The following is a 103,062-nucleotide window of genomic DNA, read 5'->3' on the forward strand; positions in this document are numbered from 1 at the left end:
AAACCATTGTAATTTATTGTAATTTTAATTATTGTATTTTTTATTGTATTTTATTATCATCGTTTGTTTGTCTGCCTCCACATGTAATTAACCTTAAATCTATACTTTGACCTAATGAGTGCTAAATTACATGTTCATCAACGTAGTTAACTCTCACATGCTAGGATTAATTTATTGGATGTTGCATTGCATGCATATAATTGACAACATATCAAGTATAGATAATTTCCCTAATCATTAGTAGAGGCCGCTATCGAGGCGGGCAAGATTAGGTGTTCGATCAAAAGAGCTTCCTAATACGTACCCTCACCCCTTACTCCAGATCTCTGTGAACATCCTTATTCATTGGCATCCATGAGAGTCATTCTAGACATATAATGCTAAGGGTAACGAGTTCTTGGTGTCTATGTCACTACTTTGTGTCTTGACATGACGCGAAGTATTCGAACGGTTTTCAATTTTCCACAATAAATTGGTGGCGACTCCACAAATGCAAATGCTTGTTTTCCCAAGTGACCCTGTGGGCCCCCCCGTGTCCAAAGTTTGGCGACTCCGCTGGGGAGTAATACACTTACGTGTTGCCAAGGGTGAAACTTGAACAAGGTTAGGGAATAGTTTATATGAGACAGTTATCGGTTATTCATTACTCGATCTTCTTAGATTGTTTTATTCGGCCTTCCTAGGCCCAACCCAACCTATTCAACCAATCGTCCCGTCTCGATGGTCCAAATTTTTATCTGGGCAAAAGGATGGATATCGATTGACGTCAACCATACCGTGATGCTTACTCCTGTTTATATCAAGGGCTTTCCCTACTCGAGGAAATTGACTAGGAACCGACCTTACTCTTGTTTGGCACGGGCCTCTCCACAGACCAGGGTTTAATTGCTTGGTATGGCAACCCACCTTTTAAATCAAAACCCTTATAAATGCACTCAGCATACCGTTATAATGCCTATATGAATGCTTGTATCATATATGTAATCATCATTTTATAAACAAAACCATGACAAAATTTTGTAAAATAAAATCCTTTTCAAAATGTAAACATTTTCAAAATAGCGCAAAACAAAGCCGAAACTCTGTCCAAATATCGAGTCAAACTTCGGGCCTAATACCCATTTCAAAACCTGTAAAAAAACGTAAAAAAAAAGTCCAAAATAAAAAACGAAAAAAAAGAGTCCAAAAAAAAAAGTCTAGAAAAAACGGAAAAAAAACAAAAACGTTTTAATCAAAATATTTTCAAACCATGTAAATGTAAATATGTAAATTCAATTGGGCTAAGTTAGAGTAAAAATTCAAACCGACTATATCCTAGTCAGAACTCTGTCGAGTCATAACCCCGTCTTCCTATACATTTTGGGTCTTTTCAAAATTCAAGTCAAGTCCTAAGGCGTCACGCCGTCATTTTGGACCCCCTACCCCAATTCAAATAGGATCTAATCATTTCCACACCTTGACTCACACACTCGAGGCTAACACGTCGAGTCATTCCAAAATCCGTCTCTCGAATTCTCCTAATGACACGTTCGGGACACACATACCCGAACCTCGAGTCAAGTCTATCTTAAAACACACGTCTTAGAATCAACATGTGTCATCAATCCCGTCAATCAAGTCAACCACATAAATGTCACTCCGTCAAACTCAATACTCGATTCTAAAGTCAAAGTCAAACACCGTGACTTCAAACACGAGAAGTCACTCACGATATTTCATGGATTCGCGAGTCAAGAGTCTAGTTATCCCGTCTTGTCCTCATATATTTTTCTTTGTATATCCTTTGTTTGTCGCCTTAGTATGCGTGATCCCATGTCAAATCAAGTTGTAACGTGCGTCATTTTCTTCACAGTAGGAATTCTGCAATTTCCAATGAAAATGTTCAAGAACGTTTATCTGTTGATACGTGTCGTTAAACGTATACAAATTAATAATTTATAATCCTATCTTAACCTCAAAAATAACAAACGTAGTAAAGGATAAGTAAGGTCGATCCCACAGAGAGATTGGAAAATTAATTAACTATTAAGTACTTTTATTCACTAACTTACATATATACCATTTATTTACATATTTACGGCTATTAACATTATGTATGATTAAAGGGGGTTTCATTTGCGATTTTAAAAAAAACTCACCGAACTAAATACTAAAATGAAATCAGACATTTAGAACCGAAATCAATTACCCCATTAAGCACATATTCTACTCGTAATTCTAGTTTGTCAACCGATTATTGTTTACGTCAAATCTCAAGTATATTTATAGATTAACTGTGGAATTAAAGATAACAATAACTCCCTATACTCTCTTAGATTACAACCGACCTGAACTAAGCCTAAATCGATTCTTAACTAACCGACCGATGTAAGTTTGTCGCACCCTACTAAAGACCGGGTTAGAAGCATTATCGAACCAAGAAGACATCATTAACCCAATTAACCCTTTAGTGTCGTCACTACCTACAAATTAGTTGACCAAATTTTACTCCTAACTTAAACTAACCCCAATTGCAGAGATTAATCTAAACTAGCTGCTACTAGGATTATGCGACTGGAACTAAGCCATAATCATACAATTAGCATAGTTAACAATCTCAGGCCAAAATAAGATAACAAATTATAAACTGAAATTGTAACCTTCAATTAAGAACGAGTAAAATTTCGGATACAAATAATTGAAAGATTAACAATAAACAACCAACGGTTTCTAATACTAAAATTAATCAACGAGTATAAACCATAAATTGAATACAAGAGAGGTAGAGAGAACTTAATTTCTGCCCGGAACATGTAGTCGGATCATCGGATGTCGCACCTCAGAAACCGCCCTAAATTCTCCCTTACTCGACCGTGTGCTAAGACTCCGCCCGAGTATGGTCTCCTACTGCTCTCACGACCAAATCAGGTCTCAAATCGTCACTCTATATTGCTCAATATCTATGAAATATGTGGGTATTCGGCTCTTCCCCCCTCACCTGATTGAGAACATGGGTTTTATAGCTTTAGTTGGGATTAACTTTGGGAAAGATTTAGGAAAGATTTTCTGGGTAGGATACGGAAATGATAAAATTTGGAGATCCTTAGTAGAATTGTAGTTCCATTGTTTGTGCTTGTTTTGGCTTCTCGTAGCTTCTGCTCTTCTCTAATCTTCAGATGCTAAATTTCCCAATACTTGTGGCCTTATTGGTTACGTGCACAAGTTTTGGACTCAAATGTATTCATGATTCTTTTATTTTATATTTCACCGGTCCATATGCTTGTGATCTGTCCGTCTTCATTTGATGGGCCGTTAATCTTGCGTTATTAGTTAAAGATTACGTACGTGCCTGCCCTATTTTTCGCTTCTTATTTTGTTCTTTAGTCCGTTTTACACATACTCGCGTCATATTTTTTATCCATTAAGCGCGTCATTCGGCCCATTCTCGTCCGTCTTGTAATCTGCTATACCAAAACACACTAAATAAGCCTATTTGCAATTAAAATAATAATAACAGTAATTAAATCTCGAAATTAACGAATATATAATAATTTAACTCAAATAATGCGAAAGACGACACTAACAATATACGAATATGGGATAAAAACATATATAATTATGGGCTCATCAAATTCCCCCACACTTAGCTTATTGTCGCCCTCGACAATGACAACACATGAGCTAAAAACAAGTATTAACCTCAAAGATCCAAAAGATAGAGTAGGGATAAGTGGAATGGTATACAACTCATAGCTATCCATACTAATGACTCACTTAAATAGCATTTATACAACAAATCAACACCAATGCTAAGGAACAAATTCCAGAGCGGGAAAAACACGAACTCAGATGTAAACGAATAGGACAATAACACTACTACTGAACCGTCGACTTTGCCAGACTTTTACATGTTGGACTCTCGCGGTTAGCTCATCACTCGTTATAAGAATTGGTAAGTATAATGTGAAAGAGAAAGAATATAAGTCACTCACCTAACTCAACTTATAAAAACATGCATGCAATCTAACATGAAATCGATCTCTACAACCATACATACGCATTCCAACCAAACGAGGACCAAGAGACATGCCGAGGGCTTACAAGAGGTGCGAGATAAGGTAATTGGGTGAAAAGGGGCAAATATTTTTGGATATGTGGAGGTAAAAGTCAAGCTAGTACCGACCGTAACCAATATTACATGTATTGCGCTTAGAAACCCAACGTAAGTTATCAACGATGCCATACAAGACATAAACTCGCGCACAACAAAGATAACTCCTCATATGTAGAATATACAGTCAAGAATAGGAGTTTAATTATAAGGGATTTTTTTTTCTTCTGTCAACAATTCTCATTTTCTTCCCTTTTTTTTCACATTGATTTTTCTTCTTTCACTCTTCTTTTTTTTCCATTCATTCTTTTCATTCTCTTCATTTTTCTTCTTCTTTTTCCTTCCATTTTTTTTGTCCAACTCCCTTTTCAAGATAATAGCACGATACCAAAAATGACCACAAAGAGAATGCCAAACACATCAACTAGACTAGCTTGAGTAGGGTAGGCTATTTAGGAATATAGTTGGTCAAATGGGTCAAAACAAGTCAATTTGGCTAAGTGAAGTTCAATGGTAAAACAAAAAGGAAAGGTTGCCTCTCCACACGTGTCACCGCCACAAACCCGAATGCATACAGGTTAAGAGACAAATTTCGTGCTTATGCAATTTGATGTTACATGCCTCATAAGGAGTACTATTGTCATCCTATAAATGGAAACCGATCATAGATGTCATTGGTTTTGAAGGCTCTAAATCTCAGAAATTTTTGTAGTTTGCCAACATTTTAGTCAAGTCTATTCGTTCAGTAGTATCGGTCACACACTTGTAGATATGCAAATGAGTATACAAAAGATAAGTGTTGAAAACGCAAAGCTAAAATGAGAATACAAAAGCATAAAAGCAATTTAATCGTCGTTGCACAACCATTCCCACTCCCTTATCTTAGTTAGGCTAATAAAAGAAGAGGTTATTTTTTATTTCTGACCAAATTTTGACAGCACCTCCCCTAAAAATCGTCATATCCAAAAAAATTTAAAACCTATAAAACACATTAAAGACCAATGGTCACCCGCCAACTCAAATTTCAGCATCAAAAACCACAAGTTTCTGAACAATTTACCGCTCCACCACACTTACACTCGACATCGTCCTCAATGTTCAGCATATATAAATTCCGCATATAATAAAAATACGAGGGAAGAAGGAACATAGAGGATTCATAGGAAGTATTCATAGCAGCAAGGTGCTTCAGTGTTTGGTAACGTTCTATCCTGGTCAGCCAAGTCAGCTCTCAATAGCAGCATATTTATAAGGAAGGTGCCCATCAGTGAGTATTTCAGCCTCCAAGTAGGACTGATCAACTTCTATCCATGGCGTTTAGCAAGGCAGCAGTGCCGGCTTTATCACATCAGCAACTCGCAGCGTCCCAACAGTAATATATGTATCCCGATCGCTGCAAAATAAAACACTCGACCAAGATCCGTGAAATATGGAGGAAGCGAAATAACCAAAATACTAGCAGCTGTCTTTATTCTTAACCTAAGCTAATTTTTTTGTGTAACCGACACTATTAACATCCCCCTACAAAGGTTGCGAAACTCAGAGAGGCACTTAAGCCGACTCGACTAAATAACTAAGAAAGCATATATAAAAATTAAATACACCTGAAAGTAATTACAAATATAAGCTTGGGTTGCTTCCTAAGAAGCACCTTGGTTAATGTCGTGGCTCAACATAGTTTTAATATCCTCAAAAACCAGTCAGCTCCTTTCAATAATAACTGAGATCTTTAACAATTTCTAGCTAGCCTCCAAATTTTTAGCTAAATAAGTCTATTTCCTTAAACATTCATCTTTATTAGCTAGCCAAGCAACACATGACAGCATCATGTCCCGAGCATCTGTCTTTCATTCAGGCTGGAGGGAGATTCTCGTGCAAGTGTAACAGACAACAAGTAGCAGCATCCATTCAAATTTATCAAACAAGTACCTTACTAGGGTTCAACAAAGAAATATTAGTAACATAAGAATAAGCACCCAATTAATCTAATTTTGGAATACAATCTCTCCCCCAGACTTAGACTCAACTTAATTCACATTATTTTTTTAATCAGGGGATATTAATGGAAGAGGAAAGGGACAGACGATTAGCTATGGTGAGTTAAGTGTCAAGAAAACGTAAACGAGACTACAAGTGGTTGGCCAAACTACGAGTTCTATTAAAAAAAACGTTCCTCGTCCCATCATTCATCCACCTACGCACTATCCTAAATTATCAAATTATACATATGTGAGACTGCTCTGCGGCTCTGCCCTTAATGTTTAATTTCCAACTGTAATTGTGTCATCCCACAAGAATCATTGGTAAGGTATAGAATCAAGTTAAACGTAAACAGGGAGGAAGGTAGCTAACTAGACTACAAGTTCCCTAAAAAAACGTCCGTCGAACCACTCTGTTTCCTTGTACTCACTGCCAAATTCTTCACACTGTCAATCAGACAACCTACTGTCAAACTCTGAAAATTTTCCTGCAAGTATATCCAATTTCTTCCAAATCTGCAACACACAAATAAAATTTCTCACTCACAACCATATTAGTCCAACCATTTGTATCATCTTACTCTAGAAACTCATTAAGCTCTATGCCTTTTTGTCTTCAATTAAAGTAATATTAGGAGTCCTTACTCCTCAGTACAATCCAACTTTTTCCACAAATTGCTGCCAACACTTTAAAAGAACTTTAATCGATCAAAAATTATCTCGTATCTTTTCCACTAAGCAATACTCACAAGCACTAAACACAACAGCTCTTCGACAGCAAATACTCACAAGCATTACTTTGTAAAATTATGCTTCTAGCAAAGAACGATTTTCTAAGTGGGAAATTAGGGAGATAATGTACTATTACACTGAGGATACACTTAAACATGTGCCATTATTCATGAAAGACATTAACTTGTGCCATCAAATTAAAGAACTTAAGGCATTCAATTTTATTACATTACACCGGAACAAATGATTTGCTCTAAAACGTTATACTACAAAATATCAGTTTAGCAAGACTACCAGTTTAGCAAGACTCAAAAACAGGAAGAAAATATACCGCAAACAACACGCAAAAATTGTCAGGAAACATGTTGTTAACTCATAATTTCTACCTAAATAAAGTCCAAATCATAACTGACTTACGTTAGTATCGAAAAATACAAAATACATACATAGAAAATTACTTCTATCATCAATTTCTCCGGCAACGGCGCCAAAATTTGATACGTGTCGTTAACAAATTAATAATTTATAATCCTATCTTAACCTCAAAAATAACAAACGTAGTAAAGGATAAGTAGGGTCGATCCCACAGAGAGATTGGAAAATTAATTAACTATTAAGTACTTTTATTCACTAACTTACATATATACCATTTATTTACATATTTACGGCTATTAAAATTATGTACGATTAAAGGGGGTTTCATTTGTGATTTAAAAAAAAAACTCACCGAACAAAATACTAAAACGAAATCAGACATTTAGAACCGAAATCAATTACCCCATTAAGCACATATTCTACTCGTAATTCTAGTTTGTCAACCGGTTATTGTTTACGTCAAATCTCAAGTATATTTATAGATTAACTGTGGAATTAAAGATAACAATAACTCCCTATCCTCTCTTAGATTACAATCGACTTAAACAAAGCCTAGACCGATTCTTAACTTACCAACCGATGTAAGTTTGTCGCACCCTACTAAAGACCGGATTAGAAGCATTATCGAACCAAGAAGACATCATTAACCCAATTAACCCTTTAGTGTCGTCACTACCTAAAAATTAGTTGACCAAATTTTACTCCTAACTTAAACTAAACCCAATTGCAGAGATTAATCTAAACTAGCTGCTACTCGGATTATGCGACTGGAACTCTGCCATAATCACACAATTAGCATAGTTAACAATCTCAGGCCATATTAAGATAACAAATTATAAACTGAAATTGTAACCTTCAATTAAGAACGAGTAAAATTTCGGATACAAATAAATGAATGATTAATAATAAACAACCAACGGTTTCCAATACTAAAATATATCAACGATAATAAACCATAAATTGAATACAAGAGAGGTAGAGAGAACTTAATTTCTGCCCAAAACTTGTAGTCGTATCATCGGATGTCGAACCTCAAAACCGCCCCAAATTCGCCCTTACTCGACCGTGTGCTAAGACTCAGCCCGAGTACGGTCTCCTACTGCTCTCACGACCCAATCAGGTCTCAAATCGTCACTCTATATTGCTCAATATCTATGAAATATGTGGGTATTCGGCTCTTCCCCCTCACCTGATTGAGAACATGGGTTTTATAGCTTCAGTTAGGATTAAATTTGGGAAAGATTTAGGATAGAGTTTTTGGGTAGGATACGGAAAAGATAGAATTTGGAGATCCTTATAGAATTGTAGTTCCATTGTTTGTGCTTGTTTTGGCTTCTCGTAGCTTCTGGTCTTCTCTAATCTTCAGATGCTAAATTTCCCAATACGTGTGGCCTTATTGGTTACGTGTACAAGTTTTGGACACAAATATATTCATGACTCGTTTATTTTATATTTCACCGGTCCATATGCTTGTGATCTGTCCGTCTTCATTTGATGGGCCGTGAATCTTGCATTATTAGTTAAAGATTACGTACGTGCTTCTTTATTTTCTATGCTTCGCTTCTTATTTTGTTCTTTAGCCCGTTTTACACATACTCGCGTCATATTTTTGATCCATTAAGCGCGTCATTCGGCCCATTCTCATCCGTCTTGTAATCTGCTATACCAAAACACACTAAATAAGCCAATTTGCAATTAAAATAATAATAACAGTAATTAAATCTCGAAATTAACGAACATATTATAATTTAGCTCAAATAATGCGAAAGATGACACTAACAATATACGGATATGGGATAAAAATATATATAATTATGGGCTCATCATCTGTCGTCGTCGAAGAACTAAGTACTACAGTCATTAAGCTTCAGACCACCGTCGAAGACTTAAGCACTCGTATCATCAATATGGAAAACAAGATAGACATGATGAAACCTTTACCATCTTCTCATACCTCAAGGCCGGTTCTGTAATACCCGCCCTTTTAGGAACCCGTTGACCAGCATTGACTGACCTTGGGAGCAGTAATAGTCCTTAGGAATACGTGCCAAAGTTATTTGTGTCTTGAGTTGTGGGTGGTACTCGATAGTGCAGAGGCTACTCGATCGAGTAGCTTGGATACTCGATCGAGTAGGGGCCGCTCGATCGAGTACGTTAGTTACTCGATCGAGTAGCATCTTTTCAGCGAGGGTTTATAATCGTGTTTTCCTAAAATCGCATATCATTTCCGCCTCTTTCTTCTAAACCTAGATGTCGTCCCTCCCTCTTCCCTTCACCAAATACCTTCCATGGGAGCCTTTGAAGGTCCTTGTGCCATAGGAGTGCATAGCTTGAGTCGGGTAGCGGTCATTTGCCAGATTTCCTCATGTAGGTATGTCGTCATCATCATCCGTGTCTTTGTGTTTTCAGTTAGGGTTAGAATGGTAGTGATAGATGATTGTATTGTGTGTATAGGTGTTGCTTGATTGTTGGGTCTTGCGTGTGTGGACATGGAACCGTTGCAGTCGCTTAAAGGTAGGTTCGCCTACTCAGTTTCTGTGGTTGGTCTAGTGGGTCGGTTGTTGTGTCGTGTTTGTGGTGTTATTGTTTTTTTGAGTGTGTGTGGTAGAGTATATGCGATAATGGATTGGTGTATACAGGTTGTAGGTTGTTGTTGTTTTGCAGCTGTCTGTGATTGATTGTCTCTGGTTCTCGAGGTGCGTCCTCGGCTGAGTGGAGTCACTTGCGGGAGTGGCTTCACGCCCTAGTTTCGCCCTCCGTGGAACCCGCCACGGGAGGGGATGTGTACAGTAATGGGACGGGGTTATCGCTCGATATGATGAGCGGGGCTTAGGTGGGAACGACTGCGGTCCCCCACTGGCAGGGTTGGTCGAGTGAACGGTCGGTGATGGAGATTGATTAGAATGGTTGTGACTGTGGCCGTGCTTGGTTGTGGTTGTTATAGTTGGTTATGTTTGCCGTGTCTTTTCTCGGTTAATGATCTTGTGTGGTTTGTCTTGTTTGTTTTGTTGTGTCTGTCGTGATTCCTTATGGTGAGCAGTCAGTCTTAGCAGGTGTTGTCTTGGATGGTTGCTGGAGTCCGGGCTGGGATGAGTCCTCACGAGTTATGACAGGAAGTAGGATATAGTGATGAGTTGTATCTTTCTTTTAACAGTTTGGTTGTAACGCTTGTAAAACAGTTTGACGTTCTTTTATTGACCTTTGATGATTTCTTTACTCGAGCAACCGAGATGGTGATGTCCTTATATGTCAGGGAAGGTCTTAGTAAGGCTCCTTAGTATATGGGGGTGTCACAAAGTGGTATCAGAGCGACGATTTTGGAACCTGTAACAAATGAACCTAATGAACGTAGTGTCTAATAAAATGAACCTGGTGTATGTGTAATGGGAGCCCCAACCGATACTAGATTTTGGGTGAGTAGGCTCCCTCATTTCAAAATCTTGGCCCCATTGAGCTTAAGCCAGTCACTGGGTATGGGAATGTGGAGTCCGCAAATATGTGTTCAATTTGTAGGATAGTTAAACTAGTAGTGCTAATGGTTGAGTTTTGTTGAAGTTAAGGTAGGCATCATAGTTGCGTTAGAATTGTGTGTGGTGAAAACTTGAAAGAGTTGGTGTGTGTATGTGATGATAATAAGGAACGTGGAAGGTTTTATACGATAGAAGTGTGTGCTGTGATATGGAATGTGGTAATGTCTGTGTTTGCTTCGGGCGGTTAGTAATGGTGATTTTATACGGGTTAATACATCTTACAAAAACCATAATAGTGATAGTTAAGGAAATGTCAAATTAGTATGAGAATTGTCGAAATAGTTATGAGTATATGCAATGCTTAATAGTTGAAAGTTTTCGCTTGTATGGTGATTAATTTTTGTAGAATAATTCCTTTATGTTGAAGCATGAATATGTTGCTAATAAACTTGGGCTATACATGGAAATTTATCGTTAATTATGTGTTTCAAGTAGCGTGAGTATAAGTTTGCTAACAATGTAGTAAAACAAGTTAGACATGATATAATGAGATAATTACATATGTGGAGGACTCGGTAGCAGGTAAATCATATTGTGTGATGTTCGTTGTAGCATAATGTGATATGAATCTTATTTGATGAGACCGTACGATATATTTAAGTAGTAATGGCATTATATGAATGAGTACGATAACCAGTGACGACTTCTGAACTTGATTTAGAATCGACACGTGATATTGTTTTGCAGGAATCTTCAGTTAATTTTGTAATTCTAACCATGTACTTAACGTTACTTGACCGAGTGTAAGTGCTTACTAGACCGAGTAGACCTCACTCGATCTAGTTAGGAAGCTATGACGTCGAGACGTATGAATTTCCTACGGTTACTCGATGAAATAGCGCCTACTCGATCGAGTACCCGAGGCATTCGATCGAGTAGGCTACAGTACAGGGACTTCTGCGGGATTCATAAATCCCTTTTCTTCCTCATTCTTCTTATTCCTTCTTCATCTTTCATAACCCTAATCTCCTAAACCTCCCTAAAACTCTTGTATCTTGTGTTTGTGGTGATTAATTTGGATAGTTTTCATTGCTTTTATTCGTTCTTGCACTTCCTAATTGATTAAGGTATGAATTTCTTTCCTATTTTAATGTTTTCATCACTTAGAAATTATTGGAATGGTAGAATAATCTGAAACTTCGATTTATATGGAAGAAAAGTTGCTTGTAATTGTTGTAAGATGATCCACATTCTACCCTTTTATGACTGTTGTTGTTTATTGTGCTAAAAATTAAATAGAAATCAAATTGATTTTTGGGTGTCTTTTACATGATTGAGTGATGAAATTGAGTAGGTATATGTTGCATATATCATATGGGAAGTTGAATTTTGTGATTTTCACCTCGAAATTTGCCTTAAAACTCCGTCTTAAAAGTGCCCCAAATTGAAATTCGTTTTTTATGATTGGAATTTTGTGTTGAATATGACTATGTGTTAAGGGTTAAACCTTTGAAGTAGTAGTAGTGATGTTAATTCATGCTAAGTATGACAAAATTGTTACAGCTGTAGGGACCGTCTTATGACTAGAATTGAGAAGTCTACTTATAGTTTGGATTGTCAGTCATAGTGTGTGCTTGGTTACTCTTTTCTATGAGCATACAAGAATGTTTTACATGCTTTCAAGTATATATGTGGTTGTATTCAAGCCATGTGTTGATAGTTGTAGTAGTTAAGTAATTCATGTTAATTATGCTAAAATTTTCACAGCTGTAGAGACCGACTGAAATGCAATAAACTGAAATTCTATGTATCAATTGGGAAAAATTGTTGGTGATAGTGTGTACATGGATGGTTTATTCAATGCTTAATCTGTGTAAATTACATGCTTTGGTGCCTATGTGAGTGTACTTAAATTATATGCTGAAACAGATGCCGAGACTAAACTTGGGAACCCGACAAAGTAAGAGGGGGAGGGCTTCTCAGCCCGAAGTTGGGGAGGGTAGCGGACTAGTAGTACCGTCGGTACCAGAGTACCCTTCGGTAGTCTTTGTGGACTACAAGCAGAGGGAGAGGTTTGTAGCTTTACAGGCCCGAAAGATGAGACCCACCCGTTGTGTGGACACCACACTTCTAGAGGACCTGGGAATTGAGACGGATGTCCGTCATATTTTTGAGACCTTAGGATTCACTGGGTTGTACCGTTTGCGGAAACATTCCTATGCTTTTCTGACCTTGGAGTTCATGAGCTCTTTTAAATACGAGCCGACTGAGCAGTCTGTCCAGTTCCGTCTTATGAACACGAGTTTTGTTTTAACCATGGACCTCTTTGCTTCTCACCTTGGGTTGGACAAGCCTCCCAAGGGATCTCTCCGTGACATTCCAGCTGAGTGCGGGGTTTGCCGCCTTATGCCTTGCCTTACTGGGAAGTCAGCTCCCACCGCCAGCAACATGTTGATTAATGATGTGCAACATGTTACTTTGAGGATCTTTCTTCATTCCATATCGAATCATCTTTATGAGAGGCCTGATATGAGTAAGTTCAACTCTCACGAGTTATTGCTTTTGATGGCTTATCTTAACCCAGAGCGGACCGAGAAGGTGGTCTTTAATGCTCCCGCCATGGTTTTGCCAGCCTTGCTTTGATGGCTTCTTCTACCACTAGGTTCTTGAGTTGTGACTCTTTTGCCACTCGGTTATCTGAAAAGCTAATCTCCTTTGAGGCTTCCTCTGAGTACGTTCCCTTAGCCACCCTGGTGACTACCATGGACAGAGATTACTACCTCGACCTGAAATGGTTGAGAACCTTGGCGGATGGTAGCCTAGCATGGAGGGTGTTGGGTATGTGCTGGATGAGGATACCGGCTCCTGAGCACCTCCTACAGACTGAGCCTTTGGATGCGGTTGATTCTGATGAGAAGGAGGATGAGGATGCACCGCGGCCGACACTGACATACCTCATTGATGATCCTTCAGGTTATGCCCGAGCCGAAGAAGGGGGAGAATGTGAGAGCGGTGGAGGATAGACCCAGGTTGGGGAGAGGACCACGTCGGGTGAGGGAGAGGACGGCTGAGACCTGACCACAGCCAGGAGCACCACCACAGCACCCATTTCCTTGCTATCCCTACCTTGATACCCCAAAGACACGTTCGAGCTACTTGGCTGAGAGAGTGTCGTCTACCTTGACGCTCCGGAACATGCATGAGATGGCATATACTCAGGGTATTGGGACCGAGGGACCGCATCCAGTATGGTGGAGCAGAGTTGGGGACTACAGCGGGGTTTTCCACTTTTACGGGGTGGACATGTTCACGTAGGGGACACCACAGTCCTTTGCTTTTGGCGGTTTGACCCCATGGTATGAGAGTCCAGAGGCTGGAGCAGGGGTTAACGCGAGTCTTGGGGCATCAGGAGCAGGCACCTCGGAAGGTGATGGAGCTGGGGATTAGATAATGGGGGAGCAGCAGCAGCAGCAGGAGTGATACTCCTTTTCATTCTCTTTGTTTATGGTTTTTGGTTGTGTTGGACGGTAGTCTTTTTCGGTTCGTACTCCTCACATTTGGTTGTATTGATGTCCATAAGACCGTACTTGCTAAGATTAAACTAATTTGCAGGATTTTGGGGTCGGGTGGTCATCCCGACTCGCGCTTATGTGACGTTATATATATATATATATATATATATATATATATATATATATATATATATATATATATATATATATATATATATATATATATATATATATATATATATATATATATATATTGTGTTATGATAGGAGGATTCTGAATATTTTTGACTTGTGGCCACTCGACCGAGTGCCCCTCACTCGATCGAGTAGCTGCTGGTGTGACAGGGAAGGAGTATTCTGATCTGAGGCTACTCGATCGAGTAGCTAAGACACTCGATCGAGTAGGGCCAGCTCGATCGAGTACCATATTTACTCCATCGAGTAGCACTGTTACAGGATTATTTCGTTAATTAAAATTGTTTTAATGGTTATATCATTGCATGTTTTGATGTTTAACATGGTTGTTGACGATTAGTAATATGTTTAGACCGTTAATTTGATATGTTAGAAGTCGTATTTCGATTTTGAATTCGGATTCGTAACGAATAGTGCAAGTAGTAGTTGGTTCTTATTGCATTCATTTTACATCCTCAACGTCTACTAGTTATATTTCACAGGATTCGCGTATTCCCTTATATACAATTGATACGTACATGTATTTGTGTCTGTGGCTAATTATTCGAATGAAGTAGCAAATGATTTTATGAATTAATGTTTGTATGATTAATGAGTAACGTCCATAAGGCATTATATGTATTGGATAAATGACAAGAGGTAAGTTCTTGTAATGTGGGTAATAATTCGGTGGTGAACTTCGGGGACGAAGTTCCTTTTTGAGGAGAAGAGTAATGTCGTAAAATAAAAAGGTCGATATTATAATCATTTTGTTATTGGTTTATAACGTTTTCTAGTATTTCTGTTACATTTCTTGTATGAAACTATAATTGTTTTCATTTGTTTGTTGTGTAATTGGTATGTTGAAGTAAAAGTTGAATAATGTGCTATGAAAAGACGGTCATAGAGAGAGAGTTATGATGTCATGCGTTGGAATAGAACCGTTGGGTAACATAGTTGTGTTATGTGACATGTTTCGTGTTGATAGTTGCGTACTAGTAAAAGTATAGTCTCTTAGTACATGGTTAAGAGTAGGGAACAGCAGTGTTGTCGTTGGTTGTGTTGGTCCGAGTTGTTAGGTTGTTACTTCAAGTGGTAGGTTGTAGAAGTCGATCTATACGGTGTGTTAGACATGGTGTGTTAGACAGTTGATGATGATGACATGAGGGATAGTATTTCTGGGGAGTAGTGACCTATGTCGGAAGAGCGGTGTCGTCAATCTTGTTTCCGTATCTGGTGTATTGAGGAAGGGTGAGTTGAATTTCGGGGACAAAGTTCTTTTTAAGGGGGGAAGAGTGTAATACCCGCCCTTTTAGGAACCCGTTGACCAGCATTGACTGACCTTGGGAGCAGTAGTTGTCCTTAAGAATACGTGCCAAAGTTATCTTGTGTCTTGAGTTGTGGGTGGTACTCCATAGAATAGAGGCTACTCGATCGAGTAGCTTGGATACTCGATCGAGTAGGGGCCACTCGATCGAGTACGTTAGTTACTCGATCGAGTAGCGTCTTTTCAGCAAGGGTTTATAATCGTGTTTTCCTAAAATCGCATATCATTTCCGCCTCTTTCTTCTAAACCTAGATGTCGTTCCTTCCTCTTCCCTTCACCAAATACCTTCCATGGGAGCCTTTGAAGGTCCTTGTGCCATAGGAGTGTATAGCTTGAGTCGGGTAGCGGTCCTTTGCCAGATTTCCTCATGTAGGTATGTCGTCATCATCATCCGTGTCTTTGTGTTTTCAGTTAGGGTTAGAATGGTAGTGATAGATGATTTTATTGTGTGTATAGGTGTTGCTTGATTTTTGGGTCATGCGTGTGTGGACATGAAACCGTTGCAGTCGCTTAAAGGTAGGTTCGCCTACTCAGTTTTTGTGGTTGGTCTAGCGTGTCGGTTGTTGTGTCGTGTTTGAGGTGTTGTTATTGTTGTGAGTGTGTGTGGTAGAGTATGTGCGGTAATCGATTGGTGTATACAGGTTGTAGGTTGTTGTTGTTTTGCAGCTGTCGGTGATTGATTGTCTCTGGTTCTCGAGGTGCGTCCTCGGCTGAGTGGAGTCACTTGCGGGAGTGGCTTCACGCCCTTGTTTCGCCCTTCGTGGAACTCCCACGGGAGGGGATGTGCACATTAATGGGACGGGGTTATCGCTCGATATGATCAGCAGGGCTTACATGGGAATGGCTGCAGTCCCCCACTGGCAGGGCTTGTCCAGTGGACGGGTCGGTGACGGAGATTGATTAGAATGGTTGTGACTGTGGGCGTGCTTGGTTGTGGTTGTTATAGTTGGTTATGTTTGCCGTGTCTTATCTCGGTTAATGATCTTGTGTGGTTTGTTTTGTTGTGTCTACCGTGATCCCTTATGGTGAGCAGTCAGTCTTAGCAGATGTTGTCTTGGATGATTGCTGGAGTCCGGGCTGGGATGAGTCCTCACGAGTTATGACAGGAAGTAGGATATAGTGATGAGTTGTATCTTTCTTTTAACAGTTTGGTTGTAACGCTTGTAAAACAGTTTGACCTTCTTTTGTTGACCTTTGATGATTACTTTCCTCGGGCAACCGAGATGGTGATGTCCTTATATGCTAGGGAGGGTCTTAGTAAGGCTCATTGGTATATGGGGGTGTCACAGGTTCGTAGCTTCAACACAACTCACCCATTTAAGAGGACCAATGAAGACAAGGGAGTCAACCTCTTGGAAACCCCACCCACAAGGCCGGGACGAGCTCCTAGGAAATTCCTTCACCTCGGAACCACATATGACGTAGCTCTACAAAGACTAGTTTCCCAAAAAAAACTTCATCCAATTGGTCCAACCCCAGACCCTGAAAAGATATTCCCTAGGTGGAAGGGCAATTCATATTGTCAGTACCATCGAGGTAGGGGACATGATATGGAGGAATGCTTTTGTCTAAAGCATATTATTCAGTATATGATCGAGGATGGCAAGCTTTCTGTGCCACCTTCCGTCAAGCAATCCAAGAAGACCGACCCTCTTGGGTCTAATATCATTAAACATGACCATGCTTTCCATTGCCCTCAACAATAAATTTTCCAAGATAGTAGGAGCTATTGATAGCCTAAACTCTCGACTTTCCAACATGGAGAACCAGTTTGCTGAAATGGATAAGAAGCTTGAGATGAAAAATGTCCAGACAAACCCTCAACCTGACGGTCCCAAGGAGAAAGCAATAAGTGAACGATCTATTCCTGGTTCTTCTCATCCAAGAATCAGAATCAACAAAGGTACCCTTATGGAGCCTTTATCAAAGAAACCTAACATTTCTCTAAGGTCATTTACAAAGGCTTTCTACAAGAAGGATGCACCCCCTAGGAAATTTACCAACATTGGTATTACATACACCGATGCCCTTCAGAGACTCATAGAACGACGAATGTTGAAGCCTGTCGGTCCTACAGCAGATCCAGAAAAGAGATCTAAATTATGGGATGAGAACGTCTATTGCCAGTATCATAGGGGCAAAGGACATGATACTGAGATGTGCTATAAGCTCAAGCATATGATCCAAGATATGATCGAAAGTGGGAAATTGTCCCTCTCAACCTTTAACTCACATGGCAAGTTAGGCAATCCTCATGGATATGACACTTATCAGGAAACATTTCTTGACTATTATCCCTCCAGTGTTCCCAATGATGACGACGAGGTGCTCAACTGGGTGAATGCTCAAAGCCAGATGCCGAAACCAGTTGCTGGAAGAGTAATTGTCCAAGCGTGGGCCGATGATTACGAGTCTAGATCTAAGATCGAGTCAAAGCCTGGGTCCGAGTCCGAGTCTTAGGCTTTCTTTCCCCAATTGTTCTAGTATGTCTCTTCATGTCCATTTCTATTTCTAGTGACAACCTGGGGGCTGTCCTACGAGTCACATGTCTTCTCGAGTCTATGTTAAATACATTTATTATTCATGTCAATAAAAGTACAATTTTTAATCCACATATTCTATTATCTCTTCCTTTACCTATGTTCCGGTGACAACGAGAATTGATTTGTGACATTTTAAAACAAACAACGCATGGCAAGTCGATGTGAGTGCACTTAGACAATATTCCATTCCAAGTTGTAGAGGACCCAAAACTCCGTGTCCATTTTTCTTACCTATTCCATGTCTGGCAATAGAAACCTCACTATACCCTAGTTTAGGACGAGCCTATCTCAAGAGGTTCTAGGACAAATCTGGACCATCTCTCTTGTTGACGATCCATGACGGAAGGCAAGCCCATTCCCCATAATAGACAACCCCTGTTTACTAAAAACAAACCCGTTTTACACCAAAGGTGCTAGTCTGACCCAAATCCATGGTAGCAAGTAAATTCAAGACGATACGATCCATGATAAAAGACAAAGGCTCAATCAAGATAAATGACCAAGATCAATATCCAATACAAAAGAGTCAAAAGAACAAGGCTCAATCAAGCAAGTCAATGTCAATATCCGAAGTCAAAGTTATCTTCAAAAACCTGAATCAAGAATCTGAATCAAATGCCGATATATGTTCCAGACCAAGAATGTGAGTCTGAATCAAGACATCGATGAAGATGGTCAGCTAACACCCTCACTTAGCCTTTCACACATCATACACCCTAAGTCCTTCTCGAGACCGTTACAGGGAGATAGTTAGGAATTTTAAGAATCCTCTCAAGCTCGTCAAATATACCCATCCTTTAGAGCCAAGACACGGAAACTTGAACCAACGTCATTTTAACCTACCTTTATGTGCTCAGGCTACATCAAGCCAAGAGACTCAATTTCCAAACCATATTACAAGCCATAACCCCATCACGCCTTAACTCCACAAAATCAAAGCTCTAGAGATTTGTTCATCAAAGCCTCTTATTTCCGAGCTCCACATTCCAAATATCCAATCCAGTTTCACCTAGACCCGGACATGGAGTCTTCAAATACTTTGCTACCTAGGACAAGACATACCCATATCATCCTCGGGTTCCACTTCTAAGTGTGCTCACACGACAAGGAAATTTTTACTAACTTAATCAGAGAGAGTAATCTCAAATCAATTGTTCGAGTCACAAAAGGAAAATACTCTCCTGATCCATGCACTTTAAGGCCCTAACATGATAGCTTAGGCACACACCTTAACTACGAGCATGGTTTGATTTCACCTCTTCAGGTTGATACGTAGGCAGTCCTTTCTTACACAAAAAGGATACAACCACAACACCAAAATAAAATTAACCAAGCCTCAGAACTACGATCTGGTTTGATTTTACTTCACGTGAATACGTAGGAAGTCCTCAAGGACACAATCCTCCCCACTTTCAACTTTCAATTATCAACCACCTCAACCATCAAAATTTCAACCTCAAATACCATCCCTCAATTTCAAACTTCCAACCACAATTTCCTTTTTAACCTCTTTACTGGGGGCTCCTTCTTATCGCCCAGTCTATTTTTTACCAAATTCCAGAGTCATCTTCTCATCATGGAGGCTTCTCTTCCGAGATGCCACCCTTCCTTTACTTCTCTCTCATTTGAGTCTAGATAGTACTTCGTCCGGACAATAACAAAGGTCTTAGATCGATTCACCAATTTATCGTGCCTCAAGAGGAGTCTCTTTTAAAGCAAACAGTGTTAAAAGATGTCCAAGTAGACAGTCGATCCATGGCTCATGCCTTGCCTTTATATGCCGTCATCATTCTTGCAATTCTTCCTTTAAAACCGAAACGCGTTGGCGCCCATACTTGGCTAAAGGTTGCGTATACTTAGGCAAAGTCTGTCAAATTCATCCCTGTGTCGCGTCAAAACGCCCATAGTTGGCTAAAGGTTACGCATACTTAGGCAAAGTCTGTCAAATTCATCCGTGTCGCGTCAAAACTAAGTTAGCGTTGCGTCAATATATCGTCTTGCATCCTAGTGAGTCGATGTCATGTCAAGTCCTGTGACTAGAGCCCATTGAATATGCATAACGCATTACAAACGACGAACTTCTTTAAGTAAGTTTTAAATAACTTTTATAAAAGAAACAACTTTTGCAAAACCTGTGTTCTTCCTCATTTGAGGTCCATGTGCTAATCACTTACGTGCGTGTGCGTTTACGTGCTATTTTCCTATTAGACTGCGTTCTTGTGTGGCTACTAACCATGCAGGTAAATATTAGAAGAGTGCTCGCTCCAACTGGGGGCTTCGTTCAATTCTTCATTCTCCCCAACGACGATCAAGATGTCCCTAGTCGTCAATATATAGGTTCCAGCGCAGCAGTATTTTGCAGTATTGCTCACCTAAGATTTCTCTCATGGTGATCAAGATGTTCCTAATCATCAATGTGTCCCCCATGATGCAAAGGACGCATCATTGATTGACTAAACATATGATTCTTCCCCACAGAGTTCGAGAGAAACAATTCCCAAAGATTATGTACTTTCAGATAACCCTTTTCAAGATAAACCTTTCAGATCTTTCAGAAACTTGCCTTAATCTTTCAGACAACCCTTCAGATAACCTTCATATATTCAGATAACCTTTAGATAATCCTTTCAAGATAATCCTTCCTTCAGCCTTCCTCTCTTCCGATACTCCTTTATTTCTTCAGACACTTTCAGATAATCCTTTCAGTAACCTTCAGATAACCCCTTTCAGTTAAGTCCCCTTTCAGTCCTTCCGAGAGTCATAGAGTTATCCTTCAGCCTTCCCTTTAGAGAGAGATAGCCTTCAGAGTTAGCCTTCAAAAGTGTTAAGAAGTTTCTTCAGATTCCCTGTGCCCCCTAATGCCTTCAGACACCAAGTTATCTTCAGACCAAAGAGTTTTGCCGAAGCGCCTTCAGTCTCGTTTCACCCAGGGGTCTCTCAGGTATGGTTTCTTCTTATGGCTGGCGAGCTTCCTTACATAGTCTAATAGACTTTAAACGACCCTCCCCGATAGTCGACAGACTCTAAAATGTTCCCGACGACAGGTCCTTGCCTTAGAGCCCTTGAGCCGCCTCGCGTCGCCATAGTCATCATATTGTAATCTTCGATTGACCTAATGGCTATACTTTGACTTTCGCCTTGTCCAAGCCTCAGTCAAAGTGGGGGCTCTGTAGATACCTCATTTCTGCACCTCCCGCAAGCCACCTAGTGATGATTGGGCCGCATGTTTGGTAAACGAAACGATTTATGACATTTCTTAAGTTTATCGTCAAGTGATAGCTCAAATACTTGTGTCTACCCCTTGGTCGTCATCTACGCACCATTACGGTCGTTTTGACAGTAATCAGAGTTCATTTGGAGTCCGGATCAAAAACGTTCTTCATTTCTTAAAACCGTCAAATCCCGAGTCAAAAGCAATGTGCTTGTCTAACTAAGGTTAGGATGTTATAAAATGTTATGGTTATATCTCATTTTTGAGTCCCATGTCACTTCTTTGGGCTAAGCTTAAAGTTTACATTACAAAATGTGCATTTCATTTAGTTAAAATGATAACCCGGCCTTTAGGCCCGTTTTCTGAGGTGATAGTGACTTTTTTGGGTCAGGCCTATTTCACCGAAAGTTCTAGACCTTTTTTTTAGCATTCTAACACCACCAATATCACCTTATTCGGAGTCTTGTAGAGAAATTTATGCCTAAAAGACGACAGGGTCTCAAACGTGTTTTCTACACGCAGAAGGAACCTACCCAGGGAAGGACGCAATAAGTGTTGCGCCTCTTCCAAGGGACGCAACACCTGTTGCGCCTTTTCTCAGGGCTTTCTGTTTGTCCAAGTTTCCGTGTTTTAACCTAAGTCGGTTATTTCCGGATCTTTCCTTCCATAACCCTAATTCCTCCGTGTGATTAGTATAAATAGGGAGTTTCGTTCCTCATATTTCTCACGCGAGTGTCCACCCTTCTCTTCTCCCTTTGCATTCTAAGACCGTGCTCTTGCTTATTGGCATCTACGTGCTTGAACTTTCGACCACATAAGCTCGGATCCTTCTGAGTACCAGCCTCGTTTTGCATGACCGACCAATTTGACCAGCTCCACTCAATCAACTTAATCAATTTAGTTTAATTCCTCTTAAGAGGGCACTTTCGTCGTACATTCGAGTCGAGCAATCACTAATTGTTAACTTAGTCAATCTCGTTTCGTCAAACATGTAAGTCTGAGAGTGTAATTCCCTACTTTTATTATTGTATTTTCTCTTTGTATTAATCATTGTAAGATTTACGTCGAAAACACGTTTAAAACCGATTTACAAAACCTTTTATCAAACTGTTTTTACGGATTAACGGGAGACAAACGTCGAGAAGAAACGCAGCAACTGCTGCGCCTCTTCGAAGATTTGCAGCACCTGCTGCGCCTCTTCCTGAGATTGCCGCAGTTTCTGCTTTTCTTCTTCATCCTTTGCTCTCTGTTATTTCGTTTTCTTTCTTTCGTCTTTCCGTCTTTTCCTCTTATTTCGTTCGCATAATAATTTTAATACGTAGTTCTTAGATAATTTATCATCCTAATTCGACCTAGATCCCTAATAATCAATATTAGCGGGTTTTCGTTGTTAACATCAAACCCGGATTTTAGAGGCTCGATTCATTCATATCACGTTTCTGAAATTCGACCTTTTGTATATGTTTTCATTACCGTCTATCATGTCTTTTCCATCTTTAATTTAACCTAATTTGTTTTCATTAACTTTAACTCGTTTATAATTCGCCGTAACTCGTTCATAATTCGTTTTAATTAGTTATAATCAGTTTTAATTCATGTTTCATTGCTTTTATGACTAAATTCATTAATATGCTAAATCACTTCTACTTGAGTCAAATATCAATAATCGGTCATTGAGTTACCAATGAATGTTAACGATATGCAGTTCCGGCTTCACAGCCAGAACTCACGTCAGAAACAGACGCAGTGACCACTGCGCCTCTTCCCAGGGACGTAGCTCTGCTGCGCCTGTTCCGGGTTGAGTTCTCTCTCTGAACATCCGGTTCTGCTTTGACCTAGTTCATTAGCTTACGTATTAATCGACTATTACTCGTATTATCATTACTGATCTGTTCGTTTTCTACCCTTAATTTATTTTCTCTTTTCTTTTCTCAAATTATCCGTTTTAAGTGTATTCTCGACGTGAGTCAATCAAACCATTGTAATTTATTGTAATTTTAATTATTATATTTTATTATCATTGTTTGTTTGTTTGCCTCCACATGTAATCAACCTTAAATCTCTACTTTGACCTAATGAGTGCTAAATTAAATGTTCACCGACGTAGTTAACTCTCACGTGCTAGGATTAATTTATTGGATGTTGCATTGCATGCATATAATCGACAACATATCAAATATAGATAATTTACCTAATCATTAGTAGAGGCCGCTATCGAGGTGGGCGGGATTAGGTGTTCGATCAAAAGAGCTTCTTAATACGTACCCTCATCCCTTACTCCAGATCTCTGTGAACATCCATGTTCATTGGCATCCACGAGTGTCATTCTAGACATAGAATGCTAAGGGTAACGAGTTCTTGGTGTCTATGTCACTACTTTGTGTCTTGACATGACGCGAAGTATTCGAACGGTTTCCAATTATCCACAATAAATTGGTGACGACTCCACAAATACAAACGCTTGTTTTCCCAAGCGACCCCGTGGGCCCCCCATGTCCACAGAATTTTAGGGGGCTCAATAATGCGCTCTCCCCTACAATTGCTAAGATTAGAGCGCTTATTAGTTCTAAGCTTTATGATTTTATTTTCCTTGTCGAAACGAAATGTAATGTAAGCACTATAAGTCCTTTATTTAGGTCGTTAGGTTTTGGAGAGGCCACTAGGGTTGATGTGTGTGGGGCAGCCGGTGGTCTATGGGTGGGATGGAAGAAGGAAGCTAGGATGAGCTTCGTAGTTTCGTGTAATCATTTTGTTGTCCTACTAGTTGAAAAATATAATGGGAATTTATAGTACCTTGTCTTGTTCTATGGTGCACCTGGCATTTCTTCGAGAAGGTCGGTCTTACTGGAGTTAGAAGAATGTTTGGGACGGTTGAATCACCTCTACCTTATTGTTGAAGACTTTAATCAAGTTGAATTCTCGTGTGATAAATTTAGCGTGAATAAACATCGGATTCCAGGAGCCTCTGATTTACATAATTGGAAGATGAGGAATGAACTTTTTGACATACCTTTTAAGGGTCCAATATTTACTTGGTGCAACAATAGAATGGGCGAAAAGAGAGTCTATGAGCGTATTGATAAGGCGTTAGGCTCAAAATATTGGTTTTCTGTTTTCCCTAATACGGGTATTAAACACTACCCAATCCAAATTTCTGATCACGCACCAATAGAGGTGGATCTGAACCTTACAAAAAATACGAACAAAAGACCCTACCGGCTTGATGCATGTGCATTAGATTATATGGAGTGTATTCAGGCTATAAGGGAAACATGGTTTATACATGATAGGGGATCTCCTACCTTTTGTCTTGCTCAGAAACTTGCTCGGGTAAGGGGAACGGTAAAAAAATGGCTTCCTTGAAAAGAGGAAAGAAAGGAATTGGAAATGGGAGGAGTTTGACAAGAAACTTGAACATGAAATGGAGGTGGCAATCAATGATGGAAACGACGAGGAGTACTCTCGAACAAATGAAGAAGTTCGTGAATTTGAAACCGCTGTGGCAATCTATTGGAAACAAAGTGCAAAAATTAAATGGATGGTGGACGGGGAAACCTGTACTAAATATTATTTTCAATTGGGTTAAAGGCCGGGCAGGAAGAAATTTCATTTTGGGAGTGAGAAAAGTGGATGGATCATGGTGCTATGATACATGAGAGGTTAGCGATATTTTTCAAGATTATTTCAAACAACTGTATACTCCGGTAAACCACTCCCAGACCCACATATGATATTTATTCAGACATCCTTAATTCCCTTAGACTCTGGGTATCCAGCGATGATTCGGATGCACTGGGAAAACCTTTTATTGCTAAGGAAGTTAGAATGGCGGTTTTTCAGATGGGACCCTTGAAATCTCCTGGCTCGGATGGCATTCCGGCTATCGTCTATCAAAAGTGTTGGCACGCAATTAAAAAAGATTTTATAAAAGCGGTCTTATCTACTCTAAATTCGGGAAAGGTGCTCAGGGAAATTAATCGAACGTTCATCACTTTAATTCTTAAGTGTGAAAACCCTGAGGAGGTAAAAGAATATCGGCCCATTAGTCTATGCAATGTTTTTATGCGGATTGTTACAAAATGTGTAACAAACATGATGCAAAAGGTCATGGGTTACATAGTAGGTGACTATCAGAATGCGTTCATATCAGGTAGAAATATAACGGAAAATATTTTGTTGGCCCATGAAATAGTTCATAAGATCAGTACGCATATAAAAGGAAAAGTGGGAATGATTGCTTTTAAGGCTGACATGAGTAAGACATATAATCGGGTGAAATGGGATTTTCTGCAGGCAGTGCTTGTTAAATTTGGATTTCCATAAAAGTTCATTTCTCTGGTAATGAGTTGTGTTAGAACGGTCTTTTATAAGGTGTTATTTAATGGTTCTCCCCTACAACAATTTAAACCACTATGTGCTTTACGTCAAGGGGACCCTTTGTCGCCGTATCTTTTTATCTTGTGCATGAAAGTCCTGTCTAGAAAAGTGGAGCAAGCGCAAGGGGAAGAGAAGATTCAAGGAATCAAAATCCGTAAAGGGGTAGCTCCTTTAATGCACCTTCTCTTTGCGGATGACTCGGTCTTCTTTATGGAAGATAAGGGACGGTCAGCTTTTCAACTAATGCGCTTACTTAAAAATTACTGCAGAGCATCCGCACAAGTGATTAATGACGATAAGTCAGGTATTATTTTTACTCCGAATATAAAACTGAGAAGAGTTAGGTTATATCTAAAAGCGTTCAGAATAAAGAACAATAAAGGGTTTGGAAAGTACTTAAGTCTGCCTACTGATTTTCAAGCATCAAAAAAGGATATCTTTAAGGGCCTTATGGAAAATGTGCTAAAGCAAATCTCCTCTTAGAATGGCATTTTCCTATCACCGGCCGGGAGATTAACTTTGATCTCATCCGTCTTATCAAATATGTCAAATTTCTTTCTATCGGTATTTAAAATACCGGTAAGTATGACAAAGAAGATTAATTCTCTGTTGTCACATCTTTGGTGGGCGGGATTCAAATCAGGAAAATCTCTTCACTGGTGTAGTAGGATTTTTAGTAGTTTACCAAAAAGGGAGGGCGGTCTAGGTATTAGTAATATTGAGTGTTTAAACCAGGCTTTGCTTGCTAAGCATGCTTGGAGATTGGTCAATAATGACGAAAAATCCTTGTTTTGCCGTATTTTTAGAGAAAAGATCTTTGGCAGGGAAGTTTTTGTAGACGGGTTAAAGGCTAAAATAAAGGGAACTTGTCATGGGGATTACGAAGCATAAATTATAATTAGCTTTTGTTCTGGAGAACATCGCCAGGAAGCCCGATATTGACTCGAATCTTAATGTTTAGAGTACACGGTGGGTCGATGGAGGACTACTGGAGCTTGTTTATAGTTTACTTGATAAGGGATTTAGTTTCATGAAGGATCTACGGGTTAAGGATCTGTGTTATAATGGGGGAGGATGGAATGAAGGGATGGTTCAGTTGATTTTTAAACAGGATAGTGTGGAAAAAAATTTGGCGATCCCGCTCATTTCCTCCACTAACCAAGATGAAGTCTTCTGGCCTTACTCAAATTAAGGGACTTACATTGTAAAAAAGCGGATATGGGGTGATCTTTGGGGAATATTTTGACAAAAAGGGATCCTTAAAGGACAAGGAAAGGATAAATGAAAAGAAGAAGCGACTCTGTAAAACCACCCTGTGGAAGCTTCCAGGACCTCAGTCTTGGAAGATTCTATTATGGAAGATCATCACAGGTTCCCTTCCAATCGAAAGTGATTTTAACAAGAGAAATTTTGGATGGGACCCCTTCTGCACCATGTGCAAAACGGGAAATAGAGATTATGAAACCCTTGAGCACTTATTTAGCGATTGTGAAGTCTCAGTGAGAATTTGGTTTGATTCAGCACTAGGCATCAGGACGAATCAGAATAGCTCCTTGGGAATCGGTGACTGGATTATCAACTGGATAACTTATCTAAAAGATCGCGAGCATAGTATAAACTGCATAACACAGTTCTTAGCTATCTTGAATAGTATATGGACACGGCGTAATAATTCTATATTTAGAGGAGAAGGTTTTATACCAAAGGTGTTCTTTAAGCAGTTAGATAGCTTGGCCTCATTGGCCATGAAGGAGCCTAAGAACAGTGAATGGGTCTTAGCATATTTTCAAAATGGGTCTCAAGGGTCTCAGGAAATTGACAATGAGGTAAAACGTATCAAGGATGGTCACCCTGTTTTCCTTATAGGTTCTTTTGGCTCTTGTTCTAGGATGGGGGTTATGGTGGATGCAAGCTGGAAAGTGTCGGGTTTTGCTGCTTTTGGGTGGGCTGTGTTTAGAGATGTAGGGGGTCCGCTTTTTGAGGGAAAAATGAAGGGACGTGCAGAATCACCGCTTCAAGCAGAGGCTATTGGGGTTCTGAAGGTTCTAGAATGGGCTAAGGATCAGGGTTTTCTACACATGGAAGTTTCATCGGACTGTCTCAGTCTGTTACAGCAATGGGCAAGAAAGGAAAGCAAGCATCATCACACTAAAGGCATCATGGGCGAGATATCATCTATTTCAGCAAGCTTTCACTATTTATGTTTTAGTTTTATTCACAGGAACCTTAACAGAAGAGCTCATACCCTGCAAAAAAGGGCTATGAGGGAGCATTAGGAATCTTTCTTTCCACTTGCCAAAAAAAATAATAATTTCTAATTACCAATATACCCTTCCGCAATATTACTAACACCTAATTTTTAGGGGTAAATGAGTAACTTTGAAGGAAAAAAAGATGACGAGTTTCCAATTACGTGGGGAGGGGTTGGTAATCAAACTCCTACATCAGGTAGGAGTTGAAAATTCCCTTGGAATTGTAAACTACCCCATTTTGCAATATGAGGGATAACCAAACATGTCACCAAAAACTCAATTTATGGGAGTTTAGAATTCCTATGAATTGAGAGGATAACCAAATAAGCACAATTTAGGAGATTGGCCGTTCCAACTTCCAATTCGAGTTCCAAGCGGTCTATTTTAGAACTAAGACCATCCTCAACCATGAGGATAGCCATCATCGAAAAATTAAGGAAGAGGAGTTAAGTAATAAATTAAGGCTTCAATAATGAGTATATATCATCATAGTAGTGAGGATGAAACCATGCAGCGGTAAATCGAGGAAATAAACACTGCTGGTGAACATGTCCTTTCCATGCTTTTTTCAATTTTTTATTCTAAAAAAAAAAGCAGTGCAATTGCATTTCATATACCCACACTTTATACAAATAATTAATTTTACACCTATTTCTTATTTTTGGCAATATTTAATATTTAATTATTTTTTTTGAAAAAAATAATTACACCATAATTCCTATTTTTTTCTCTACAAATAGGTAGTAATATTGACATATATCCACAAACTTTTTCTTCTCTTTCTTCTTTGATTTTCTTTACTCTCTTAAATATAGTTTTTTTATTGGACGTTTAAAAATTCGCAATTTTAATCTCATTCTTATGTTTACTCTCTTTCCTTTATCGTTTTATGCTTTCTTGTATTTAATTTATCTATGTATTTTTTGGTGTGTTTTTTTAAATATTGTATTAATGTAGCCTTGTAAAATAATGTTTTAAATGTTATGTCTTTTATGTTTTAGAAAGTGTCTTGGAATATTTTTTTTTAAAAGAAAAAAAACGTCTTACTTTTTTTATAACAAAACCAAAGTCGATAAATTATCGAGTTAAAAAACCGAACAAATTACGAAAATAGATTTTAAATGTAAAAAAATATGTGGAGTATGTTAAAGTAAGAGAGATAAATGATGAAAGAGAGTGTTGAGGAATAAGTGTAAATTATTGTTGGAGAAGTAAAATTGAAAAGTTGAGAAATAGTAAGGTGGATGAGTAAGATGTAGACCTGTCAAAACTTGACCCGACCCGAAAATCGACCGTAACCCGGCCCGTAAATAACTAGCAAATAACCCGATTTTTTCAACCCGAACCCGAAAAATACCCGAACCCGTTTTTATCCGTAAATAGCGGGTCAAAAATTGATAATGTCAAATAGGTATTGACTTATAAAATTTTATGGAAAGATATGTATATATACGGAATGCCACGTCATCACCTTGAACCATATGCCACGCCATCACATCAAAGTGTGTGCTACGCCGTCACTTTCACCATATTACGTTGATCCGTATTCACCTAGCTTGAAGTGTGTGCCACGCCATTACTTTCACCGTGTTACATCAAACCGCATTCCATGTCCGTACTACCACGTCATCACCTCGATCACATGCCGCGTCATCACTTCGAAGTGCGTGTCACACCGTCACTGTTATCGTATTACGTGGAACCACACTCCATGTCATCAGCACTGACACCTCATCACCTCGGATCACATGCCACATCATCATTGTCATCTTATTTGAGTCTCATTGTCGTTGTGAACCCCCGCAAAATGGCTAAGAAGATACAATAAGAAAATGCGGAATTTTAGGAAATTTTTGAAACTTTTTAAAGTTTAAAGCGCGGGTTCAATAAAACCTACAACATAGATAAAGTATGCGGAAATGAACTTATGTTCATACAAACGTGATAGTCAAAAATGGGGAAACTATATCCCATGAATGACAAGACAAGAATAGGTGAGTTTAGCAAACGATAAATAAAGTCCAACGGTCAAGGTACTCGCTAGTTCACACATGTCTTCACCCTATATAAGCACCAACTAATACCTGTCATTCATGAAACATGAACGCCACAGTTAGTGGGGAGTAACTCAGGGTTCTCCCAGCCACATTATGTCAAAACACGCATAACAAGGAACTCAAATATGTAAATCATATAGGGCAATAAAAATGACATGGATATCAAAAGATTAATAATTAAACATGTTAATTAAATGAGAGGGAAACAAGATAGATCATTATTAGCATATTAAAGACTCAACTATTCATAGGCATAAGTAGATAAGATAAGAAAACAAATAAGAACATACGCATGACCACTTAATCACGAGCTCGAATTCTAATGAAATATGACAAATGCAATTTATCCAAACCATATCATGAAAGACCTTCACTACTCAATCAATATAAGTCCCCTAATAGGACGATAATAATGATCACAATGACTGAGTTCTAGTCTAAATCTGGCCAGACACTCGGGACAGAACAGATCCCGATTCGACATGCGGCAGAACAGTCCGCATCCAAGACTGGAACAACAGAACGGAAGTCGAGTACCCACATTCGGCAGAATGGTCCGAAAGGGGCGGAGGAAAAGAGGTAACCAACTCCCGGCAGAACGGCACGAGAGTGGTGCAACCAATACTTGGCAGAACGGCACAAGTAGGCGTAAAGATACGTCAAGCAATAAGGTATAGCATAAAGGCATTTTCACAGGAATACGACTCAATTTAATTAAACAAGTAGAATAATTCACTCGTATTTTAAATACGATAAATAAATGAGAAAGAGCAAGTAATAACTCGTAAATAAAATATTATACGTCATTTCATACTTTTATAACGAGGCCACCATTTTATTTCATATAACTAAGCCACTTGAACAAAATATAAACAAGTGGGAATGAACAATTGCATTATGTAAAACATGAGATGAAACGTAAATAACCACTTGCGAATCATTCATAAGCATACGCCATAATATAAGAGTGACCCAACAACTACAAGGCATGTGCAAAGCTTAATATAGGACATAAGAAGGCATAGAAAAAAGGAGAAAAGACGGTCGCGGAATGCACAAAAGACGAGCTGGACACGCACGGATTAAGGCTGTACTGCCCAGTCGTGGCCTTCTCACCCCTGCCCACTGTCCAGGCCTGGTGTCACGGTCCGAAACTTTGAGTCGGGGCGTGACGCGCACCCTTGTCTAAACACTCGACAAGAATGCAAGCGAGAGCGTCAAGCACTAGTGTTTATCAAGCACTAGTGCATTCGTAATCGGTCTCGGGTTGTGGGTGTCGGAATCCTAGTCTCGATCGACACACACGGGCTTGTTAGTGAAGTGAAGGCAAGAGTCGTTCACAAAAAAGCAACAACAAGCAATAAGAAGGCAGCATGGTAGGAAGTAGATTTTGATTGATTAGTACTCCCCAAAGAGGGAAATTTGATAGTTACATCCTGGTAGCAGGAAACATTGAAAGTGTAGAATAACGATATACCTATTTATGGAAAGAAAAAGCTATGCAAACTATGCTACACTTGGAAAGTATTTACTAAAAATATACAAGAGGAAATGAAACTACATAGCATAAATAAACCTAAGGGTGACTTTAACACAGTGCTGGTGCCTGCTGAAAGATTGGGGGGCAATAGTTCTGTGGAGGAAATGGAAGACTTTAAGGCCTGTGTTGATGAATGTGAGGTAGCTGATAGCCCTGCTAGTGGGTCTTTCTTTACTTGGTGTAATAAACATGATCCAGCTACTAGGGTTTATAGTAGACTTGATAGAGTTTTGGTCAATCAACAATGGCTTGCTGATCACCCCTCTGTCTATGCTCATTTCTATTGTGAGGGCATCTTTGATCATTCCCCTTGTGTCTTGCAAGCCTTTGATGACAAAGATAAGAAAAGGTGAAGTTTTAAATATTACAATATGTGGAGTCAAGCTGAGAATTTTAAGCTTTGTGTTCAGGCTAATTGGAAAGGTAATTGGTTTGGCACAAAGATGTATATTTTGACTAGACAGCTCAAGAATTTGAAGTGCCATCTTAGGAAGCTGAATAAGGAGAATTTTGCTGATATTGAAAACAATTTCTATAGAGCTCAAATGCATCTGGAGGATATCCAGGATAGGCTAAGGAGAGATCCTCATAACTTTCAGCTTATTGAGATGGAGAGAGATGCATCTAATAGTGTGAGATTTCTGGCTACTGCTAGCCATGATTTTTTAGTGCAGAAATCTAAGGTTACCTGGATGGAGAAAGGAGATAGCAATACCAAGTATTTCCATCAAGTAATCAAGTGTAGGCAGGCCAGGAACAAAGTCTTGAATATCACTAATACTCAGGGGGTTTTGTGTGAGGACACTAGCAGCATTCGGGTGCTTTCTGCGAGTTCTACACTTCCCTTTTGGGTACTTTGTTGAGACTAGGCAAGTGTGTTAGGGTGTGGTGCGAGGGGGCACTTTGCGAGGATCATCATAACATACTTCTTTCCCTGTCATCGATCTTTGAGATCAAAAAGGTTATGTTTTCTATTCCTAGCCATAAGGTCTTGGGCCCGATGGCTATTCTAGTGCCTTTTTAAAGATTCATGGGACATTGTGGGGAGGGATGTTTGTGATGCCATTAAGGATTTCTTTCATGAAGGGAAACTGTTAAAACAAATTAACCATACTTTAGTAACCCTCATCCCCAAATGTGATTTGCCTCATAGTGTTACTCAGTTTAGACCAATTTCATCAGTAATGTGATCTATAAGTGTATTTCTAAGCCGATCCGCAATAGGCTTTCTTTGTACTACCCGACCTTATTAGTGAAAACCAAAGTGGATTTATTCAAGGGAGGAGTATTGTTGAAAACATCTTAATTTGTCAAGATATAGTCAGATGTTATAATAGAAGAGCTGCTTCACCTAGATTTATGCTTAACATGGACTTACAGAAAGCCTATGATTCTGTAAGTTGGGCTTTTCTTGAACAGATGTTACACAGTTTGGAATTCCCTACTCATATGATTCACCTGATTATGGAGTGTGTGTCTACTGCTACTTATTCCTTGGTCTTAAATGGAGATACTTTTGGGCATTTCAAAGGGGGAAAGGGATTGAGGCAAGGAGACCCCCTTTCTCCTTTGTTATTTACTGTGGCCATGGAGTATTTTAGCAGAATTATGGCCTTCACAACTGATACTATGCCTTTCAAATTTCATCCAATGTGTGGGAAACTGAGGTTATCACATCTTATGTTTGCTGACGACCTTCTTCTTTTTAGTAAGGGTGATATTGCCTCTATTATGGTCTTATTGAGATCTTTCAGTACTTTCTCTCAAGCATCAGGGTTGCAGATGAATGCTACTAAAACTAATGCTTATTTCCAAGGGGTCTCTAAAGATATCAAAGCTGATGTGTTGCAAGTCTCTGGATTTATTGAGGGTAAGTTACCTTTCAGATATTTGGGAATACCAATTACCTGTGGGAAATTGTCTAAACAGGACTGTCAAATACTTGTTGAAAAGATTATCACCAAGATTAGAGGATTTGGGACCAAAAAGCTCTCTTATTCTGGAAGATTGGTGTTAGTAAACTCAGTCCTTACTGCTCTATATAATTACTGGATCAATATCTTCCTTATTCCTAAAGGAGTGTTGAACAAGATTAATTCTATTTGTAGACACTATCTTTGGGATGGGAGTGTTGATTATATCAGGGTTCCTCCTGTGGGCTGGGATAAAGTGTGTTCTTCTAAGGAAGAAGGTGGACTAGGCATTAGGGATAGCTTTGTCCGGAATATTGCAAAGCAATAGGGAAACTTGTTTGGTGGATATATACTTGTCCTGATAGATTGTGGGTCAAATAGGTTCACCAAGTGTACTTAAAAGGAGCTGATTAGAATGACTATATCCCCACCTGGAGATGTTAGTGGGGCTGGAAGGTCATTTGCGAACAAAAACTAAACTTGCTCATGGATACACAAACCATCAGTGGACTCTAGATCTTAAAGGATACTCAATCAGTGCTATGAATCGCTAAGAGAAAGATTTCAGACAGTGGTATGGCATAAGGCTCTGTGGAATAGCTGGTGTATTCCCAAACACCAGTTCATTGGCTGGTTGATAGCTCGTGAACGCCTTCAATCAAGGATAAATTGATGTCATTAGGCATTGTGTCCGATGCAAATTATCATTATGTGGGGAAGCAGAGGAGAGTCATCTTCATTTGTTTCTCCAGTGTAGATATAGTCAGAGGATCCTTCTTGAAATGGCTGGAATCGCTATGTTTCGTGGCCTAGTTCCAATCGATCAACTGGATTGGAGTGTGGCGTGGATCCGCTCTTCGGAGGAATGTTATCATGTGTATTGTCTTGGCTGCCTTCTATCATATTTGGATGCAAAGGAACAAAGTGCGGGTTGATGCTTGTTTGTTGAGACCTGAGTATGTTATACAACAGATTAAAAAGGAGGTGAAGATGAAGTTGGCTACTAAATCAATTCAGGGCCTGACTATCAATGATGTATCTTGGTTGAATTTAGTTAGCTTGTCATTGTAAAACCCTTTTATGGGGTTTAGAATTGGTGATGTGGTAAAAACTGGAATAGCTTGTAATAGCTCGTTTGTGCTTAATGAAATTCTTACATTTCATCAAAAAAAAAAAAAAAAAAAAAAAAGGGTTCGAAGTGTGCGTATTGTCACACTCTCCCCCACCTAATCTGTTGCCGTCCTCGGCAACGCTAGAACTCTTCAATTTTTCAAGTCTTCAAGGCTGGGTTAGTCGGCTGATGTTGTTGGAAGTTGATTGGAATGGATGTTGGCACGCTTGCTCTTGTTGCGGGTTGGATCTTCAGGATCTGGATGGTACGGCTTTAAGCAGCTCACATGGAAGACCGGGTGACACTTTATCCAGGCAGAGCGGTCAAGATTGTAAGCAACTTCCCCAATCCGCTTGATCACTTGGATGGGGCTTCATACTTTCGCACCAGCCGCTTGTCTCTTCCTCTAAGAAATCTTATCTGCTCCTTATTCAACTTCACCATGACCATGTCGCCTACCTTGAACTCTCTTGGCCTCTGGTTCTCATCTGCCCACTTCTTTATGCGGCGGGACGCCTTCTCCAAGTAAGTGTGAGCAATCTCAGCATTGACATTCCATTCTTTAGCAAACTTGTGAGCTTTCTTCATCCGGCCACCATAAAAATCTGCAACTGTGGGGGGCAATAACGGTTGTTGACCTGTGACAAGCTCAAACGGGCTCTTGTTAGAAGAGGAGCTCGTTTGAACATTAAAACAGAACTGGGCAACATCTAGGAGGCACACCCACTCCATCTTGGTTGCGCCCACAAAATGTCTCAAGTACTCTTCCAACATGCTATTGAATCTTTCCGTCTGGCCATCTGTTTGAGGATGGTAACTTGAGGACATCCGAAGTTTAGAGCCCAGGAGATGGAGCAACTCTCCCCAAAATAGTCCCGTGAAGCGAGAGTCGCGATCACAAACTATACTTTGAGGTAGTCCCCAATATTTCACAACATTCTTGAAGAACATCGTGGCCGTCTCTTCAACGCTGCACGTCTTCGGAAGGGGAATGAATGTGGCATACATCGAGAAGCAGTCCATAATGACAAGGATCACACTGAGAGCCCCTACCTTCGGTAACCCAGATATGAACTCCATCGAGATACTTTCCCATGGACGAGTTGGTACCGGTAAAGGATTTAGTAGCCCCCACGGCTTCTGTTTCTCTCCCTTGTCTTGCTGGCAGATCAGGCAGGTCTTTGTTTACTCCATCACATCATCCTTCATCTGCGGCCAGTAGTAACTTCTCTTCAGTAGGCATAAGGTTTTCTGCCACCCCGGATGACCTGCTCACAATGTATCGTGGCACTCTTGCAAGAGAATCTTTCGCAGCCCTGCCACTTTTGGAACAAATATCCGATGTCCCTTCGTGAACAAGAGGCCATCCTCCATCCAAAATTTGCGAGTCTTCCCTTCGATGGCTAATTGTTTCAGATTCCTTGCCACCGGGTCCTGGTCGAGGTGCTTATTTCACCTTAGCCTGAATATCGGTAGCCACTGTGGTGGTAGACAAATGAGAAATCGTGTGCAATGTGGCCAAATCACATCTTCGGCTGAGGGCATCAGCGACTCTGTTCACGGCTCCTGGTCTTTAAGCGAATTCCACATCGAACTCTGCCAACAATTCTTACCACCTAGCTTGTCGGCTATTCGGCTTGGGCTGAGTCAAGAAGTGAGATGCTTCGGTATTGTCAGTCTTGACAACGAACTTCGATCCCAAGAGATAGTGCCTCCATCCCCGCAAGCAATGAACAATATATAGGAGTTCCTTCTGTTGTACCACATAACGAGTCTCGGCTCCATTAAACTTTCTGCTCTCGAAAGCCACTGGGTGACCCTCTTGGAGTAGCCCCCCGAGGGCGTATTCAGATGCATCCGTCTCAACTTCAAAAGGCTTTGTGATATCCGGCAACGCCAAGACCGGCACCTGTACCACCGCTTCCTTGAGTTTCTCAAAGGCCCTCTTCTTGTCGATAGACCACTCCCACTTATTATCCTTCTTCAGCAAGTCGGTGAGTGGGGCAGCAATTTTCGAGTACATTCGGATGAATCTTCGATAATAGTTTGCGAGCCCCAAGAAAGAGCGGAGCTCAGACACACTCCTTGTGGTTCCCCAGTCCTTCATAGCAGCAATCTTCTTCGGATCCATCTTCAGTTTGCCTTTGCCCACTATGTGACCAAGGAAATTCACTTCGGGTTGGGGAAATTCACATTTTTCTCTTTTCACGAATAGGTGGTTCTCTCGTAGCTTCACGAACACCAACTCCAAGTGTTTTATGTGTTCAGCCAATGAGCAACTATATACAATGATATCGTCCAGATATACCACCGTGAATTTGTCCAGGTACTCGTGGAAAACATGGTTCATCAACGTACAAAACGTTGCAGGTGCATTCGTCAAGCCAAAGGGCATGACCAACCATTCGAAAGACCCGTACCTCGTCACACAAGCAGTCTTCGGCTCATCTCCTTCGGCAATTCGAACTTGATGATAACTAGATCTCAGGTCGAGCTTGGTGACGTATACAGCGCCTTGTAATTGATCGAACAAATCTGCTACCAATGGGATGGGGTAGCGGTTCCTCACCGTCAGCTTTTTCAAAGCCCGGTAGTCGATACACAATCTCAGACTACCGTCCTGTTTCTTCTGGAAGAGCACAGGGACTCCATAGGGAGCTTTGGAAGGTCGTATCGACCCCGAGCGAATCAGATCGTCTAGCTGTCTTCGTAGTTCCGCTAGTTCGGGAGGCGCCATCCGATTTGGGCCTCGAGCAGGAGGTCTTGTGCCCGGGAGTAATTCAATTTGATGGTATACCGAACGTCGGGTTGGCAGACTCATAGGTAACTGATCAGGCATCATGTCCTTATTGTCTTCTAGCACCTTCTCTACTTGTGGTTCCACGCATTCAGCAAGGGTGTCTTCTTTCATGGACATGGTACACAAGTATGTAGGCTCTCCCTTTTGAAGTCCCCTCTTCAACTGCATTGCCGAGAGGAGTGGCCCCTTTTGCTTTTGGTCAGCTTCAACAGCTTTCACAAGACATGGTTTTGATCCCACCATTATTAAAGACCCATTGTGGAGTGCCAGAAAGGTCGGGGTTCGCTTCTGGAAAATCCATGCCGAGGATGATCTTGAAGTTATCCATCAGGACGCTGGTGAAGTCGAGCTTCCCCGTCTATTCGCCCATCTTGATCACCACTTCTCTAGCCACACCATGAATCGGCAAGGCCTTGGAATTGACAGCTTTCATGCTTCCTCCTCCTCGGTTCAACTTCATTCCGAGTCTCTTCGCTTCGTCGGGCATGACGAAATTATGGGAGGCCCCTGTATCTATCATAGCTCGAGTAGCCTTCCCATTGACGCTTATCTCCACGTACATTAGTTCCGTGGACTTGGTCTCGGAGCGCTCAGCGCCCTTGCCCATTGAGCACATCATGTGGACTGCTCCCATTCGAGCCATTTCTCCTTGCTCACTGGCCTCATCATCATCGCACCCCTCTGCATCCTTGTCTATCCCCTCGGGATTCTATTCTACCGACATCTTGGACAAATTCTTCTTGAGGGCGTTGAACTCCCTCTGGTGAGGGCACTTGGACATTCGGTGCGCTCCTTTACAAAGGAAGCACGTGAAAGGCTTCCCAGCAGTCGACGCTTCAGAATTACTACCCTTAAAAGAGGTTGGAGTAGAATTCGTCGGCCCTCATCTCCTATTATCACCTCCGGGACGGAACCGACTATTACCCGTAGTGGAAGGTCTTGCTTGTGAAGTTGTCCCTCCAAACCTTTGGTTGCTTCCGCCCGTTGCAGCGAATCCCTTATTCTGGGAGGTTTCGCGCTCCGTGTAATAGTCAACTAGCCTTTTATCCGCTGTCATCGCAGCCGAGAGGGACTCTGGTCGCTGTCGCATGATTTCTCGCTCAGCCCACTCCTTCAAGCCATCAATAAACTGAAACACCCGATCCTTCTCGGTCATATCCGCTATCTCCAACATACAAGCCGAATACGCTTTCACATAATCACGAATTGATCCTGTATGTTTCAAGTTCTTTAATCTCCTTCGAGCTAGGAAATCGGTGTTCTCCGGGTAGAATTGCTCCTTGAAGAGTCGCTTGAAATCGTTCCATGACTCTAGCCTAATGGTCCCTGCCCTGATCTCGGCATGTTTTGAGCGCCACCATTGTTTAGCGTCATCCGTTAGGTACATACTCGCGGTGCGGACCTTTAGACCTTCGTCGAGCGCGCTCACTCGGAAGTATTATTCCATGTCGAAGATGAAGTTATCGGCTTCTTTCGAATCTCTCACCCCACTATACTTGAGGGGTTTAGGCGGCTTCACCTTAGGAGTTCCACCAAAACTCCCGTCCGCGGCCATTTTCATCAAGGTATTGCACATGTTCTCGGGTTGCTCGACTTTTTCATAGAGATAACCCATATCCGAGTTATTCTCTTTCGGAATCACCTCTTGGACGACCACAAGGCGGCTCTCGTGCCTCTTTATGGAATCGTCTATGGCCTCGAAGCGGGCATCATGCCCCTTTACCGTCTCATCAACTACTTGGTGAGTACTCTCCAAACTCACAATGAGAGCCTCCAAGGATGGAATTTTCTCGTCCATCAATCTCTCTAAAGCCGCTATCCTGGCCTTAGTCTCACTTTTGTTCCCACTCGGATCTACTGCCTTTAATGCCATCATATACAGAAGCCCGTCAAGAAGACCGAGCTTTGATACCAAATGTCACGGTCCGAAACTTTGAGTCGGGGCGTGACGCGCACCCTTGCCGAAACACTCGACAAGAATGCAAGCGAGAGCGTCAAGCACTAGTGTTTGTCAAGCACTAGTGCATTCGTAATCGGTCTTGGGTTGTGGGTGTCGGAATCCTAGTCTCGATCGACACACACGGGCTTGTTAGTGAAGTGAAGGCAAGAGTCGTTCACAAGAAAGCAACAACAAGCAATAAGAAGGCAACTTGGTGGGAAGTAGATTTTGATTGACTAGTACTCCCCAAAGAGGGAAATTTGATAGTTACATCCTGGTAGCAAAAAACATTGAAAGTGTAGAATAGCTATATACCTATTTATGGAAAGAAAAAGCTATGCTAACTATGCTAAACTAGGAAAGTATTTACTAAAAATATAAAAGAGGAAATGAAACTACATAGCGTAAATAAACCTAAGGGTTCGAAGTGTGTGGATCGTCACACCTGGCCACTACCCGTAATAGAGCTAGAAGATGCTGCACAAAGGACGCAGCCTAGCAGTATGCAGCACGCAGCAGCAAGCAGTACAGCAGTACAGAACACATCCAAAAAAATGCAGCATGCCTCCCTTTGTCTAACCGTCTTAGGACGATTTCCTAGGCCAAACTAAGACGGATTTCAACCGTACAAAAGATCCAATCCAAACATGTACATGTACTTGAGTTAATAGCAAGAAAGTTGGTTCAATTTAGCATAAAGAAACCCGTCAAAACAGCCCGCGAAAACTGCTCAACAAGTCCATTTTCACGGTTTAAGTTCATTTGTGACCGTCTTAAGACGAAATTTTAAGCATGAAAAGGTTGAAACTTCTCACATACAACCAACCCATTACATAATAGGATATACATATGAGACGGAAATCAACTATTTGGTTCAAATCATCCGTGGAATCAACTCAAAAACAGTCCACAAAAGTCATCCATCATCAACTTATATAGACATGGTTTTTCTAGAAATTTATGAGGCCGTCTTAAAACAAGTTTTTAAGCATGTTACAAGGCGGAATTCATCCAAACAAAAGACTATATTTATTCATGTATATGAACACAATACATGAGCAATCAAATTGACTGGAACCAACAACAATTTCAGCCCACAAATAATGTCCAAAAACGCCCAAAACAGTCCCTTGGTTCACGGTTTCATTTTCAGTTTTGCGTCCGTCTTAAGACGAAATTTTAAGCATGAAAATGATAGTATTCATCCAAATAAATTACTCAACATGATTACTCATTTCACCATGAAACCAAAAGTACCAGCTTTTCTCAAAATGGATAAGTAAAACTCGAATAAAACCGTCTCAAAGAACATCACATGAACTCAGTCAAGAAGAAAACTTTATTTTAAACAAAGTAAGAACACGTGTAAATACATATAAATTTCACCATAATGTTGAGTAATCCCATCACCGTTACCTTGAATGCTCTTCAATCATCGAGTGTGTCGTCCACAATGTAAGAATCTCCGTCTGGGTCTTCAAGTTCTTCACCTAGCACACGAAAAGGACTCGGTTTTTCAACTAAAACCGTGACAACTATAAGACAGGTCAACACGAAAATCTTACAAGACCGCAACTTTCTTATTTAGAAAGATGGAGGAAGGAAAGGGGAAGAATTTGGCGCAAGAATTACGGAAATTGGTCGAGAAACGAGGGAGAAATCTAAATTTTTAAGTTTAGAGTACGGGTGTTCATGGAGGACTTGTTTGTGTCGACACAGAGAAGCAGGCAGCTTGATTTTCTAATTTTTTTTGTTTTTTCCAAAATGTAAAGGGAGGTAGTGATAGGTTGTGAGTGGAGAGAATAAAATAATAAGGGTAGGTGGAGGGTGTTGTCGATTTGTGGTTGGTCCGAATTAATCTAGTCTCACAAGAGAAATGTGACGGTCTTTTGTTAGACAGAACTACATCCCAAGTCTACTATCACTTAAGACGGAAATTATTATTATTATTATTATCACTATTATTATTATCCAACTAAAAATGTACATTTTTATATAAATTAAACCTTAAAAATATCATTTCATAAAAATTATGCTTAAAAATAAAATTAGTTAAATTAATCAATTTAAAATATTTTAAAGCCGTTATACAAAAAGAGCGGGTGTTACAATCATCTCTCCTTTGAAAAAGTTTCGTCCTCGAAACTTGAAAGTAGAAAATGAAAAATTTTAAAGATCAAGTCGGATTTTTGAAATCGACAACCAAAACATTTACAGAAATACAAAATCAAAATTCTTCCAAAAACATTTATGAAGTGTTTCAAAAGTGAAGTCTGCTTCTATGGAACGAAATTGCTCTTGTCGTGCACGCAAGAGCGCTAACTTTCCAAGTCAAAGACAGGTTCAAAATAAAATCATTCGCCGATAAGCATAGGACAGGTTATTAGACGTCTTTAATAACGAGTTTTAACATCCCATCCACGTTAAAACTAGATGAAAATGATAATCCACTTAAATTTTCTTTTGCAAAAGTCAGATGGAAAGTAAAATATCCATTTTCAAACTCTAAAAGAAGTCAAGTTTTTGAAACTGTTATATTAAACTTCGATAAAGGATCAAATTTTTCTAAGAATCCACCAAATTGAAAGCAGAATTTCATTTTTAAACCTTTAAAATAAGTAAAATTTTGCCAAAGTAACACAAAATTTTAACAAAGAACCCAAAATGGTAACTCAAATTGGTTAGAAATTGCACAAAATGAAAAGTAACTTAACTTAGACATCATAAGTAAAAAGTACGCTAAGAGGCTCCAACTAAACCAACAAAAGATCTATGACGAACTTCCTAGGGGTAAGAGTCGAAGTAAGGTCAACAAGGAGGTGAAGAATCATAGAGTTTATATAAGCCACAAGATCCAAAACCAAAGAGGAAGCACAACGAAAAGAGTACAAGGGGCATGAACGAAAGAGGTTATGGTCAAGGGGGGTAAGCACGATGTTGGGATGAGAGGCGGCTTCGGCTAAACTCATGACATAGATGGTTCCTTTTGGCTTAGCGTTTGGAGCATGAGTAGGAGTAGGAGCATTCTTCCTTTCGGGGCACTCATTGTAGCGATGTCCGGGCTTCTTACAATGATAACAAGTGAAGGGTCTATTGTAGCATCCAACTCCCGGGTGTAAAGCTTGCTTACAACCGAAGCACTTGTGGGACTTCTCAAGATTGAAGTTGTTGTTGCTTGGTCGGGAAACTTGTCCACTTGGCTCTTGCACTCTTGGCTCTTGGTCTCTTGGTAGGGACCTCTTCTTGTTAGAAAAATCCGACGAAGATGAGGGCAAAAAGGGTCTCTTGCCATGGAAGTTAGGGTGATAAGAATTAGAGAAGGAACGAGGCTTAGCATCATATTCAATAGCCTTCAAGGAATTCTCGGCCCAAAGAGCATCATCATAGACCGCCACAATGGTCGTGGAGTCTCTTCTTACCATACTTTCCAACTTGGGATTCAACTTGCTCCGGTAGAAGTAGACACGCTCATCTTCATCTTTCACGAATCTTGAAGCATAATGAGCAAGATCATTGAACTTATCGGTGAAAGCTTGAACGGATATTCCTCCTTGCTTGAAATCAATGAACTCCTTCAATCTTTGTTGCTTGAGTTCCTTAGGGTAGAAACGAGTTGCCACAAGAGTCTTGAAGCGATTCCAATCAAAGGTGGGGTCTTGAGTGACCGAAGGTCCGGTTATAGTCCACCACCTATCGGCCTCCTGTACAAGGAAATGAGAGGCAAGCTTCACTTTGTCTCAATCTTGGACATCATAAAGAGGGAAATTCTTCTTCATGTCACGAAACCACTCCGAAAGCTCAATAGGATCCACTTCACCACCGTAGGTTCTAGCCTTGTTTCTTGCTAGTTGGCTTGCAATTCAAGCAAAACTTCCTTGACGATCTCCTACTTGTCGAGCGGGATTGACAGTCACATTGACATTGGCATCTTGTTGATTTTGGAGGATTTGAATAAGGGCTTGCATGATAGTATTATCCACATTGGTTGGTCGCACCATATTCTCAAGACACCAAATAAATCAAACAGGTTAGCACATAACAAATAGTATATACAAAGAGACTACCAACTTAGGTCCTTAGTTCTACCCATCTCTCATTCATTATTATTCAAGGTCAAGTTTAAAATTTAAGTTTAGGGTACACGTGTGTGCGTCGGGAGCAACATATGCTTTGATACCAACTGTGAACCCCCGCAAAATGGCAAAGAAGATACAACAAGAAAATGCGAGATTTTATGAAATTTTTGAAACTTTTTAAATTTTAAAGCGCGGGTTCAATAAAACATACAACATAGATAAAGTAAGCGAAAATGAACTTAGGTTCAGACAAATGTGATAGTCAAAAATGGGGAAAATATATCCCACAAATGACAAGACAAGAATAGGTGAGTTTAGCAAACGATAAATAAAGTCCAACGGTCAAGATACTCACTAGCTCACACATGTCTTCACCCCATATAAGCACCAACTAAGACCTGTCATTCATGAAACATGAACGCCACAGTCAGTGGGGAGTAACTCAGGGTTCTCCCAGCCACATTATGTCGAAACACACATAACAAGGAACTCAAATATGTAAATCATATAGGGCAATACAAATGACATGGATATCAAAAGATCTATAATTAAACGTGTCAATTAAATGAGAGAGAAACAAGATAGATCAATATTAGCATATTAAAGACTCAACTATTCATAGGCATAAGTAGATAAGATAAGAAAACAAATAAGAACATAGGCGTGACAACTTAATCACGAGCTCGAATTCAAATGAAATATGACAAATGCAAATTATCCAAACCATATCATGCATGACCTTCACTACTCAATCAATATAATTCCCCTGGTAGGACGATAGTAATGATCACAATGACTGAGTCCTAGTCTAAATCTGGCCAGATTCTCGGGACTAAACAGACCCCGATTCGACATGCGGCAGAACAGTCCGCATCCAAGACTCGATCGACTGAACGAAAGTCGAGTACCCACATTCGGCAGAACGGCACGAGAGTGGTGCAACCAATACTTGGCAGAACAACACAAGTAGGCGTAAAGATACGTTAAGCAATAAGGTATAGCATAATGGCATTTTCACAAGAATACGACTCAATTTAATTAAACAAGTAGAATAATTCACTCGTATTTGAAATACGATAAATAAATGAGAAAGAGCAAGTAATAACTCGTAAATGAAGTATTCTACGTGAAGAAACCCAATTTGATTAAGCTAGAGTTGATGATGCCTTAAAGACAAATTAATCTCATTTGTTATTTAATCGTGTGCCTCTTAAGTTTAACCATGTAGCATGAAGCTCCAATTGTCAATTCAAGGTTATCAAGAATGTCATCATAAAGATCAAAGATGAAGATAGTCATTAGTGCTAATGTCATGTGTTGTAAGGTGATCGTTTAACACGAATTTACGTTTAGGTGCAAAAACAACAGTTGAGTCAACAGTTAATTAAGGCTCGTCTTTGAAAGAAATATTTCAAAAATATTTGAATCTTTGTTAAAGTGCTTTCAACTTTCACAAATGTTTTCTGGAATTATTTTGAAGTCTTTTAAAGAATATAGAGCTTTCAATGACTTGCTAAGGAGTTTGCTTGCACAATAAGACACTTACTATAAATGGGTTGTTTGCTTTTACATTTATGGAAATGTTTATGGTTCCCATAAACACAACCATTTATGCTTGTTTCTTGTTGAAAAACCCAGCCTATTTTTGTGTGTGTCCACAATCTGATTTCTTTCAATCTTAGGCACCGATTTCTTGAGGAAGAATACTCGGTTGCTTGGTGAAGAATTCGGATGGCTTTGCATGTTGCCCAAGCAAACTACTTACATTATTTTAATCACTTGTGCTTATGAGTGTAAGATATTTTAATGTAAAGTATACTACTTGAACATTATAAATAACTTTCTTAATTCATTTTTACAAGTGTGCAACAAACGAGTTTTAAACTGAAAAAGACTTAAGCTTTCAATAGAGTAAATTAACTTTGCAAAACCGTTTATCATTTTCAAATCTTTGAATCTTTTGCAAGTTTGTTTATTTATCTTTTGAATCTTTTACTTGAAGTTTGTTGTTGCACCTAGTCGTTTTAGTCGTGTTCAAGGATCCCGTGTTTTGTACTTAAACTTTATCTCCTCCGTTCAATTGAGTGAACAACATTGAGATAAGTGGTCTTGTAACAAACGGGTAGAACCAAAAGTCTTAGGATAGAGTTATCCTTAAGCACGAAGTCTTCGAAGCGGAGTAGCTTTTGAGCATGAAGTCTTTCGGCGGAGTAGCCCAAAGCAAGAGTCTTATTGCGGAGTAGCTTTAAGCAAGGAGTCTTTCGGTGGAGTAGCCCAAAGCAAAAGTCTTGGAAGCGGAGTAGCTTTTAAGCATTAGCAACCGGAGTAGGTTGGGGAGTTGTTTTATTATTCGGGGTGGTCTTAGTTTGTATGAGTTTACTTCTGAGACGTTTAATAAAATAGCGTTGGACGTAGGTCGCGGAGTAGTGACCGAACCAGTTTTTAAAAAACATCGTTAGTCGTGTCTATTTCGTTTTATTTCCGCTGCACACTCTACTCACGTTTTTATTTACGTAATCAATCGTTGAGTACATCTGTAACTTCGCTTCTTTGAATCGTTGTTGAATACTTCTAACTCTCTAGTTCTAAGTATCGACTTCTCCTTTCATCTAAGCATTGTTTAAAGTGTTTAAGAGTATTTAAAGAAGCTTTCATTAAGCTTAAATTTTAAATAGACACCTAATTCACCCCCTCCCCCTCTTAGGTGCCCTCGTCCTCGACTCTTCAATTGGTATCAGAGCCTTATGCTCTTGATAACTGGTTAACTACCAGTGAGTTGATCCTATAGTCATGGACGGGAAACATACTAAGTACCCTATCTTCAAAGGGGATAACAACTCCTGGTGGAAGCACCGTATGGAACACTACGTCAAAAGTACGGATTATGAGTGTTGGGTCATTATTCAAAAGGGTCCCCTTGCTATAATGGTTACTGACTCTGATGGGAACAGTGTCGTGAAAAGTGAGGAAAGTTATGTCGAGGCTGACTATCGTAAAGTCGAGAAAAATTCTAAAGCCATGTCCATTCTTCAATATGGCATCGGTGACAAGATATCAATCGCATCTCCGGATGTACCTCGGCTAAAGAGATTTGGGACACGTTAAATCTTGCTTATGAAGGAACATCCCAAGTCAAGAAGCATCGTATTGACCTTCTCATGCAAAAATATGAGATGTTCAATATGATGAAAGATGAGTCAATCAATTGTCTTTCTTCTCGCTTTTCTAGTTTTGTTAATGAACTTAAAGGTCTAGGTAGAGAGTTTGAATCCGAGGATATAGTCCGAAAGATCCTTCGTAGCCTAAGTGATAGATGGCAACCGAAGGTGACGGCTATTGGGGAGGCTAAAGATCTGTCCAAATTGTCCCTCAATGAGCTAATGGGCTCACTCACGGCATACGAGTTAAGTCTCGCAAAGCGCTCGGGTGAAAGTTCCAAAGCTAGAGGTTTCGCTCTCAAATCAACCTCAAGTGATGAGGAAGATGATGGAGATGATGAGCAAGCTATGTAGTCACGTAACATGGCGTATATGATCAATAGTCACAATCCTAAGAAGTTCAACAATACTAACAAAAAACGTTTTCAAAAGAAGAGATCTTATTCCACGGTGGCTTGTTTCAAATGTGGTGAGAAAGGTCACCTTATCAAAGATTGCCCCAAGTGGAATGAGTTCAAATCTAGAGAAAAACGAGATTTTTCAAAGAAAGATTTTAAGCATAAAGTCATGTCTGCAATATGGGGAGTATCTGATTCCGATAAGGATGAAGTCCTTGAGGAAGAATTAGATGCTAAAGTTTGTATGACAACTCGTCTTGATCTTGACGGACCCAAGTCTTCAAAGAAAGAATCCGCACTCTGTCTTATGGCGCACTCCGACGACTCCAGCGATTACTCCGACACCGAGGTAATGAATCTCAAGAACAAGGTGAGAACTCTTTCTAAAGAAAAGCTTTGTTTGATGTTTGATGATGTACTTGACAAGAGTCTTGCTAAAAACGATAAACTCTATGACTTGCAAACTCAAATTGAGGAAATTGTTGAAGAAAATGTTGGTCTTAGAGAGTGTCTAGATGAGATAAAAGAAAGTAACATCATTCCATCACTCAGAAAAGAAATTAAAAAATTGAGGAAAGAAAACCTTGTTCTCACGAATATTGCTACCTAGTCAAAAGCAACAGTTGCCTCAACTGTTGTTTCTGATGTTGAAAAAGAAAACGAGTCTTTAATTATTCAAGTTGATATTTTGATTAAAGAACGAGACTCACTGTGTAGATACCCGTATCCGTCGATATTGGAATTTATAGAGAACCCGACAAAAACCCGATGATGATAGGACACATGTATTTATTAGTTGTCACTGTCATTATTTGGGTTCGTTTTACGATGTAGAATGAGCGTTGTCGACGAAGTATTTTATTAATTTAAATGATATTTAAATTAAAGCTTTTTTTTAAGGTGAATTCATTATTGCTTTATTTTGAATTTATTTTCTCAAGTTTATTTTACTGAAAATAAAATAAATAATTGATTTGAAAAATCATTTTATGAGTGTATTTGATTTGAAAAATCATTTATTTTAATGTGTTATTTGATTTGAAAAATCGAATTTGAAAATTTATAACTCGTTTCAACCACGCGTTTTGGAGCTCGATTATAGCTCGGTTTTTGAGCCCGTTTTCTTTACGAGTTGGCACGAATCTCGAGTACACTAACCAACCTAGGCCTCTACTCATCCAACCCCGGTTCGAACCCCCATATCCACACCCAAATCTCGTCCCAAACATCCCCCCAACACAGCCCAATTTCTTTCCTCTACCCGTGTTTGCATAGCCCGTCGAAAGCCTTTCTAAACCGAATCAAACTTGGTCCAAACCCGCAACCCATCACCACCAATCTGTGCTCCACATTACCCACAATAACCCAGCACCTAGATCACCACAAAACCCATCCAAATCCCGTCCCAAATACTCCCCAAACAGCCCGCATACACGAGCAGCCCCCCTGTTTTGCGTGCCAAAACCCGAGTCCAAAACCCGCTCCAAACACCTGCAAAACCCGTGCCCATTAACCCTAACCCATACCCTAGTATCCTACCCATATTACCTTACCTTAACCACCAAGAAAACCCGTCACAAAGCCTCTCAAACCCTTACAAAAGCTGCTGGACAGCAGTTATGCGTGAATGAGCCCGTCTGCCTCTCCCCCTTTTTACCCTACCTTAACTCCTTATAAATACCCCCCCTTCACCATACATTCATTACTCTAAGTTCTCCATACATAATACCTTCACTTATAAGCTTTAAACTCCAGAAATAAACCCTAATTGCCTCCCAAAAACCCTCGACAAAACCGACTTACAAACTGAGAATCAGTTTGTGTGTCCTCTTTGAAACCGTTCGTTCAACCTTCAAACCTCCATTAAAATTCGAGTTTCTTGTTCCAAATTAACCACACAACATCCATCTACACATTAGACAAACATTTACGAGCCAAATTGCCTTTGAGAGTACACGAATTCCCTCAAAAAACAGAGTGTTATACACTCTGTTTTCGCGGTTTTTTCCTGTCTGTCCAGTTCTGTTTGTGCTCGGTTTTTGTGCCCAATAACTCAAAAAGATCAGGGATTGTTTTAAGATATCTGTTCTCCTCTCTTTCTAGTTTTCAAAACATCTTTTAAATCGAATTTTCACAGTGAAACGAGAGAGAAATCGCAGTTTGAAAGTTGCTGTCCAGATTTGCAAAAAACGTGTTGTTTGCTTTGTTTCTTCGTCGACGACGGCCTCTCGAGATAAAATCTACGTTCGATTACGACCCAAGACGGTGTCAATGATACATGTAGGTTGAGGGTGCATCAAATCCTCCTCTTTCTCCCTTTTATTTCGTTTTTTATGTTTGTTTTTTTATAGTTCGTTTTTGTTTGTTTATCGTTTTTGTTTATCGTTTGTTCTTATTAACTATGAAACTAGTTTAGTCCGAGTATGAGTTAAAGTACAACCAAGAACACCCGCGTTTACTTGAGATGGGAAAGAAACCGCTACATCAGTCGGTCGTACACCCCCGTCTCATTTACATATCCTCGTGTTCAAAGTAGGACATTAATAAAACGATTTCTGACTTCGTTCTTCGCTTTTGACCCCTCTCTTCTCTCGTGTGATTCGACCTACCCCTGGACCATTTACATGTTAATATGACCTTTGATTGTTAATATATAACTCGTTTAGATGATATTAGATCAGTTTAATAACCTAATTAGACACTTTAGGGTACATCTACATAGCTTTTAAAACCAATTAACAATTCTGTAACTTAATTGAATACATCTCTCTCTTTCACATAATTTCTCGCTAGTATAAGAGTGCGTGATTAGCACCTTCTTATTAACACTCGATGAGTTAATTTAATTAGCGAACTTGACCTAATTTGACCCCTTAGGCCGAGTAGAATACACCTTTGCGCGACATCCTTCCAATAGATCAACGTTGTTTCTAACTCGTTTTCTAACTTGTTTCCTATCCCGTTTCGCAACCATCTATCTAACCTAATGAATCTAACCTAAGGATTAGGTTATGCTAGATCGTGTAGGCCGTGTTTGGCCGTGTCCTTGTAGTCCCTTTTCTCGTTATTTCTCATCTTTATCTCGTTATTTCGTATCTTGTAATTACTTTGTTTATCGAGTCGTGTTTGGTAGTTTGTTTGTAATTTTCAAGTTAGTTTTCTCTTATCGAGACAAAACCTCTTTCAAAAACCTTAGTCTTGTTTGGTTAGATGGTTGTGCCCTAATGCATGTAAGAGCGTAGTAAATCGCATGTTGTTTAAAGCAACATGGCCCGATTTATGCTAATGCATGCTTTGGTGTGTGACCCAATGTCTAATTCGATAAGATTAAGCGAAAGCACGCATTACGAGGAGTGACCCAAGGCCGTGAGTCATGTAAGCCGTGGGCCACCCCTTTGTGCACGGTTTCCTAGGCCGAATGGCCGTGTATTGCGTCGTGTGTGTAGCGTTGTATTTTAGATCGAGTTGTATCTTTAATTTCTCGTTGCGTCGGCATGAAATGCCTGGGTTGTAATAGGGTAGATCCCAACGGCTCCCCCATTTCCATCAAGCCTTGTTTGCTTTTTTATGTTGTTAGATCCATCAACCCACATGCTAAATTACAACTTTGACAAAGTTAGTTTAGTTGCATCTAAAACGACATAGAAATTGTTGTCACATGTTAGGGTTTTGAAAACGATGTTTGCATATCATATATCATAGTAGCTATGACCTTGTTTGAAATCCGATACTTGACTTAGTAGAGGCCGTTATTGACGGGCGGGGTTAGGTGTCCTTATGGGCTTCCTAACATGTACCCTCACCCCTTACTCAAGATCTATGGTTTGTGGATCCGTCTAAATACCATTGGATTATGAGAGTCATTCAAATCGAGTGATATAGGGTACAAGTCTTTATCTTTAATCACTCGTAGTCGATTGGCTTTATGCTTTTCGATGAAAGGTGTAAAGTTGACTTGAACGGTTCCAAGTTCCCAAAAAACTTGGTGGCGACTCTAATTTGTCTTAATTCGATTCGAAAGAACCTCGAGTCGATTATGCCTAGTGTGGATCCCGCGGACGCAGTTCCCGAGGGCCTTGTCCACACACTGCTAGCTGACCTTACCTCGTGTCGACATGATAATAAGCAACTTGAAGAAATTGCTATGTTGCTTAGTGATGAATGTAGTCATGCTAAATCCGCTTTCGACAAAGTAGGCAAACTAAATCTTGACCATCTTGCTAAAATTGAAACTTTGACCAAAGAGTTGCATGATGCTAAAGAGTTTTACAAGAAATGGGAAGGTAGCCAAAACATTTTAGACTCCCTCATAAATCAGTCCCAAAAATCTGAAGAGAAAGCTGGACTTGGTTTCCAAAGTAACATTTCAGTGAACTGTAACTTCAGAAACCAAGAACCAAGCAAGACTGATTTTCGAAGGAGAAAATATGCAGGCCTTCCCGAGTATATTGTTTGCAACTTTTGTGGTAAGACTGGTCATGACTTTAATGGTTGTCCTAACCGACTAAACGACTTAAATAAGAACATCAAGGTTGCTAAAAAGGAGTGGGTTCGCAAAGATTTGATTAACAATGCAACTCACAAAAAGGGATCCAAATTCGTTTGGATTCCTAAACTAACCTCTTGATTTCTTATAGGCATTAGTGAGAGGCAGCAACAATTGGTACTTGGACAGTGGATGTTCGCGTCATATGACGGGAAGTAGAAACCAATTTCTCTCACTAGAAGCCTACAATGGTGGCACCGTGATGTTTGGTGACAATAAGAAAGGTGAAATTATTGCAATCGGGAAGGTTGGTAAGTCATCGTCACATTGTGTCGACAAAGTGTTGCTTGTCAAAGGTTTGAAGCATAATCTCCTTAGCATATCTCAAATGTGTGATAATGGTAATATCGCTGAATTTTGTGCTAGTGAATGTCGTGTCTTAGATAGTAATACAAGGGAAGTTGTTCTTGAAGGAAAACGTGTTAAAGATGTTTACTTAACTAATCTTTTTGCATTGTCTAGTCGTACCATGTCTTTTATGAGTTCTTTGAAAAAGAACGGCCCATGGCTTTGGCATAAGAGATTAGGTCACGTAAATGCTAGAACATTGAACACCCTTAAGCGACTTGACTTAGTCGACGGCATTCCTAATATGAAATTTGACTTTAATAGTTTGTGTGATGATTGTGCTAAGGGAAAGTAAGTAAAAAGCTCCTTTAAATCCAAAAAGTTCGTTAGTACATCTAAACCTCTTGAGTTACTTCATATTGATTTATGTGGTCCTATGCGTGTTAGAAGTAAAGGAGGTAGTCGTTTCTTATGTGTGATTGTTGACGATTTTTCACGATTCATTTGGCTTCTCTATTTAAGTTCTAAAGATGAAGTATTTGATGAATTTTTAATTTGGTTGAAAAAGGTCCAAAACAAGTTTGATAAAAAGCTCATATCTTTGAGATCCGGCCATGGAACCGAATTTGAAAATTCCTCATTTATTACTTATTGTGATGAGCACGGTATTAGCCATAACTTTTCCGCGCGTGCTACACTTTAACAAAACGGGGTTGTAGAGCGTATGAACCGTACACTTGAAAACATGGCTAGGACTATGCTCATTAGTAGTAAGTTGCCAAAGAATTTTTGGGCCGAAGCCGTCAACATATCATGTCACATTTAACCATGTTATAATCCGAAAAATGCTTAACAAAACACCCTACGATTTGCTTAAAGGAAGAAAGCCTAATTTATCCTATTTGAAATGCTTTGGAAGCAAATGTTTTGTTCACAACAATGGAAAGGATAATTTGGGTAAATTCGATGCTCGTAGTGATGAGGCCGTATTTGTCGGTTATTCGGATCGTAGCAAGGCTTATAAAGTGTATAATAAACGAACCATGAAAATGGAAGAAAGTGTGCATGTCATATTTGATGAGTCTAGTCTTTTTCATTCTAATACACAGGAAGCGGATGATGAACATGATGAGGACTATGAGCTTGGAATGATCCGACATGACATGGATGATGTACAGGAGGAGAACGAACAAGAGGAGCAGAATAAACTGTCGGATCAACTGTTGATTGAAGGAACTGGCCAAGAGACAGGGGGAACAGAACCACTTAAACCACAAAAGGAGGCTACGACATCCAGGGGGAATGAGGGTACACTTGAACAAAATGAACAAACAGAAACAAACCCTCAAACACAAAATGAACCAGAACCAACAGTTGAGCGAACTGTTGAGTCAGAACCCCAAGAAGCCTCACCATTCTTAATCGTACCAAAGAAGTGGAAACACCAAAAATCTCACCCCCTTTCTAACTTGACCAGTGACTTGAATTCGGGAAGGAAAACAAGATCATCCCTCAATGATTTCTTTGCATCTCATGCGTTCCTCTCACAAATTGAACCAACGAACATCACCATGGCCCTTGAAGATCCGAGTTGGGTGATGGAAATGCAAGAGGAACTTAATCAATTCAAAAGGAATGAGGTATGGCATCTTGTCCCTAGACCTACTGGTTGTACCGTAATTGGTACCAAATGGGTCTTTCGCAATAAGCTAGATGATTCGGGCAATATCGTAAGGAATAAAGCTAGACTAGTGGTGCAAGGATTTAAACAACAAGAAGGCATTGATTATAATGAAACCTTCGCACCAGTAGCTAGGCTTAAAGCCATACGTATGCTCATAGCTTTTGCAGCTCACAAAGGCATCAAAATGTTTCAAATGGATGTCAAAACGGCTTTTCTAAATGGTTATTTAGAAGAAGAGGTCTTTGTGGAGCAACCACCGGGTTTTATGAACAATGAATTTCCAAACCATGTTTTTAAATTGGACAAGGCGCTTTATGGTTTAAAACAGGCTCCAAGAGCTTGGTATGATCGCTTGTCAAAATTTCTTTTGGAAAATGGTTTTGTGCGTGGATCGGTTGATAAGACATAGTTCATAAAGTCACAGTGTGGTGAACTATTGATTGTACAGATTTATGTCGATGACATAATGATTGGTGCAACGAATGAACTCCTTTATTTGTACTTTTCGGAACTAATGAAATCTGAGTTTGAGATGAGTATGATGGGAGAACTAGGTTTCTTCCTTGGGTTTCAAATCAAGCAAACTCAAGATGGTGTGATGATTCATCAACAAAAGTACATAAAGGAGATGCTATGTAAGTTCGGTATGACTAATTCTAAACCTTTCTCTACACCTATGGTTTCGTCCACAAAGCTTGACAAAGATGAAAATGGTAAGAAAGTTGATGAAACGATGTATCGAGGTATGATCGGTTCATTACTTTATTTGACCGCTAGTCGACCGGATATTTTATATAGTGTATGTCTATGTGCTCGTTTCTAAGCTAGTCCTAGAGAATCGCATTTCATTGCCGTAAAACGTATTCTTAGGTATTTAGTTGGAACGTCTAATTTGTATCTTTGGTATCCCTCACATTGTCCTTTTGAGCTTTTAGGATACTAGGATGCAGATTATGCCGGAAGCGTTGTTGATCGAAAGAGTACATCCGGAATGGCTACTTTCTTAGGTCCGTGTTTGATCTCATGGGCGTCAAAGAAACAAAACACCGTTGCTCTTTCCACCGCTGAAAGCGAGTACGTAAGTGCCGCATTGTGTTGCGCGCAAGTTCTTTGGGTTCGACAACAGCTAAGGGACTATGGTATTATCTTTGATTCAACTCCTATCTTTTGTGATAATATTAGTGCCATTAACATTTCAAAGAACCCTATACAGCACTCAAGGACTAAGCATATAGACATAAGACATCATTATTTACGTGATCATGTGGAAAAAGGTCAAATTCGTCTTAAATTTTGTAGAACGGAAGATCAAATAGCCGACATTTTTACAAAACCGCTTGAAAGAGAACAATTCGTAAAACTTTGGTTGGAAATTGGTTTGTTGGATTCCGCTTAAAATTTCATGACGACTTGCCCTCGATGATTGACTAGAGTAGATGTTACATTTATTTTTATAACTGATTATGTGTTAGTATTAATCAATGAATTAGATGATTAATTTGCATGTAAATCCAATGGGTAAAGATATTATTCACATGGAGCCACTCAACCATCATCTAACCATCAAATCTCCTTTCCCCATTACCCATGTCCTAGCCGCCTAAACCCCACCTAACCGGCTACACCCACCTTCCTCTCAACCAATCAAATAAAAAAGCCTAAAACACTATTCACCTCATTTACTATATGTCCAAATTTTCAACTCTTAAATCATGACCTCTTTACTCACTTTCAAAATATTCAAAAAATTACATCTTCCCCAAATATTCTCCAAAACTGTCCTCCACATCCCTCTACCAACTGTCACTTTTACTTTCACTATAAGAATCATGCCTCCAAAATCAACTAAGAAAACCTTGAAGGAAATCCGAGACTCCTACAAACCGAAAATACCATCGGTTGAACCACAAATCGAAAGTCTTTGATCAAAAACTGCCCAAAATCAAAAACCTCCAAAGAAACCTAGAGTCTTTGTGCCGAAAACCCCAATGACAAGGAAGAAATCAGTTGCTAATCGTCCTAAAACAGCTGCCGAGGCTAGGAGATTCTCATGTCGGGTGTTCAATCAAAAATTCGATTTGAATATGCCGCATGCAACCGAAACCGAGGGTGAAGAAGGAAGCACACGGGTTGTTGGTGAAGTTGATGATGATTGAAATCCAATCATTCAAGAAGTTGAGGGAGTTGATGTTGGTGTTGGTAAGGAAAGTGAAAATGATGAGGAGATTGTTGATGAGGATGCCGAGAAAGAAGGAGAGAAAAACAGTGAGGAAAAGAAAAATGAAAGTGAAGAGGAGAATGAGGAAAACATTGAAAAAGAAAAACAAAAGAGTGTTGAAAAATCAATTGAAAAAAGTGAGGAAAAAGAAAAGAGTGTTGAGAAAGTTGTTCAGGAATCCGGTGAGAAGAGTAATGGGAAATCGAAATCGAAATCAAAATCGAAATCGAAGGGAAGTATTGGTAGTGATGAAATGTTGAAAGATATGGTTGGAAATAAAAGGCGAAAAAGGAAAGGCAAAACCGTGAGTGAGGCAACGGTTGTGGAAACGGAACTTGACACGGAGAAATTTAATGCCGTCTTCAATGATGACGAGTTATTCAAGGAGGAAACCGTTCCCAAACCAAAAGGCAAAGCAAGGAGAATGTCCACTCGGGTTATCTCAAGGAAAAGGAAAGTGGAGGAAATGGCAAAGGAAGTCGATGAATCGAATAGTGCTATGATTGCTATTGAGCAGCCTCTTGATGAGAACAAGTCCAAGGCACTCGAGATTCTTCATGGGTATCACTTTCCAAAGGATATCTTTGATTGTTGCAAACATGTCATCCAAGGGAACTTTAAATCGGGCCGTCGCTATGAATTCGAATGGTATGATTTGTCCCCCGCTTTTAAATTCTTTAAAGATGCAATTCATGCACAAATATGGGAGAGTATTCTTAATCTCTATAACCAAGTTTATTTAGCGGAGATTGTTCAATTTTATACTACGGTCAAAGTCGATGTCCAATCGGGTAGTCTTACCGCCGTTATCAATAACAAACCCTTGTGTCTCAATGTTGAAATTGTCGGGAAATTGCTCGGTATTCCTACAACCGGGTTTTCCTCATTTCCTAAGGGTGGTTGGCCGACTATTGATGGTATAAGTTCCTTGACCGTAACAAAGTTTCTAAGTCCCAAAGCTACGTCCCCTATCACACTCAAACCGAGAGAAATCAAAATAAACCACCGGTTCTTTTTCAATTTCATTTTTAGAACCTTGATTCTATGTAATGAGAGCCGTGGTGTGTGTGGTGTGCTAGACATGTGGCTGATTTATTATCTTGCTAAACACCTACAAATTAACCTACCCGCTTTGATGTTCTGTGTTAGCATATGGGATGTGGTTATCGGTCATTTTTGAGAAAATGGATATTGTGGACTCGACTAGTTTCGGTGTGGATCACATGTGTGACACTTTGACCTCGGGAGTTTTATCACAAATGTACTTGAAAATTGAAGGTGATAAACTTGCTCGTATTTGGTCAAGTATGAAGGCTACGGATATCGCCTCCTCCTCTATGCAATCGTCTTCTATGACACGTCTCACTAAGGATGTTAAAGCCTTGTTGGATCTCCAACATGCTCAAATGAGTGAGATTGCGGGTCTTCGTTTGGAATTGTCGGGTTTGCGTAAGGAACTCAAGAAGGTTAAGGGTCAAAATGAAGTGCTCTTAGAGATGGTTCACGGGTTGGTTGGAGAAGATGAAACCGAAGAAACCGATCATTGATCTCTTGCTCATAGCCGTGCCTAACCTATGCCTAATGCCGTACTAAGCCTTTTGCCATAACCATGCCATTGCCTAATCAAAACAAAAGCCTTTCTAATCCCTTTTAACCCTGGCTTTGTGTTTGTGATTTCTTTTACTAATATTGGTTATGTTGTTAGTTGTTGAACAATTTGTTTTGTATAACTCTAATCCTTATTTAGACTTCTGTTCTTCCTACTTGATAATGTCAAGAGGGGGAAGTTGTTTAAAATTGCAGGTGGTGATTCAATGACTCTTAGGCTTGCGTACACCGTAACTATGTTTACTTGGCGATAATATGTTCTACCTAGGCTAACGAAAAATTTGACTAATTTTCAATGACCATGTATTTATGCATCTTATTTTGATCATGTTTTGACTTGTTAACCTTGACCATGGATTAAGGGGGAATTGCACACTGAATTTTATTTGTCTTGCCATCATCAAAGGGGGAAATTGAAGAAACCCAATTTGATTAAGCTAGTGTTGATGATGCCTTAATGACAAATTAATCTCATTTGTTATTTAATCGTGTGCCTCTTAAGTTTAACCATGTAGCATGAAGCTCCAATTGTCAATTCAAGGTTATCAAGAATGTCATCATGAAGATCAAAGATGAAGATAGTCATTAGTGCTAATGTCATGTGTTGTAAGGTGATCGTTTAACACGAATTTACGTTTAGGTGCAAAAACAACAGTTGAGTCAACAGTTAATTAAGGCTCGTCTTTGAAAGAAATATTTCAAAAATATTTGAATCTTTGTTAAAGTGCTTTCAACTTTCACAAATGTTTTCTGGAATTATTTTGAAGTCTTTTAAAGAATATAGAGCTTTCAATGACTTGCTAAGGAGTTTGCTTGCACAATAAGACACTTACTATAAATGGGTTGTTTGCTTTTACATTTATGGAAATGTTTATGGTTCCCATAAACACAACCATTTGTGCTTGTTTCTTGTTGAAAAACCCAGCCTATTTTTGTGTGTGTCCACAATCTGATTTCTTTCACTCTTAGGCACCGATTTCTTGAGGAAGAATACTCGGTTGCTTGGTGAAGAATTCGGATGGCTTTGCTTGTTGCCCAAGCAAACTACTTACATTATTTTAATCACTTGTGCTTATGAGTGTAAGATATTTTAATGTAAAGTATACTACTTGAACATTATAAATAGCTTGCTTAATTCATTTTTACAAGTGTGCAACAAACGAGTTTTAAACTGAAAAAGACTTAAGCTTTCAATCGTGTAAATTAACTTTGCAAAACCGTTTATCATTTTCAAATCTTTGAATGTTTTGCAAGTTTGTTTATTTATCTTTTGAGTCTTTTACTTGAAGTTTGTTGTTGCACCTAGTCGTTTTAGTCGTGTTCAAGGATCCCGTGTTTTGTACTTAAACTTTATCTCCTCCGTTCAATTGAGTGAACAACATTGAGATAAGTGGTCTTGTAACAAACGGGTAGAACCAAAAGTCTTAGGATAGAGTTATCCTTAAGCACGAAGTCTTCGAAGCGGAGTAGCTTTTGAGCATGAAGTCTTTCGGCGGAGTAGCCCAAAGCAAGAGTCTTATTGCGGAGTAGCTTTAAGCAAGGAGTCTTTCGGTGGAGTAGCCCAAAGCAAAAGTCTTGGAAGCGGAGTAGCTTTTAAGCATTATCAACCGGAGTAGGTTGGGGAGTTGTTTTATTATTCGGGGTGGTCTTAGTTTGTATGAGTTTACTTTTGAGACGTTTAATAAAATAGCGTTGGACGTAGGTCGCGGAGTAGTGACCGAACCAGTTTTTAAAAAACATCATTAGTCGTGTCTATTTCGTTTTATTTCCGCTGCACACTCTACTCACGTTTTTATTTACAGAATCAACTGTTGAGTACACTGTAACTTCTGCTTGCTGAATCGTTGTTGAATACTTCTAACTCTCTAGTTCTAAGTATCGACTTCTCCTTTCATCTAAGCATTGTTTAAAGTGTTTAAGAGTATTTAAAGAAGCTTTCATTAAGCTTAAATTTTAAATAGACACCTAATTCACCCCCTCCCCCTCTTAGGTGCCCTCGTCCTCGACTCTTCACTACGTCATTTCATATTTTTATAACGAGGACCACCATTTTATTTCATATAACTAAGCCACTTGAACAAAATATAAACAAGCGGGACTGAACAGTTGCATTATGTAAAACATGAGATGAAACGTAAAATTCATAAGCATACGCCATAATATAAAGCTTTAAAATTTAGATTTCTCCCTCGTTTCTCGACCAATTTCCGTAATTTTTACGCCAAATTCTTCCCCTTTCCTTCCCCCATCTTTCTAGGTAAGAAAGTTGCAGTCTTGTAAGATTTTCCTCAACTGAAACGTTTATTAGTGCAGACAAGAGCTAACCCTCACCCTTTGTTTGTGGAAATGTTGGTATAAATGACTATGACGAGCTAGCAAAAGAAAGTCATGTCATCAAATGACGTCAACGAGCTAGCAAAAGTAGTATTTGGAACTGGAAATCTATTTTAAACTATGAATCTTTTAATGGTATGTAATCACATTAACAAACAACTTAATATAAACATAGTTCATATTTCGTATTAGGGGATTCTTATATGAGATCGTGAGACCACTCACATAATAAGTAGTGACTTTTTCTTATTTTGCAAAAGTTAGAATGATAGTATAATAGAAACTTTAGAAAGTATCAACTTCACACTTAACATTAAGGGTGTGTGTATCAGGAAAGCAACACAAGGATGTGAAGTTCAATTTTAATTCAAAGGCACATAATGAAACCATGTCGCAGATGCTTAGGCCAAACAAGTTCTTCATAGGTACAGAATGCAACTGCGGTTATGCAATTCAGAATTGCACTTCGGAATTTGATTTTTGTACTTCTTCACATTTGTGAGGGGATTGTCAGTGATGTCTTCATCTTTCGATCCAGTTTTTTTTTTATCGTTATACATTTTGTTTTATTGTTTCATCTTTGTAGTGGAAGAACTATTTATTCACTTATAATTGGATATATGTAAAACTTGGAGAACAATATTTATTCAATTAATCTTTACACCCTTATAAAACTAGTTGTTGCGCCGCGCCCTCCCGGGCGCGGAGCCCCAATTTGTTCTTCTGTTTTCGGAGACTCGAGAGGAGTTTCGTGTATGTGTTTTGGCTATGGTTAATTTCCTTTTCCGCCGACAGCCCTTCCTGTGGGTGCGCATCATCCAAAGGACCCCAGTAACTCGTTAGCTTAGCATATTATACAAGATTACGATGTGCCAAAGCGGAAGATATATATAAAGAGAACAGCATAGTCTTGCAGAAAAGATAGTTACTTATACACAATATCTAGGGTGCATCTAATAGTCGTTGGTTACTTATTAACCGCTACTGCCAGGAGCTAACTGTTCATATTCCTTTACCATTTTTTAAAAAGCCAACCTAACATTAGATTATGCGTCCTTACACTGGTAGGTATTCAGCGCCTTCAAAACCGGTTAAAAACTTGCTAAGGTAGCTTAATAGAATTTTGGTGTTTATTTTAGAGAGATCTGCTTGAGCACCCATTCCAGTTGTTGTGCTCTGGAAAGAGCTGTGCTAGGCACTACCTGTACATACAACCTTGCGTTCTGTAATTTGGTCTCAATGTACTTGAGGTAGCTTTCTCTTTCCTGCTGGACAACATGTAGATATATAGTACGTTGTTGAATTTAGTTTGTGCAGCATATCTACATTTTGCATAGTGCATACACAGCACACTATACCTTCCATAGGTGCCCCAGGTCTACAGATTTTATATTTATTGTATAAAATGTCCACCGTGATTACCTGCGCAGGCATCGCGTACAAGACGGTCGCTTCCACTTCCACGAGTCTCTGTGCATTGTGAGTGCATGCTGTGAGAGTGTACTCTCCCGACGCATCTACCGCTTCAAATGTTATTGTCATTCTGTATACATAAACCATTCTTCATGTAAGGATCTAAGTTTCGGGTGCTTAGGATTTGTATTGTTGGGTTATTACCTTGGAGTGGATTTTACGTTTTCTGTTAAACATGTAGTACAAATATATGCAGCCCCTTCTTCTTGAACGCTGCCAGCGCCGCAGAGGCTGCAGCCAAGGTACAAGTGCACATCATATCTACTAAAGTTATTCAGCTTCACATGTAGCCAGTGGCTCTCCCCTTGTAAAGTGTTGGTAGTCTGTCATTTGAAGCAAGCATTAAACGAGACTTTGTAATGGCCGTTGCTGATAGAGGAAACTAATAAAAAAATGCAGCCTCTTGCAATGCTAGTGATATTCATCGTGCATGTGTTTTTTTTCTGTTAGGTTCGTAAACCAGAATGAGTATGGGTAGGCTTTTATAAATTGTTCTATGTGATAAGCAGGTTGCCTGAACAGGGAACTTACGTTCTTTTCGAGGAGGCTTTCGATAGTGGTTACTCTGCGTGTGGGGACTGGCAGACGCATTTCGAAAACCTTTTGTTTTTTTTCAGCAAGCATGTCCTTGTTTTCCCTAGCCCTGTATTAATTTAAATAGCATGTTGTGTTAAATTAGCAAAGTTAGCACTTAGTAATGTATATGAGCGCTTACCAAGCCTTTAGTTTGTCGGCCTGTTCGCCTTGCGGATTTAGGATTATGAATGATGCATGCGTTGTTGTAAGCGAGAAACCTACAGGTTTAAAGAGTACATTTTGATGACAGCAAATTTATTTGTTTTTCGCTGATCTATAATTTGTTGCCCACGATAAGGGATAAACCTTTTTGATAAGATGGCATAAGAGCTGTAAAGCCAACCACTGGAAAGCTTGCTGCAATGGAGTGCAATACTGCACATTCTTTAATCGCCAGGTCTGACCAGGCTGTTATCACCATCACCTGATGATGACTATTCTCGGAAAGAGCAAAGTGTGAAGTCAGGTTTTCGTATTGATGCTCTACTACAAATTTGACAGGTTAAGCAGGCAGTTTTAGATATAGGTTACCTGTGATCAACAATTACCACCTCACAAACATTTGAGATTTGGCCATTGTAGCTAGTTACCTGGCAGCATCGGTCCACATATATGACCACTCCTAAGACATCTGAAAGTATAAACATAGTTAGACGGCAGGCAGTTTTCCTTTGATTATTTTATTTTGGTTTTGTAATTTTTATTTTGTGTGTTGGTGTTGTTTTTGTGTTAGACCATTTGTAACTGAAGCACACAACTGATTGAACTGAAGCTTACCGTAACGATCATCGAGCGATATTTTTCTAGGGATAGATCCAATTAAGATGTAATTAGGCATTTCAGGAGCTTCCATATCAGAAACAGGTTGGATGATGGTGTTGATATTGAAAAAAATTTCGTAAACCGGATGACCTGAACGCTCTGAGGGATCATCATAGACTGGTTTGAGGCTGGCATTACAAATATCATATTCCATGTTTTCCTGGATAACATCCTCAAATGCTTCTAGGGATTCATTGAAGAGGTAGGTCTTCATTTTAGTACCCTGCAGTAGGAGACTAATGCTTAGGTACTATGGTACACTAATCCGGATTTCTGTTTCCTTAATGGTGCAAGGACTTTTTAAAAAGATGCCAGGATGTACACTTGAGACCACGGAAAAGGTACCTACCGTACATTTGTCCGTATTAGGGCAAATCATTCTTATATTAACAACTCTAAATGATGATAGACGTAGTATAGTGTACACATGCAATGATATAAGCGTCTATATGTCTCGGGACAAGTTAAAGAACATCTGATTATATTTGACTCGATAATTTGGACTTGCAATCGGGCCGGATTCTGGTTAGATATTTGTTTGTGGGTAGTTAAACCCAGAAACATTTGGTGGTATACACCAGATTTAATGGTCCAACACTTATATACTAAATTGCAAATGTTTAGGCTTCTGAATATCGTATGCATTCAACGAAAGATTAACAAAGCAATATATTAAATTTATTTTGTGCTTTCTTGCAAACAACAACATTTGTGTGCATGGCTAAAGTAAGCAGGCAGTCTATGCATTATGTTGTGATAGGTCAGGAAGTAAAGAAAATCGATAACCATTAAGCATAACTGAATTTTCGAAAAGGTACCTCTTCATCTTCGAATGTTATTTCCTGAAGCTCTAAAGGTTGCCCAATTGATGCCGAATGCACATTTGTTATTTCGATTACTCTCGCTTTAATAGTGTAGGGACCAGTTGGGCCTGAGAATTGTCTAATGTACTTCCTTAAAGGTCTCATAACGAGCTGCAACAGAACACCAACGTAAGTAATAAGAAGTCAATAAACTATTAATCAAGTATATTATATATATATATAGAGAGAGAGAGAGATATAGGGAGATTGATATGATAGATAGAGAGGAATGGGGGAGAGAAGGGGAGAGAGATGTTTGCTGCTAATGGCAAAAGAATTTATTAAACCTCTAATCAAGTATATCTCATACACCCTTAACGTTTAATAAAGGCTGATATTTGTGTCAAATAGGTTGTCTAATCTTGTGAAATCTTTCCAAGATAGTGTTTGATGGATAATTTATTACAATAGGTTTTATTTGTGATCGATATATCCGTCAGAAACTTGTGACGGGTCAAGTATCATTCAAATGGGTAAATAAGACAAAAAGTATTACAAATAACTTGTCATTTTTCTCTTATGTGGATTTTATTTAACTCGTCACAAGCTTGTGACGGACATCGATTGTTACACATGAGAATTCATGAATTTATTATGTATATTTGGGATTTCCTATAAAGTCAAATCATGAACTCTTTAGACCCTATGTAGCTCTGTCACTTGTTGAGTATTACACATATTTTACCTAATTTAGGGGATTTTGTTTTGAAGGATAGATATGTAGTCAGGTTTCAACTTTCTAGTTAGATGTAGGTGGTGTTGAAATGTAATGGATTGGTTTACGCAATCAGTCAGTCTATTACTGTTTTTGTTTTGTTAGTTGCTCTTGTGACTGTTTCTAGTAGTGGGTGTCTTCAACTAATACGTGGTGCTTTTACAATATGTTTTGAAAATGCATGAATGTATAATAATGCACTGCCAGTACAATGCAGAGAGGAGTTATTAAATAATTGGACCCTGCCATTATTTTAGAGGTTTGTTTAGCATCTGAATTTGTGGGTACTTAGTTGTTAAATATAGGGGTTTAATTATTGGTCAACACGAGGAGGTATTAACCTCATAGGGTTAACCTACTGAAAGTGTATGCCTGAAATAATTGGGAAAGGTTGATTGTGTGTCCCATCAGAAACATGATTAATATATAAAACCGACTTTTCTGTGCTTGCTGGATTTTTAATTTAACACAAAAGTTCACAGATCCTTCATAACATAAACCCAAAAGCAATTGTATGACGCTTTTGGATGGAACACAATGCTAGGAATGCAAAAGTGTTCCCAAAATGCAAGGGGCGCCCTATAGCCTTTATACAACCAAATCGTGTTTAAGAAGTGGTCGGGAGGTGCACCGCACAGGCTTGATAAGCAGAGAAAGCAAACATAGATAATATTTACAGACATACTGTACACGAACAGCGCCAGATTCTGAGAAGCTCGGACTACTGGCCTGCAGTTGAGCTGCAAGCGGCTTTCTTTTTTTTTGAAGGCGACCCAGTACATTGTTTTGCACTGTTATGCTTTGGAGTGTTCTGCAATGGGGTTTCTGGGGTGCAAGCAGCAGCTTTTTCGACTTTGGGTGCTTTTAGAACAGGTGTCGTTGGCAGGTTAATTATTTTAGAGGTAATAGCAGTGGTGGCAGATGTCGGAGTTGTTTCTGTAGCTGCAGTAATATCAAGCTGTGTAGGAGCTGTCGGGCCTTCAGCAACCGTGCTATGCAATTGTATATTTTCAGGAAGAGCTGGGATGATTGAGGCAGGAAGTTTTCGTAACGACGGATAGTCAGAACTAACTGCCACATCAACCAGGGTGAAGGTGTTAGAGGTTTGCTCTTCTTCTCCAAAATGTAATTGCCTAGCTACTGGGGCAGGTTGTTTTGTATTGGCCACAGCTGGTTCTTGATCTGTTTCTTGAGCCGTTGACTGTTCTTGTGTGTCTACTGGTGGGAGTTTGTAAGTGGCCACATCTCGTGATGGGGCAGCAACAATTCGACGAAGAGCCCACTGTAAGATATTGTTTCTTGAAAGCGCTATCTTTGGTGACACTTCAATTACTAATGGTCCATTATTGAGCGCATCGCAGACCTTCCCAAATGATGTATTGTCGCCCTTTAAGAGAGAATAGATTTCAAATGGAGGCATTATTGTAATTAAGGGAAAACGGGGTCATGTGTTTAATAGCATTTGTTGGTGTGTTTTGGTTGGAGTGGTCAGAGGGTGTGTCCAAATGCGCTACTAATGGTATAGTTGTTAGTGGGTAATCTGTGTAGCGGTAAAGTTTATAAAAGCGTTAGAAGGCGTGGCAAAACACGAATTATGAAAAGGGGGCTATCCTGATTTTGATTTGTTCGTTTGTTGGGTATTGACAATTGACAGGTGAGATCACCTGTTTGGGATTAGTTGTGTACACGTAATCCCTTCAATCTTGGCAAAGTGCTCTATGTACTTTAATAGCTTAATTGGAGGAAAAGTAATTAAAATATCTGTATTTTGCATATGCTCGTAGTTGTGTGGCTCTGGTCCAGGCTTAAACAAATGGCCTTCAAATGTGTAATTGGTAGTGTCTTTTTTGTCCATTTATCAGGGGTGGTATTATTTATAGGTGTCATGTCATGGGTGCTATACTGCTAATGGAGAAGGCCAATTTTGAGTGCAACAACATACCGAGTGTTTCATATGGAATATATCCGCTGCTGACATTTGAAACATATCCGAGGTGTCTGATGTGAATGCTGTTATCTCCAACCGTTCTGTACCGTCAGAGACCTCACAATTGAAGGTAATCCTGCATTTCAAGGTTAGCATTAAATGAAGCTTTGAATGATCTATAGGCATTTGGTGGGTACGCTGCTAAATTAGAGAGGGGGGGGTAGCTGTAGGGTAATATCCGTATAAGACGCTTTAAATTTAGGACTATAACGTAAATTTAGCATGTGAAATATTGTCATAAACGAAAAACAATAAAGAAACAATAAGGATTAAGAATCAACCTCGGGTCCTTTATAGTGCGGCGTAAAGAACAGAAATCAAACGAGATTCCCTCCTAATTGTTGCACCCAAGACTTGTCCGAGAAATGCCCTTGTGCTAGAACGTGTTCTCCGATTGCCTTGCAATATTGGGAGAACTTGATGTGTGTTTTTCTCGAGATGTGAGATCTCAGTTTCAGAGAGAAATGATCTCCAAAACCCTAGTTTTCTGTAAAATGAAAATAGCTAGGTCAAAAGGAGAGGGAGCCTCTCCTTTTGTTGCCTCGGTCCGCGGGTCATGAGAGGGGGGAGTGGGCTTTCCACATTCTCCTCATTTAACTCGTGATCCGATTGAACCGACCCCACTCGCTAAAATGTATATGACGCGGTTTTTATTATAAATCGTCATCGGTTATCGGCTATTAAAACATCAACTAATAACACGGGTTAGTTGAAGTATTAACACATGTCCGACAAAGACGATATTGTATAATTAAATTCAATATACATTAATCAAATATAAAACGCTTATATTTAATTTTACGAATTAACTGGTTAATTCGCCTTAGCCCATAATATTTAATATAATATCTCAACATCACATTTTGACTAATTACTAGTCAAATAACTCGGACTAACTGGTTAGTCAAATTTGGCATCTACATGACTGTATTTTCATACGGTCACATCTCTCGAACGTATCCTATAGGTGTGACTTTTAGGGATCAGTTGATCACCGCCATCTGTATGACAATAACGTCAAACTTATCTAGCAAGCCAACCGTTATTGATAAACGTGGATCAACTGATAATAATACCAAAAGTATGCCCTTTGATCCTTTTAGAGGTTTATAAGTCCTTGCACTAACTGTTAAGGACACCAACCCCAACAGTAGCTTACCTTGGTTCTGAGACTACATCATCTTTAGTGCAGGTTTCACATTTGAACTTTTCTCCGGTTGCATAGTCTGTTCGTTTACCGCAGTGGGAGCAGCCTAAGTATGCGTTAACCTTTTGGAGGTCTGGTGCAGGAACTGTCACATTTAGTTGGTAGCGCTCATCTTGAAGGGTGTTTTTTGCCTGTTGTTACTTACATATCAGTCTCAGAAAGTAAGCTTTCCCTAAAGGCAGGAAATCTAGCCGTTCTTTTACAGGTAAACATAATGCGTACAATGGGCACATTTTCGAACATCCAAATGCAGTGAAATGTTGGGTTTACAACCACGTTAACTACAGTTTTCTAACGATATGATTAGCCGGGGGCCAGTTGGTTATACCTTTTTATTGTTGAGAGCACTCAGACTCATAACAGAAGTAGGCGCGTTGGGGTCCCTCACTCTGGCAACTCTTGTCTGTAAATCTTTCAGAAACTCTTTGCTTCGGTTTCCCCTACAGCAGAAGTTTGTGATTAGCAATCACGGTGATGTTAATCTAAGGACATATGTCGAAGTCGGCAAATAATGCTAGAGTTGTATGTGTAAAGGGATAATACTATTCTATCAGGGCAGCTACTTTAATGCCTGCAGGTTCTGTATTTATCAATGTTGACATTGTGGTTGTCAACGAGAAACCTGCATAATATGTAACGGTTAGCAATAATCTTGGTACACGGTCGTTCTTATTACATTATCATCAATCTGTTTTAACCTTTATAAGTAGAAACCCTCAATGCTGTGAAGCCAACCACAGGCAATGTATCGACCAGAGAAACCAACTTGTCACAGTCACTTTCCGACAGATCATTCCAGGCCGACACTATAATTGGCTGTTCAGCACTGTTTCAAGAATGACGGAGTTAGTGTAAAGATAGTCCAGCGATCCCGGTAACATTGGAAAATGTAAGTAGTTTACCCATGGTCAGTTACGACAATCTCTCTAACAATGTTTTTTCGTCCTTGTTTAGTGGGGACCTCACGTGCTGCTGGTTCCACATATAGAAGTGTTCCAATGACATCTGTGAAATTCAGTGCTAATGTTAATAAATGGATAATACTATATAAGTGGGCATAGTAGTGGCTGCAGATTTTACGCTCACCAAATATGTCGTAAGGGGTTGTTGTTTTTGGTACTTGAGAGACACTCTGGTATTCCGTCAGAAAAGCTTCAGGAGCAGTAGTTAGTGGGCGGATAAGCGTTTGCTTTCCAAAACCCATTGTGTACGGCAGCTCAGCAGGATCTCCTCGCCTGTACTGGTCTAGCATTGGTTTGAGAGGGGCATTCGCAATTTCATATACCCCATTGCACACGAGGGCTTCTTGGTGGGCCGAAACCTGATCCCCGAACAATACGCCCCGCATTTTTTTCCCCTGCACAGTGCCATTCAATATTTAGCATACTTGTACAAGTCAACATATATTGTGAGTCCAATTGCCGAAATCTGACAAACACTGCTAACATTTTTTTTCAAATTACCTATTCCTATTATTTGGTAGTCTCAAACATGGTCATGGATTTTCAAATACATTTGCATGTACATGCCAAAAACCCTAACCTAAGTCGGTATTAAATCCTCTATGTAGTAAAAGAAAGTAAAAATAAAAACAGGCAAAATCCAATAAAGCTACATATGCGATTTGAGTACATAAATTACAAACTAATAGCTGATAATTAATAACACACGTGAATAAATTTGGCATGCAAGAAAGACGCGTTATTAGTTTAAAGAGATTTTGCCTTATCATCTTGCAGAACGACCGTCTGGTAAAGTACATCTTTGGCAGATTTCTGGGGTTTCCCTTTTTGCACAACTTTTACTTTCACCTTGTAACTTGTACTGTTGCTATTGAGCTCGTCCAAAAAAACCCTTCCTTCAGACATGATAGATAGTATACTGTGTAGTAGGGAACACTGTGAATATATAAGTGGCGGACTGGTAAATTAAATGCGTAACATGTCAGTATTATGCAGGAGGCGCCTAGTAACGCACTAATTTGGATACAAATCTGCAATGTAGTAGTTCGGTTATAGTGTTTAGTTCTTTTTAAGTTTTAGAACCTTGGATTTTACACTAATTTCTAACGTTTTTTTTTGTCTGTTTTTCTTAATAAAATAGTCATAATAAGACTTGTAAAGCAGCAATAGGAAGGTGCAATTTTAACAACAATTGCGATAGTTTCCAATATCAGTCAGAATTACGATAAATATATATTGCGATCAGCGTTAATGTAGTGTGTAGGTATCAAACACGGCCTTTTTTTGGGCGTGCCTCACCGAATATCGAGTAACATCCCCTTACCCCAGATTTTAGTGGAGTTGGTAGAAAGGAAATTTCTACTAAACAGTATAACAATTGTATACAAAAAGTTAATAATAAGATAATAAACAGAGGAACGAGTGAAACTTTTATCGACCTTTTAACATTGGCTGACATAAAAGGCATTTTAATTACAACTAAACTAAGTTTTGTTACAGACATAGCATGAAGGCTATTGATCTACAACGTTTTATAGCTTCACAACAAAATATGAGACAGATAATCATTGAAAAAACGTGCATCAAAACCGCATGCCATATCAGAAGTTCAAAGTTGGCACTGAATAAATAGTAATACACACAAAAGCAAATACAAGTAAATAAAAAGAAGTTACCCTGATGTGGAAGAGTGGAAGGAAGATGGTAATAATGCAGATGGTCTTTCCAGTCTGCTTTTCAAAAGAAGGTTTGTCAGTTTGTTTTATGAGGGCAAGAGTTGAAAAGTGGTGAGGTGAATTGTTTAATGATTTGTTTGACTGATATAGTGTGTGACTTGCTGTAGCCCAGAGAGTGGGGTTCTTGCAATGGTCTATGGAGTATTGGAGTGAATTAAGGGATTCTGGGAGGGCTAGTTGTATATATGTGGCTATTAGAGCTTGTGTACCTTTTGACCTTTTGTTTTTTGTAATAAGCGTTACCTATTATGTGTATTTGTTGTGTAATACTACTCCATTCAACTCAAATCTACCTATTTGTGTTTTGCACAAAGATTAAGAAGGGTGGGGTTGGTTGAAAAATATTGTAACACCCCCTCATACCAAGGTACCTTACCAAGGACTACCTTAGCATGAAAGGTTGTTACCATCTCGGTTTCCCGAGGTTAGTATATCAAAGTTACAATTTCCAAACAACATTTATATAAAGTATAAAGAGTTAGCGAATACATTATCTCAAACCAACTCAAACTAAAAGGGTAAGAACTTCAATACAACTGAAATCATTGCCGGCTAAACTCGTAATGGCGGAAACTAGACTCGAAGTGATGTCTCCCCATGTCTGTCCCATAACTAAACATCTGCATTACCTGTCATATCTGCTCACCATCCCCGAATGGATCACCGCAGGTTTTACAAAACAACAACACGGGTCGGACGCATAATTCAAATAAGACAAACAAATAGCGTAACCGGCTGATCATCCTCCATCCCCGGTCTCCCGATTTCACACATTAACCGACTACACACCGAAGTGTGTAGCCCTGCCAGATTACCCATCGCAACAGGTAATCCTCGCCGCCAGTGGGTGACCGCAGCCCATCCCCACCTAGTCCAGCTCATCAACGAGCGACTAACAATCCCTGTCCCTTAATGTGCACATCCCCTCCCGTGACGGGTTCCACGGAGGGCGAACTAGGGTGTGAAGCCACTCCCGCAAGTGACTCCACCACAATCACACATACCACAGCAACACAGCTGTCACAATACCACCACCGTCACAACACAACCACATCACCACCGTCACCACAACACCAACAATCCGATGATCGTGCCAGACAACAATCATACACAATACAACAAATGTCTCAAATCAATTACACAAGAACTGAGTAGGGAAACCCTACCTTTTCGCAATCCGCTACGCTGTAATCAATCATACAAATGCACAACTAGTAACACATCATCACCTACAACAACGATAATCAACAATCAACAACATATGATGACCAGAACCCTAGACTCCCAAATTAACCAAATTAGGGTTTGTTAACTTATAAGAATGACAATAGATGAACAAGGATAAGACACTTACTACGGCGATTGACACGGAATGAGATGCTAGAACCCACAATCGACGACCATTGACTTGGAATTGATGAAGATGATTAGAGGAGAATGAACGTAGTTTATGTTTTTGGGGAGAAATGACTTTTGAAAACGATTTAACGATATAACCTCTAATCATTTAAATCAAACCCGCAGAAATAATATCCGTCGGGAGACGGATACTCGGTCGAGTATAGGGTATACTCGGCCGAGTATCCTCAACTCGGTCGAGTATTCCCATACTCGGCCGAGTATTCCTAAGCGAAGCCAAACGAGAATACCCAACACACTTTACTCGACCGAGTAGGCCATACTCGGTCGAGTACCAGCCTATAAAATCCGTAGTGTTACAATCTTCCCCCCTTAAAAAGAACTTCGTCCCCGAAGTTCCAACCCAACCTATAAAACATGAACACCTAACACTAACTCCGCCAACCACGCTTACTAGATAACCTATCCTCTCGATATAGACTCCATAATATTATCGAATAACCATAAAATAATGTTGCCAACCTTATCTCACTTCCATAACACTCACTAGCAACTCAATACCAAGATAATCCACAAAATAAGATCAACCATCAAAACAGAATGTTACATTCTACCATCCTTAAAAGAAACTTCGTCCTCGAAGTTTACTCACACTCATAACATCATCATCCAACTGCCAAAACTCTCGAACTCATAAGTATCATCATACTACTACGAGCACTGCCATTACCTGTAATAAAATCGGCAATCACACAAATCCATTCTTATTCTGTACCAACACCCACACTTGCAATTGCAACCTGTATGACCATCAAACTCTCTTGTCGCATTCTACTCCTCTTAAGATAAATGTTACGCCCTCGTAACTTGCTAATACTAGGTCCTTTACTATGCCTCCCATAAACCTCATTACCACCGCATGTCAACGATCACCCACTATAACCCCAACACCTACAACCATTCCTATGACCAGGACTCTCTTTCTTTAACAGTTCTCGTGCCTCAATTATTCGGTACTCCCATAACATATATCATAAAATCCTCAGTATAACCACTACTCCATCTCTTCTACATTACCACCAAACGACATACTTCTATATACTTATACGCTCATCTTCACGATCTAAACTCACAAGCCACAAATGTTACACACTCACATCAGCTTTTCAAGTTCATCACTTCTATTACCACAAAACTCACCCTTGACTTAACATGATACTAAGTCCTAAAACTCCGTACTCCCTCTCCCAAGGAAAGGTGCTAAACCACTTGTAGTTCCAGTTCAATACCACACATGCTCCACAAACTCTTGCTACAACTACGCCCACCAATGCCTCATCTAAAACAAGATCAAAATTACTGTAACAATCTCTCACAAACGTGTCCCATCAACAGAATATCACTATACCATGACAACAACGAAAACATATACAACTCTATTTCATATCATACTCTACCCTCATTCCCAAACTTAACCTGGTAAAAAAAAACATCAATAAACAAGACAACTGTCTATCTGCACAAACTGAAACTCGCAGGGAGCAACATCAAACAAAACAACAATCTATGTATAACTGGTATATACTGTCGAAACTCGAATCATAATCATCCCGCCTACTCCACCACAACCGATGACGGCATTGCAACCCCGCCACCAACAGCCGCACCGCAGTGCGAAAATACCCGCATCACAACACTAAGTACCGTGCCCGGATCACCACCCGAGGCACCACAACTACACCGATAGACATCACAACATACACAATCCCATAAACACTGACTCAATATAACATCTCGGACAAGAAAAACTTAATCAAGACTGCTTTACTAGATTATAACACAACATATTATACGGAATAAACTGACAAGAATCTCATGAACATCATCCTTACCATTTCACGGAATAAACATGTATCATCAATAAACATACAATTTTAACTATCCATGCCAGATCAATCAAATTATTACCTTTTGAACCTCATTCCATTAGTATACCGTACCCAACATAAATTACAAAACATTCATATAACAACTTTATAGTTATCACACCATACCACTTCTTGTGAGGTTAGAACCTCACACAAACATTTACACATATCATAGACCCGTAATCACATCCAACTAGTCAATCTTGATCACGTAAGTTACCACTTGACAATGAATATCTCTTATCCGGACTTAACTCAGGTGTCCTTCCTAACATATCTTCTCTTACACACAATTATCACCCATCCGGCAAATGTAGCCATAACATCAGTACCCAACTTCCAGCGAACACCTCGTATATCCACATCTTATACTTCCTCACAACCAAACATACTAACCACCTCCACAAAATCAACCTCATTAGAACAACTAACTTCCCCAAAGTAACATCATCCTCAGCCACTAGTGACACTACTATGACACCAACATCCTTCATGTGACTACTCTCTTACTATCACTTCTTAATATAACAATCTGTTTCCTCTCTTTGGTTATCATCCCAAATAACGAACATCCAATCCATCAACAAGATTTACCTCAACACTATTCCCAATTCTATCCTTTATCATATCGTTACCTAACTCTCCACCAAAATCTCAGATCGTGTAACCACTCTACAAGCTCCTTATTCCCTTAATACCTCGAAACTCACGGCTAACACGTCGTCCTGCTCTCCTATATAACCATTAACTCACACCCTCTAGTGGGGATATCGTACATTTCATAATTTCCTACCTTCATGCTCCTTAACTCCGGTCAACGTTCTCTTAACTTACTTCCATCCCTTTTTCCCTCCTTTTACTCAATAATACCAAGTAATAATTCATCTCCTTTCTCTTTCTACCTAACTCTTTAGTCATTTGTTTATTTTCCATAGCTCCACAACTCTAATTCCATTAATTCATATCAATATCTTATCATTCTTATTATCATTTATCATCGCTCATCTTGCTTCACACTCACCCTTGTCAGCATCAAGTCCACGCACTAACAGTTACTCTTCAATTTGTCGTATCTCCCTTTCGCATCTCTAGAAACCAAAATTCACTTCATACCGTTTGTCCAAAGAATTACACACTAGGCTCACCCCTTGATATTCCAACTTCCCAAACTTAGCCACTATCTACAAATCCACATCGCGATATAACTTCCTTTAAGTTCATTACATACCCCTCTTCTCTATCCCTCTACGACATCCTTTCATTTCATATATCCTTACGCAACACAATGCTAACCGTCTCCCTCCATAAGTCCTTACACATCCCAATATGCCACTAATCGTATCCCTCATATCAATCTTTCATTCTCACGTTTCTTTAAACTTACATCACTTTTGCTCATATATACTTACTTTTATATTACTCAACACACGACTATATCACTCACCCTATCTCACAAAACATGCTCTTTACCGCGATTAGCTTATCATTCTTCCCTTTCCTTTTTCCACTATCTCTCACAACCACATTAACACATGTCTTCCTTATCCAACACATGTCCCTCCATAAGCCGTCATTCTCCATGTCATAACTTAGGTAACTTACGTATCAAGACCGTCTCACATATAAAAGAATGCGTTAAGACTCAAAACATACATGTGTATATACCCTACGACTCAAAACAATGCAAAAACATAGCCACCGGCTCAAAACAAAAGTAAGAACATAGCCACCGACTCAAAGTAGCCGCCCAATGAGGTACTCGGTCGAGTACATAACATACTAGGTCGAGTACAAGGTACTCGGTCGAGTAACTATATTACTCGGTCGAGTTTTCGACTCCAGAAGCAAACTCAATTGTCGCAGAAGGATTACTCGGTCGAGTATTGGGAATACTCGGCCGAGTAGACCTTACTCGGTCGAGTATGAGACTACTCGGCCGAGTTCACGACTCCACGCTAAACAAGTATTATCACAGAGAGATTACTCGGCCGAATATGGAATACTCGGTCGAGTATAAAAGATACTCGGCCGAGTAGGGACTACTCGGTCGAGTATCGGCGCAGTTCTCAGCACCGACCAGTTTTCGTAAAACAGTCATATCTCCCTCGTTACTTGGTCATTTTGGGCGTGTGACCTATCGTTAGAATCGTAAGAGGACAAGCTATCACCCCAACTTGGAATCACAGCAATATCATTTCTAGAACTCGACTTATGTCAGTTTTAAGACAACCCTTCCGTAAGCGATCTTTATACAAATCAAGTTTCCTAAGCCAAAACAACTTGAACATACATAAGGCAACAAGAACAACTCAATACTTCAAGAAACCAGTATACAAGTGAACTCTTATCATACGTTCATGTATATAGACACATGCCCGTAACCATATGCTACTACCAGCAATCAAGCATTAACATCATCATGTTCATATGCACATGTACCACTACCATACTTCATGCTCAAAATTCTATTAAACAGGTAACATAATCACATTCTTCATGCTCAATATCAACCAGATACAAATTCACAATTCAGCTTTCATATTTTACCATGTTCCAACACTTAACATGCCAACATATTCGTGCTTAAAGTTTAACATCACAATCCTCGATGCATCTTTCAACAACTATCACATTCCACTTCTTTCATCATTTCATCCAACCATGCACAAGATTCAATCTATAGATATCAAACACACATGAATCAAACATACAACAGTTTTCCCCCATGTGACCGGCTTGAGATCGTAAGGGCCTTAATGCGACTTTGGGACGTCTCCCAAGTCTTTGCGGTAGCTCCAAACAACTCTCCCCGGGTTCATTTTATTTACTCCCTAAGTTCATTGGGTTCATTTGTTTTAGGTGCCGGAATCGTCGGCTCTGATACCACTTTGTAACACCCCCTCATACCAAGGTACCTTACCAAGGACTACCTTAGCATGAAAGGTTGTTACCATCTCGGTTTCCCGAGGTTAGTATATCAAAGTTACAATTTCCAAACAACATTTATATAAAGTATAAAGAGTTAGCGAATACATTATCTCAAACCAACTCAAACTAAAAGGGTAAGAACTTCAATACAATGAAATCATTGCGGCTAAACTCGTAATGGCGGAAACTAGACTCGAAGTGATGTCTCCCCATGTCTGTCCCATAACTAAACATCTGCATTACCTGTCATATCTGCTCACCATCCCCGAATGGATCACCGCAGGTTTTACAAAACAACAACACGGGGTCGATTACATCGCATAATTCAAATAAGACAAACAAATAGCGTAACCGGCTGATCATCCTCCATCCCCGGTCTCCTGATTTCACACATTAACCGACTACACACCGAAGTGTGTAGCCCCGCTGATTACCCATCGCAACAGGTAATCCTCGCCGCCGATGGGTGACCGCAGCCCCATCCCCACCTAGTCCAGCTCATCAACGAGCGACTAATAATCCCTGTCCCTTAATGTGCACATCCCCTCCCGTGACGGGTTCCACGGAGGGCGAACTAGGGTGTGAAGCCACTCCCATAAGTGACTCCACCACAATCACACATACCACAAAGAACGCATTGTCACAATACCACCACCGTCACAACACAACCACATCACCACCGTCACCACAACACCAACAATCCGATGATCAGCAGACAACAATCATACACAATACAACAAATGTCTCAAATCAATTACACAAGAACTGAGTAGGGAAACCCTACCTTTTCGCAATCCGCTACGCTGTAATCAATCATACAAATGCACAACTAGTAACACATCATCACCTACAACAACGATAATCAACAATCAACAACATATGATGACCAGAACCCTAGACTCCCAAATTAACCAAATTAGGGTTTGTTAACTTATAAGAATGACAATAGATGAACAAGGATAAGACACTTACTACGGCGATTGACACGGAATGAGATGCTAGAACCCACAATCGACGACCATTGACTTGGAATTGATGAAGATGATTAGAGGAGAATGAACGTAGTTTATGTTTTTGGGGAGAAATGACTTTTGAAATCGATTTAACGATATAACCTCTAATCATTTAAATCAAACCCGCAGAAATAATATCCGTCAGGCCGGATACTCGGTCGAGTATAGGGTATACTCGGCCGAGTATCCTCTACTCGGTCGAGTATTACCCATACTCGGCCGAGTATTCCTAGGCAGAAGCCAAACAGAATACCCAACACACTTTACTCGACCGAGTAGGCCATACTCGGTCGAGTACCAGCCTATAAAATCCGTAGTGTTACAATCTTCCCCCCTTAAAAAGAACTTCGTCCCCGAAGTTCCAACCCAACCTATAAAACATGAACACCTAACACTAACTCCGCCAACCACGCTTACTAGATAACCTATCCTCTCGATATAGACTCCATAATATTATCGAATAACCATAAAATAATGTTGCCAACCTTATCTCACTTCCATAACACTCACTAGCAACTCAATACCAAGATAATCCACAAAATAAGATCAACCATCAAAACAGAATGTTACAAATATTGTAAATAAGTAATTGGGTATGATGTAAATAAGTGGGGTATGAGTGGAAAAGGGTGGAGTTTGATGTAAAAATAGTGGGTTATGAGTGGCAAATATTGTAAATAAGTTATGGGGTATGAGGACAAAATGGTCATTTGGCATTCCTTTTTAGGAAATAGGTAGAGTGGAGTTGATTGAATGGAAAAGGAAATATGGTAAAGTGGAGTTGAATGAAGGAAGTAGTATTAATTAGTCTTATTGTAGTGGGGTATACCCGTTTAAATCTGTAGACGGGTTTAGTACATTACCGCGTTCATAATACGGACTAATTAGCGAGAGGTGGTGTATAAAGATAGTTGTTAAAGTGGGATGTGTTATCTTTGGAATAGTTCAGGTTATTTGTTTTGTATACCCCTCCCTTATTTCATATTTCTCTCCCTTTATTCGTTTCTTTTTAATAATGTGATTGTATTTTTTTCTTCCACTATATATGTTTGTTTTTTGTGTGTAAAATGTAAATCTATTAATCTTTTAGTTCAATTGTCGCTTCTTTTACGTGTTTACTATTACAAGGCTATAACGTAATTCTATGCTGTCTTTATGAAGCGACTATTATAAGGGACGTTTCCATAGTAGAGTGCCTAGTTTTATGATGTTACGTTAAATATTGTCACGGTTGTTAATAGATAGTTTTATTGAATATCAGCCAAAGTTTACAAATTGCTTTGGTGAGTTTCTGATAATTTTGGGCTCACACTCAAAGTATGTTTTTTTTCTTCTCTATCTTTTTTTTTTGGAAAAGTAAAAAACACCCTTTAAGGTGAGGACGTTTAAGTGTGTTAAATAGAATGTTTTACACCAGATAATTTTAATACTAACTATGCAAGATTTCATATTTTGTTTACATAGAGGGGAAGAAGTTGTTCTCATAAACATACTATTAAATCTGACATTCATTTGTCTGGTGTTCTAGTGACCACCTTTTAGTACACACAACAAGCATAGCAAGGTAATTTACAACAGTTGGCAGAGTGTGCAAAAAACACCAACATCCAGCTTAAAGAAGCTTCAGGGAAGAATCTAGCAGCAGAATAATGTCGCTTAGACGAGAGTACAGGCTACGTATTCTTACGCATGGCAATGGCAGGCATTGAAACTTTACCGCAAATGTCGAATTCCAAATGTATCGTGCCCTTGTTTGTGAGTCAAAATTAGTCTACTGAAAAATGAAAGAAAACGCCACATATCATTGTTGATCTTAAATGGAATAAAAGAATATGTAGACAAATGTTATGGTCGGTAGTTTACCTTGAAGTGGCAGTCGCTTAAAGAATTCCAGCAAGGGTGAGAGCATCGTATGATACGACATTTCTGACAAAAGTTGCAGGGACTGTTTCAGGCCCTGGTGCCGCCACAACAGTAACCTGGCTTGATTTTCGAGCCCGGAATAGTGCGACATACAGGTGACCATGAGAGAAGCATGGGACGCGGTAAGTACATCGCTACTACGACTTAAAGTCTGTCACGACACTTGTTAATCGACATTGCAAAGCTCACTTTAAAGGGAACCGATTTCTTTGAAAGCGAAAAGGATAGTTAGTCAAGGAGGAGGCGAGAAGCTTGATGCGTGGTATAAGTACACAGTCTCCTTTGTGTTGGCCCGTCATAATGACACATTCAATTGTGTTCGGTAAAAATCTCTTGCAAATCAGGCGTGTGCCGTTGCATAAGCCTAATGATGGTTGGAGGTTCCGGATCAGAATAACAGGACAATTTTCTTTAAGAATCAGTTTGTGAGGACTCATTCCACCAGGATTTAGTTTGTTGATAAATTCTGCCGGGTAAACTGCACAGGTATCATCTAACATTGAATCGTGGCTTGTGTAGGTTACAGCCTTGCCGGGGAACTTGTCAATCAGAGCATCGTTAATGGCATCTACATCGTCGTTTAGCGGTGTCAGAATCGCTCGATTTGTAAAGATGTCGGGATCAAATGTGCCAAGGTCCAATTCTGGAAATGCAAGTGCCGCCAAACCGCTTATCGGGTTTGGGTCATCGCTGTCCAGCACCCTGACCAACCCATCTGGTAGTTCTATGTTTTCATATTCCTTGGTTTGCAACTCGCCGTTACAAAGTGCAAGCAAAAACCGTGCAAATTCAGGATCATCTCTTGCTCGGAGATTTTCAGATAAGCTAAACTTCGTTAACTTTGGCCAGAGGTGTGAGCTGAACAAACTGGCTTCCAATACCTCACGTTGCGACTTTCGGGGTAGGATTGGAAGTGTTTGCCTAAAGTCACCGCCAAACACAACGATTTTCCCGCCAAAAATCTGTTCTGGGTTACATAAGTCTCGGAGCAGATGGTCTAGAGACTCGATATTCTGCCGCTTTGACATCGAAGCTTCGTCCCAGATTATCAAGCTTGTTGCCCGAATCAACGCAGCGAGACTACTTTGCTTAGGAATGTCACATGTTAAAGATATGTCACATTCCAAGGGAATTTTGAATTGTGAATGGGTGGTTCGCCCGCCGGTATGTTCGCTTGCACTATGCTGATGATGTTGTTGGCAGGACTATCTGCCCCATTAGGCGTACTTCAGCGTACAACGCTTTGTATAGGAAGGTTTTACCAGTGCCACCCGGCCCATCTACAAAGAATGCACCTGGTTTAGACATGCGTACATGTTCCATAATTGTGTCAAACGCCTCCTTCTGAGCTGAATTTAGGAGTGCCTTACATAACGTGCAGTCCTTAGGTATTGCTGCGTCAAAGGCATCAAATATATCTCTAGTGCGCCTCATTTCATCATCGTTGCAAGTATCTAGATGTTCCAGACCAAACTCCGCCATAGTTTTCCCCATAGCTTCTAAGTACCTCTCCACTGAACGAGCTGTTAGCTGGCTAACTTTCCGTGGGTCGGCTGGGAACTTTAGTCGAAAATCGTCTGACAATGATTCATAGTGTGTATCCCATAACAATGATGGATCCTTTGGTTGTGCGAAAATGAGCAATGTTGAGAAAAGGCGACGAAGTGCTGTAGGCATTTGTACTGCGCAAGCCTCCGCCATGCATAGCTCAGCAGCATCTTCTTCTTCAAGCAGCCTGTGTCGGAGCGCTGCCTCTTGGAATGTTGCACATATATACCCGTTCACTGTTTTCAATAACTCAAATGATGTAGGACCCCGGATGTGTAGGAGCAGAAGTCTTAGGAAAAAGCGCTCCCCTTCAGCCGGTGCTACAAAAACAAGCCTGCCAATCACAATAACTTTGTTTCTCCTTTTTTCCCAAGTTCTGGTTCCAGTATCCCAACGGTAATGTTCATTAAACTCCCCGTATAATAGTTTGGGGCAGTCTTTAGTTGCGCTTTTCTTGAAAAACTCAGTAAGAGGGGTGCGACTCCTTTTCTCATCAGCAATTACATCAGCCAAGTTATCTGTTGATTTCAGGCGTATTGTCTGCATGTTGGGTAGGTGCATTTGCAGGGGCATTACTGGTGGGTGTGTTTCAAATAAATCAAATCCGAATATCCGCCAAGCTGCTTCGCACGGAGATACCCATCGTCCTGATTGGAATTGCGCTATTTCATCTATTGTTGTGGGTTCTTCGGCGTCCGTAACACTAAAGGAAATTTTTTCGTGGCCTTTGTATATATACTTATACAAATATTTGACTGCATGCATTGTTGAGCATACCTCAACATTCAGGTGACAATCGAATAAAGCCAACAAGTACGGGTTATACGGGATAACCCATCTGTTGTCTAGTTCATGATCCCGAATAAGCACCTTTTCGCCTGTGTTCCGCCTTCTATACTCTGGATATCCAGCACCATTAACTGTTGTGTCAGATGTGTAGGACTTTGGGTATTCGTATTTGCAACACCCAGGACTGTTAGCATGCTTCATGCATGAACATGCAGGGTTAAGTTTGCCACAAGGACCGTGCATCATGTGTTTAAGCACAGTCTTACGGAGGGCAGGGTTAGCCATTGACGGTATTTCAGCACAGACAAATTTGTCAAAATCTGCCGGACATTTCAGTCTATACCCATCTTTTAGAATTATCAGGAAGTGTACATGGGGGAGGCCTCTTTTCTGGAATTCAACCACGTATACGTAAGCTGCAACTTCTCCAAAAATGTGCTTTTCCACAATCTGTTTCTTCAGAGCTAAAAGCTTAGCACGGAAAACTCTTGCAACTAAGTCCGGCCGATTATGAGCCTCTTCTCCTGGTGCTAGGTGGTCTTTTATTTCGGGCCAGGTAGGATTGCATGTCATAGTGACAAACAAGTCAGGTTTTCCAAACCTGTGTACCAAGGCCATTGAATTCAGGTATCTTTTTTTCATGTCCCGAGGTCCCCCCAAGAAAGTCAGTGGCAGAATCACTCTCTTGCCAACGTTCGCTGCACGACGTTCACCCGTTCCGACAGTATCAATAATTCCCTGGTATAATTCAGCCCTTATCGTCTCTTGATTATTTATGAAATAATCAAGCCGCGTGTTTTCAATTTTAACGTACATGTCCACCACATACTGTTGGAAGCACCGACCTGTCCGCAGGAGCATATTACCGGGGCGGTTTTGTAACTTGTAGCAGTAATATTGCCGGCACGATATAATTTTATCCTTTGGACCATAGCCTTGCTCGGCGCCTATTTTTTTATTCAAGGGCAACAAAACAGTAAGTGTATATACCATGTCAAAATGTCAAAACACGTTAACTGAAGAGTGATGCACATGGAATAAATAATAAATAAATGCTTGTAAGTTTACATACGGTTTGATTCATCTTCTAATAGGCCTTCGACGGTCTGTGTAAGTTCTAAAGACGCCCTGTCAAGAGCGTGGTTTTTTGTTTGGATCGTGCCCGGGGTTACTTTTCGGAGCCCTTGCACCCACCCACATTCCCCGGACGGGAAAAGCAATGGGTACTGCAAAGGATCATAACAACCATAGTAGTGCATTATTCGATGGGACTGGTTGTCCTTTGCAGTTACAGTTATATGCGGGGTGCTAGACTCGCTAGAAGATGAATTTTCCGTCCAAATAACAGCTACCTCATCAGACGTGGGTGCGTTGTACACTCGCTGGTCCAAAACAGTGTTCCTGTTTAGTTTTATTTGGGTATTTTCATCTATGGGTAATTCTTTAAGGGATCGAAAGAAGCGCGCGTAAGGATTGGACTGGGTAATCTGCATTAGGGTGTTAACTATATCTCCCCTTACCTCTGAGAAGCAACCAGTTCGATTAAGCGCCTCATGCCGCCCATCATAGAAATAAAGTTGTAGATATTTTGGCCTACCATCATTGGGAAGTAAAGTAGGTACGTGATGATATATTTGGCCATGGAGAGTAAAAACATAAATACCTTTGAGGGTGGATGCAACATAATTTCCGCCAATAGAGCTAAAAGCAAAGAGATTGTTGTACATGCTTGCGTACGCGCGGAAATGAACTGCATCCTCATCAGGGGAGGTATACAAGCGTACTAATGCAGGAGGATATGCATTTGTAGGTAACTGAATAGCTCCATTAGCACAGCAGAAAAACGGGGTTTCGTATGCAAACTTTTGTGCGTTGCACTTAACACATACCCCACCGTGCGGCAACTTCAATTGCTCTGTAGGTAACGGTTGTGCGCGTGAGCTGCAGGTAACCCTGCGTATGAACTGGACATAAGAAAGTTAGCAGCAGTATTAGTTCACACGACGTTGCAGTAACATCAACAATAAAGTGTTCATGGAACTTACTCGGTTGTCGGTTGATTTGGGCCTTTCTTCGTCTTTTAGGCTGCGGCTGTATAGGTGTTTCAGGCACATTGCTCCAGGGGTGAGTATTTGGGTTAGCTGATTTTTTTTGTATCAACAGCAAAAGGAATGCACACAGGACGCACAGTACCTTATTCCAGTACGGTCGCAGTAAATAATTGTCGTTCTGGCTCGTTTGCCGCCACGCATAACTGGCCTAGGTGGAGGGGTAGTTGTAAGTAGGCCTCTATCTGGCGGTCGTCCCGTTAAGGAGCAACCTCCCTGTACTTGTGGCACCATTAGTTAAGAACAGAATTTAGGCAAAGCTTTGGGGGACTTGTACTACGGAACAACTATATGCTCAAGAGACCGGGGCATTTATAGGCTCACAAAGCATGGGTAGATGGTAGGTTGTTTTGTTAGGTGCGGATGCTCGGTTAATCGCCACACTACACACAGTAAGGTCCATATGCGAAATGGTTACACCGTAACTAAGAAATACATGTTTTCCCAGAAATGCATGGAATATGGTCACAAGAATGACGAACTGTTATGGCTAGGCTTCTTAAGTACCGAGTCCTATAATAAGCTATGATCATTAAATACGTCTTGGAAGCATAAAAAGTTTCCTGGTATGCATATGCAGTACCTAGCTTATTATTATTATTATTATTATTATTATTATTATTATTATTATTATTATTATTATTATTATTATTATTATTATTATTATTATTATTATTATTATTATTTTGTTGTTTGTTTAGCTGGGGAACTTGCAACCATCTAGAAAAAAAACTACCGGCTATTCCAACCACTACAAGTAATATACTGCTCGTTTCCAAAATTTGCAGCAGGTAATTACATGTTCAGTTCGTCCTACTCTCTTCCTTATCTTCTCTTTCTAGTTACTCTTTTTTTTTTTTATGTGTGCTTTCTATTTGGCTTACCTTGTCCTTTTTTTTCTTGTCTATAATTGAGTTGTTTACATAACGAAAAGGAATGCGTCTGTGCATTTGCTAATTAATGACACAATTTTAAACCCAATTTGAAGAAATGTACAGGACTACGCAACAATGTTGCTTCACACATTTTTTATTTTGAGAAAAGTGAACATAGTATTACAACCGAGTAGTAGCAAGCTTTAAAAACATTCATTCAAAATACATCATAAACCTACCGAAACATACACGCAGCAAATATATACAAACACTATTATAGTGTCAAAAAGTTACAAGTTCATCCCTATCTATTAGGATTATGAAATAGTGGATTAGTGAAGTTCTAAGCATTCCATATCAAAGGTTTATTGCCAAAACGGTACGCGAGCCACACACTCATTTCATTCTTAGGTCTCCTAGCATGGCATGCAGTTATGCCTTTTTGAAGCGGTCAAACATCGACTCAACATTCTTAGAAACCCTAAAATAGCGGATGGGGGGGGCTTTGCTCGTGCAGGCCGAACATGTGCCCTATGCTCGCAAGTCGCACACAATTTCATTTTTTTAGGTGGTGGAGGGGGGCCATTGGGGCGAGGGATCTGAAAAGCAGAGGCACGTGGCGTGGTGGCCCCTTCCTCAAGGAGCAAGCATGATGGTTCAAATTCTTCTTCTATGCCTGTTAGGCGCGCTTTTACAGCAAGGTAACTTTCTCGCTCCAGTGCTGAATCGAGGGTAAGACGATTGGTGTCAGGAGTATCATAGTTTGCATCTATGATCTCAAGTTTAAGTATTGGTATGACATATTCGATCGCCTGCTTAGCTACGTCATTTTTTGCAGGTTCGGGAAAGCCGAAGCAGTCACTCACTATGTCCTTCGTCCCAATAACCACCCCAGGGAGGGACACGGTAATGAATGCAGTATACCGGTCGTTCCCATGCCGGAGAACATTCAATGTTGTACAGTGTATTGGAAACTTTTGATTTAGGAGCCTCAATAATGAAACACAATCAAGAGCCACATTTTTTTGAGTACCTGAACAGGCATTTGGGGGCTCTTCATTCAGCGGGGTGTTAGTACGGCCTTTCATAAGCTCCTGTAATTCTAGGCGTTTCAACCTATACATGCCACCAAACCTTTGCAATAGTTCCCTCTTGGAGTGGGTAAAATCTTTAACTGTAACATTGTATTTGGTCATGATATCGCGAAACGACTTGCATTTGCATGCTCACATGATTCCTCAGGGGTTACGGCTGGGCCACCAGTGTATATGAAGGCAACTTGTTCACCTTCTGGGCGGACTGAAAGGTATACACTATTACTGGTCCCATTTACGTACCGGTATTCAGGGCTTGAGAATCTTAAGCATTCTGCTATTTGCTCAATCAAGGGTTGGAAAGGAATTACTACTTGCGTAGGTGCAGGACCTATGACCTGTAATTTAATTATTTTTCTGTATAGTAAGAAGTCGTCTAGAAAAAAATAATGGTGCATACTCCTGATAAAGGGAACGTGCAGAGGTGTGCGTGAAGCAATTCACTTTAAATACGTGTTAGGCGGATCTAAGGTTAGCTCGATGTGCTGCGAGACTATGGGTTTGCAAATAAACAAGCAGCTCCAACTGCAGGAACATTGATCTAGGCTAAACTTCTATAGTTTTTAGTTGGGGATTTTTTGAGCAAGATATTTTAAGAAAGCACAGATTTGAACTCTGCACATTTCAGCGCACATTAGACATAACCAATGTAATATTGAGTGGTTTGTACAAATTATTATAAACTTGAAATGATCAAAATCTAAATGGATGTAGTCATGTTAGCTAATCCTTACCCCTTTTATCATTTCTTCAATATTTATGAATGGACACGAAAAAACTAACATGGATGTATATTTCCCTACCCCTAAATGGATGTATATTTCCTTAGCCCTAAATGGATGTAATCATATCAGAATCATTGGTGAATCATTGATGTAATCGAAAACTAAATTATAAAAAAGGAAATGATAGAGCTGTACATATACCCATACATGTATACAGATGAATAAAATAATAAAACACAACGAATAGTTTCATGTTGATGAACCAAACTGTGAATTTCAGGATGTTGACCTTAATTGTCAAAGGCTAACCACATCAAGGCACATAATTTATTGTCTAGATACGACATTTTGTTTTGTAGGTTTCATCTAGTTTACACCATGTATCTTAAACACAGAGATAGTAAGATGCAGTTGGTGACATAACCATGTAGTAAGAACTATTCGCCAGACAGACTTATTTTTTATTTTAGTTTTTTCCATAAGAATGTATAAAGCATAACAAAGAAGAATGCACAAAACAGACTATTTAAAGGTAGCCTATAGAGTGTTTTTTTTGTTAAGGAAGAAGTGCAAATATTTGTGTACATATTAACCAAAGTAATGCAAATGTAATCATATGGGCATAATATACCTTTGGTGAGGCAGAGGAAGATCCTGGTGTATGCTCCGCTGCATTATCCATGCTACTTTGTACTGAGTAAGCTTCACCCTTTGGTATGCCCTTGGTGTTTAGTCACTGAGGATATAGAAATTTAGCATACATATACCCATGTATATATATAAACAATTAAAGGGTACATTGGTTGTCTAAAGTTAATGTTATAATATACCATCTAAACAAGCACAAGTACAACATCTATGTAGATCAGATGCTAACTATTATTTTACACGGATAAGGCGTGTTTAATTGTTAATTCTGTAATGGGTCAGTTCGGCTGTTATCTAAACGTATAATTAGTAATGATAAAATATTCTCACTCACCACCTTTTTTTTAAAAAAATAAAAATTACAACGATATGTTTACCATTACAAATTTGACTTAAGTTTATACAAGTTTAATCTCTTTTTTTTTGGTTGTGTTGGGGCTGGTATAATGAATCGCAACGTAAAAACATATTTAAGTTGAGTCACTAATAGAGATTGCACACTATCAGCGTCGGAGGGGAAGCCCGAATTGAAGTGGACAAGCGTTGTTGTTTGCAACCAAGTTTAACAAGTGAATATCACTGAGTAATACATGCGGCGTTCATTTGCGAGACCCCAAATTATATTAAATACAACAGGCCATTAGGAGTCTAATATCAATAATACAAATACAAGTACAACAATCCTGTCCAAAATCAATAATACTGTCTAAACAAATACAAGTACAACACTCTTGTAAACGGATGTAAATAAATATATATGTTGCGGGAGTCGAGTCTAATCGTTTTTTTTTTTTACATATATTAGTTCATGCTAAATGTCCACATTTTTTCCCAACAGAAGAAAAATATCTAATGCTATCACTCCTCCCAACATATTTAGTTAGATCATGACCAAGTTGATATGATTATTGGCTGTTAGATTGAAGAAAAGTTTGTGTATGATGTCATATTAGTTGCATCATCTCTACAATTCTATCCATGTTTAACGGCAGTCTGAATCACTCCTTGCAGTCCACTCCTTTTTTGCACAATTAAGGGGGTTGTGTTATTTAGGTTGACTATTGGGTGGTATAGTGTTAGGTAATGGGCATAGTACTTGGTTTGTGTGACCTCTTATTTTTCTGTGGAGTTGTGGTTAGTATAATTCGTGTATTTGGGAAACCGTCTTGTTGGTCATCCGGACACCTCTCTTTGTGGTACGTCGCATGCTCTACAACCTCGAATTCTGATGCATCAATCAATGTATTACGTTCGTTTCGAATGTTTAGGTGCATGAACATTTTGCCACCCACACTTATCCGTATGGCGATCATAACCGGAAATCCCCAAACACCATCGTAACTTACGCAAGGGGGAAAAAAGTACGCATTTATTTAGTAGACTTATAGGAAAAAAATAATGCCTCTGTTACAAGTAATAACACTGTTTTTGGGACAAATCAGAGAGGTTAAACTTACTCTATGTACAAATAGAAGACTTGAACACTATTAGTTATAACAATAAACAGTAAGGTTATGACACACAATTTTTATTTAACGCTATTAAGGACTTATTAAGCCTTGTGCATATCCTTAAGTCTATGGCAAGGCGTACAGTTACAACGGAGAACGCGTCAATGGTCCTCTATAATAAAAAGTCACCTACAGATACAAGCGTAGAATAGTGCTTGTAACAGTGGTATTGTCTGAAAAAAATAATTACGGTGTATGTGTGGTGCCTTATTTGGCCGTCATCGTTTGTCCTTTTAAAACTAAAAAGCGGTGCCAGTTGTTAATTGAGCGTAGCCTATTAAGCAAAATTGTAAACATTACAGTACGTAGCACACGCATAAAAGGCAACAGGTTTCTTAAATTATCAACTTGGCAATGAACTGCCATCCAAAAAGGGACCTCAACGTTATGACGTTAATTTGATAACGGGTGCTGCTGTTGTACAGGCAGGTGGCCTGGGTACGATTTAAATCAACGATTACCCACACACGTGTTCCTAGATTAAAACAAGTCTTCCTACCCTCCGCCTCTTCCCCTCATCCTCCTCCGACGACAGCGTGAACTTAGAAATTGGGTTACAAAACATTTTAATTGTGAAGAAAACAGTCCCTATACGCCAACAGGTCTTTTAATGCTGGGCATTTTCCAGGAGATTAGAAACAGTCCAGGAAAGATAAACTTACTTAGAATCAAGTCAGAGTCTATGGGTGTTTTAGCCAGTTCCTTGTCTCATCGCCCCACAATCTGGCTCCTCTTTCTCTCGTTCTCTCCTTTTCTCTCTTCTTCTGCTGCTTTTCCTAGTTCAAATAGCTCGTTAGAGATCTATTCAAGAATTGTGTTTACTATGAGAAATGGCAGCCTTTGTACGATTGGTGCCTGGGCAATCTTCAGATGTGACAACGTGTGGTGTGGGTGGCAGTGGGCAGGGATAGGCCATGCCGCCTGTCACGCAAATAAGGATATGCTTCGCAATGTACGCATTTCATCAGCCAAACTGAGGGCTCTACAAGAACGCTTAAAACTACACCGGCCATGTACATGCACCGCTTGATTATGTGATTTAGCAGCAGTTAACCCAGTAAGATAGCATGTAATCAGACTCAAACCCCGTACTGATACACATACCCAGTCAAAAACGCAGACAACTGACGCTAGAGGTGGGACGCTTTATATATAGTACTCTCTGATCGCACTAAACTTAGGAAGGGAAACAGGAAGCTGCAAATAATATGTTAGGAGCACGCAAGTATCAGAAGCAGCAGCAACACTAACATTCAATCACCACACCGGTGTTAAAAGGTTAGCCTTAGTGTTGCTCTAAGCACAAATTGATAGAGGAGAACAATCATACACAAGGAGTCCTGGGTTAACGCGCCAGTTAGGCAGGTATGCGAATGGTTAACAACGGTCTACTGACTTATAGTCTAAAAGCTATGCTAGAATTACAATTGCCCTTCAAGCACGGAACATCAAGAAGCACAAAAGGCAGACCAAGGAACTAATGTACAATCAGTAAATGGCATCTACCATCTAAACTGGCAGAAACAACATACCTGCATATTGCAAGTCGTAGATCCCCACCATTTGGTAATACAGGCTACAGCGTGTTCATGCATTTGGTTGTAGCATGCAGGCGCTTTATATGGGGCGGTTGGTTTGCCTAGAACAGTACAGCTGCCAGTGTGCCTGTTTTACGAGAGACATATATGCTCATGAATGGTAATTGTAATGGCATTAACTTTAAAAGGATCCCAAAAAAAAAAGGTTAGGTAAGCTTTGCCACCCCAAAAAAAATACAAGAACGCATCTACAGATTAGTGTTACGGCAAAAAGCCTAGGGAAATGCAGTCAGTTGTAAGAAAAAGCTAAACTTGTCATCCATAGCATTCCATTGCAAAATGTTAGCATACAAAATACAGACTGGGTGTGCATGCGCCTGCAACACATTAACTTAGCAGTACAATTTACAAGTGCCACAAATAAGCCTAAAACATAATAAGAGTAAAAACATATCATTAGAGTTGTTTACAAAAAGACACACATAGAGTTGGCAGGTGCACTATAATTATATTGGCAGCAACCTAACAGTCAGAATTGTAGTAACTCTTGCTCCCAGAGTTGTCCTCAGGCCACATAGTGAAGTCTTCCACAAGCGGGTGTGCTTTTTCTAGGCGACGATGAAATTCGTATTTTTCCCTTTTAGTAGTATATGCCCTGCATGCACAACACATCTTCACCACATTTTGACCCCTTTGAGCCGTGATCAAACCACGTTCATTTTCTGTAACTAATTGACTATTATAATCCTCAAGTACTTTTGATGTTTCGGTTCCCACAAGGAACAATTCTGCCTACCACTTGCAAACCTCTGCTACATTTCTCTTATGAGCTTTTGAGAGCCTATTAAATACATTAGAAAGCAAAACCTCTAAACCAAGTGACTGATGGTGCTGTGTATCACCATTTTCTGGTATTGCCTTCTATACATCCGCTTTTACAAATATCCATTTGCAATCGAAGCGACCTTTCTTCGAGTCCTCATATTTCTCTATAAATTCTTCTTTGTCACCCTCATCTTGGAAGAAGGGGCGTGTGCATGTGAAGGTATTCATGTTAGGGAGGTAGTGTATTTGTGTGTAAATAATAGTTGCAGAGTTTTGATCAAGGCAAGATGATGAGGAGGTCAATTGTAATGCACTCTATTACCTTTATATAGAACCGTGACGGGGAACCTTTGCAAATCCTGTATGTTCAGTCACGGTAAGAACGACAATTTTGTACAGCAAGGGAGGATCCAGGAAGCAGAGACACGGGTATGCAAAAAAAAAAACTGTGGGTTCTACTGGTTATCTGAGTTTCGTCGGGAGCTATTTGGGGCCAAAAAGGACAGTCCAATTACATGGTGTGGGACGCTCGTCCAAAGGTGGGTGTGCCTAACTTACAGGCTGCTATGACTCATCAGACGCCAACAGCTATCAGTGGTTCACATTAGTACATGTAAAGCAGGAGCCTGTTAACCATATTCGGCTCAGAATCGGCCCACTACATGTATGTTTGCAGGCATCACACTAACAAGACCCTTCCCTTTTTTCCCCTTTTTCCCCTTATTTTTTTTATATGCCCTTTTTTTAAAAAAAAAGTTGTATGTGGCAAGGGTACGACAATGCTAATGTTAATTTGCAGGTAGCAATGCAAACAAGCAGCAAGCGCATACACAAATTTGACCACAAAGCTTAATTTTAGACCATACACCGTGGTACCTGATGGATTACAAAGAGAAGTTGTAGTCAAGTCTTTGCCTTATGCCGTCAAGGGGTGGTCAAAGTGTGTGCAGGTTAGCCTGACAGCTGCTGTGTTGGAGTATATTTGCCTCCAAACAATGGCAGGAGATGGGAGCAATATGAGGTAGGCAGTCGCGCGCTGGTTGTTGGCCAAAGCGTTGCTCGTTTAAGGAGTCTGGTCTGCACATGTAATGCATAGCAATAGCCAGCTGAGCATATCAAATAATAATTGCAGGGATAACAGTAGATTTTGAGCCTGTTGTTTAGGGTAACAGAAGTGTGACATTGTTGAGAAAATCTAGAATGGTGCCTATGTTTCAGTCAGCAATTAGGTAGATCCCCTGGTGTGGCAGCTCCCAAACAGGGAGGGCGTGGGGTGCTGGGGGTTTTAGGCAAGTGCGTGCAGCACAACGGGTAGAATGTGGATGACTTTTGCAAGAGGTCCCGTATACGCGATGTCAAAGTAATCTTTGAGTGATACCCGATAAAACCTGCCCGGTAAAGGCAGTGCTTTCTCTGCAGTTTTGGCATGCCAATGCAGGAGATGTTGAGTATATCCCGGAATGATGATTAAGTTTAGCACGAGTCTGGTTTGATGTACGAAATTGTAAAATGAGCACTAAGAACGTCTATTACTCGTTAATATTTGGTTTTTATCATTTAATTATACGGGTTACTTGACCACTTCAAAGTAAAATGGCATCAACAAAGTGAGGGGCACCAAAGAAGAAGCCTCCATAAGAGTTGTTCAAAAGCAATAATTACCTGGAAAATCAACACGGACAATCCCACCACGTTGTTTCTGGATGACCATACTTTCCCACCAGCCATCGGTCTGCCATGCATCTTTGACCGTTAAATTCAATTCCCAGTCACGTGCAAAACGCCATATTTTCCTTGGTTTCGACCCACTCCCATTGGTGATTTCCTCCTTCTGAGAAACCTCGGGCTTATTTGCGTCAGACGTGCAAATAATCTGTGCACAAATAGCAAGCAACTTCAAGCATCAGATAAACGCCAAAGAAGCATTTAAGAGAATATTTTGCATAGAGGCAGAGACATAAGTGAGGCCTTAAAAGCGTATTGCCGAGATCAATTCAATGACGACAAGATAACAACATAGATTTCGTGTCATTATTTGGTTATTAGTTACCAGAGAAATTTGGTTAATAAAAGGGGGTTTCAAAACAGTTACATAGGGTTTCCCGATTTTCACCAAGCTCACATCCTCAAACTGAGCTTTCACAGTAATATATACTCCCACTTTTTCTAGACCAAAGAGAATGGGTAGCTTACATATTAGCAACAGTCAAATACATTCAAGCAAATAACACCAAAAAGTGTACACCATCCAACAGCAATACCCACATTCCCTCATTGCCTGAAAAGATTCCCCCCAATTTGCGGGGTAGGGATAAGATATACGAATGTACCTACTTTTACAACAAGGGGAAGCGGCTGACCAGAACCAAAAACAGGATCGAATGACTATTAATTCACAGTGACCAGAAACTCAACCAATTTATAAAACACCATCACAAACATAGTCACAACAAAGTATATCTCGAAACTGTCAATATATGATATATCTAAACTATTTAATGTCACTCTCATAGATCAATGAACTGAGAATAATTATAATCAAAAAATTTCAGTCAATTTTGGCTGAGATTGGGGAGAATGAGGACAAGTCAGTCAGAATATGGAATCTCAGACACAAAACGTTAAACCACAACCTTCCCATCAAACAACATAAATTCTTCAGCTAATAATACATATAAGACGACATTATCCACCGACATTTTGACTCGCACAACTTCAAATCACATATAACACCAAACAAAACACAAAAACAAACCATATCAGGCATATTATCACCAAGCCTTAGCGAAACAGCAAGCTTAGGCATCTGTTTCCTCCAAGCAGACCCAACAACAAGCTTCCTATAAAGTCCAACATCCGCCTTCTTAAGAATCCCAAACGTAACCAAATGCTGCAAAAATGCATGAACATCCGGCGTCTTCACACTCTCAATTCCGCCACGCTCCTCCAAACTCTACTGCCAAGTCTCAGCAATCCCCTCAGCCCTCTGCCTCACAGTAGGAGTAACTATCAATCTATCCTTTCCCACAGCGGTATCAACCACTACCGGAATCAACGATTCAAGCAACAACACACGCCCATCCTAAATCATTAAACGTGCCCCCTCTCTTATCCACCAGAAACACCTCCGACATCTCTTCAAGTACGAACTTTGGCGGATCCACACATTCCGATAACGCTAACGGAATCTTAGCTCGCAATGTCTCTAATTCCTTCTTCCTTATCGTTACGAACTTCCAGAAATCCTTGTAGTCCATCCACTCACAGTAGTCCTTCAGCTTCACTAACAAACCTGCTCAAACACACAAAGACATTCTCTTATTCCCAAAATATCTACCTTAACTACCTCACATTTTTCACTATTTTCTTATTCAAAAAATATCTTCCATTTTAAAGTATTTTTGCTGATATTTCCTGCTAATATTATGTATTTATATCCTTTAAATCACTACACCTCAACATTTTTTGGAGGTCTAATCTCAATTTTGCTTTTTCTTTTTTTTTCTAATATTTTGTTTAATATATATTTTTACTCTTTAAATAGAAAGCAAAAGTAAACTGTCCACAACAAAGAAGGCAACACTACTGTAGATGAAGGGAAACCCCAATAGCAAAAGGTCAAATTAAACATACAACAAAACATATTTTGAACCACAGATAAAGAGGAGACGGGAGTCGGAACATGTAATAACCTAGATATGAAGAAGGCATAAGGGTGCCGAAGCTCTTAACGGGTTCGTAGACATTGGTACCACAATCCTGCAGCTGTTGTAAAGCTGAAAAGAGTTTTGTGAAAGAAATTACGATGATTAAAAAACGGGTTTGTAAAGCTAAAAAGAGTTTTGTAAAGCTGAAAAGAGTTTTGTAAAGCTGAAAAGAGTTTTGTACCTGAGAAGGCGATACAGGCCACACATGCCTCATGGTGCGTAGCAAGCTAGCAAGACGCAGCCCATCGTATCTACCCCTGTGTAGATCACGTTTTTGCTACGCCTTAACATTAAAAACGGGAGTAATGGCGCACATTGCGAGTGTTATGTTGTACTTTAAGCCCCGAGTGGCACAGGGCTCCGCGCCCAGTAGTCTTATAGACTCTGCAGGTGTGCGGAAATTCGTGTTGTGGCCAACATCTGTCGGAAAGCACAACACATATCAGCATTGCGGTTAACGGCATATTACCATGGTACATAAACCTCAGTAAAGTTCCCAGGATACTCGCTGGGTTGCTATGATTACAAGGTAAGAAGTGCACGTACCTTTTTGTTAGCGAGTCCTTCAGTGCAAGTCTGGCAGCTGCCATTGATCCGGACGTTAAGGGTCGACCTCCCTGCGCGTTCCAAAACACACCGGTAAACTTCCCTCAAAAAGAGAGAATTAAAGCGTCAAAGTAAAAGGCGGTGTAGGTTAAACTCATAGGAAAAAATCACATGGTCAATAAGGTGCATTACGTTAAGGCACTATTGGAATCTTAATTAAACCCATAACGATTAATTACAGAGGTTAATGGAAAATGTATAACTGCGAATGGCGAAACCTCCTGTTCAGGAGGCCCTAATCAGAAATTCCAACACCACACCGCCTTAACACTTTTCGTACACACCAAAGACACAAAAAAATCCCAACAAAGATAGAATAGGAATTAGTCAAATAGAATACGAGTTCCACTGGAGCCGAAGATAACTGACTTCTAGAAAAAAAAAATAATAAAAAAGAAATGTAAAGCCAAGAAACCCTAATATCCACTCAAAAATTATCGAAATCTAGCACTCCTATTTCCTACTACAAACCCAATAACTTTATTCACACAATAATACTTCCAAATGCACCAAAAACATCAAAGTAGTAAGACGAATCACGCATTTGCATTCGTCTTTATAGGACTTAATTAGACATAGTTGGATGGAAATAACTTAGTTACAGGGGGGAAAAAAGCGAAACGCAGATGCACTCAATTCAGCGAGGAAAACTTTTGCAAATATTTGGAAAAAATTCTCTCAAAAGTCAAAATGTAGCTCCTTCAAAGGACTTATTTGCATTGAAGCATACGCATTCAATTCAGCCTATTTTTTTTTTTGCATAGATTTAAAATAATTCTCCCAGGAACATATACATAGGCTTCGTCCTATAAATGATTTGGGACTTTTTTCGTCCAGATTCAGAATAAGAAAGCCGACAAGTAGATGCATTTAATTCAGGTTGGAAAATGCATGCAAAGATTTGGATCATTGCACAGCCTAGTGACATATAACAATGCATGCCTCATCGGCAATACACTAATTCCTATCCAAAATGTTAGGAGTATATAAACTAACCAAGTCCATGGGATCAAATAAATAAAATATTAAGCCGAATGAAACCATAACAATTGATCTGATCGTTCTTTATATACCATACGGGTACCATACTCACCTTTGCGACATTCATCTTTTGTTCAGGATACAGTTTTACCATCCCACGCTAGGGAACATATAACAATGCAGGCCAATCACCAACTTACCAATAAGTATCCAAAATATTACCACAAGCTAAACATGTCCTTTTGATCAATCAAACAAGATTTTCATTTTACTGCATTTGGATCACAGAGAGGAACTATTTGGCAAAATAAATCCAAACACACATTATATGAGAAGTACCTCGGACAGAAGCTCAGTATCATCCATAGCGTGCAAATCCAAAAGCCCGGCTCCAAAATCCCCTCTAAACTCAGGTGAGTAAAAATCCTCCCCAGCAACACTTTGACTTGTCGGAGTGTATGGCTCAGAACCAGATTCCCCATTAAAATTAAGGTTTCTCATTAGTTTCAAAAGCCTTTGTTTCTCCTCTGTTTATTGTGGACCATAACCCTTCACAAGACAATTCACAAAGCACGCAATAAGATAGCTGCCATAAATTATAACTGAACATTTCACAATCATCTTGAAACAAAACTCCCCACACTCAAAGCTTCCATTGTTTTCCCGCAACCAAGATCACATTCTCAAAAGCATTAAACCCGAAACAAATCACCATAACAAATGAAAGATAGCAAATGCTACATTTCACATTACAGATAAATAGCAAAACACAAATTCTCATATGAGACTGTCCCATGATAGTGTTGCCATTTTTATTCCTTTGTTCTCCCCCACGTTTAAAAGTGTATTGTATGTTTTGTCTCACATTATCCTAATGTAAGACAGTCTCTCAGGCTCCCACGATACATCCCACTAACACGTACAAAAAGCACACAATAAGACAGTGTGCCATAAATTCTATCTGAACATTTCGCAATATTCTGGAAACTCAAAGCTTCCTAATTGTTTTCTATCAACCAATATCACGTTCTCAAAAGCATCAAACTCGTAACAAATCACCCTAACAAACTAAAGATAGCAAATGTTACATTTCACATTTCACATAAATAGCGAAACACAAATTCTCCTATGAGAGTGTCCCATGATAATGCTACCATTTTATTCCATTCTTTTCTCCTTCCTTTTTAGTGTATTGTATGTCTTGTCTCGCATTATCCTAATGTAAGGCTGTCTCTCACAAGACATCCCGCGAACACAAACAAAAAGCACGCAATAGGATAGTTTGCCACAAATTTTAACCGAACATTTCACAATCATCTAGAAACACAACTCCCTAATTACTTTTCACCAACCAAGATCACATTCACCAATGCACCAAACTCCAAACAGATCACCATAACAGATTCAAGACGATAAATACAGCAATTCACAATGCGTATAAACCTCGAAAAAGCATCATTAATGTATCAAACTTACATACCTGCATGAGCATATTAGGTAATTGGTTAGAACCCAAAGGAGAAGCCAAATGCTGCAATCCAGCAGACTGAAGCCAACGCGCCATAACAGCATCAGCGGCATCTCCACCAGCGTCACCGCCACCGCCAGGGTGATCATACGGGGCGGCCGCCACGGCAGCGGCAATTCTCTGTTGCATCTGACCACCCACGTGGCGCTGTGACCTACGTTGCGGCGCCAACTTTTCAAGATCTATCTTATCCTACCTTCACATTATTACATACATTCATCAAAATCATCAAAATTAACACAAATTAACTAATTTATTAACCAATTAATAACGACTTACTCACTGATTACGCGGAAATCAATCGAATCTGCAGCAAAACATCAAACACGATTACGAATCAATTAAGAACCCTAAAATGCGGAAAAATTAATCAGATTTCAGAAAACAAAATGATAAAAAATAGTAATATCGCACATTTTATAAATGTGATGTGACGTACAATGACACAAGCATTAACTCCTCATATCAATAAAGCTATCCCAGACTCATTTTCACAATAAAAGTGGCAGCCGTATTAAAAGGCGGCAACGCCGCTGGGTGCCCACAACACAAACCGGTATCTGGAAAGGGTAACTGTCTGGAAATCCATGAAACCCAAAGGAACAAAGCGCAAAAAACTCTCAAAAAGGGCAAAAAAAATAGACAGCAGAGTTGAAGGAAACAGACAAGCGTTAGACGGTACCGAATTACCAACGTTACCAACAACAGAAACCTGTCAGTTTTCGGAAGTACACAATGCAGGAATTATAATGTTTGAGCCCTCACCTTATAGTTACATCTACACTTCTCTTTACCGCTACTCGTTAACAAAGAACGCAACACTAACAAATCAGGGGCCGTCATAACTTTGTACTTCTAACCTCTACAGCCCACAAAAATGCATATACAACAAAGACAAACCACATCAATAAAGGAAGGGCAAGAAATCCGATGGCATCACAATAACAATAGTAATCAGCACCCATATAACAGATCTAATATAATAAGCAAAATATAGTAATAGAAAGGATAACACCAGAAGTAGTAATTTAGCAATAATAATAACACTACAAATGCCCAAACAAAGAGGTAAAAAAATTTGCTCAGATCAAATGATAATTAGAAGCCATACCTTTTGAAGACAAGGCTGTATCGAGTTCCTAAAGCCTATACGGAAAAAAGGAAAAAATCAATTTTAATATTAACATCAGAAATAACAACAACAACAACAACAACAACAACAATAACATCAACATCAACATCAACATCAAAAAAGATGTAAAACGATTAAAAGTCAAGATTAATAAGAGTAAATTAGAGTAGTAGCTATAGTAGAAAAAAAAAGGAAATTAGTCAAGTGAAAATGAATGCAATGAAAAACGATAAAACTGGAAGAGAAAGAGATGGAGGAGAAAATGAGTGAGAGTAGAAGATGAGCAGATAATGAGAGTTGGATGAAAATGGGTGGAATTGACATTTCAACACCAGCAAATGCTCAAATCCTGATCATCGGCAGAAATAAATAATATGGAGTACATAATACCCATCAATCATCACCGTTAGCCAATTCAATAAACCTCAGCGAATCCAAAACCCGATTAAAAACAACCCAACAATCAGTTTCACCCAATTGTATACACCCTAGTAAACCGAAACTCCAATTTAAAAACAACGCAACAATCATATGAATAGAAACCCTAATTAAAACTACCCAGAAAGTAAAATCAAATGAAGAATTAACACAAATCATATGGAATAAAATTGTGGAAAATTGAGATTAAAAAGAAAAAAGGAAGGAAAAGAGAGGAACCTGAAGGGGTCGATCAACTTGAGAGAGGAGATCAGAGGAATGATGCCACCGTGAAATCCTATGGAATCAAAGGTCGTGTGTTGCGAAAAAGGAGTGACGGATGAGAAGGAAAAGTTATGGCTGTAAGTGAAAGGAAAATGAAGGGGGGAGATCTAAAAGTAGCAAATCAACGGTGGAAAGGGAACTTGGCTGTGCACTATTCATTGCTACAGTGCAGCCAAGTTCTCCCTTTTAAAAGGTAGGGATTAACTTTTCCAAACTTACATCCTTATAAAAAAAAATTTAATATTTTATGGCCTTATAAAACACGTCTATCAAAACTTGACCCCTTAGTCTAATTTCGGTGTAAAACATGTTGAATTTACAATATTACCCCCCTTTATTAACCCATATTCATACTCTTACTTTCTATCGTCTTTTGTCGACTTCCTTATCTTTCGCTACACCAACTCTCAACCATTCATTTTTCCTCTAATTATTATTATTATTAAAGAAAAAGCTTTATCTAATGAGTGGGTTTTCATATTCTATGCACTTTTTCTAATTAGTTACAGTGGGTTTCTTACTTTCTCGTGTTCTTGGAGTAACAAGTTAACAACACTAACCATGTTAATGATTATGGTGATTTTTTTTATGTTAATTGGTAACTGCCAATTGTATTAAAGACTAAAAAACACGTTTTGCAATTAGCAACTCTGATTTTATTGAGTGTGTGAAGTACAAGTGTACAACTTACAATTGTTGTTTCTGATATTTGATTGCAATTTTTAATGGTTGTTATTATAGAAATGGATCAAAGGCCATTTGTTGCAAATATAGGTCTGCATTATGGATCATTTGTATACAAAGAAGGGAAAACTGAGTACGAGGGCGAGCTTTACATATGGGTGGGATAGAAGAAAGAACACAAGGGCAAGGGTATATTCGTCACAAAATATATATTTTGGAGGGAAATTTTAAAATTTGACGGAATATTGCATTTTTTTTTCACCGGAATCATACTAGGGGGCAAGTTTTGATCAGAAGTGTTTTATAAGGGTGTAAAATATTAAAAAAAAATTATAAGGGTGTAAGTTTAGAAAAGTTGATTTTATAAGGGTGTAAAGATTAATTAATCCTTTAAATGATGATTTCTTTTTTTTTTTTTTTTTTGAGAAAAGATCATTATCATTAATAAAAAGTCATACGACATCTACAACATATGCCAAGCTCAATCGGATACAAATCGATTACAACCACAGGAAATAAATTCTTGTTCAAAGAATGAAACACTGCAACAGAGTCTCTATCATCGATTCGCCGCAAAAGGCTTTTATCCATAAGAGGGTCTATGAATCTTCCTTGACGAGTATCCATTTCTTCTGACGTAATTGATTGTAGCCATGAATCAGACAAAATATGTAAAACCATATAACGATCTATAACAACGCTGATCTTCCGCTGACTTATTAGAAAACTGCAAACGAACCAGAAAACGAAAGCTCTCGAACTGAAAGAAGGACACCACCGATAGACGGGGACAGAGCCCTCAGAAAGAGAGACGAAACAAAAACGAAAGCGGAAATTAAACAAAAACATAAAGGAAACAAAGCGGAACACAGGAGAAAAAAAAAACGGAAGCCACCGCCTCCCTACCAACCCACAACACCGCCAGATCCAAGCACCACCCTGCCACACCACCTCAACAAACTCGTCCGATAAGACCCGAACAGCCCATATACACCACGCAGACCGAGAGGCACAGGCAGACACGTACGATCCAGAACCGGATGTGGGTAAGAAAGGGGAGGAGGGTTAATCGGAAGAGAGGAGATGGATCGCCGGAGAAAGGTCTTGAGAGACCCCATCCCCGGCGACAAGGTAGGGGGTTGATGGGTGGCGGTGGGAGGAAGGAGGAGAACGGCGACAGCAAAGGGGGAGGATTTAGGGTTTTGTTTTTTAGAGAGAAGGGGGAGAGAAAACTTAGAACTCCATAATTTAGGATTAAATGACGATTTCTTTAATAGTCGTTTTACTATATTTAGATTGCGTTCGTTCGTGTCATATAGTATTATAGTTCATCTTGGTCAAGTCATGCTAACACCTTCCTATGCAAGAAATTAAACTTCCCCATTAGGCCTTGTTTGGATAGAAAAAAAGGAGGGAAAAGAAGGGGAGGGAGGAGGAGGGAAGAGAAAGGAAGGGAAGGGGTGGGGAGGGAGAATGGAGGAGATGATTTTCCCTCTAAATCTTGCCTATGTTGGTGGGGAAATAATTTGCCTTGTAGGAGGGAAATGGAGGGATCCATTTTCTCTCCCCTCCAAATCCCTATACCTTCATTTTGCTAACCAAACAATGGATTTCCCATCCTTCCAATTCCCTCCCCTCACTTTCCCTCCAAATCTCTCAATTCAAACACACCCTTAGGGTCCGTTTGGATACAATTTTAGGAGGGAATGGGGAGGGGAGGGGGAGTGAGAGGAGGTGAAGGGAGAGGAGAGAAGGGGAGGGCAAATGGGATGTGGGTGTTTGGATAACAAAAATTATAAAGGGAAATGGAAGGGGAGGAAGGAAGGAGATGAAGAATGGATGGAGGATTGAAAGATGTTGGTGGTATAATTAGAGTCCAAATAATGTTTTCTTTCCAAATCTTGCCAACCTTGAAAAGATTATAGTTTGTTCTATAGGAGGGAAAATAAGTCCTCTCATTTCTCTCCCCTTCCATTTCTTTTCTCCCATATTTTTTTATCCAAACAAAGAAAATAAAATCCCTCCCTTTCCCTCCCCTTCCCTTCTCTCCAATTCCTTCAATCCAAACGGACCCTTATAGTCAAGAGAAGACAATTCTTAATGACTATGTTTTGCGGTGACAATCAACAAAATTTTTGTTTTGAACTAAAGAGTATATTACTCCTTCCATCTCGGCTATTTGGTTACCTTTAATTTTGGCACAAAATTCAAAGAAAGAAAGGAGGGCCAATTATTTGATGATAAGTATATGACATTGAGGGTGGAGGATCAAATTATTCATCAAAAGCATTCACAACATAGAAAAGTAAACAGTTGACTGAAATACCCAAATAAAAAAGGTAAACAAATAATTGAGACGGAGAGAAAATTTAGTGAAAATGCCATATCAGATGCACTTATTAGAATTGAAAACCACTTATCAAATCCACCTATCATTACAGGTATAACTGTAAGAAAGGTCATTAAAAATGTGAGAGCGTTGTTAAACATTCCTCTAAATATTTGCTTAGTGTATTACGCCATTTTGACAAACTACTATTGTAGAATTTGTAATAGTTGTTAAATATTTGCTTAGTAATAAATATTCCCTCCTATTTCCTATGTTGTTCCCTTTTCAATAAAATACTATTCATATATATTAGAAAAAGTAGAACAACATATGAAATAGAAGGTAGTATTAATTATACCCGTGCAAGTGCATTTTGCACGGGTTACACACTAGTTATATAAATAAAAAGTTAAAATAGTTTAGCGTAATTTGAAAACAAAAAAGGTGACAAGATGTTATTTAGAAAAAAAAAATGTAGAACAAGTCATGCATGGTTATTCATGAATTTTGTAATAGCTAAATTTAGCA

At 39.6% G+C, this 103,062-nt stretch overlaps 5 protein-coding genes and 1 long non-coding RNA gene across 11 annotated transcripts; 1 reads left to right on the plus strand and 5 right to left on the minus strand.

Annotated features, from left to right (window-relative positions):
• Positions 1-27,223: 27,223 nt before the first annotated feature.
• On the plus strand, positions 27,224-28,066 carry LOC141630912 (uncharacterized). The gene has a single exon (XM_074443652.1). The coding sequence runs from the start codon at positions 27,224-27,226 to the stop codon at positions 28,064-28,066; it is 843 nt and encodes a 280-aa protein (XP_074299753.1).
• Positions 28,067-61,335: 33,269 nt separating this feature from the next.
• LOC141634392 (uncharacterized) lies at positions 61,336-62,375 on the minus strand. Its single transcript, XR_012539117.1, has 4 exons — positions 62,293-62,375; positions 62,068-62,195; positions 61,717-61,828; positions 61,336-61,508 (listed from the first exon to the last, which is right to left on the minus strand). It is a non-coding gene; the product is annotated as an uncharacterized LOC141634392 (long non-coding RNA).
• Positions 62,376-64,564: 2,189 nt separating this feature from the next.
• Positions 64,565-68,708, minus strand: LOC141634534 (uncharacterized). Of its 2 annotated transcripts, none has more exons than XM_074446672.1 (7): positions 68,442-68,708; positions 68,258-68,360; positions 68,054-68,181; positions 67,684-67,795; positions 67,308-67,486; positions 66,104-66,224; positions 64,565-65,548 (listed from the first exon to the last, which is right to left on the minus strand). In XM_074446672.1, the coding sequence occupies exons 4-7, from the start codon at positions 67,711-67,713 to the stop codon at positions 64,883-64,885; spliced, it is 996 nt and encodes a 331-aa protein (XP_074302773.1). In that variant the 5' UTR covers positions 67,714-67,795; positions 68,054-68,181; positions 68,258-68,360; positions 68,442-68,708; the 3' UTR covers positions 64,565-64,882. The 2 variants fall into 2 exon arrangements, with proteins under 2 accessions (XP_074302773.1, XP_074302772.1); XM_074446671.1 differs by having other exon boundaries at positions 67,684-67,977.
• A 284-nt stretch (positions 68,709-68,992) lies between these two features.
• LOC141634303 (uncharacterized) lies at positions 68,993-98,558 on the minus strand. 5 transcript variants are annotated; one of them, XM_074446522.1, is made up of 14 exons: positions 98,453-98,558; positions 97,967-97,994; positions 97,640-97,883; positions 96,499-96,708; positions 95,119-95,189; positions 94,754-94,992; positions 94,558-94,641; positions 93,621-94,157; positions 92,528-92,738; positions 91,742-91,942; positions 90,035-90,167; positions 89,165-89,278; positions 86,975-87,079; positions 85,766-85,956 (listed from the first exon to the last, which is right to left on the minus strand). In XM_074446522.1, the coding sequence occupies exons 4-6, from the start codon at positions 96,658-96,660 to the stop codon at positions 94,863-94,865; spliced, it is 363 nt and encodes a 120-aa protein (XP_074302623.1). In that variant the 5' UTR covers positions 96,661-96,708; positions 97,640-97,883; positions 97,967-97,994; positions 98,453-98,558; the 3' UTR covers positions 85,766-85,956; positions 86,975-87,079; positions 89,165-89,278; positions 90,035-90,167; positions 91,742-91,942; positions 92,528-92,738; positions 93,621-94,157; positions 94,558-94,641; positions 94,754-94,862. The 5 variants fall into 4 exon arrangements, with proteins under 5 accessions (XP_074302624.1, XP_074302623.1, XP_074302627.1 ...); XM_074446523.1 differs by lacking the exon at positions 85,766-85,956 and adding an exon at positions 68,993-69,236; XM_074446525.1 differs by lacking the exon at positions 91,742-91,942.
• LOC141630913 (ATP-dependent DNA helicase pfh1-like) lies at positions 79,390-80,232 on the minus strand. Its single transcript, XM_074443653.1, has one exon. The coding sequence runs from the start codon at positions 80,230-80,232 to the stop codon at positions 79,390-79,392; it is 843 nt and encodes a 280-aa protein (XP_074299754.1).
• LOC141630914 (uncharacterized) lies at positions 80,384-84,213 on the minus strand. Its single transcript, XM_074443654.1, has 4 exons — positions 83,735-84,213; positions 83,587-83,657; positions 83,205-83,494; positions 80,384-82,488 (listed from the first exon to the last, which is right to left on the minus strand). Exons 3-4 carry the CDS (start codon positions 83,266-83,268, stop codon positions 80,384-80,386), a joined length of 2,169 nt encoding a protein of 722 aa, XP_074299755.1. The 5' UTR covers positions 83,269-83,494; positions 83,587-83,657; positions 83,735-84,213.
• Positions 98,559-103,062: the final 4,504 nt, after the last annotated feature.

The sequence above is a fragment of the Silene latifolia genome, chromosome Y (genome assembly GCF_048544455.1).
Source record: "Silene latifolia isolate original U9 population chromosome Y, ASM4854445v1, whole genome shotgun sequence".
Lineage (NCBI taxonomy): Eukaryota > Viridiplantae > Streptophyta > Magnoliopsida > Caryophyllales > Caryophyllaceae > Silene > Silene latifolia.

Coding starts and splice junctions, on each gene's coding strand:
- LOC141630912 (XM_074443652.1), top strand. CDS start 27,224: ATGTGCAAAACGGGAAATAGAGATTATGAAACCCTTGAGCACTTATTT.
- LOC141630914 (XM_074443654.1), bottom strand. CDS start 83,268: ATGTACAACAATCTCTTTGCTTTTAGCTCTATTGGCGGAAATTATGTT. Junction 82,489..83,204: donor TGTTGCATCCACCCTCAAAG/GTATTTATGTTT, acceptor ATAAAAAAATAG/GCGCCGAGCAAGGCTATGGT.
- LOC141634534 (XM_074446672.1), bottom strand. CDS start 67,713: ATGAGTCTGAGTGCTCTCAACAATAAAAAG. Junction 67,487..67,683: donor GTGCTCTCAACAATAAAAAG/GTATAACCAACT, acceptor AAGTAACAACAG/GCAAAAAACACCCTTCAAGA. Junction 66,225..67,307: donor GATGTAGTCTCAGAACCAAG/GTAAGCTACTGT, acceptor CTTGAAATGCAG/GATTACCTTCAATTGTGAGG.
- LOC141630913 (XM_074443653.1), bottom strand. CDS start 80,232: ATGTCAAAGCGGCAGAATATCGAGTCTCTAGACCATCTGCTCCGAGAC.
- LOC141634303 (XM_074446523.1), bottom strand. CDS start 96,660: ATGAGAAACCTTAATTTTAATGGGGAATCTGGTTCTGAGCCATACACT. Junction 95,190..96,498: donor ATACTGAGCTTCTGTCCGAG/GTACTTCTCATA, acceptor TGGAACGCGCAG/GGAGGTCGACCCTTAACGTC. Junction 94,993..95,118: donor AAGGACTCGCTAACAAAAAG/GTACGTGCACTT, acceptor GCTTTCCGACAG/ATGTTGGCCACAACACGAAT.